General features: G+C 51.4%; 5 protein-coding genes and 1 pseudogene across 9 annotated transcripts; 3 read left to right on the top strand and 3 right to left on the bottom strand.

Annotated features, from left to right (window-relative positions):
- Positions 1-4,446: 4,446 nt before the first annotated feature.
- On the top strand, positions 4,447-5,415 carry TIMM13 (translocase of inner mitochondrial membrane 13). Its single transcript, XM_081937172.1, has 3 exons — positions 4,447-4,681; positions 5,066-5,134; positions 5,231-5,415. The coding sequence occupies exons 1-3, from the start codon at positions 4,565-4,567 to the stop codon at positions 5,327-5,329; spliced, it is 285 nt and encodes a 94-aa protein (XP_081793298.1). The 5' UTR covers positions 4,447-4,564; the 3' UTR covers positions 5,330-5,415.
- Positions 5,416-6,360: 945 nt separating this feature from the next.
- On the bottom strand, positions 6,361-18,495 carry TMPRSS9 (transmembrane serine protease 9). Its single transcript, XM_081937173.1, has 20 exons — positions 18,432-18,495; positions 15,731-15,900; positions 14,842-14,969; positions 14,379-14,446; positions 14,119-14,285; positions 13,949-13,993; positions 13,476-13,589; positions 12,671-12,842; positions 11,952-12,226; positions 11,346-11,485; positions 10,942-11,260; positions 10,693-10,864; positions 10,100-10,371; positions 9,765-9,901; positions 8,459-8,780; positions 8,073-8,189; positions 7,531-7,702; positions 7,073-7,341; positions 6,784-6,920; positions 6,361-6,656 (listed from the first exon to the last, which is right to left on the bottom strand). Exons 2-20 carry the CDS (start codon positions 15,873-15,875, stop codon positions 6,495-6,497), a joined length of 3,333 nt encoding a protein of 1,110 aa, XP_081793299.1. The 5' UTR covers positions 15,876-15,900; positions 18,432-18,495; the 3' UTR covers positions 6,361-6,494.
- Positions 18,496-22,366: 3,871 nt separating this feature from the next.
- Positions 22,367-40,340, bottom strand: SPPL2B (signal peptide peptidase like 2B). 4 transcript variants are annotated; one of them, XM_081971305.1, is made up of 15 exons: positions 40,146-40,340; positions 39,941-40,057; positions 39,624-39,806; positions 38,805-38,894; positions 32,420-32,559; positions 31,656-31,798; positions 30,592-30,688; positions 30,037-30,153; positions 29,562-29,643; positions 28,926-29,000; positions 28,343-28,405; positions 27,058-27,157; positions 26,642-26,719; positions 26,110-26,270; positions 22,367-24,273 (listed from the first exon to the last, which is right to left on the bottom strand). In XM_081971305.1, the coding sequence occupies exons 1-15, from the start codon at positions 40,194-40,196 to the stop codon at positions 23,953-23,955; spliced, it is 1,818 nt and encodes a 605-aa protein (XP_081827431.1). In that variant the 5' UTR covers positions 40,197-40,340; the 3' UTR covers positions 22,367-23,952. The 4 variants fall into 4 exon arrangements, with proteins under 4 accessions (XP_081827431.1, XP_081827432.1, XP_081827433.1 ...); XM_081971308.1 differs by having other exon boundaries at positions 24,134-24,273; positions 26,061-26,270; XM_081971306.1 differs by lacking the exon at positions 30,037-30,153.
- A 226-nt stretch (positions 40,341-40,566) lies between these two features.
- Positions 40,567-42,054, top strand: LSM7 (LSM7 homolog, U6 small nuclear RNA and mRNA degradation associated). The gene is made up of 4 exons (XM_081971341.1): positions 40,567-40,662; positions 40,817-40,907; positions 40,995-41,066; positions 41,384-42,054. Exons 1-4 carry the CDS (start codon positions 40,657-40,659, stop codon positions 41,524-41,526), a joined length of 312 nt encoding a protein of 103 aa, XP_081827467.1. The 5' UTR covers positions 40,567-40,656; the 3' UTR covers positions 41,527-42,054.
- Positions 41,701-46,071, top strand: LOC309384607 (annotated as a pseudogene). The gene is made up of 3 exons: positions 41,701-41,740; positions 44,958-45,223; positions 45,750-46,071. The product of its transcript is annotated as an uncharacterized misc_RNA (transcript).
- A 1,751-nt stretch (positions 46,072-47,822) lies between these two features.
- Positions 47,823-104,755, bottom strand: ADAMTSL5 (ADAMTS like 5). Its single transcript, XM_081945734.1, has 12 exons — positions 104,540-104,755; positions 100,858-100,918; positions 94,131-94,285; positions 63,945-64,005; positions 62,137-62,245; positions 60,677-60,804; positions 59,815-59,938; positions 57,771-57,854; positions 52,022-52,185; positions 51,458-51,716; positions 48,718-48,789; positions 47,823-48,274 (listed from the first exon to the last, which is right to left on the bottom strand). The coding sequence occupies exons 1-12, from the start codon at positions 104,647-104,649 to the stop codon at positions 47,961-47,963; spliced, it is 1,641 nt and encodes a 546-aa protein (XP_081801860.1). The 5' UTR covers positions 104,650-104,755; the 3' UTR covers positions 47,823-47,960.
- Between the last annotated feature and the right edge of the window lie 17,141 nt (positions 104,756-121,896).

Below are 121,896 nucleotides of genomic sequence, written 5' to 3'. Positions count from 1 at the left end.
TACAGTTCAACTCAGTATACCCAGAAGTCTACAGAAAATTGACCCAGAATTTCATTGTAGCTTGTTGAAACCAGTAATTGGGTCTAGCATAAGAGCATCCACCCAAACTCACTCTCCTCCTGTAGTGATAGAAGGGGAAACACAATCTGAGGTGGAAAAAATCGTAGACTCCAGGCTGAATAGGGGCCGCTTACAGTACTTAGTGCACTGGAAGGGTTACCCTTGGTCTGAAGCTACTTGGGTGAACAGTGGGAACCTAAAAGTGGAGAAGTTAGTAAAGCAATTCCATGAGAAGTTTCCCGATAAGCCTGGGTGGAGAAGAGGTGGTTAATTTTGTTATGTTAACTTTTATGTTATTCTCTTTACAGGAAACATTTTTCTTCTGAGGAGAGGCTGCCTGTCAGGCCTATAGCTCAAGGTCATCTTTTGTCTCTGCACCTCGACACCTGACCGGAAGCAGAGGAGTGTAGATGCCAGCGTGGAAGATGATGATTGGAACATGTGATGGATTTGTGGGTGTGGGGATAGATCATGAACTTTTGACTGGGTGAAATTCCAGGAAGAGAATCAGAGTTGGAATTCCACAGAAGTGCCAACATGCCTGTATGATTAAATTGGAACTTTAAGGATGATTCTGCCTTGGTCTCTGATTGATTTCATGCATGGTATTTGGAACGCTGACAGTATCCTTTGTTCTCTTTCCTTTGATTTTACTGACTCTGTAACTGGAGGGTTTGCAGCTTACTTGTGGAGACTGATAAGGAGCCAAGGGCACGGATTGTTTTGGCAGGTGCTTTTCTGAAATATCTTGGCAAGGGAGGGAAAAGAAGAAGATAGAAGCCTTCCTTTTTGAAAAAATAAAACAACTTGTGCTTAAGTCATTTAAAAATAAAGGTACTTATTTACATAAAAGAGACATTGAAGGCTAGAGTGGCAGTGGATTTTAGACTTTTTTTTCCTTCTTTCTCCTCTTTTTTCTTTTTTCTCTTTTTGGAAATATGTATCAATCTGCGGAAACCTTAAGTTTTCAAGATTTTTTGGTTGGAATTCAAAACATATTGGAAGGATTTGGGAAATTTGAGAAGAAGTTGGATAGACTATTGTCTTGTACAGCAAAGATGAAGGGGTTGGAGCCCCAAAAATCAAAGAAGAGAATGAAGATATAGAAGGTAAAGATAAGATAACAGATGAACTTACTAATAGAGCATTTATGAGTGAAAGTGGAAAGAAGGGAATATGGAAAAGTGAATTTGATAATCTGGAGCTCTATCCCTCGTACCAAGATATGGAATTGATGATGGAATTAAGAAGAGAAACAGTTTCAGAAATACATCTGATAATCAAAGATACGCTAATTTCAATACCATATCAAGGGCAACGAGACTACCTGAGAGATCTTTTAAGCAAAAAAGTACGGAGAGAAGTTTTTAAAAACCTTATAAAGACGTTAATGAGAGAATTGACACAACAACCGGCAAAAGAGATAAGACTGTTTTGTTACTGGAAAGATACAGGTTGATAATGAATGTTGATAATAAAAAACAGTTAATTTTTGATGATTAATAAGTAGGACTTTGTAGATGCTTTTAGATTGTTTCTTTAAATGTTTATTCGTTAACAAATAATTCATTACGATAATAATAATGAAATAATAATAATTTTAACTAGTAAAAGCAACTTGGATATAAACTACAAATTGGAACCTGGGAAAAAGATTTATTAATTTTACTAACAAATTTTTGTTTAGATTTTGTTATAAAGAGGTAATCTTTCTTGGGTCTGATGAGAGAAGATGTGATATAAATAGTAAATATTTTTTAGCTAATTACAATAATAATAAGGAAATGTTAATGGATAATGTTTAACGATTTCTATATGTCTTGGCATTGGTAAAAGCAATTAGATATAAGCCTTAAATAGTGAGTTGGGGGAAAAAAGGGGGGAGGGAAATGTTTAGATATCTTATTGATTTTTTTTCAGAATATTGTTATAAAAGGGTAACTATTGGATGTTTATTGGAATAGTTAATGAAAGCCAGTAGGTGGTTGTGTCTTTAAATACAAATGATTCCAGATAAAAGCACGTTTAAATAATTCTAGTTAAATGAGAATGGTGATACATTGATAGTAAAATACATAAAGATTTTTGATTTGAAATGTACAATTCAATATGAAGGAAGTATAAATAATGATTGTGGTAGAAACGCACGAAATCTATTTGTAACCAATCGACACACTTTCTACAAGATGTAATGAAGGATGATTCTTTTTTTTGTGTGTTCTTGTTTAATTAAAACAATAAAATTTTTGGGAAAAACTGTATAATTAAAACGGTTTAAAACATGTTAAAATACATGTTTATCTTTTTACTCTATGATTAAAATGCCATTTTTTACTGCTCACAAGTAAAAGGTGCCCACCAGGTGTTGCATATCAGCCCAAACTGTCTAGCTTTTACTTTTCTTCTGCACCAATGGCTGGAGGTCTCCGTCATAGTGGCGTGGCTTCGGACTGAGAGCAACCCTTGGCTCCAGGGGCTGCAGCTGAGCACCAGCTAAATCAGCTGGCTGGTTACTCACCATGGCGACTCCACTTCTTTTCTGCCCAGAAGATCTGACGTGAAGGGCCCAGCTCCCATCACTGGTCCTCAGAACGTCCCTGCTCAAGTCTTGTCGCTTCTCCTCTGATGATGACACCAAGGTTGCTTCAGTGTCTGTGGTTCTGGCATTGTGTGTGCCAAGCAGAGGCACATCTTCCAGCATGCCAGTTTCCTTTGGCCTCGGACCACGTGGGCAGCTGAGCTCCGGCCATCAGCCCCTTGTCGACTCAGATCCGCCTTCTGCTCTTTCTTTCTGGCTTGCTGGATGTTTCATGATTTTCCGGGGATAGATTAACACTGCCCCACTTGTGAATGCCTATTGGTAAAAATGGAGGACTGTGACACACACTAGTTTACATTGGGTGAAAAGCTAGATTGCGAGCCCACGTGGCTTAATGTAAGTAATAAGTAGTGGAAAGCCATGCACTTTGGGGACCCTCCCTGCCCCAACTTCACATATGCACTGAGAGAGTCTGAAACTGACCCGCAAACTGATCTGGGGGTCAAGATGGAGAATTCAAGAAGAGCCAGTTTAGTGTTTAACGCTCCAGGCTAAAAACCAGGAGATTCTGAGTTCCAGTCCTGCCTTAGGCATGAAAGCCACCCAGGTGACTTTGGGCCTGTCGCTCTCTCTCAGCCCAACCCACCTTAGGGTGCCTGCTGTGGAGGAAATAAGACGAAGGAGTATTAGTTATGTTCACTGCCCTGAGTTATTTATAAGAATAATAAAAGGCAGGATAAGAAAATCTAAAAGCTATGCTGATTCAGCATACAGTGGCGTATTAGGAAAGGGGTTAAACATAAGACGACCAATGCTATATTAATCCTGTTCAAACATGCCGTGCATTCCATCTGCAGTCCTGCCTGGAGCTCTCTGGCTGCCCCCTTTGGAGAGTGGTGCAATAGAGCTCCGGGCTCTGAAAAGCGCAACTGGGGCGGAACACAATTGTGGAGCAGAAACGCCTGGACTGATAAAAGGCAAGTGGGGCTGAGGGAGGGAGCTTGGGGGGGGGGGGCAGGAGGGTGTTTTTGTCCCTCAAGGAAGCTGGCGGGGGGGGGGAGGTCTAAGGAGAGGGACGGGATTCCCCACTGCAACGATGAGCAGAGAGTAATCTCCAGCATTAACACAAGAGCAACAATCAAGAAGGAAACAATACCCCAATCCGGGATCTGCCAAACAAGCGGACAGTAAACAGCCCGACCAAAGAATCTCTTAAGACCCCTCTCCAACCCACCCCAACACGGACAGGGAGCAAGGATATGAACCTAGAGAAAGCCCTTCCTTCCTACTAGCGCTGATGATGTTACCTAGTTGGGTCAGGGAACCGCTGCAAGAAACCAGCCAAGCCCAGAGAGCGCAAAGGGACCCCCCCCTCCCCGGAAATTCAACCCCCAGCTGCAGAGTTTTCCCTTTATAAGAGCCGCGGGGACGCAGTGGTAAGAGTGCAGTACTGCGGGCTACTTCTGCAGTTTGGGAGATCGAATCCCGCCAGGCTCCAGGTTGACTCAGCCTCTCGTCCTTCCCAGGTGAGTAAAAATAAGGACCCAGATTGTTGGGGGCCAGAGATTGACTTTGTAAACCGCTCAGAGACGGCTGTAAAAGCGCTATGAAGCGGTATATAAGTCTAAGTGCAATTGCTATTATTGGAGCATGCAATCGCCCCGCGGGATTCACGCGGCCAAAGTTACTGACGCCCATCGCAGGACCGGCCGGCCAGCAACGGGCCCGGAGGCGGGGGGGGCTGCGGGCCGGGCCCACCTGACTGCTCGCACCACGGCTGGCACCTGACGGCGACGGGACACGCATGGCCGGCAACCCTCGCTCGACTGTGCGCCCTCCCGCCCGCTGGGGGCGCCCGAGGACTCCGCGAGCCGGGGCGGGCGGGCAGCGCGGCCGGAAGCCCGGCTTCGGAAGAGGCGGAGCTTCCGGCGGAAGCGGTCGCGGAGGCTCCTGGGACGGCGCGGGATGGCGGCGGGCGGCGAGTTTGGCTCCGGGGCGTCGTCGGGCCGGCTGGACCCGGGAGCGCTGATGGAGCAGGTCAAGGTGCAGATCGCCGTGGCCAACGCGCAGGAGCTGTTACAGGTGAGCAGGAGGCGCCGCCTTCCGCCTTGCGGGCCCTGCGGCGGGTCCCGCGAGGCCCTCGTGCGGCGGCGGCGGCGGGTCTGCTGGGGCCGGGGCTCCTTCGGGGCGCCATCCATCCCGGACCGGCGGCGCCTGGGGTCGGAGGCTAAAGGAGGCCCGGAGTGGGCCCGAGATCCCGCGGGCGACTGTGCTCTCCCGCCCGGGCCTTTTGCGGAGAGCCCCGGGAGAGGCTGCTGGTGGGGGAGGGGCCCTTGCTGTCGGAGGCCCCTCCCCCCTTTCACAGGGCCGCCCCTCCCCCCGCATCCAGTCGGTTGGAGGGGGGGCTGGGTTGACGGCGGCTGACCTTCCTCCCCCCCCCGTGATCTCCCCCCCCCCCCCGCGCAGAGGATGACCGACAAGTGTTTCAGGAAATGCATCGGGAAGCCCGGAAGCTCCCTGGACAACTCGGAGCAGGTGAGCCCTGCGGCCGCAAAGGACCCTTGGAGTGAGTTGCCTGCTGCGCCCTGCCTGCATCCCCCTTGCTGACCCTTCCTCTCCTCTCCCCCGCAGAAGTGCATCGCCATGTGCATGGACCGCTACATGGACGCCTGGAACACGGTTTCCCGTGCCTACAATTCCCGCCTGCAGAGGGAGCGGGCCAACATGTGAAAGGGGGACTCTGGCAAGGACCCTTGGAGAGAGAGCGATGGACTGTTAATCGGTCAGCCTGATAGCCATTAAAACATTGACCCTGACGCCCCTCTGTCATCCCCTCGCCTGTGTCGGTCAGAGGAGGAGGCCAGGCTGGCCAGCCAGCCTCTAGAGGCTGATGTTGCTCAGAAAGGGGGAGTCCTTATTTCCTCTTTCCGAGTTGTGCCTGTGTTGCGGGAGGGGAGCTGCTGGGCCCCCTCCCATGGGGGCTGCAGAGGAACTGAAGGCCAGAGTGCTTTTGCAGCCTGCGTTGCTGAGGCCCGGCCTTCGAGGGCCCTTCGCTCCCTCCCTCCTGAAGGCTGGCAGAAGCAAGGCCTGCTCTGCCCGTTCTCTGCTGCTGGGTTCCCTTGGCAGCGAGTAGGTTTCCTGTCTCAGCTTTAATTTAGGCTGCTGGACTTCTGGGTTGTGTGTGTGTGGGGGGGGGGGTCCTTGAAGAAGTGCAAGCTGTCCCTCTGCTTTGTGGGAGCGAAGAGAAGCTGCCTTGAGCTAAGTAGTAGGATGTGGTCGCTGGGCCTTGTTCCATTGGCCAGCAGTGCAAGAGACTTCGATCCCTAGAGTGCCAGCATCTGTCCTTGGAGAAGATGAGGGAGGCGAGGCTGGGCTCAGCCAGAACGGGTGGTGGGCGGTGGATTGATTGTCCCTGAGGCTGAGAATGAACATGGAACGTTCGTTCAGGCTTACAGGTTATGTGAACTGCCAGAGTGTGTTTTGTTAATCCTCCTTGAGCACATTATGTGCATCCTGCCATTTGGGGGTTGGAGAGAGGAAGCGGCAGATGGGCCGATGCGGGGAAGATGGCCCTGGCTAACACACCCTTCCTTAGGCCTCAGTTTCCTTCCACGTTTCCTGTTGTCTGAAATGGAGGGGAAGCCAACCCCCTCCCAAAGCTTGTGTGAGCATTGTGGGGGCTGTGGGTTCTAGAAACCATCCCGTCCCAGCAGACCCAGAGAGACCTCTTGGAAATTCACAAGTGGGTTATTTTCATTTAATGTACCTGCGGCTGGAGCAGGGCCCTGTCTGGCAGAATCCTCCTTTTCAGGAAAGGGCCATGGCAGGATCGGGACTGTGAGAGGTCAGTCTCTGTGGTCCTTGGCTCCCGCTGCTGGCCCCAGTGGGTACGGGGTTACGCTTTGAGGTTCTGTGCAATCCAGCCTCGGACTGCTGTCACCTTGGCATAGACCCCGGGGAAGGAAGGCCGGGCACAGCCGTAGCCCCAGCTGGTGATGCCTGCCAGGAACCAGCGGCCAGACGGCTCTCTGCAGGCCAAGGGGCCCCCCGCATCTCCCTACGGAGCAAGAGGGAAGCGTGAGGGCTCTGGAGCCCTGAGCACAGGATGGGGGAGGGTGACTTTGAGGGACTGCCCTTCGCCATTCCTGGTGGCCATAGGGGCACTGCTGCTGCATGGAACTCACCGAACAGCTGTCGACGCCCCCCTGCGGGAAGCCAGCACAAAGCATCCGGCTGCTGATCTGGATGGGGTAGAACCTCCGGCAGTCCTGCTCCCGGATCACCTGGACAACAGCCTTTTGCAGGCGCATGCTCACCAGGCCTGTAGGTAGCAAGACCCCCCAACACACACACCCCGGTCACATTTCCACCCTGAGCTGATGAATCCCATGCCAGGGCACCCCTGGAAGACCCTGGAAGGCTTGGTCTGACAAGGCCCAGAGGGACAGGGCTGATCGGCAGGAACATCCGTACCCCCCTCTTTGGTGGAGCCCCAGCCGGTGATGACACAGGAGGGCCTGCCCTCGCTGAAGACGTGGGTGCGGTCTGGCAGGCAGATGGGCCAGATGGAGCCGGTGTAGCGCAGGGGGGCGGCCAGCTCCAGCAGGGCCACGTCATAGTCCAGCATGTAGCCGTTGTAGAAGGGGTGCTTGTGGATCCGGACAATCTTCCCCACTTGCCCATCAAGGCCGCTCAGGAAGGGTGTCCCCAGGACAGCCACCCACGTCTTGGGGTTGCTGTAGCTGCAAGAGGCGAGCCTGTCAGCCTTTCAGAGGAGAGCCCCCTGTGCCCACACTCTGGCCTGGCCAGGGCAACCCTGGAGGCTCCTCGGACTAAGAGGCCTGGGGTGGCCAGGGCAACCTGCTGTGAGGGGGGGCGGGGGTGGGAGGGGGTGGCTTGAAGGGCCTTCCTCCAGCCCCTCCCCCACTCACACGTCAAAGCAATGGGCAGCCGAGAGTAGCCACCGCTCAGCAATCACCACAGCCCCACACGCGTGCTGCCTTCTCTGCAGCCACAGGCTTGCCTGCCATGGCCACTCGCCCTGCGCTGCACCGCTTCCTCCCACGATCTTGCTGAAGGCTGCAGAAGGGACCAAGCCGCAGTCTGCTGGAAAGGGCCAAAGCAGGGGCTGAAGGGAGGGTAGGCCAATCCAGCAACACACACACACACACACACCTGCCTCCTCCCACTTTGCCACTCCCCCACGTGCTGCCACAGGGTTCCCCCCACCCCTCTGGGGTACAGCTGGGCCCAAGCCATTTTTGGAGCTGGGGGGAACAGCAGGGGGGGGGGCTCCCGGAGATCACAAGGGAAGTGGCTGGCAGCCCCTCTGAATCAGAAAGACTTCCCAGCAACCTATTGGGAGATTTCCCCCCCCCCCCTCCCTTGATGTCCCTTTTTCAAAAGTCCCCCCTCCCCACTGGACCAGCTGCTGCCCCTGGTGAAACAGGGCGGGCGGGAGGGAGGTACGCACTGCAGCCAGTCTCATCCCAGCCGTTGCCGCAGTCGATGATGCCGTCGCACTCCGGGTTTGCTTTCCCAATGCAGACCTTGCTGGAGCACTTGAACGTGGAAGGGGTGCAGGGTACGGCTGGTGGAGGGAGGGAGGGAGGGAAAGCAGGTGAGTCCAGCTGAGAGGACGGCTCCTCTCCCCACAGGGAGCCAGAATTCCCACCCATGGCTGGCAGTTGCTCTTGCCAAGGTAGAGAGTCCGGACCAACGTTTCCTGGTGGGCCACCTGTCACCAGCAATTGTGGCAGAGGAGGGGAGAGAGGGCTGCTGCTGCTGCTGCTGCTGCTGGCCTCACTCTGCCACGCTGGGTTGCACAACCCACCCCAGCCTCTTCTTTCTGCTCTGCACCTGGTGGTGGCTGGGTGGCCTTGGAGGCGCTGACTTCCTGCCCGGGTGTGGTCAAGCGGGCAGGGCTGGCGCTTGGGCCGAAGCGCGTAGGCCTTTGCTCTGGGCCAGAAGCGGTGGAGGCAGCAGTGGTCCTGGATCTGAGGGGCTCTGCGGTGCTGAGACGGGGCGAAATGATGCCTAGGATCCAACTCTTGAGCTTGGTGATCCGGGTGTAGACTCCCGGCTTCTTGGCCTGCCCGCAGCCAGCGCCCCAGCTCACCAGCCCAGCCAAGTAGAAGGTTCCTGGGGTCTCCTCGCAGGCCAGTGGTCCCCCTGAGTCCCCCTGGAAAGAAGGCGGGAGGAAGCCCCTCTTGGCAAGGTCCAGGGGCTTAATGGTGGATTTCCCCCATCTGTTCTAGCCAGGGCAAGTCCTCCGTAGAAGACCGAAAGAATTCTCAGGCTGGAGCTGGGCCTGAAAATGCCCTAAATGTGCAGTGGGGAGGACACACAGGAGCCCCTTCACCCTCCCCCTCCAGTCACCTGGAGAGCTGGCAGCAACTTCCCTGCTTGGCAAAAAAAAAGTGGCAAATGGGCAGCGTGGGAAAGGGAGACAGTCCCAAGGTGTTCCCTGGGAAGGAAAGTGGAGCAGGTGGCATAGACAAAAGATGAATGGAAGGAGAAAGGGCCCCCCTCGCTGCCCTGGCATCTGGCCCGGTGGAGTCGTGAGCTTCTCCAGCAGTAGCGGCACAGGGAAGCCGCACATCGCACTCTGTCTCCCACCCAGGCCGAGGGCGTAGGGAGCCTTCCTTTGCACAACACTGTGTGGCCTTTGGTTTGCATGGCAAAGGAAGGAGAGCGGTTGGCAGCAGCCTCCCTCCGAGTAGAGCCGCAGGGGTGGGGAGAGGGGTCAGGCCTGGGAGAGACCCATGCGAAGGGTCCATGCAACACAGCAGAAATGTTTGAGCCATGTGGTGCTCTCTGAGCTTGGTGGTTTTTGTGCAGGCGTTTCATAGCCCAATTAGGGAACATCTCAAGTGCTAGACACCCTATTCTCTTTTAGCACAGTTGTTGATACCTAGTTGGGTCACGAAACGTCTGCAAGAAAACCACCAAGCTCAGAGAGCACTAAGAGCCCCCTGGCTGTCCGTCCTTCAGACTCCCGCTATGGAAACAAAAAAACTCGAACATGGTTGGGAAACGGTGGTACCTTTCCAAAACAACACTTTCGGCCTTTATGCCCCTCTCCTCCTGTGCTGCTTTTGGATGGGGGCGTGGAGGGGCGCTCAATCCTGAAAGGGCCAGGATGGGGAAGAAGCGCTCCTGGTACCTGGCAGGCATCCACCTTCCCCTCGAGGAACCCCGCACAGATCATCTGGTCCGAGAGGGAAAAGTTGTACAGTCCTTCGCAGGTCTTCTGCTCGAGGATCCCCACTGCGGCTCGGTGGAGGTTCTCGGGCCGAGAAGCTGGAAGCCCAAAAGGAGGAAGAGACCTCACAGGGACTAGCCCAAAGTCCTGGGCCCCGTTGAGAACCACCCCAGACCCCAGTGTGACAAAGGCTGCTCTTGCCCAATGGGGTTGAGTGTGCAAGGTGGGCACCCTTCCACCCACAGGGCATCACCTGATGCCCGGCTCCCTGCCTACCCGGAGGAAACTCTTCCTACCATTGCCATCCTGGAGGCTGCCCCAGCCCGAAACCAGGCACTTTCTGCCCACAGGGAACTTGTGGACGGCCAGTGGGAGGCAGATGGGCTGGATGTATCTGCCAAAGCGCAGCGGCCTGGCCAGTTCCAGCACCGCCACGTCGAAGTCCAGTAGGGCGGGGTCATACGAAGGGTGGAGCACCACTTGTTGGATGCCGACCTTCACAGAAGAGGTGTCCGTGGCCGAGAGTGAGGTGGTGCCTGCGAAGGCAGTGAGGTGTCCCATCTTGGTGCTGCCGATACAGGAATGATGCCCCGTCAGACCACAGGCAGAGCAGGCCCTTTGCCCCTTCCGTGCCACCTCTGGGTTGAGGCTGGATGGAGCAGGGCCGGTCTTGGGCAAGGCAGACGTGAGGCAGGACGGCAGGTGACTTCCAAGGGTGCCTCGGCCCTAATGTGGCACCCCTCCCTTGGGTTCTCTGCTGCCGCCTCCTGCTGAACAGACCCTCCATAACAGCAGCCGCTCAGTTACTCCCCCTCGGTGGAGAAGCCCAAACGGGAGCCTTCCAGAAGAAAGCCCAGCTGCCAAAGGGCTCCTACTGACGGACACTTACTGGTTGAAACAATGTGCAGCTGAAAGCAGCCATCGCTCCCCAATGACTGCGGCCCCACAGAAATGCTGGAGACCCTCTTTCAGGGTGACTTGCCAAGGGACCTCCCCTTGGGATGCTTCCAGGCCACCCACAATTTTCATGGGTTTGGAGAAACCAGGCCGCCGACCGCACTCTGCACATGAACAGGGAACGGCTGTGGTGGATGCAGGAGGGGCCCGACCCGCCTCCACTCCCTGCCAGCTGCCCTACCTGAGGGCTGGGGGCTCGTGGCTGCCGGTCTGCTTGGGGTTGGGGAGACAGAGTTGAGGGTGGAGCTGGGGAGCCGTAGACTGGCTGCACTTGTGCCCACGGTTGGAGCCGAATGATGGAGCCCAGTGCCTGGGATGGCTGGGGCGGTGGGGCCTCTGGATGTGGCCGTGGTCTCAAGGATCCAATCCCAGAGCCGGATCACACGAGTATAAACACCTGGGCGCCTGGCCTCCGCACAGCCAATCCCCCAGCTGACTATCCCTGCCAGGAAGAAGCGCCCAGATGGCTCTTGGCAGACCAGGGGCCCCCCGGAGTCGCCCTGTGGAAGGAAAAGGCCACGGTGGAGTGGATGTCATGAAGTGAGGTCCGTCCGAAGCCTGCTGAGGGCTGGGGGGGGGGGCTACCTGGCAAGAGTCAACCTTGCCCTCCAGGTAGCCAGCACACATCATCTGGTCGGTGAGCACACTGCCGCCGTAGAGGTTGCCGCACAGAGCCTGGTCCAGCAGCTCCACCGTGGCTTTCTGGAGCAGCTCCGGCTTCACTACTGGGAAGGGGGAACAAGGCTAAGAGGGTCCTGGCTTTGCTCTCGGGGCAGCCCAGCGGGGTTGGGTGCTGAGGTCAGGACCTGAGGTGCTGCGCTGGGGCAGAGTATGTGCCTGCAGCACCACCAGCAGCTATGGGCTGGCTGGATTTCCCCACCCCCCTCGTTGTAGGCACACCAGCAGCTTTGCAGGGGCGCACACAATGGTTGTATAGTTACTCTGGCCTTGCTCAGAGGTTTCCCCTCTACCACACCTGAGGGTGGCAGCAGGAGACAGCAGTGGCCTCTTGGTGTTCCTGAAGAGCCACAAGTCTCCTCACGTGAGAGACAGGTTCAATCTCCCCGCATGAACCCTGGCCCCAGCAACACCCCTTTGAGGTTGGCCAGTCAACTCCAGCCCCTGACCTGGGGGATTCCTTCTGTGCCACCCCACCCCATTTTCCACCTGACCGCCAGGGACCCTGCTTACAGAAGTCTTCTTTCAGGTAACCCCAGCCAGAGATGAGGCACTTCCTGCCGGGGGGGAACCAGTGGGAGGGGGCTGGCAGGCACACGGGCTGGATGTATTTGCTGAAGGCGAGGGGCTCCGCCAGCTCCAGCAGGGCTGCATCGTAGTCGGCGCTCTCCGCATTGTAGGAGGGGTGCTGGAGGATGCGCAGCACCTTGGCCTGTGTCCTGCTGCCCTCGCCGCCACTCAGCCAGACAGTGCCCGCGTGGGCCATCCAGGTGCGGGGGTCCTGGAACCTGCGACATGACAGCTTCAATCTCCCCTGGCTCCCCTCCCCCCCCCAGGAGGTCTCAGGGAAATGAAAGCCACCCTTTCCCTAGAATGCCTGTCTGGGACGAGGCCCCTGTTTCTCGTGTGACCTCACACTCTGTTGTGGCTCTCCTTCTGGCTAGTTTGATCTGACTGGGCATCCTTCGGTTTGTTTGTGTTTTTTTTTTTTTTGCTGTTTCGGAGAAGCTGCGTGGGCTTGTGGTTTCTTCTGCCCCGCCCCCCCTCCCTCCTCCCCCTCCCCCTCCCCATGCTGTAGCTTCACACCCACTGCATTCCCCCCCCCCCCCCGGTGTCCCCACTGCCTGCCTCCTTCCATCCTTCAGCTGCTCCTTCCTGGCCTCACCCCCCCCCCCTGCCAGCCTCTCATCCCCCCTTGGTGCCCACCCACTGCAGGGGGCTCCCGGGCTTACTCATTGAAGCAGTGTGCCGCAGACACCAGCCACCTGGCCGTCAGAATGGCTGCCCCGCAGAAGTGTTCGTTGCTCTCTCGCAGGCTGACCTGCCATGGGAACTCGCCCAGCAGCGCCTCTGATCCCCCCACAATCCGAGTGGTGGATCGCATGGCTGGCCGGGTCCCGCAATCTGCAAAAGAGTGGTGTGTGTGTGTGTGTGTGTGTGATGGTGAATAGGGGAGGCCAGCAGAGACGCCCCCCCCCCATTAAACCCCAGAAGTCCACAAAGGGAGGAAATGCACGACAGGGACTTTGGCTCTGGTTTGGGGTTCAGAGCAGGAACTCCCCAAATGCATTTGCCCCACCCACCACTGCTTAGTTCAGGTTTTTTTTAAAATAAGTTTGCAGTTTGCCCTTGTTCAGAGAGGAGGGTTCTTTGTCTTTGTCTGACACTGCAAAAGAAACCTTTCAGGCATCCGTTGTCCTGGTTTTGGTCACTCTGTCCTGACTGGTCACACTCTGAGTGAGGATTAGCTCCAAAGGTGGGCATTGCCCACATTTTCTTGTGCACAGGCACCCCCCCCCCAAACCTAACAGCCCCCTTCTGGCTTCCCAAGGCCGGGTGTCCCTCTTCATTCCCCCCCCCACCTGGAAAGGTAGCCACTCTAGAGACCCTCCCCTCCCCGAAGGTCAATCATCTCTGCAAAGGGTCCTGCCCTCTGCGTAGTTCAGCCCTCCGTGTAGGGAGGCACCCGCAGCCTGTGTCCATCCTCCCCCAGGAGGGAGGCAGCGAACGTAGCAGCCCCAGCAGCGAGAGACCCACCACACTCGGCCTCATCAGAACCATCCGAGCAATCTTTCCAGCCATCACACTGCACGTTTCCTGGGGTTACACACTGGCCATCGTGGCAGGCAAAGGCCTCCCCCGGACAGATTCCTATGAACAAAACAGTGGCAGAGTTCACTCCGAGGTTGTTCTTCCCCTCAGCACAGACACTGGGGAGGAGTGGGGATGCCTTGGGGGGAGTCCAGCCCTCATTGGGTCCAGCCATGGTGCTCAGCCCCACCCTGTAATTGAGCCAGGAAATCTCTGCCCTCGGCAGCCTGGGCTTTTGTGGTAGCAGTTTGGCTGCTTTTCCACCCTCTCACTCCTGCCCCCAAATGCCCCTCTTATCTCGTGCACCATGCTAGGGCCAAATGGGCCCCCAGTCCCCAATGCTGCCCATCAGGGGGAGGGATGGAGCTGGGCCGCCCAAAATTAGGCTCCCAGACCGGTTCCACGGTCGACCAGCCTACCTGACTTGAGCCCTGTGCCCGAGAAGGTGAGGTCCCACGGCCCTGCTGGAAAGGGGGGGAGGGGACAGAAGGGGGGTACAGGTGAGCAACACAGGAGAAACTGGGCTAATTAGGGGCACACACCACCCCAGTCAACCTGGGGCAAAGGGCCAGAAAGAGTGCAGGGATACCCAGGAGGGAAGCAGCCGAGATGGTGCCGTAGGTGGGTACCCTGATGCCCTTGATGCCCACGGCTGCTGCTAGTCCCCGCCTCAGGACGTCCACTTCGATGCCAGGGCTGGGCGGTGGTGCAGAGAAACAGAGGTGGAAGCGGACAATGAGGCTGGCATTGCCCTCCCTGCCAAGCAGAAGCAAGAAGTCTTTACCGTCTCTTTCTGGCAGGAGGGTGGAGGAGAAGCTCCCCCCAGGCCAGTCCCCCAGCCCTGCCCACCTGTATTGCAAGATGGTACACCTGGAGCAGCTGCCATCCAGCGGCGAGTTCTGAAAGCTGCTTTTGAACTGAATAGTCAGACAGTAGAACAAGGGAGCACATTGGCTTTGTTGCTGTGCCCATCAGAGCATGGGGGGGGGGAGTTTCAGAGCAGCCTCGCCCCAAGAAAAGATCCATGCTCACTCAAGCAATTAGCCAAGGGGGTGACTAGCCTGGGGCTTAGAGGAGCCATGGCACACCCTAAGCTGGCTGGCAGGATGCCTTCACTCAGCCTTCACCTGAGAACAGCCCAGCCAGCCATGGGCAGTCTGACCCGGCTTGTGCATGGCCACCCTTCCCAGGGCGGGGGAGAGGCTTCTCCTGAATGGACAGCCCTGCCTCAGGGCCGGAGCAGTGTCCGATGGCCCTTGCCAATGGCTCACCCACACATCACCCTCTTGAGGAGGAGGCAGAGGGTCCTTACCAGCTGCTCCAGAATAGGGGTCAGCAGGCGGGAGTAGCCAGTCCTGGGCTGCTGCAAACTGCTCCGGTAGGGGATCCCTCTCAGCTCTGCCATGTGCTCAAAGTGGGTTTCTTGCTTCCCCAGGAAATCTGCAGCAGGAGAGAGCCACCAATGCCCTGGTGGTTGCCAAGGGCCCTTCCTAGCACTGCCAGCTGCCTGGCCCACCCAGCTCCTACCCCCTGCAAGCCAACGCAGTTGCTTAGCTGCCAGTTCCCTGCCAAGCTTTTGGGCTGTCTGTGATCTCGGCCATAGGAGGGCTACTGCTGAAAAGATGGGCAGGCTGGCTGCCAGTGTCCTCTTGGCACAGATGCCCCAGAAGGTCCTGGCACAAGATGAGCACCGAATTCAGACTCTCCTTGTCTAGCCAAGAGGTTCTCTGCTTCTGCCCTTTCCTTTGCAAAATTGCAGCTCTCCCCAGGGGACACACATTCCTCCCCCCCCCCCACACACCTTTGCAATTCTTGCTGACAGAATGTTGCAGGTTTCCCCCCCCCCTACTCCCGTTTCCCCCAAGGCAAGCCATGAGGTTGCTCACTGCGTCCTTTCCCAGTCCTACCAGATCAGGTAGTGTTGGCCCACTTCAGGTCCCTCTCCTTAAACATCTTAAACAGCTGGCAGTGCCCGGGAGGTGCACCTTCTCCATTTCGCTAGTTCTGCTGGTCTAGGGAAAAAGGAGCTCTATCGAGGTATGTGAGGGGCTGCTTGGGGCTGCTCTGTTGGGCTGACAAGGAATTCCCACCACCAAAGGGCTCTTTCTGTGTCACCTCAATGGTGCATACATTTTGTAGGGGGCTTTAGGCTCCATTGGGGACCCCTGGTTGACCCTCAAACCCAGTTCAAACCAACTCACAAACAAGGATGCCGATACACAGGGCTGTCGCGGTGCTCGTGAGGACAATGGCCAAGGCAGCCCGCCTGCAGATTCCACCGCCAACCAGGAGCTGTGCTGTCTGTCTGTCCAGTGCCAGCTTTGAGTTGATGCCTGGTAGTCCCATGGCTGCCCCACAAAGCAGGATGGACCTGGAGATGGAGACAGAGAGAGCAGATCTGAAGTCCCCTCTCTCTGCTTCTAGGCCTGGAGCCCTGAGGACCAGCACGGCCTCCCACAATGGCTGTTGAGACACAGGATGTCCACTTCTCCCATGGGGGAACTATGGTTGCCTCCCCAGCCAGCAACAACTTTTCTGACCCGGCTATGAAGCCTCTGCAAGAGAGACAGAGACACTTCATGGCCAAAATTACCTAAGGGAATTACCTGACGTCCATCTGAATGCCTTGTAACCTGCAGAGACCGCTCCGAAGAGCTCCGTTGGCCTCTGCAAGCCTTTGAACAGAGAAGTAGGGCCCAGAGCCAGTTTTCGGCGTGAATGGCTGGTTATTGATTCATTATTTATTCCTTCAGTTCCCAGCTTTGCAAAGTCCCATTGAGGTTTATAAGCCCAGTGACAACAATGACAGCTGGTCTGGTGTAGTGTTAGGCATCAGGCTAGAAAGCAGGAGACTGAAAGTTCTAGTCCTGCCTTAAGACAGAGCCAGCCGGGGGACCCTGGGCCAATCATTCTCTTTCAGCCCTAGGAAGGAGACAGTGGCAAAAATATTGCCAAGAAAACTGCAGGGACATGTCCGAGGAGTCGCTAGGAGTCAAAAAGGTGCACACATACACACTCGCAAAACAAAAACCCAACAATGTTAAAAATAAGATTTCAGGCTCCCCGTTCCAGTTGTCTACCCTGCTCTCTGTCCCCAGAGGAGTATCAGTGTGGGGCCTTCCCCATAATGGGAGGGCTTGCCTCCAGGACTTCCCTCGCCACGCTCAGCACTTGCCCACAAAAGCTGGGGCAGGGGGAGCCGGGGAGCCTTGGGCTGGCAGCTGAGGCAGGGCAGGGGCTGATTACAGGTGCCAGTCTGCCAGGTAAGTTCCTCTGAAGAATTTGGTGGTGCCCCTGGGTCGGGGAGGCACCAACCCGGTGCCTTCCGATAAGCCAATTTCAGCTTCCTTCTGGCTCGTTGCTGGCTGACTTTCTGCCCATTGTGGGAGCTGAGAAGCCTCCCCATCGGGGGAGTCCTGCAGTGCAGGAGCCAAGAGTTGGCAAAGGCACTTTCTCTTCGTGCCACATAAGCAACCTTTGAGGGCTGCTAAGGCGGGAGGGGGGGGGAGGAGAAATCCAATCCAGCAGGTGGCTCCTCCCTGCCCCCTTACTCACTGGGGTGGGGGGTGGGTTGTCTGCAAGGCAGTGGGAAAGGGCAGCCTGCCTTTGTGTGCCTGTGAAGGAGGGAGTGGGACGGGACTGCTGCCTGGCCAGGCATCCCTGGTCATCTGTGAAAGGGAGGCAGTCCAGACCGTAGACAATGCCCAGCTTGATGGGTGCCTCTCCATCCCCCTGCCTGCTTGCATGTCAATCAGCCGCCTGGGGACAAGGCAGGGCAGGTGAAGCAACTCAGAGCCAAAACCCTCAGAGCCGCAGCCTCGCCTCCTCCTCTCAAGGCCAGAGGCAGATCCCGGGCAGGGTCTCATGATCCCAAAAGAGAGCCAGAGGGGGGACCAAATTAGGTTTGTTTGCATCAAACCTTAGTTAACGCAACCACTCTGTATTATTTTCCATGTCTATACTTCCCCCCTCAGGTGTTTCCCACAAGTGCAGGATCTGTTCCCCCTCCCAATCAATCAAGTGCTGATCCACCACTTGTGCTTGTTGCTAGAGCAGAGAGGGACGGACTAGCCTAAAGTATCTTAGCTGCTCTGACGCTAGGCGGGACTAGAACTCACTGTCTCCTAGCTTAGCCTAGTGCCTTAACCACTAGAGCAAACTGGATCTCTTTTTCTATGATGGCCATTTTTGTCATCTTAAACCTCAGGTTGGAAGCGGTCACAGGCTTCCAAGAGGAGGAAGGGGAACAAGCGACTGGGAGAACAGGTTCAGCCCCCCCCCCCCCCCCCGGCTAGGAAATGCAGGAAAGGGGGTAGTCAGGCTAGGGGTCCCAGGAGACAGGGCATCCTGAGGCTGCTCCTCCCCCTGTGGCAGGCTGAGAAAGACCAGGGCTGCTCCCGTGAGACCTTACTAAAGGGTGGGTGGGGAGAGGACAGAGAAAGCCCCCCCCCCCCCCCGCCGGCACAATCCACTTGCCCTTTTGAAAAGTGGGAAGATCCGACTCCTGGTCAGCTTTTTGAGCAGGAACTCCCCCCTCTCCCAATCTATGAGGAGAGGCCAATGCAATGAGCATGGGTCAGAAATTCAATTCATGGCTTCTGCTGCCTTGGGGGCTCGCAGCTAAGGGCACTGTTGGGCTCTGTTGTCCCTTCTCTGGGCATTGCCAGACCTGGAGCTCATTGTTGCCAGCCAGCATCCCTTCTCTGAACACACGTCTCCCCACCCCCACCCCCCCGCTCCATTTGCATGGTCTGGAGACCCCTCCTGCATCCTTTTTGCTGGTTTCCCCAAGCTATGCACCAAGTGACTTTCAACTTGCTGGGCAGTGCAATCCCCTCGGTTGCCCTTCACCCAGGCCCTCCCTTAGCTGGGCTGCTGCCCTCCAGTCCAGCCTGCACTCACCTCCTGAGCAGCCACTCCTACGCGAAACAACTCTGGTCCCCGTCTGCTCTCATCCCCATCACCTTCTCTGTCTCTCAGGTTGGCTGGAGGGCGGGGGAGGGAATCCCTTAAAGGTACAGGAACCGCCCATAACTGCTTGGACAGGGTGGAGCTGAGTCAGAAACGTGATCCGGGTTCAAAAAGGGTGGCAATGTTTCGCATCTTATCCAAGAAGCTTCTTGGATGAGAAGCGAAATCTTTTCAAAGAAAAGAAAATCCAGAAAATCCAGTTGCCTTTTGGCAAAAGCACCTTTGGGGGATCTTTCTTGCTTATTTGTACAATTGTCCCATTTATGTGAAGTCTGCACCGTACACCCCCTCACTAGAGCATGCTAAAAAAAAAAACAGTGAAAACTTGAGGTCAATGCTTAAGAGCAAGAATCAAAAACTAAAAGGGCATCCCCATCCAGGGACCCTCCCCTGTCTACCCAGTGAGCCCCCTAATGCCCAGAGGCCACCAGGTCATCCAGGTCTTGCGCTGGGCATGCGGTATCAAAAGACCTGTCCCATGGTAGGGTCTCCTCCTGAGTCCCACCAGGGAGGCACTGCTTGATAAAGGGAGCTATCCGGCTACATGGGGGGTGGGTGGGTGGGCTGAATTAATCAGAGACGGGTAGTCCTGCAGGTAAGTCAGCCCCGTGCCCCAAGAGATTTGCCTGGCGACAAACAGCATCTTGACCCACAGGGAGGAGTCTTGGTGAGGAATGGAAGGATGTTGCTGGTCATAACCTCTTCATCGGTTTAACTGACACCTCTTCCCCATTGGCCCAGTCACTAATTATAATATAAAAAGCTGTGGGATTTACGGTGCAGAAAGCAACTTTTCACACAGCACAAAGAGTTTGTGGTGGCTCACAACATGGGGGCAAAGTCCGCTTGACTCTGCCACGGAGGAGGAGGAGGAGGAGGGACAGGAGAAGTGGCGATTACCCATATGCCAGCATTCCTGGCTAGCAGAGGCCAGGCACGGGGGTCTCCACGAGAACCTTTTCCCAGAAGGCTGTGGCCCCCCAGCCACACAGAGCCGCACTTCTTCTCAGAGAACTGGCGTCTCGGAGATTTCCTCATGCCAAGTAGAACAGAGCAGACTATGACATTGGTCGCGCTTGTCAAGGATCCCTGGTGAGAACAGGATGGGGGCAGTGCGACCATCCTCACTCTCCTTGACCTATCAGCGGCCTCCGATACCCTCCACCAAGGCCAACTATGGAGGCTGGGCTGGGCGGCAGAGTCTCACGCATTCGGCTCCTTCCTCCAATCATTGTTAATAGGGAGCGAGAGGCCCCACCCTCAGCCCCCATCTCGTGCTGTGCCACAGGGCTGGATACTCTGCCCACTCCTCTTTAATATCTACGTGAAGCTGCTGGGCGAAATCAACCGTCACTGTGGATGGAGATACCTGCAGGACACTGATGATGCCCAACTCTGTATCTCCCACCCTAGTGACCCAAGTGGCGCCTGGAGGTTATGGGGACCTGGATGAGGGACAAGAGTTTCTGACCGAACCCTGGCAAGAGCAAGTGATTTTGGGTGCACGGGGCCCTGAGATTCAGACTTTGTCATCAAAGAATCAATTAAAGAATTCAGAATGAGGTGGCACTAACCCCAGATGGATCTGGCCCGCAACTTGGCAGATCTCCTGGACTCACGACTTCTACTCAAGCCGGCAGGTGGCAGCTGTGACCAAGAGGCCCTTTGTGCTACTTCGGTTTCAGTTGCGTCCTCTCCTGGATCAGGGCTCCCTGCATTCGGCCATCTGACGGCTGGACTACTGTAATGCACTCTACATGGAGCTACCTTTGAAGAGCATTTGGAAGCTACGACTGATACAGTATGGTGGTGTGAGCAGTTCTCGGAGCCTGAAGAATGGCATCACTGCTTGGTTGCCGATTTGCTTCCTGGTGCTAGTCAAGGTGTTGGTGACCACCTCCAAAACCCTTCATGGCAATGAGTCCAGGTTACCCGAGGGACTGTCTCACCCCACTGGGATTGGCCCACCCCACCCGTGCCAGCAGAGTAGGCATGCTGTGGGCCCCCTGCAGCCCAGTTACTGAGGCTGCTGGAGTCTGGGGAAGGGGCTTAGCTGCTGTTGCATTGATCAAGCAACTGATTGCCATCCATGGAGGTGAAATCCCATTGGAATCAGAAGGGGTCAAGGAACCCACCCACCCTCACCGAAGGAAGCCAGACTGTAGCTGTCCTCTGGCTGACTCACCATAAGCCAGCATAGTCAGGAGGCTCTGCTGAGAGCAGAGAGGTTCCCTTCATAACAAGGCTGGCAAGCTAGGGGGTCCCTGCAGTTTTGACCCCCCCCCCCCAGGGTAAGGAAGGTGAACTTCCCATCCCCTTCCTCTTTTGAGAGGTTCTCCTGACTACCTGAAATTGGTTGGCTGGGAACAGGCTCTGTTGCATAGGCTCCTTTGGAGCAGCTCTAAGCCCACCAAAGATGAACAGCCATCTGGGCAACCAGCGGCTTGTCCTGGCTCATCTGGGCCTGGCTTACAAACTCAGCCACGCGCTAGACCTGGTTTTTATCCCAGGGCAGCACAAACAACTGTCCTTTGCCAGGGCTGGGTCACTCCCTGCTTGGTGCCATTCCCTGTTACAAAGGAGCTTCCTTCCAGGGGAATTCATGGTTCTGCAGATGCAGAAGGCCAGGTGGGGACAGGAGGGGCTGGCAGGGCGCACGGTGCTTGCTCCGCAGCACACAGCCAATTAAGTGCCACTGGTAGTAAGCTCAGAGTGCGAGGAAGAAAGCAGCTGTCCATCCCCAGTGGGCAGCCCGTCTGACCATTGCCTAGCCCAGAACGTGGAAGGAAGAGAGCTGCATGCCAGCACTGGGGGCTTAGTGTTCCTCCCTCCAGGCTCCCCTGCCACAAGCCCCGACTGCGTTGTCAAAATCTAGTGCCAAATGAAAATGATACTTCAACATGCAGATTTGTGACACAGCCACACAAGTCTACAAAAGGCTCCCCCCCCCCCTTAAGCTACCATAAAATTAATCACTCAAAAAACGATAGCAGAATGACAAGAGTTGGAAGGGACTTTGGAAGGCCCCAGCTCCCTCCTTGAGCAGGAGATCACATGCCATTTTCAGGCCCATGTAGCTGTCCAGTCTCTTCTTAAAAGCATCCAGTGATGGGACCCCCACCAGTTCTGGAGGCTAATTGTTCTCACTCTAAGTTTCTCCTTAGTTCTAGGCGGCTGAAGATAAGACATGAGCGTAATGGCGGAACCAGCAAGCCACCTAAACAGGGGCCAAACCCAATCTGTCCAATAGCCCACATGGGCTCCCCCATCGGCCTGGTCCTGCACTGGGGGAGAACTCCCAAATGTTTGATGCCTGATGGGAACTGCCTGAATCTCCGGGGTCCAGAGCCTGCCCATGGTTACTCCCAGGTAGGAGCAGGAATGCTTTGGCCACAGCCTCGGGGCGCCAGTTCAGGAGGCGTTCTTCGGCTGCTGACCAGGGCTCGAGTCGGAAGACAAAGGAAGAAGGTGGGTCACTGCGAGTCAGCTGGAATCACATCCAAGGGCTGGGAAGCCTCCCCCTCCTGGATCGAAGTGGGAGGGTAGCAAGCCTTGGGAGCCCAGCTGACAGCCCCCCCGATTTCTCCTGCTTGTTCCCATGTCTGAGACCTCCACTGCTGCTCTCCCCTGCTCTCCCAGGGCTGAGACTTTTTAAAATGCAGTGAAAGAATGACTTCCTATGCACTGGACAGTCCGGCCTGCTGTTGTCTCCCTGGACGGAGCCCTCCACTCCACCCACAATCAGGAAAAGGGTCCTTCCATGGCCCCAGACACGGGGAACCTGCAAATCTTCTCCATCCCTTGACAGACCCTCCTCCTTCCATAAAGGCTGAGCCAAAAAAAATTAAGGCGTAATGTTTGGGCATGAGCAACTCAAGTTTCAAGTTTATTTTTAACCTGCTTCGGTAAAATAAAAGTTCCATGTACATTATTTATAAAATGGCTTAAATTAAGGCAAAATCCTGTAGTGTCTAAACCAGTGCCCGTCGTTCTGCATGAGAGAGCCAGGCCCACTGACCAACCCCCAACATCCTCCCCCCGCTCCATCCAATTGTTCCGAAAAAGATCAGGAGAAACCTTTCCGAAACGAGGCTGTCGTGTCCCTTCCTTGGCTGAGAGCCAAAAGCACGGGGACCGGCCAGCGACTCAGCAGAAGCCAGTAAATATTTAATATGCAGGCTTGTAAAGCTACATTTTACAATTCAGAGAACCCCCCCCCCCCCAAAAAAATGCAAACACACTACACTGAAACACAAAGACAACACAGAAACTGTCTGGCCCCGGATGCCGAGGAGGAGGAGGAGAGGCTGAAGGGAGACCCGACACTCCCCTGTTAAGACTATTGTCCCTGGAAGGCTACCGGTTCCCCCACCTGCCAGCCCCCCCCCCGCTGCCTCAATGGGCCGCCACCCCCCACCCCCCAGGAGGGCCGGGGGAGGGGGGAGCTGCAGCCACTTCCTTTCCCAAACCGCTTGTCAGGAACCTCTTCTCCTCGAGGGTCTCCGCTGGGCCAGAAGAGAAGGGCCCCGCTAACCCCAGCCCACTGCCTCCACCTCCAGGAATTCAGCAGACTAAAACCCACGGCTGCAGCGCCCAAGCGGGGCTCCGGCAGTCCCTTTGCAGGAAAAGACGTCTTGCCTCTCGCACGGCCTTGTTCCCTAGAAGTGGCCTCAGGGCAGCCACAGGCCGGCCACGGGCAGAGGCAGCCACTTCCCTGCCTCGCCTGGCCTTGATGGTCTGAAGTGACAGCGCCAGAGGGGAGGGAAAGGCACCCCACGTCCTCCTGAGCTTAAGGGGCCAGCAATTTAGGGTGCCGTGCCCCTAGTGTTAGTCTGCAGGCTCCGACACCCTTTTCTTCCGGCACCCGAGCCCCCAGAAGAGACGGACAGAAACTGAAAGCCTGCAGGAGATGGAGCGGACGGGGTTCTTTTTGAGACCGGCTCGTTCATCGAGGACAGAGTGAATGGATGGCCCCTGGGAAGGACGACCGGCCCTGCCGAGCGCCTTCCACGGAGAGATGAGTTTTAAAAAGAGGAAACCGCTGGAGAAGAGCTTCTTCCCACACAGCCCTAGTTATGCTAAAGCGATTATCATGGCCACACGAGTGCAAATACTGCCTACAATTTTTTTTTTTTAAAAAAGATATTAATACTAACCAGCAGACTAAAACGGGGGAAGGAAAGGCATCTGCTTGCTGATTTGTCTTTTAAATAGTTGCTGAAATTCTATTCGAACCTTTGTAAAAGCACCATATTCAAAACAAGGGAATAAGGGATTTGGTTATGAAATGCAGAGGGCCGCCCCTCCAAAGTCCAACCTGGGAGGTCTCCTAATGGCCCAAGAATTGACGTCGTCCCTCTGAGCGAAACGCACACCAGGGGAGCAAACCAGTCCTCGGCTGCACTGGGGGTTGGAGGGTGCCAGGAGGGGTGGGGGAGTCTAGCCAGACTGACTATGCCCGGCTGGGGGGGCTCATCTGTCCCGGAGCGTCGTCCTTCAGAGGGTCCTTGGGCGACTCTCCCTGTGGCCACTGGGCCGTCGGCTGGTCCGTCTCCTCTTCCTTCGCCTCTTGCTCCACCTCCAGGAAAGGGGCGTGTGGCTCCTCCTCCTCCTCCTTGGGGCCCACGGGGGTGCTGGCAGGCTCTCTGGGGGGGGAAGTGGCGGCGGCTGCTTCTCCATCGGCCTCCGGGTGGGATGCTGGAGGTACCCCCCCTTTTGGGGTAGCAGGGCAGCTGACGGGGGAGACGACTAAGGGAGGATGAGGTAGCTCTTTCTGCGTATAGAAAAGCATAGGTCAGGGTCAGTGGGTAGAGGGAACTGACTCCCAACAGCGTCTGGATGGATGGAGGGGGGGGGGCAGAGGCTCTCCAGACGCCCCCTAAATCCTAGCTCATCCGTCAGGAACAGCAACCAAAGAGGCCCATGTCAGCCTTTAGGTTCCTCCTGCCATTCCCTGGCAGTGGAAGGTGAAGGAAATAAGAGCGCCAGCCACAGGGCGGGGTGGAAGGAGGGGGCAGTCTGGGCTGCTTTTCACCATGGCATGTGCTCCCCCCCCCCCCAAAAAAAAACCCTATAACTTTCTGGGTTACTAAATAAAGTGGCTTCAGCCAGTTCAGCTCTGCTGCTCTCATCTTGCAAGGAAACCAAGCCCCTTTAACCTTTGGCCTGAAAGCCCACCTCTCAATTTAAGGAACGGTTTGTGCCAATGAATTGCTCATCCCCAAAAGGGAGAAACTGAACAAGCTTTGCTCTTATAAAACCTCCACCCACCCACCCACCTGCCAGCACCAACTCAATGGAAGCCTCAAATCGTGTGTGTGTGTGTGTGTGTGAGAGAGAGAGAGGGGGGGGGGAGGGCAGCCACAACAGCAGCAGTTGAGAAAGTACAAGACGGGATGGAGGAGGGAGGGAGAAGGAGAGAGAGGGAGAGGGGGAAAGAGAGAGAGAGCGAGAGAATCCCTCGCTTCATCAGGCTTCCCTTTTTGCTTACTGATTTTATCGTTCGGCTGTTGTGAGCCACCCTGAGTCGTGCAACATACAATAACAGCTGGGTAAAAATCCCCAATCAGGTCTGGCTGACGAAGGACCGCGGGGGATGGACGCCTTCCCAGGGAAACCTCTTAAGGTCAGGGGGCGGCTGTGGTGCACCAGGCCCCCTCCCTCTTCAACAGGACCCAGGGGACACACAGGATCACTGTTTTGGCTTTCCTGAGCCCCTCCCTCCCTCCCTCCCTCCCTCCCTCCCTCCCTCTTGCCTTCCACACTGGACCATGCATAAGCCCCCGCCCCCAAATGACAGTCTGTCACTGTTTGCCATGTTCCCCGGCAAGCGGCTTGGGCTTTTGGAAATGGCAGCTGATGTCAGGGAGGGAGGGAGGGAGGGAGGCCTTGCCCTGCAGGGTCAGAGGATGAAGGAGGGGGGCTTGGAGATTCTCCTCGTCCCGGCCTAGGAAGCCGGCTCCACCACCACCCAGCAACTCTTAGGGAATATCCTTTCTGAGAGGCAGCTGAAACCTTCCTCCTTTCTCGCCCTAGCCTCTAAGGCCGGGTTTCTCAGAGCCCCACCCCCAAGACAACCCCCCCCCCCAGAGGTCCACAAAATCACAATTATTTGACAGCCTATGTTGAAAAATAAGATGCACTAAAATCTCATCCATCACAAGCAGCAGCAGTTGCAGCAAATGCCTCCACTTTCAGCTCTTTTGGGGGGGGGTCCCCCGTTCTTTCTAAAAGCGGGAAGGGCCCCCGAAAGGAAGGAAGGGAAGCGGAGGGCAGCGGGTCCGAGTCCAACATTAAATGCATCCCACCTGCTCCGCTCCTCCCCCTGCCCTGCGGCCATTTAAGAACACCTGGAATGGCTCGGAAAGAGAGCTGTTTGCTGGGCGGACACCCACCCACTCCCTGCCCTGCAGAAAACGGGCTTTTCCACCCCAGCCTTTTGCATCGAGAGGCGCGCTGCCACCTGCCCCCCAAGCGGAGGCCTGGCTTTGAGGGCAGAGGCCGAGCCCAGAGGAGCTGAACAGGAAGAGGGAGAACAAAGAGGCAACACCTCTACTCAACTTTAATTCTAGTTAGGGGCTCGCTAGATTCATATCAAACTGGTATTCACCGCAAAGCCGCTGCCCGTCCAGAATGTGGCCAGCTCCCGGCGCCACAGGGCCACGAGGAGGCTGGTGAGGAGCGTGCAGGGCACTAGGTAGAGGAGCGCCGGCTGGCCCTTCCGCATCCAGGCCAGGGCTGCAAAGGTCGCCAGGAGGCCGATGCCGTAACCTGCAGGGAGGAGGAAGCAGCAGGGATCTCTCTCTCGATCTCTCTCTCCCAGCCAGGGTAGACCCCGGCTGGAAAGCCAGGAACGGAGGCGAGGAACCCAGACCCACGGCCAAAAGGAAAACAGAGGGAAGCCCCCACCCCCCCCTTCTCTGCCAGCCTCTCGGAAGCCCCAGGAGGGCAGAGCCCCAGCCCCAAGGCAGATGCTGCCCCCAGGCTCCCTTCTGTGGAGGGCTGGCCAGGGGATGAGATTGGGAAGACTTTCTGGCCGTCGGGGGACTTCACTCCAGGGAAGACTCCAGCTGGGTTGGGGCTAGAGAGGCAGCCCCTCAGCCTTCAGCCAGCGAGGGAGGCAGCAGTGGCAGCAAACATACCTATGGTGCAAGCTACGAAGTACACTCTGGACGACTGGACTTGGATATCAAACCTGTGGCAATAGGCGACAAGCAGACCTGCGCAGGGAGAGGAGAGGAGAGGAGGAGTCGGCGGCTTCCTTCCCACAGGAGCCCCAAGCAGAGTCCGCACAGAGGAGAGGCAGCTAGGGACGTTGGGGTGCACTTCCCTCCCCTCCAACCCCTGGTTCTAGGCCCAGGGCCAGCAAGGGCACCGAGCCCAAGAAGGGGGCAGCTGGGAGGGCCAGCCGGCCACACAGGGCAACCTCATCCAGAGCCCCCTGGACAAGCAGGGAGGGAGGGAGGGAGGGAGGGAGCGGGGCGGGTGTTCGTGCTTCCCTGAGCATCATGCCGAACCTGGTTGGTGGAGTTGGGGGGGGGGGATTGGGAGCTCCTACCTGGCACCAAGATGTCCCCAAATCCCAGGAGGGAGAAGGGCCTGTCGCAGAGGGCCAGTGGGGAGAAGTTGAGCCGGGGGACCTTGAGCACCATGGGGAGCTTTGGAAAGGAAAAAGGCATCGATTCTACTGGGGAAGCAGCTCCACCCTCACCTGTCCCACAGCTCCGCCCTCCCCACCTCCTGGGCTCAAGGGGGGGGGGGCAAAGGCTCAGCCCCCAATGCGGAAGGAAGGTCTTTTCTTGACAGTGGCCATTAACAACCAAATCTTGCAGGCCGTGTGGGGTCTCCTCTGTCCTCCCCCTGGGTGGGCCTCTACCAAACGTTGCCCACCCAGGGCCGGAAAGGGCACCAGCCCCTTGTGCTCAGCTACTCATCGGCCTCTCTCTCTCTCTCTCTGCCCCGAGTGCCCGGCAGCAGTTCCCCTGCCCCACGGGGAAGATGGAAGAACCACGACTGACCCAAAGGTGGGTTTCTCCCCACAAGGGCTGCCTGCACCTGCAACCCATCTTCCGGGGCTCCCTACAAGGCCCTCCCACGGCCAACCGTTGCTTGCAATCGCCCTTCTTCAGGGTCTCTCCCCACAACCTCACCCCCGGCGTTCAGTGCTTGGGCCTGGCATGCCAGGGGGCCTCTTCATGAGCAAGCGTGAAAGTGGTAGCAGCCCAGGGAAGAGGAGGCAAGCCTGGCCGAGGGAGCTGAGGGCATCGGATGCATGAAAAGCTCCTGGCAGCCGGAGGCTGTGGATCAACTCTGCAGCGATGCCCTTGACGGTTCCTACCTCACCAAGTCCACACAACAAAACAGCCCCCTCCGGATAAGCATGGCCTTCTCCTACAGCCAGCTGCTCTCTCAAACGCCTCCCTCCCTCCCTCCCTCCCTGAGAATCCTCTGTGAGCGGGAGAGGGGCGGCTGCAGAGGAATCCTGCCTCCCCGCCCAGAGAGCTTCCCAGAAAGGAGAGCCCGGCCCCTTCGCAGGGCTCCAGAGCAGGCTGGGCAGGACACACAATGCTCTGTGTGTGTGTGCGTGTGTGCGTGCGTGCTGCATTCGAAGCAGGGCAGGGGGCTCCCAGGGGACTTTTGGATCGGCAAACCCAGCAAAATCTCAGCCCTGCCAAGGCCGGTTGCGCTGCCCGCATCCAACTCTCTCTTTCCTGGCACCAACTGTGGCTTGGGCATTCTTAGGGAAGCGCAGACGCGCCCCCCCCCCCATCCCGGATCCTTTCCCCCTTCCTGTTTTTGAGCAAGGATTCCTCCCCACCTGCCCTGGGGCAGTACCTACTCACCTTTTCACGAGTGGATGAGTCCGTCGGTCCAGCAGCCACTTCCACCATGATGCTCTCCCCTGTCTGAAGGGACCAGGAAGGACAAGGTCAGCCAGGTTGGCCCCCCGATGACCTGGAGAGCGGCCCAACCCCACTGAACACGGCCCTGTGTCCCCCTTCTCCTCCTCCCTTGGGGGGCTGAGCTCCTCAACGTCTAAACAAGCAGAAAAGCCGAGTGGTGGACAAAGGGCAGGGACTCCCTGCCTTGGCCAGCAGGCACTCTGGCAGTCCTCTCAACCGGCTGCCCTTCCGATGTCTCGGGTTCCCATGGATGCATCTGGCAAGGGGTGGTGGGACAATGGAGTCCAAGCAGCTGCCACGCTTGCTCTGGCTCCTCCCTTCTCCTGGCCACCCCTCAGCCCTCTGGCCTCCTCCTCCTCCTCCTCCTCCCCAGACCAGGAAGCCCTCCAAGGCAAGACTGCCCAGCAGGCCGGGCGTGTGAAAGGGGGGTGGGGGCTTTTAATCCCATATAACCCTTCTCCGACACTGCCCAAGGCACGGGGGCTCCCCAAAGGGCTGGGGGGGGGGGCAGCAGTGCACCCACCTTGGTTAGGTACGGAGTGATGAAGACAAAAAAGACGTCGTACACGAAGAGGACCAGGAGAAGCAAAGTGCAGCCCTGGCGAAGAAAAGGGCCCGGGAGTCAAAACAAGGCCCCCGCCTCCTTTGAAGGGTGGGTGGGGTGGGGTAGGGCTGGGGAGATCCTGCTCCAGGCCCCCCCTGGAGCAGCTCTGCAGGGAGCAGCTGGCTTGGTCAATTCTGCCAGACTGGACGTGGTTTCTGTCCTTCTGTTTAAAGCAGCATCTGGAGCACATGGTTTGCAAGCACCACTCCCTTGCTCCGGAGCAGCAGAGAGGCGCCCCACAAGCCTTGGGATCCCCCTCTGTGCCTGCTGCTCTGCCCGGCTCTGCTTCATCTCCCGTAGCCAACCGGTAACCATTATGGAGCTGCCCACTCCTGAGGAGGGGAGTGCCTGGAAACCCCCAGCGGTCCTTGGCAAGTCTGCTGCCCTGCCCTGCCCCAGTCAGGAAGGCCAGAGCGGGCAGGCTGTGCCCTTCCTGGGGTCTGGTGCCCCCATGTTGCTGCTGGGAGGGAAGGGAAAAGGAGCCAGAGGTTCTCAGCAGCCTCTGGGGAGGGCAGAAGGCGGGGGGGGGGGGGGGCGGTGTCATGGCTGCCTCACCTTGAACGTTGGCAATCGGATGGTTTTCAGCATGTAGAGGCAGAAGGCGATCCCCAGAGCGTCTTGGAGGATCCAGGCCCACCTGGGGAGGGGGGGGGAAAGGGGGGGTAGGAAGACCCACCACATGTGGCTGACCTTTTCTGCCCTGAGGAGGCCTTGCGCCACACCTCCAGGCCCCACCCCGGGCTCTCCCTCTTGACTCACGCAGGGGAGCCCCTCCGCAAGGGGCACAACAGGGCTCTCTGGGTCTGACCCAACCAGAGTCTTCGTGGGGGTTGCCAATCCCCGGCGGCACTGGTGCCTCTGCGCTTTTGCGTCCTGCACAGCCTCCGCTACTCTGCCAAGGGGCTAAGCACAGAAGTCGTGCGGTAGAGAGGGAGGGAGGGAGGCTGGCTCTCACCCAAAGCATGCTGGGAAGGTTGTTGGAGGCCCTTTAGTCCGGTGGGGGGGGGGGGAGGGGAGGAACCAAGCTTACTGGTCTTCATTTCGGAAGAGACCCCAGACCAGGCTGACAGCAACGCAGAAGGCAGCAAGGAGCAGCATCCGGACTTGGGGCCGTTTGTGGAAATAAGGCCAGTTGTTACTTGGGACACTGGAAGCAAGGCAGAGGGCAGGGCATGGGCATCGCCTGGCAGCAGCAGTGGGCACAGAGGAGGGGGAGGAAGCAAGCTGTGCGGCAGGAGCGTTCTAGTGCATGAAACACTCTCCAAGCACTTCCAAAGGGGTGGGTGGGCTTCCTGCAACCCCTCCCTTCAGAGCTAATCTCACACCCCTCTAAGCCCCGCCCCCTCTCCCGGTCTGGGGCAGCTGAAGGTGGGTGAGGAAAAGCCCCCCCCCCCCGAGGGAGGCTCCATGCCACTGCTGTTTCCAGCAGCTACAAACCACGCCGTCCATGTCTGGCCGTGGCCCATAGCCAAGCCATGGGTGCCACACTGGCAGCTGGAAGGCCAGAGCCCGGAGAGGGTCCCTGGAGGAGCTGCTGGGGCCAAGAAGCCCCTTCCCCATCCGAAGCCCCCAGCCATCCACCTACCGGCACTTCCCGAGGGGGAACCTCCGGACGAAGGGGGAGAGGCAGCTGTAGAGGCCGATGGACGCGGCCAGGCAGAAGATCCCAATGATGGCGTAGACTGGAGGGGAGAGGAAGGGGGGGGACAGCCTTTGGAGGAGGAGAAGGAGGCCCCGGGAGCCTGACCAAGCCAGGGGTCAGAGGGGGCCCTGGCATTTATAGCAGAATGGGAGTCCAGCTGCCCTGCTTCCCACCCCCAACGCCCAGCCTTACACCTCCCCCCCCACTCCTCCCCCGGGTGAAGCCAAAGCTCCATCCGTTCAAGCAGGAGAGCCTGGTGGGTGGGTGGGTCTTGGTGCTGCCCTCGGCTGGAGGGGCCCAGGGCTGCTCTACTGCGTGGAAGCCAAAGGCCCTGTCTCTGGAGGGAGCCACGTCAGCCGAGGAAGCAAGGCTGGCCTGCCAGGTGGGGAGGGAGGCGGAAGGCCCCGCCCATCGTTCAGGACAAGCTGGGGACATTTTGGCCAGAGGGATATTGGCTTATTTTTAGGAAGCTCAACCAGAGGAGCAGGAGGGGCCCCGGCCAGTTCCTGGAAGCACCTGCAGCTCCCCAGGGATTCCCCTTGTCAGGCACGGGGGGGGGGGGGAGACGACAGATGGACACCCCACCCCCACCCACTCGCACTGCAGGTGCTTAGGCTCCCAGGAAGCCAGTCTCTCCCTTGGAACAGCTGGTTCTATCAGGGGCTTCCGGCCTGGATGCAGGAAATTGGCCCTGGCCCCAGCAGCCTCTTTTGGCAGGGCAGGGAAGTCCCCGGAGGGGCATTGCTGGCCACGGTGCCCGTGGGACTCCGCCCAAGGAAGCCCTCGCGGGGGATGAACCAGGTCTGGTCCCAGCAGCAGACAAAGCCGGGCTGCCCAGACCAGGCTGCCTCCCTCCCTCCCAGCCCCCTGGGGACCTGAAGGGGTGGGGGGTCCTGGCCAAAGTATCCCAGCCTCCCCCCCCCCCATTAGAATCGGCGCCCAGGTGAACCCAGAGAGACCGCAGGGGCCAAAGAACGTAGAGACCGGAGCCGCCTCCCAGTCGGTACCTAGTTGGTCATAGAAGTAATACAGGAGGATCAGCATGGAGCAACACATGAGCACAAAGACGCCGATCATGACCGGAGTGACGTCCACTGTCTCGTCTTCTTGCTTCTCAGCCCCGTCGTCCCGCTTGTGTTTCATGTAGCGTCTGAAAAAGAGAGGGGTCCTCAGTGGGGGCTGCCCCCCCCCTTCCTCCTCCTCCTCCTGTGCCCAGGAAGGCTGGGGGTTCCGGCCGTCCTCCTCCTCCTCCTCTTCCTCCCGCTAGCCCCGCTACGGGCACGAGGCCATTCAGCTGCCGCCCTGCCTTCCCTTGGTGGATGCGGCAGGACGGCTTTGTTGCTGCTGCGTTTGGTCAACCCCTGGCAGTGGCTGGGCGGGCAGCAGCCCCCTCCCTTTGATCCAGACCGTCTCCACGGGGCCGAAGCGCATGGAATTTCTAATTGACAGTGTTTCCTTTCCCGCAGATGAGCTGGTGAACTGTGCCTCAGAAATCCTGCTGGCTTAACACCCCTCTCCCCGTTCAGAAACAACACCCCCATCTCCCCCGGCTGAGGGACAGGAAGTGGGGGAGACACACGCTTCTTTCTGTCCTTCTTAGGGGGCCCCCCTGAGGCCGTTAAGGGGTGCGAGGGAGAGACAGCAGTGGGGAGACCGTGGGGCAGAGCAGCTGCCTCCTGCTAATATCCCAACAGGGCCGTTAGAAGGGGCAGGAGACCGAGACAATCCCCCACCCCCTCCTCCCATCCTTCAGGGCCGCCTCTGCACTTACTTTTTCACATCTCTGCTCCCGGCCCAGTATCCACCCACGGCCACCGTGCCCACCGCCATGACAAAGATGATCACCATGTTGTAGTCCAGGACGGGCTCGCCGGGGGCATACATGGCCACCTTGGCCGAACGACCAAAGCTCTACAGGGCAGGGAAGGGGGGGGGGGGAAGGAGAAAGGAAGAGTAAACGAATGCAACATAGAGCCAATGTTGTTTTCCTCCAGGAATCAATCCCAGAGAGCTCGGAGGCCTTCCATTCCAGCCCCTTTCCCAGGGCAGGAATCGTCTGACCACCCCAGGCAAATGGCTGTCCGGTCTGCCAGGATAACCTCCAGTGATGGAGGAGCAGCCACCGCTGGAGGAGAGAGGCTGCTCCTTCTGTGGCTTCAGAGCTCAAAGGAAATGCCTCTCTAGCTCAAGTTAGGATCTCAAAAGCCCACCTGGCCCACGCTTGGGGCCAGGGGAGAAATAGTGCCCTCCCCCCCCCCCCTCCCCGGACTGGAAGGCTGCTGTCCCTCCCCAGTCGTCTCTTCCTCAACAGACCCGGTTCCTTTAACCTCTCCTGGGTAGGATTTGGTAGACTCCAAGCCTTCACCATCTTTCTTATTTTATTCTATTTTATTTTTTATTAAACTGGTTTGTCAATCATCTCATCTCAAACGACTCCGGGGGCCTTACAACATTCAAAGTGTGTGTAGGTATGTGTTGGCGTATGCATACTGTGTGCGCAATTATTAGGCGAGTGAGTACTTTGACATCATTGTAATGCATATTTTCCATCTCCAAGCTGTACAAACTGGAAAGTGCAGGGGAATCAGAACTCACAACATGCTGTCGTCATGTGACATATGGCGACTTTCCCCCCTTTGCTATAGCGGGGGTGGGGGTGGCCAGCATGTGAGGCATCCGGCCCGTGGGCTGCACTTCCGACCTCTGGCTCAGTGGCTATAAGCACGTGTACTTGTGTGACGAGGGAGGGTGTAATGGCCCAAGGAGCTCAGCAGCCTGTATCAAGGTGTGCATAATTATTAGGCAGCTTCTTTTCCTCAGGCAAAATGGGCCAGAAAAAGAGATTTCACTGACTCTGAAAAGTCAAAAATTGTAAAAAGTCTTTCAGAGCAGGGCAGCACTCTTGATATTGCTAAGATTTGGGGGCATGATCACAGAACCATCAAGGGTTTTGTTGCAAGCAGTCAACACGGCTGAAAGAAGAAAACAATGCCGAAGATTTGAGAAGAATCAAACGTGAAGCTACCAGGGACCCATTATCCTCCAGGGGTGCCATATCTCAGAACTGCAACCTACCTGGAGTGCCCAGAGGTACAAGGTGCTCAGAGACATGGCCAAGGTAAGGAACTCAAAATCAGCTCCCAAATCTACTGCCAGTTTTTAGAAGACACTTTCTTCAAGCAGTGGGTACAGGAAAAAGTCTGCGTCTTTCAAGAAGACCATGATTTCTGTGCTCCATGGCATATGCATCAAAGTGCTCCACTGTGTGTGGCTAGCCAGTAAAGGGCCTTCAAGGTGAAAGAACAATGACATGGCCCCCTTCCTCACCTGACCTAAACCCTACTGAGAACCTTCTTTGCAGTGAAGGAAAAGAAGACACGCCTCTCTGAACCGTGTCTGGGAAGCTGTGGTTGCTGCTGCACAGCAAGCCGATCTTCAACGCATCAAGAAACTGACAAGACTCCATGAATGGAAGGCTTAGGACTGTTATTGAAAAGAAAGGTGGCAATACTGATTTTTTTTTTAACTCTCAGAAATGTTTATTTGCAGTTTGAGTTGTTTGTTTATTCTTCTCACTTTAACAGATGAAAATAAAAGAGATGGGAAGATTTTCATTTTTCATTTAGTTGCCCAATAATTGTGCACACATAGATATTCTAAGAAAGCCATAACCTCACTTTTACTTTCTTAAATATTGAGGTTTATTAACATTTTGGATTGACGGAGAGCACTGTAGTTATTCATTGATAAGATTAATCCTCCAAAATACAGCTTGCCTAATAATTGTCCACAGTGTACATGTGTATGTACACACACACACACACACACAAAACAAGAAAAAGAAGTTATGACTAAACAAGGGGAGGGGAGGGGGGGGTGGGGGATCTGCCACTGGTCCATCAGCCCTTCCATTGGGGCCCCAGGCCAACTAGCCAGATGCAGACTTTGATGGAAGGTCAAGCAAGTGGGGGCAGATCTCACCTTGGGGAGGGAGGGAGGGAGGGGGGAGGGGGCTAAATGTTCCACGGCAGAGAAGGCTTTCCTCCTGGACCCCAGGAGTGAGTAGAGCAGGCCTGTCCCCTTGGGGTGAGACGGATCCTCAAGTAAACTGGACCCATTCAGGGCTGTAAATAACCAGCCCATTGAACTGGACCTGGAAGCAAACCGAGGGCCGGTGCAGCTTGCAGAAGAGCGGTGTCACATGGGGCACCCAAAGACTGCCCGTGCCACCACATTCTGCACCTGCAGCTTCCAAGTGGTCCTCAAGGGTAGCCCCATGTATAGCCCTTTGCAGTAGTCCAGGCGTGAGATGCCCAGGGCTTGAGCGCAGGGACTCTCCTCTGCATTCTTTCCAGTTCCTCAGCGTCTCTTGTGCTTTGTTATGACCAAAACCACACAGAGAGTAGCATGATCGAGCGTCGATGACGTCTTGTGGCCTTGACACTATGCTGAAATTGGCCAAAACTGTGCTGGCATTTCTGGCACCTGCAGCACAACGTGGGGGTTTCCTTACGGTGGTCCATCATGACCCCCGAATCTTTCTGGAGGCCCTATGAACAAGACCCTCTGGAATCTGGGGGGCCCTGCAGGGCAGGGGTATCAGGAACACTCACTAATTCTGGGAGCGTGCCCTTCTCGTCTTCTGAGCCCAAATGTTGACCATCCATCCTTTTATAGTGACCTTTTTCAGGGGGCGGGGGGGGGGGCATTTCATCTAACATTATTTGGGGGGGGGGGGAGGGTGAAGTCTCTTGTTGCAGACCTGGCAGGTCTTCTACCTGAATTCAGAGGCTGATCCTCTCTTTCTGGAGCTCTCATAACCATCCCTACGAAGGCTGCTGTCATTTTTGTTTACACCCATATACCTTCCAATGCTTGTCACATCCTTCTTAGAAATTGCCTCCTCTCTTGACTTTAGCCAGGAAGCTGTCTATGGTCTATTACAACTTCCCATAGGTTTGAATTCAGATAGTCCTTGACTTACAACAATTGGGACTGAAACTTCTGTTCTTAGGCGATGCCTGATGGATACCCTGTTTTATGACCTCTTTGCCAGGGTCAAGCAAATCGCTTGGTAAAGTGAAACCACCCTCGCCATAAGCCCTCCTGGGAAGGTCGTAAGAGGCAATCCATGACCCCAGGATGCTGCAACTTTGTAAGTTCATTTTTACCAAGCACCCAAATTTTGATCACGTGACCACCAGAATGTTGTGATGGTCGTAAGTATGAGGACTTGTCATAACTTTTCAGCACTCTCATAATTTCAAATGATTGTTAAACAAATGGCCGTAAGTTAAGGACAACCTGAAGTCTCCTTCTGGTCTCTTATCTTTGTTAAGCAGCCAATCCTCACACAACAGATCCCCAAACAATCCACTTTTGGAAAAAACAGAGTAATAGAGTTGGAAGGGACCTTGAAGGTCTTCTAGTCCAACCCCGTTTAGGCAGGAAACCCTACACCACTTTCCCTGTTGGAGATGTGACTGTGTTGGTGCCACGTATTACCATATTTGGTGGACTTGTAAAAAAGTTAAAGCATTTTGGATAAAAATATGGTGGGTTACTCAAAATATTTTGAAAGAGAGGATAAAGTTCACGCCCCAGTTGTTCCTGTTAGGTATAGTTTACAATAATACAATAGTAGAGTTGGAAGGGACCTTGGAGGTCTTCTAGTCCAACCCCCTGCCTAGGCAGGAAACCCTATACCGTTTCAGATAAATAGCTATCCAACATCTTCTTAAAGACTTCCAGTGTTGGGGCATTCACAACTTCTGGAGGCAAGTTTCAGATTGTCCTGTTATAGAGACTAATTTGATTTTGAACCTTACGACGGCAGCAAGATTGTTGGTGGCGCAATATTGGAAGAAGGAAGAGTTGCCCACTATCCAAGAATGGATGTTAAAAGTAGTAAACCTAGCAGAGATGGCCAAAATCTCAGTGTATCTGAAGGACCATTCAGATGAGAAGTACAAGCTGGACTGGAGAAGATGGATTGACTATATTCAAAACAAATACCGGACTAAAAAATTTCAGTTAGCTTATGAATGAAGCCATAAGGAATGCTACAATTTATTTAAAGCTACGTAGTTTAATAAAGGGGGAGTTAAAGCACAAGAATAGTAACATGTTAAAATTAGTTAGCTTATGTTAGCGTATGGTTGTCAAATGTTTATACCCTGTATTTTGCTCTGGGAGGTCGGGGGGAGGGAGGGAGGGAAGAGGGGTAGGGATGGGGGGTAATAATTGTAAAACTTATTAAAAATTTTAATTAAAAAAAAAAGATGTAATGCTACAGATGATTTGTTGAGATTGTTAATGAATGCCAGTGGGTGGTTGTGTTTTTGAACGCAAATGATATCAGATAAAAGGACGTTTAAATAATTTTAGTCGAATGAGAATGGCAGTGTATTGATAGCAAAATACATGAAGATTTTTGATGTAAAGTGCTATTCAATGGGAAGGAAATATAAGTAGTAATTACGATGGAAACGCACAAAAACTGTTTGTAACCAATCGACACGCTTTTGACAGGATGTAATGAAGGATGATTCTTTTTTTGTGTTTTTGTTTATTTGAAACAATAAAAAAAAATCAAAATAATAATAATACGCCTGATAACCAAAGATATGCTAATTTCAATACCAGTTCAAGGGCAACGAGATTACCTGAGAGATCTTTTAAGCAATAAAGTGCGGAGAGAAGTTTATAAAAACCTTATAAAGGAGCTAATAAGAGAATTGACACAACAGCTGGCAAAAGAGATAAGACTGTTTTGTTACGGAAAGATACAGGTTGATAATGAATGTTGATGATAAAAAATTTAGTTAATTTTTGGTGATTAACAAGTAGGAACTTTAGTACTTTGTAGATTCTTTTAGTTTGTTTTTAAATGTTTACTTGTTAATAAGTAATCCATTACGATAATAATAATGAAATAATAATTTCAACTAGTAAAAGCAACTTGGATATAAATTGCAAATTGGGATCTGGGAAAAAGACTTATAAATTTTATTAACAAATTTTTGTTTAGATTTTGTTATAAAGATGTAATCTTTTTTGGGCCTGATGAGAGGAGATGTGATATAAATAATTTTTAGCTAACCACAATAGCAACAAGGAAATGTTAATGGATAATATTCAATGATATCTACATGTGTTGGTATTGGTAAAAGCAATTAGATACAAGCTCTAAATAGTGAGTTGGGGGGGGAAAAGGGGGGGGGAATGCTTAGATATTTTATTAATTGCTTTTTTTTCAGAATATGTTACAAAGGTGTAATATTATTGAAGGTTTATTGAAATTGCTAATGAATGCCAGTAGGTGGTTGTGTCTTTAAATACAAATGATTTCAGATAAAAGCATGTTTAAATAATTTTAGTTAAATGAGAATGGTGGTACATTGATAGTAAAATACATAAAGATTTTTTATTTAAAATGTACAATTCAATATGAATGAAGTATAAGTAATGATTGTGGTAGAAATGCACGAAATCCATTTGTAACCAATCGATATGCTTTCTACAAGATGTAATGAAGGATGATTCTTTTTTTTTGTGCGTTTTTGTTTAATTAAAACAACAACAAAAAATTCCAAAAAAAAAAAAAAGAATCAAACCAGGAGTATTTGTGTAGAATTACTGTCATCCTCTCTGCTTCTGCTGGGCTGCCTTAAGTAGGAACGGAAGGAATTCTCCATTGTCTCTCTCTCAGCAGGGCCAATAAAGTTCCCCACAGAGGAATTATAGAAACGATCTGAGAAAAACTCTTGGCAATGCTTGACAATTCCTGGAGGGTTGATGAGACCCCCAGAAAACTAGAGGAGAATAAAGGCAGAACACTCTGCTATGTGAAGCAGTGGGATCCCCTTCAAAGGGGAACTGGATGATCATCTGTCCAATTCAATACTACCAGTCTGCAAGGCAAGAGCCTACCAGTAAAAAAAAACCAAGATGTGCTATTTCTTTAACCACCACCACTCTTTCCTTGGGGAGGGGGGTTATATTTGTTCCATAATTTACCAACATTTATCAATTAAATGGTCAATGTTACTTTCATTGGAAAAAATGATCCTGCTTTTCAGTTTCCCCAACATTTTATCTAGAAGCGCCTCATGCTCGACTTTGTGGAAGAACACAGATAGACGGAGAAGGCTCACCTGTCCTATGTCCAGCATATCTGCATAGCTGAGCAGGGCCACTGGGATGTCAATTTCCTCATACTGACTCCGGTTACCAGCGGGGGGCACCTGATGAGAAGAGTAGAAAGGAAAGCAGCACCTAAAATCACCACGTAGGAAACACCAACTCAATTTCTGTGGCCCGAAATCTAAACTCACCAGCATCTATTTAACAAGCATCAGAGCAGCTGTGTTCAACCTACTGTATATAGGCACTGGAGGGAGACTCGAAGATGCTAAAATTGTTACAGGACGTGCGTGTTTATGAACACAAGGCCATGAGGAGACCAAAGAAAAGGACAACATAGACAGGACAGAATCACCTTAAACCTTCACGAAAGGGTTGCGACCATGGCAGAACTTGCAGAAATGGCTGAATCGATGTTTGATTAGGGAGGGAAGAACAGCTACTGTTATAAAAGGCTATAAACCTTTTATGGACTTCATGCTACTAGTGGATGAAAATGAAGTGATGGTTTCTGAATGTGGAACTGATTCTTGGGGGTTGAGTAGGAGAAGGAAGCCATGTGATGCAACTCAGAAGGGGGAAACAGTTTCAAGGATGTGTAGGACAACTGAAAGTCATTCCTTTAGTATCTTTTGTCTTCTTGGGCTTTCTAATGTTCCCATGGTTTCTTGCTTTCTTTTTTCTATTCCGTTTCATCTTTCATCTTGGTGAAACATTTCCTTAACGAAGATCACAGAGGGCAAACAGGACGGTAGCCCTCCCGCTTCCCTCCCTCACGGCCGGCCAGGTCAGGGTACCCAGACCAGGAGGGTCACTGCGAGCGGACTCACCAGCCTCTCCTTGCTGACGATCAGCAGCCCCCGGGCGCCGTTCACCTGCGCCAGGCGAACCTTCTCGTAGAAGGTGCAGTTGCCCCGCATCACCATGGGCACCGCGTTGCCGAAGCCGCCCTCGGGGACCTCGGAGGCCGCGCACAAGACCGACACCGTCTGATCCTGCAGCGCCAGCAGGGACTGCGGGGGGAGGGGGGGAGGAAGGGGAGAGAGGCACCGGGGGAGCCCTTCCGTCAGGGGGCACGGCGGGGTCCGGACCCCACCCCCTCCGGCCAGCCCTCCCCCCACTCCGCCCACAGGCACTCATCACTCACCGCCTTGCCCAGGTCGTGCGGCAGGTGGGCCCACTGCGAGTTGAAGAGGATGCAGTAGTCCTTCCCGCCTCCGCCCTTCTCCGGGAAGACGCGCACCACGCCAAACTCTCCGGAGACCTGGCGGGAGGCAGAACAGCTCGGGGACCCCGCCGGACGGAAGGACGCCCCCTCTCCTCCCCTGCCCCTCCCGGGGGGGGGCGCTCACCTGTGCCACTAGCAGCGCCATCACCCACCAGCGCGGCCCGCCTGCCGCCATGGCCACCTCTCCCTCTCGTCTCCTGCGGGCACCGGATGCCGCAGCAGCAGCGGGGCAGCGGCGGGAAGGCCGACCCGCGCCAGGCAGGAAGCGGGCGCCGGTTACTTAGCAACCTCGGAAGTTCCTCCCCGGCCGGCCGGGGAGCTTCGTCTCTTCGCGGCCGGATCGGCCTCCCGGGAAGGCTTCCGGGAGCGGGAAGCCGGAGACCCTGGCGGGGCGGCCCGAGAGCCCCTCTCCAGTCTCCCCTCGGCGCCGGAGCGGAACGGGGGGGGGGGGGTCGGCCCGAGCAGCCTCGCGCGAGAGCCCCGGAAGTCTCGGTGGCCCACGGAGGCGCCTGCCGGTCAGGTGACCTCGTTCCCCATCGCTCATTGGAGAAGAGGCGAGAGGGCGGTCCCGGCGGGGCCGTGGGCGGAAGTGACGCCACGAGGTCCCCGGGCGCGGGATCCCCGGCGAGAGCAAGATGGCGGTGAGCGGCGGCGGGGCGCTGGGGGGAGGGTGTGTGTTTGTGTGTGTGTGTGTTTGTGTGTGTGTTTGTGTGTGTGTTTTGGGCGGGAGGGAAGGGCGGCTTTCCTCCCCTCCGGGTGACGTCGGACCTTGACGTCCTTCTGCTCCGCCCGCAGGACAAGGAGAAGAAGAAGAAGGAGAGCATCCTGGACCTCTCCAAGTACATCGACAAGACCATCCGCGTGAAGTTCCAGGGCGGCCGGGAAGGTGAGTGACGGCGGCAGCGGCCGGTGGGATGGGCGTCCTGCGGCCGCATGGAGAGTGCCGGGCATTTCTCCCTTTCTCTCCCCACAGCCAGCGGCGTCCTGAAAGGCTTCGATCCGCTGCTCAACCTGGTGCTGGACGGCACCATCGAGTACATGAGAGGTGGGTGCCCGGAGCCCCCTCACCTCCCTCCAGGCCGGAGGGAGGGAGGGAGGCGGCCCTGGCCCGGGGGCTTTCGGCTCTCCCCATGAGGCGCGGGAGATGGGAGGGGGGGCTGGGCTCTCTCAGGCGGGGGAGGGGCTTCCCTCTCGGACGTTTCATGACCCAGCTAGGTGACCTCATGAGGGACATGGTGGGTGGGTGGGGGTTCCTGCTTTCGCATCTGCTGCTCTTGAGCCAGAGCCTTTGCCCAGGGCAGGGACCCCCCGCCTGGCGTCTGCTTACCCGTATAATGCTTTCTGATTCACTTCCCCATTCAGATCCAGATGACCAGTACAAACTCACGGAAGACACCCGCCAGCTGGGCCTGGTGGTCTGCAGAGGGACCTCCGTGGTCCTCATCTGCCCGCAGGATGGGATGGAAGCCATTCCGAACCCCTTCATTCAGCAGCAAGATGGCTAACCGGTCTGTGGTTCAAACCTTGTGGGGAGTGGAATGCAGTTTCTGGAAAGGAGCCACATTTGCAGGAGAAATTATTTTTTTATGCTCATTTTGTATAGCAGGAGGACCTTATAATATTTTTTCTTATTTTGTGTGACTTGTGTGTGGGCCAGGAAATAGTCTTACAGCGAGGTGATGTCTTTTGTCTGCAGCGAGCTTGGACCATCTTTCTGCTGTAAATGATTGAAAGCACATTGGAAGGTTTGGTAAAATACGGCAGACTGTTCTGGTTGGTCCCTGTTCCTTTAATTTCTGGATAAACAATGCGATCGCTCTCTGGTTTGGTCCGGTGTCGTTGGGCCTTCATCTTTGCTGACAACTCTTCCTCAGGAAGGCATCTAGGACAAGTGACCACCAGCCACGTGAACATTTAGTCAAAAAGAAAAGGGGATAAAATTTGTGTTGTTTGTCGTCATTCATCTTCCTTTTCATTCCTCACTGAAGGAGGAGAGTTTATTATTTGACAAATAAAAGACATCCTGAATCTTCTCCCAAGTTGAATGTAGGAGAATGTGAAAACTCATGGGTAGAGCACATTGAGAAAAAATATATAAATGGTATCAATTTAAATGGGCTTGAGGCACAACAGCTATTTCTTCCAAATGATTCCTGGGATAGAATCTTGAACCTGGCCTGGATCTGCTTGCTTGGTAACAAACTGTCCAGCTTTCCTTGTTGGGCGAGAATTTGATCCACCACAAGAAGGTAATTATTCCGTTTACATCCTGGGCCAAACAAGTAATGGCTGATCTTCCTTTTTCAACTTCTCACCTCTCTCTGAGCAAGTTGCATTTCTGTGTAAGAGATAAGGGCAAGCAAGGGCTTGTATGCCAGTCACAGGGCTGTGGTGAAAACCTGTGTTTGAAAAAAAAATACCCACCGGCTGCAGTTGTTGGAAAAGTAACCCGGCATGTATTGATAACAATTGTGTATATCAAAATACAAGATTTTCCAAGCCAAGTTGTGGAGGGATAATTTTGACTAATTCTGAACCAACTGCAGTCTTCGGGTGCATCTCAAGGGGAGCCCCATGTAGAGAGCGTTACAGTAGTCTAGCCGGGACGTCACAAGCGCATGGGTGACTGTGCGAAGGGCGTTCCGGTCCAATAGGGGCCGCAATTGGCGCACCAGGCGAACCTGGTGAAACGCCACCCTTGCCACGGCTGTTACATGGTCGTCTATTGACAGCCGGGCATCTAGGAGGACGCCCAAATTGCGTACCCGATCCACGGGGGCCAGATGTTCGCCCCCAATGGCCAGTGACGGAATCAGCTGGTTGAACCGGGGTGCCGGTAGCCACAGCCACTCCGTCTTGGACGGGTTGAGCTTGAGTCTGTTACTTCCCATCCAGATCCGTACGGCTTCCAGACACCGGGACATCACTTTGACGGCATCGTTGGGGTGGTTCGGGGTAGAGATGTACAGCTGGGTATCATCCGCGTACAGATGGTAATCTACCCCGAGCCCACGAATGATCTCGCCCAGCGGCTTCATATATGCATTGAACAGGAGAGGCGAGAAGACCGACCCCTGTGGCACCCCACAAGTGAGCGGCCTCGAGGTCGACCTCTGCCCCCCTGCCAATACAAATTGCACTCGGCCAGAGAGGTAGGAGGAGAACCACCGCAGAACGGTGCCCCTCACCCCCAGCCCCTCCAGTCGATGCAATAGGATACCATGGTCGATGGTATCAAAAACTGCCGAGAGGTCTAGTAGGACCAGGATGGAGGAGCAACCCCCATCTCTGGCCCTCCAGAGATCATCCACCAACGCGACCAATGTCGTCTCCGTGCTGTGGCCGGGTCGGAAACCGCACTGGCGCGGGTCCAGATAATCAGTTTCCTCCAGGTGGCGTGGAAACTGTTGTGCCACCACACTCTCTACAACCTTCGCCAGAAAGCAAAGGTTGGAGACGGGACGGTAGTTAGCTAACACAGGTGGGTCCAGGGAAGGCTTCTTGAGTAGAGGCCTCACCACCGCCTCTTTCTGGCCGGCCGGCAAGAACCCCTCACTCAAAGAAGCATTGACTAACTCCTGGAGCCAGCCTCGTGTGACCTCCCAGGATGCCAGTACAAGCCAGGAGGGACACGGGTCCAGTAAACGTGGTGGCTCGCAGTCGCCTACGCAGCCTGTCCATATCGTCGGAAGCAACAGAGTCAAACTCCTCCCAGAGTGGAGCCTCAAGACTCACCTCCGACGTCCCCTCTAGACCACTAGTAGAGACCAACTCGCTTCGAATCTGAGCGATTTTGTCCTGCAGATACTCCCCAAATTCCTCTGCTCTACCCTGCAAAGGGGCTTCCCGCGGCCTCTGTTGAAGGAGGGAGTGGGTTACCCCAAACAGGGCGGCAGGGCGGTTATCTGCGGACGCAATAAGGGTGGCACAATACTGACGCTTGGCCACTCTTAACGCCACAAGGTAAGTCCGTAAATGGGCTCTCACCTGTGATCGGTCAGATTCAGAGCGTGACGATCTCCATCTGCTCTCTAGGCGTCTCTTGCAGCGCTTCATCACCCTCAGCTCCTCGGTAAACCAAGGGGCCTGGGTGGATCGCTGGCGCAAGAGAGGCCGCAAAGGCGCAACCCGGTCCAAGGCCCCGGTGGCCGCACTGTTCCATGCAGCCACTAGGTCCTCCATCCGGGTGCGGGTCAGGGCTATAGGAAATGGCCCAAGCTCCGTCTGGAACCTATCAGGTTCCATCAGGCGTCTGGGGCGGAACCATCTTGGACATTCCGGTTCCGCCTCCCCGCGATGGGGAGTAGTGGCTGGGAAGTCGAGCCGGAGAAGTGAGTGGTCTGACCATGACAGGGGTGTAATAACTAAATCCCCTACTCCCAGATCACTCCTCCACCGGCCAGAGACAAAGATAAGATCCAGTGTGTGACCTCCCTCGTGTGTGGGGCCCTGAATTACCTGGGTCAGGTCCATGGCTGTCATGGAAGCCATGAACTCCCGAGCTACCTCGGATGTCTCCCCTACCGATGGCAAGTTAAAGTCCCCCATGACCAACAGCCTGGGGGTCTCAACTGCCATCTCGGCGATCACCTCGAGGAGCTCGGGCAGGGCTGCTGATGCATAGCGAGGAGCCAGGTATACAATCAGCAAGCCCAACTGTCCCCCTGGGCCCCATTTCACGCATAGGGACTCACAACCGGTTATCTGTGGCACAGTGGTCTCTCGGCTTGAGACCTTCCCTCATAATGACCGCTACCCCACCACCCCTGCCTAGTGCCCGTGACTGATGAAATGCGCGGTAACCTGGTGGGCACATTTCCACGAGAGGGAGACCTCCCTCGTGGCCCAGCCAGGTCTCCGTGATTCCTGCCAGGTCCGGCTCCCCCTCCGACACCAAGTCATTAATGTTGTTGACAACGGACCTGGCATTGCATAGCATCAGTCTCAGGCCCTGTATGTAATGGGGGGGGGAGCACCCCAGAGGGCATCACTCCCAGTGTCGAGCGCCACGCCCTGGTGGACTCCTGGAAGCCCACCAGTCCCCTGATCCACCCTGTGGCACGAGCCGGAGCCACCATTATGGGGATGCGGATCTATGTGATGTGTGGCATGGATGAGAATGGGGATGGTCTGCTGGGCAGTTCAGCGGCTGGGCATAGAGATGGACATGTGGGATGTTGTTTCTTTCCCACCGCTGCCAAGGTAAGGCTGTGCCGGCTTTCCTGGGGTCTTTTGAGGGAGGGGTGTGGGCTGCAGAGAGTGGAGGACTTAGAGGTTCCCTGGTCCCTTGTGTGGCCAAAGAGGAGAGGTCAGGGCAAAAGGGGGACATGGGGCCACTTCTCCCCTTCATCAGACGTGCTATTTTGAGGAAAGATTCCTTACTCATGCCAGGTTCAGGTAAACGAAGCTACTGTTTGAAAGGCCACCCCAATGGGTGCTCCCGATGTGGAGCACCCCAATACCCCCAGAAGACCTCCAAGGTCCCTTCCAAATCTGTTATTCTATTCTGGTCTATTCTACTCTACTCTCTATTCTACTCTACTTTCTCTTCTCTTCATACAGCTCAACAGGAGTGAGCTCTTTGGCTGCTGGCAACCCAGGCCCTGGGGATGGGGGGGGGGGGGAGAGGTTGTCTTTGTGGGGCAGGGGAGCTCCTTCAGTGGGTCCAACTAGCTCCAGAGAGCAGTGCTCTCCAATCCCCCACCTGCCCTGCTTCTCTTCCCTTCAGATATGACCTCTGTGTGGCAGCCTTGAATGGGGCCCTCTACACCATCGGTGGGGGGTCCTTCCGCTTTGACATCTGCACCGACGAGTGGACCCCCGTGGAGGACGGTGGCCTGGCTCAGAAGTTCTTTGAAGGATGCAGCTCAGCCAACGGACACATCTATCTGCTGGCAGAGTGGCGGGGGAATGCTGCGCTCCCAAACATGGTGATTCTGGACCCCTACAAGGAGGTGCGCCAGGAAGTGGGCTACCGGCTCCCCTGCCCTCTCCCCATCCACGGAATGGGCTCTGTGTGCAGGTTCAACACCCGGGGGTACCAGGCATAGCCAGGGGTGCTGCCTCCTCCCTTCCGCAGAGATTGCCCTCCATGGAGGGTACATCTGAGCCCTCCTGTTCTGCTGACATTGGCCATAAGACGCAGGGGGTGGGGGATTCCCTTCACAGATCCTTAGAATGGGAGCGGCCTTGGAGATCACCGGGCTGTTCCCTGGTGTCACTGCAGGAACGCCCAGCCGAAGGCCCTCAAGCCCTCACAAAGCCAATCCCTGCATTCAGCCACCCCAGCGGATCCCACTAGCCCCCAACCGCTGCTCTTCTGGCCCCATCTCACCTTGATTGCTCTCCCGTGGAGAGACCCCCCCCCACATTTTCCAATATCCTTTCTAAAATGTGTTTCACATGACTGCCCTGCTGAAACAAGGGCCTCTTGTGGTTTGACCGATTGATTGATTTTGTCAAATATGTAACAGAAGTATAAACATGGACGTGAACACAGGAAATGGGTACGAATACATGGGGACAATAGGACAGGGATGGTAGGCACGCTGGTGTACTTATGCATGCCCCCTTAGGAAAGAAAGGGGTGAGGCTTGATGTTGGGATATAATTGCTACAATTGTAGGATTTTCCTGCTTCCATACTTGGTGGTTGTCGGAGTTTCTTCTTCTGTGCTTCTTTAAACACAACCTTCAGCTGGATTTCGTCCCTTAAGTCTTGGTTGGCTTCTGTCCTCCTCCCCTGTCGGGCTTTGCTGTAAGTGCGAGCGGGAGGAGGGAAGTGGAGGTGCTGGACTTGTTCTCCAGGGATTCAGTGATTTTGCTAATTCATTTATAATTCATTTTGTTTTTTTATTAGTCTTTTCAAATTTTAGGCTTATAAATACAAGAGAACATTTGTAGTTCAGAGTTGAACTTCAGGATTTTTGGTGCTTTCTTTACTTTTTTTTTTTTTTTTTTGCAAATGTTTCATTATCCAACAAGGTAACATCATCGGTTTTAGACATGTTTTTAAGTCATTGGTTTGACTACCTATTTATTTGTGTCATACATTTATAAATCTTTAATAGTGACATTTGAGTTGGTTTATTACTTATGGTTTATGAATACATTTATTTTAAACTTAAATTCTCTCCATCTGAAAGTTAGGAGAGATACTAAGTTGGAATGTAAACGGTGTGCAAAATAAGGCACTCCAGGTGGCTTCCATACTGACAGGAGAAACACGGGGTGATCCCTGAGCCCTACACGGAACGGGGTCACGTGATGCTGGCAAGAGAAGAACGGATAAATTGTACATCCACAACGACACCCACTCAGGACTTAAGACAACGAGGTAACATCTTCGGCGCAGAGCAGAGATGACAGAATCTGTTCATTTGTGGAACCCCAGATCTTGGATAACGTTGAGTTATTGTATGTAATTTTAAAAGGCCTCTGAGTCAAAGAAAAATGGATTAAAAATTATGGACGGGGTTTCTTTCAATGTTATTTAATAAAAAATAAAAAAATACCATCGCTAACCAGGTGTCCGGGGTCAGGTCTCTCCTTCAGACCGAGGGGCCGGCGCAAGAGTACCCACGAGGCGGCGGGACACGCCCAGTCCACCCGAGAGCAGCATGGGCCAAGGGAGCCAAACGGCGGAGGCTACTGGGCGCTTGGGGCTTAGAGGTGCTTGCGGGGGAAGATCATGGGCTGATCCAGCAGACCCCTTTTGCCCGGTCCCTGCGGGCCGGGAGAGCTTCTCGGACTCGCCCGGCTTGGATGCGACTCGGCGGCGGCGGCGGCGGCGGCATCTGCCGGCACGGTCGGTCAGAAGCCCAGCGCGCCGGCGGCGGAGTCCGGCGTCTGCGCTTTCCTGCCGGGCAGGGTGAACTGGGCGTCCGTGACGCGCTCAATAGTCGCGGGGTCGTGGGGCTCCCTTCCGCGGGCGGAGGCTTTCAGGCCGGAGGGCCGGGCCGGCAACGCGGGCCGGCGTCGCGAAGCAGCAGGTCTTCGCGGGGCGACCAGGGCCGGGCATAGCCGCCGCGCTGCAGCAGGAGCCGGTTGAGGGTTTGCTCGAAGTTGACGTGGTTCCGTGCCATGAGCAGGTACTCGCGCCGCTCCAGCAGGTGGGGGCAGTCGCAGGTGTTGGGCACCCAGAGGTACTCGCGCGAGCGCAGCGGGAAGCGGTTGCGGTACGTCTGCTGCACCTGCAGGTCGTAGCGTGTCTCGGAGCCCACGTAGCGCTTCGAGAGGATCCGTGCGCGGAAGACTGCCATGAAGAAGCCCGCCCGCCGGCCGGCCGGTGAGAGGAGCCGCCGTGGTCCCTCGCACCCCCCCCCGCCCTTGTCCGCGAGGGAGGATGGAGGAAGCCTTCCTGGCGCGGAAGCCGGCTGCCCCGGGATGCGGACTCGGCGCGTTCCTGTTTTGCGCGCCACCGCCGCAGTCCGAGGCCGCCTGCCTGTGGCTCCTACGGTGCGCCAACGAGGCACAGCCGAAGAGCCGCTAAGAGCGCGGACGTCTTCCCGGGCCATCCATGCCGATTTCTGTGCAGCCTGAATGGAGCCTAAGATGGACGGACGGACGGACGGACGGACGGAAGGAAGGCGGCGGCGGCGTGGGAGACCCGAGTTCTGTGCGGGGCGCAGCAGGAGCTCGGCCCAGCGCAGCCGGTTTCTCCGTAAGCCCAGCCCGGCAGGGGGGAAGACTACCTACCGAAGTCGCTGTTGCAGTAGTGGTGAAGGCGTTGCGACTTCCCTCTCGGCGCCTCGCACTTCCCACAGGGTCCTGCAATGCCAGGAGAGCGAGAGAGGCGGTTAGGGCTAGGTTAGCAGAGGCCTGAGCTGCTGCTGCTGCTGCTGCTGCTGCTGCTGCTGCTGCTGACAACAAGAGGTTTGGTCCTCCTCCTCCTGGATTAAGGGCACCTGGTGGTGGTGGGGAGCAGTGTTCTTTTCCAACGGCCTGGGGCCCACCCATCCCCACGACTGATGATGCCAGCTGTGGGGAGGGGCAGTTCCACTACACATCTCAGTGATTTCTTGACTGTAGATGTCACAGCTGTGAGAGCCTGGTGGAATTGCACCTGTTCACTGTCCTCTTGTTTTACTGAGGAGCTCCTGAAAATGCAATAGGTAAATCAACTATCAAACTGGAAGCAACAATGACCAGGCTCCAATCCCCCTACTTTGGAGCCTCTTTTGGCAAGGGGAAGGGACTGTTGGGCTGCCTGTTCCTTGTGAGGGAGCAATAGACCCCTGAAAGGCCTTTGGGGTGCCAGTTATACACTGTGCACAATTATTAGGCAAGTGAGTATTTTGACCATGTCATCCTTTGTATGCATATTTTCCACCTTAAAGGTGAAAGAACAATGACATGGCCCCCTTCCTCACCTGACCTAAACCCTACTGAGAACCTTCTTTGCAGTGAAGGAAAAGAAGACACACCTCTCTGAACCGTGTCTGGGAAGCTGTGGCTGCTGCTGCACAGCAAGCCGATCTTCAACGCATCAAGAAACTGACAAGACTCCATGAATGGAAGGCTTAGGACTGTTATTGAAAAGAAAGGTGGCTCTACTGATTTTTTTTTTAACTCTCAGAAATGTTTATTTGCAAAGTTTGAGTTGTTTGTTTATTATTCTCACTTTAACAGATGAAAATAAAAGAGACGGGAAGATTTTCATTTTTCATTTAGTTGCATAATAATTCTGCACACGAATGGTTGCCCAATAATTGTGCACACACAGATATTCTAAGAAAGCCATATCCTCACTTTTACTTTCTTAAAAATATTGAGGTTTGGATTGACGGAGAGCACTGTAGTTATTCATTGATAAGATTAATCCTCCAAAACACAGCTTGCCTAATAATTGTGCACACAGTGTAGGCAGGTTCTCCCTGGACATGAAGAAGAATTTTCTAATAGTAGAACCATTCCCCAGTGGGACCAGCTGCCTCAGGAAGTGGGGTGGAGGGCATCTCTTCCTTTAAACAGAGGCTGAAGAGGCACTCTTGGGGGCTGTAGAAGAGCCTTCCTACACTGGGCAGGGGATTGGTCTGGATCGGGGGTCCCCAAACGTGGCAAATTTAAGACTTGTGGACTTTAACTCCCAGAATTCTCCAGCTGGAGAATTCTGGAAGTTGAAGTCATCAAGTCTTAAAGTTGCCAAGTTTGGGGACTTCTGGCCTGGATGAAGGGTGACTTTCACCCTTAAGCTCTGTGAGAAAAGAGCCCATTCCCCAATGCTGCAGATCTGAAGTCTCAGTGATCTGGAAGTGATTCCCAGCGGGAAAGGAATGGCGACCCTCAAATGGCCCTCAAGTGTCTGGAAGAGAGCAGAGAAGCTACTGCTAACCCCTCCCCCCCCTTTTTTTACCGAGAGAGCTAAAGGTGCTGACTATTTTAAATTTTAAAGAACAAAGGATTCCAGCTGATGGCTGAAATGGAATATGATGTTTCTTGATTCTTTCAGGCCATAGAAATTATCTGCAAGTCAGTGAACTCTGCGCAGATCCAGGATTGAAAGAGAATGAATCCAGAGTGGAGTCTGTGACTTCCAGGGTGTTACTGGCAAGGAAACGTGAAATCAATTTCAAAAGTTAAATGGGAGGCCAGCTCAACTGTTGGAGAAAAACTGGAGAGGCAGAGCATCTGCTCCCTGGTGGGGAGCCCACCTCCCTTGAGCCCTGATTCCCGGTCTGGGCATCCCCTTCCCCCCCCCCTTAAGGAGGATTTAGAGAAGCTGGTGCCTGTTTAGAGAAGGGGGGTGGGAGGAGCCTAGCCAGGTAGAGAGATTGAAGGAGCTGGGAGATGCTTTGCCTTGAGAAGGGAAGGAGGAAGGCTCTCTAAAGCTCACCTGGCGGTTCTCGATGAGGGTCCCGTTCTTCCCTGACCCAAAGTGCACAAAGGACATTTAAGTTACAGGAAGGCCATTTCTGACCCAACTTAGGACAAGCCTCCTAATGGTAGGAACTTTTTGATCATGGAAGGTGCGACAGACTTCCCTTCGCTGGATGGACTCCAGTTGGAGGGCTTATTTGAGCAGGGTGGTAGTGGATGACCTCAAGGCCCCCTTCCCACACTCTCAAGAGTCTGCCTGCCAACTCATGAGCGTCCCTTTCTAAGGACACCCTCCAAGAGCATGTGGCAATGTGGCCCAGCCCAACTCCCCCGAAGAAAGGCCTGACCCCTCTCCCAGGAGCAGTCCAGGGGACTTAACTGTTCGGCTGCTTCTGAGCTGCATTAACAAAGAAGAAAGTAGCATTTGGGAAGTTGGGGTGGCATCACTGGGCTAGAGGATGCTACTGTATGTGTGTGGGCCTTTGGGGCCACAGCTGGGGTCCGGGGCCAGCTGTTCCACCTAGAAATCTGTCTTGTCCACCGCTTTTCTTCCTACATCTATCAGAGAAACAGAAATGGACAGTCTGAATGATTGCCCCCGCCCCCGCCCCTGACCTACCTGGCGCTGTAGGAGTCCTCAGGGGTGCTGGGGTGACCTTCTGCGGTGCCTCCTTGGCCATCTCCTGGGCCTTGGTGAAACGGCGCATTGCTGCTGTGGCTTCAGGAAAGTCTGCAGGCTCTTGTGTGTGCTGGGCCTCTACCTCCCTGGCCTGGGGCTGGCGCAGAGCATGGGCCTCCCCCTGTGCACGGTGGAGGGTCTGCTTCCTTGGCCCCCAGTACTGGTAATCTATGCTGAGATTCTCCTCCTGAAAAAGGACCTGGCAAAGGGGGCGGGGTCGGGGGTGTTAGCAGAGGCCCAGGCATACTTTCAACCCCCCCTACCTGCCTTTGCAAAACTGCTCCCGGGCCCATGCCATTTTCTTCCTTGCATGCCAGTTTAGAGAACCAGCAGAAACCAAAGAAACAAGTTCCGTGTGCTTTCCCCACGTCTCTAGGGTGAGGCCCACGGGATCATTGGTCTGTCCCTCCCACCCAGCATTTAGTGTCCAGAGGTGGCCTTCTTTGAAGAGGCTAAAAACAGCGGTTTTCCCATTTCCTTTTTTGCTAGGAGGTCCCTTCTCACCATGACAAAAAGATCCTCGCTTGTGGGTCCGGCTGCCTCAAGGGTCTCGTGCCCATTAACCGTGCGAGTGTAATGCCACTCGGTGCCTGCTGCCTTGAATGCGCCTGGCTGATCCACTGCCCACTCCCCATTGAGGACATAATGCTGGCTTGCTTCCATCAGGGCTGCAGAGGGAGAGAGCCCAGGAAGGGTTGGTTGGGGGTGGGTGGGTGTTTGTTTGTTTTGTTTTTGTTTTTATTGGATTTATATGCCGCCCTTCTCCCAAAGGACTCAGGGCGGCGTACAACATTAAAAAACACACATCCCAAAAGTTAAAAAGAAATTAAATATATATCCAAAAAACCAAATTGAATTTATGGAACAATACATTTTAAAAATGAGTTAAAATTAACAGGCCAGGCCGGCTTGCTGGAGAAGCCAACATTTTAGGGCGCGTCGGAAGGACCGGAGGTCAGGGATTATGCGAAGCTCCGGGGGCAGCTCATTCCAGAGGGAAGGCGCTCCCACAGAGAAGGCTCTCCCCCTGGGGGTCACCAGCCGACACTGTCTGGCCGACGGCACCCTGAGGAGGCCAACTCTGTGGGATCGTACTGGACGGTGGGAGGCTACTGGTGGCAGTAGGTGGTCTCGCAGGTACCCTGGGCCTAAGCCATGGAGCGCTTTAAAGGTGATAATTAATACCTTGAATCGCACCCGGAAAACAACCGGCAACCAGTGCAGGCCGCCTAAAAGGGGTGTGACATGGGAGCACCTAGGTACCCCCATGACAACCTGCGCGGCCGCATTCTGGACCAGCTGAAGCCTCCGGGTGCTCTTCTAAGGCAGCCCCATGTAGAGAGCGTTGCAGTAGTCCAGGCGAGAAAGGACGAGGGCATGAGTGACTGTGCACAGAGCATCCCGATCCAGGAAGGGGCGCAACTGACGTACCAGGGGAACCTGGTAAAAGGCCCCCCTGGTCACGGCCATCAGGTGTTCTTCTAAACTAAGCCAGTATCCAGGAGGACTCCCAGATTGCGAGCCTTCTCTGAGGGGGCTAAAATTTCTCCCCCTATCACCAAAGATGGAACAAGGTGTACAAATCGGGATGACAGAAACCACAGCCACTCAGTCTTGGAGGGATTGAGCTTGAGCCTGTTCCTCCCCATCCAGATCCGCACAGCCTCCAGGCATTGGGACATCACGTCGAGGGCATCGTTTGGGTGGTTTGGGGTAGAGATGAAAAGTTGGGTATCATCAGCATATTGATGATATCGTACCCCAAAACCACGGATGATCTCGCCCAGCGGTTTCATATATATGTTGAACAGGAGGGGTGAGAGAACCGACCCCTGGGGCACCCCACAAGTGACGCGCCTGGGGGTCGATCTCTGCCCTCAACACAAACTGTGACCGATCCAACAGGTAGGAGGAGAACCACCGTAAAACGGTGCCCCCCACACCCAACCCCCCGAGTCGTTGCAGTAGGATACCATGGTCGATGGTATCGAAAGCCGCCGAGAGGTCTAATAGGACCAGGACAGAGGAGCAGCCCCTGTCCCGGGCCTGCCAGAGATCATCGACTAACGTGACCAATGCAGTCTCCGTGCTGTACCCGGGCCTGAAACCCGACTGAAACGGATCCAGGTAGACAGCTTCATCCAGGTACTGGGGAAGCTGACGTGCTACCACACTCTCGACAACCTTTGCTACAAAGCGAAGGTTGGAGACCGGACGATAGTTGGCTAAAGAATCTGGGTCCAGGGAAGGCTTCTTAAGGAGGGGCCTCACCACCGCCTCCTTCAAGGTGGTGGGAAAAAACCCCTCTCTCAATGAAGCGTTGGTAATCGCCTGGAGCCAGCCTCTTGTCACCTCCCGGGAAGCCGAAACTAACCAAGAGGGACACGGGTCCAGCACACAAGTGGCAGCACTGAGTCTCCCCATAATCCTGTCCATGCCTTCGGGGGTCACAGGGTCAAACTCATCCCAGATTGTCTCCTCAAGATTCATCCCCGTCGGCTCGCCCGAATCTACCCAGTCAGAGTCCAAGCCTGTCCGGATCTGAGCGATTTTATCCTGCAGATACTGAACAAATTCTTCAGCCCTACCCTGCAAGGGGTCTTCCCCAGTTCCTTAGTTAAGTAAGGAGCGGGTCACCCTCAACAGGGCGGCTGGGCGATTATCTGGGGACGCGATAGGAGCGGAAAAATGTTGCCGCTTTGCCGCTTCTATCGCCACTAAGTAGGATTTAATATGAATTCTTACTAGTGGACCGGCTGGCCCTCCAGACACTCTCTAGGCGTCTTTTCTGGCGTTTCATCTCCCGGAGCTCCTCGGTAAACCAGGGAGCCACCCGGGATCGACACCAGGTCAGAGGCCGCAAAGGCACGACGCGATCCAAGGCCCCAGCAGCCGCCCTATCCCAGGCTTCCACTAGGGCTTCGGTCGAGTTGTGAGCAAGGGATTCAGGAAAAGTCCCAAGCTCCATCAGGAACCTTTCGGGGTCCATCAGGTGCCTGGGGCGGAACCATCTAGTCGGTTCCGCCTCCCTGCGGCGAGGGGTAGCGGTATCGAAGTCAAGCCTGATGAGGAAATGATCGGACCATGACAAGGGTTGAATAGAAATATCCCCTAAATCTAGATCATTCATCCACTGCCCAGAGACAAAAATCAGGTCGAGCGTGTGTCCCCCATTATGGGTGGGGTCTTGAATTAACTGAGATCCATAGCTGTCATGGAAGCCATGAACTCCTGAGCTGACTAGGATGTCTCGCCAATGGAAGGCAGATTGAAATCCCCCAGGACCATGAGCCTGGGAAAATCAACCGCCAATCCAGCTAAGACATCCAGCAGCTCCGGCAAGGCCAATGAAATGTAGCAGGGAGACAGGTACATAACAAAAAGGCCCACCTGAGCTCCAAGGCCCCACTTCACAAAGAGGGACTCAAACCTGCCTATCTGAGGCACAGTGACCTACTGAGATCTGAAACTTTCCCTAATAACCGCCGCCACCCCACCCACCCCTGCCCTGGGCTCTCGGCTGGTGAAATGCCCGGAAGCCTGGTGGGCATAGTTCGCTAAGGGGCACCCCCCCCTCATGGCCCAACCAGGTCTCCGTAATGCATGCCAGGTCCGCTGTACCCTCTTGTATGAGGTTGTAAATGAGGGGAGCCTTATGTACCACAGACCTGGCGTTAAGCGACACCAGCCGGAGACCAGGGTCCTGTAATCCCGAGCACCCGGGGGTGCGAGAAGGGCGATGAGGGTCGGAACGCGCGATCGCTCTTAAACAGCAAACCCGCGTCCTCCGAACATCATTTGGCCCTCGGCCCCCACCATATCTGCCTCCCACAAACAGTAGAGATGGTGAACCCCCCAATGGAATGGCTTAATGTCTCCCCCGGAATCCCAACCCTTCCTAGCCCTCCCAACCCGCACCCATTAGTTAGCTCTGGCCTGTGCCCTGGCAGACTCCCCCCCAAGCCTGTCTGAGCCATCCGAATCAACCCCCCTCCCCCCCTTAAAATTTGGTTTAAAAGCCCCTGTAAAAAACCCTTAAGAAGTCTCTTCTTCGCATGCCACCTCTCGGGATCCCAAGATCCGTCATTAAGGAAGCGTCTTGATAGGTCAGAAGGCCATCCCTGGGAAAGGGGGAGTTCCCGGAGGGAATAAAGTTCTGTTGCAGTATAGCATAGAGGAGAGTGTGGCATCAACCAAACGGGATGACATCATGGGGAGATGGAACGAGGAGATGATATGTCCACGGGGGGAGGGGGAGCCGGCAGTGTTCAAGGGGGTAGCAGGAAGCTTATGTCCATCATAAAAATAGTCGGTGTTGGGGGACAATATGTAAGGGTAACGGACAGCTGTCCAAAATCGCAGCAGATGCTAGCTTGCGAGGTGGTGAAGCGGCCAGTGATGGCGGCAACGAGGACAGCGGCGGCATCGGCAGCTGCTCCAACTCCGACTTCAACAGCTAAGCTCCGCCCATGCCAGCCACACTCACATCCATCGCCAGGGCCGCACTCCGTTGACCCAGTCCATAATATCACAGGAGGGGGGGGCAAATGGCCAAATGGCACAGTACGGTGGCCCAGGCAACAGTGATAATACCAGGGGAGGGCACAACAAAGCCCCCCCCCACTCCAACTGCGCCCACGCCAACTCCCGAAGCCATCTTCCGCTGGCGTTAGTATCCATGCCAGCTGCCTCAGCCCCTCCCCGCTGATCTAATTTATCATGTTCATAAGAAGGGAGGAGGGGGGGAGCAACCGGGATAACACCACGGCATGGGGAGCAGCAGCTGTAGAGACCCCAGACCGGGTGTCCCGCCCCACCGCCGACCATACCCACGCCGGCTGCAGAGACCCCAGGCTGGGCGTCCCACCGCAGCTGCTGACCACACCCACGCCGGCGGCCGCCAACGCTCTCCATTCTCTTTTCACCGCTAACCGCCCCATTTCACTCACGATGTTCCGGCTATAAGGCAGGACATCGCAGCTCAAGGGTATCCCCCGAGGTCCCAGGAAGTTCTCATAGCTGGACCTGGAACCAACGATGGAACAGGGTACCCCTGCAAGCCCCAAGAAGGACAACCATCTCCTCGAATCTCTCCTCAAACGCGACAGGACACCATCTTGGGCATGCGTAGTAGAAGAACTACTACTAGGTGGAGGGCTCTGGAGAGAGAGTGGCAGAGCTAGGTAGGTGGGGAGGGGGAGGGCTTTAGTTTGGAAGTCTCGGTTGCTTTGAGAAGCAGCCATCTGGGCTGCTGTGCCAAGGGTTGGACTGGCACACCACACAGACCCTGTCCAGCTGAAAATGTGGAGGCTGCAGCCCCATGGCTGCTCTGTGTGGCTCAGCTTGGTCCCTACTGGCTCTTTGAGTCAGAATGGGAGCGAAGGTCCTTTTGGAAACTGCCGTGGTCACATCCGCATGTCCAGCATGGGGCAGAAGGCTAAGGGGAGGATGGAAGCGTGCTGAACTCCTAGATGTGGAGGGGAGGGGGAGGGGGGTTGTAGAAGGCTGCGACAGAAGAGGCCCCTCCTTTCTGCTTTGGACAATCCTTTACCTGAAGTGGTTCAGGGTCTCCTGCTGAAGGAGGGGGTTGCTCTAGAGGACCTTGGAGGTTGCTTCCAACTCTTGTTATGTTTTTTCAGGGAGCCTGGGGGGTGGGGGGGCAGCACCTCCAGCCGCAGTGCCTTCTGACGAGGGGAAGACTTCCCAAGATCTGGTCAGGAGAGGGAGGCAGCGTGTGCTGCCCTTCTCTGGGACTGAGGTACTGCTGCATGTGGAGGTGGCACTTTCTTCCCGTGTCTCTCCTTTTCTGCTTTGGGCCATTTTCTCTCCTTTGGAGCCCTCTGAGCCAGAGGCCCTCCTGCACTCACTCCCAGGCGAAGAGTGTGAGTAACCTCTCTGGGGTGGTACCCTGGTGCCAGTTGAAAGGGAATTCAAGCGGTCCTCACCTGAGGCTCCATGGCTGCAGCCTGTTTGATTAGCATGCTGAGCCTTATCTTGGGGGTGGGGTGGGGGTGGGGCTTCAGGCTCTGCATCCCCATCATGGAACTGGGCAAAACAAGGGCCTAGCAGGATTGGATGCCCATTGCCCCTCCCTCCCTGCCCATCCTTAACCTCCGGCTGGCACTCAGCCTCCAAGGCTGCCTGCTGGGATTCCCACTCCACCCCCACCATGGCTCTGGCGAGAGAGGCCCGAGGAGGAAGTGCTGGGGCTGATCTGAGCTGCAGCCAGGGAGGAAGGGCAGGACGGACCTACCGAGATAGTTGCGGCTGTTGTCGATCACCCTGATCTGTCTGGCTCCAGCCGGGATCTGGGTCATGTTCCTGTACCCAGAGAAATCTGTTTGGGAGAGTCAGAGGGAAGCCAGTCAGAGAGAGGCAGAGGCGAGGGAGATCCGAGAAGTGGGGGCCCAAGGGAAGCGGGAGGGACCCCTGGGTGGCTTCCCAGGGCTGCTGGAGAAGGGGCCATCCTGGCCTTTGCAGCTGCTCCCACGCCGTTTCAGAGGATGGGGGCCTCCATGGCCGCTCCTGGGCCCCTCCCGTCCTCTGCACTGAGAGAGCAAAGAAGCAGCCCTTGATGGCGCTTGGACACCAGAGGCTTTGGCACCGTTTTTGGATGGCCAAGCAGCTCCCTCCCTCTCCTTCCCTCCCTCCCTCCGCCTTCTCTGAACTTCTCAGTCTTTCAGCTTCTTACCAACCATCCGTCCTTGCCCTCAGAAGATGGTCACTCTCTTCCTGCCCGTCACAGGTGGCCTTTGTTCTCTCTCAGCCCAGTCCCCATGAGTTTTTCATGGTGCAGACTCCTCAGCTTGCTCCTTTCCTCCCTTACTTTGTCCCTGGTTCCGCTCTGTTTCCTCTTTGATCCCCCCTTGTTTCATCACCCGCTCTCCTTCCTAAGTCCCCGGCTTCTAGTTTTCTTTCAGGTTCTCCTGGCGGCACCCTCCCCTCCCCCGGTCTTTTTTAAACTTCCAGTTATGTCACTCCAGCCACTTCTAAGACCTGTCCTCACACATGCCAGGAATGGGGACATGGGGAACACCTCCCCTCCCCGGGCCATGCCAGGGTCTCCATGCCAATTCAAGGAATGGAGGAGTGCCCATGCAATGCAGCTCCGAGGAAGAGCCCATTTTCTCTCTCTTTCTGCTGGAAGATTAACCAAAGGCTGTCCCTGTCTCTTCCTTCACCCCCTTTCCTTTCTCTCCCCCACCCCCTTTCAGGGCCACGAAGGAAGCTTGCTCTGGCATCTGCTCTCTAGAGTTCAGCCTGAATCCCCTCATCAAACCTGCTCCTAGGTTTAGCGCCAATCCTTTGCCAGGTGTGCCGACATGCAGTTCGCCTGCCTGAAAAATGTTGTGCTCGAGAGGCCCAGTCAACATTTCCTACACTTCCTCCCTCCTCCACGTCCTTCACCAAAGGAAGCAAGAACATTCCCCCCCCCCCACTTCCTTCAGTTTGCAAAATGTGCTCTCGGTTCTCTCCTGGTCAGAGTTCACTGAAGCGCCACTGCATCGTCAACCGGGAGCCTCTGTTTCAGCCGCACACCCACACCCACCCAGTTTGGTACAGACTGTATTTCCCAGTATGCACTTGTCAATTCCAGCCTGTGAGATTGGATGTGAAGTGTGCAGGGGGTGGGATGGGACTGGAGGACACATTGACAACACAGGTACGATAGAACGTGGGTCTGACATCCGCCACTCTGTCATTTGCACAGTGGTGCGTGTTTGGTTCTTAGAAAGGTGTGATGCCTTTGGGGCTGGTGTGTCTGGATACGTTCCATTCAGACAGATTCCAGACACTTGTCCTTTCGATGAATTTCACAGACTCACAAAGCACCTCTCCCATCTTCACACACTCCCATCTTAACCGTTTACGTCCTGCTTTTGGCCTCCAGGGGCTCCCGGGGGCATCTGCTTGTTACTTAGGAGTATTTTTATGTTACTCTTGCGTGCCAAGAACCTTTTAGATTCTGGTGCCTATGCAGGAGTGTTCAGTGCCCCTCCATGGGCAAGAAGGATCTGCAAAACTGCGGGGTGCCCTGCTGCCCATCGCAAAGGGCTTCAGCTTATTAGGAGGAGAGTGCCAGGTGCTCCGCCCATGAGCCTGGAGGTGGTGATCCTAGAGAGCACCAGGCATCACCCTGTGTGTCAGATGGGCAAAACCCGCATACAGGACAACCCTGGACAGCCAGCAGAGCAGCAGCAGGGGAAGAAGGGAGGGGTGGGGAGGGGGAGAGGCAAGGGGTTGTGTTGACAAACGCCAAAAGCCAAAGCTTCACCCACGTCAGCACATTCAATCACCAGAGGCGGGAACCGCCGCCCGGATGGCTTCCTGGATGAAGACACAGGACTCGTTCCTGCCCCCACAGACACCACAGGCATCGGCCCATGCCTCGGAGCCCAGGACCCCATCACAGCCGGCTCTCTGAGGGATTGGACAAAGGGGGGCAATTAGAAGTGCCTGGACGAGCCCCCCTTGTTATGGGGGGGGGGATGCAGAAAGTCCACTGCAAGGCTGCCCTACCTCCCCATTTCCCGCTAGAGCTGCTGCTCAGGGACGTCTTGGGACATGGCAGGGAAACCCTTCCCAGATAAAGTGTTTCTCCCCTCCCCACTCCCAACCAAGGGCAAGTGCTTGTTTTGCTGATGGGCTGCTCTTCCTCCCCAGCTTTGCTCCTCTAGAAAATGAGGACACCTGTGAGACTTTCCTTTAGTCACCGTCACTGCAGTGCCCCCTGGGTTTTGTATGGAGTTTTGTGTTTTTGTCTTGCCGGACTTGAAGAACGAGGGCTGAGGACAACCCAATGGGGGAGAATGGGAGGAACTCAGCTACCTGTCCTTCCACTGACCAAAAGCGGGGAGGGCCAGGCCCAGCCCAGGATCGAACAATTCAGCCAAAATTAGTTCTTTATTTACTCACACCAAACAGACTGAATCTTGCTGGAATAACCTTTACTGCCCCCACCTAAACAGATATGCCCTGGGAGTTTCTGGGGAGGGGTCTCCTAAATCTCTTCCTCTGCCCCCATCCAGCTCTGGGCTTGTCTCCCCCCCCCCCCCGCACCTTGGAATGTGCTTCCTGAGAAATTCCCTGGTGCTTCCATCGCACCCACCCCTTCCCCTCACAGGCACAACCCGTCACAGTCGATGCCGGCTGACTCACCAAGCAGCGGCCGCTGATGCAGAGTTCTGGCGATGCTGGGCTGCAGGGGGTTCCATCCAGGACTCGGCCAAAGCTGTAGTAAAAATTGTGCCCCATCGCCAAGCAGTTAAGGTCACACAGGTTGGCAGCTGGGGGAGGGTAAAGGAGGCAGAGGGGGCATGAGAGCCGGGCAGTGGCAAAAAAACAACAACGCCCCGTCCATTTGATTGGGGGGTGGGGTGGGGGTTGGCCTAAAGGTCACACAGTGCTGCACCAGGGTTGAAGTTTTTCAGACCCTCTCGCTGCATTTGCTTCAGGGGGTTGACCAGATCGTGCATTCTCCCCTGGACAGCCTCCAGCCCTAGACAGCCACAGTCCTGGCTCACTTTCCCCTCGGGTGGAAGGAGGTGTTTTAAAGCACTTTCTCCCCTTTCAGCAATTTCCCATCCAGGCAATTGTAGGGTTGTGTGTGTGTATGTGAAGCATACAACACAGATCTAGAGTGCCTAGCGGAGTCCTGACCTCTGGGGCCACTTTGGGACTTCAGCTCTGTCTTGGCATCATTAACGCTCTTGCACCCATTCTCATGGGTACTTGTGCCCATTCTCACAACACAGCTCTGGTGGGGTTTATAACCCTGCTGAGCTGGTCTGTTATTCGGACATCACTCTAACTCTCCATGCTTGTCCCAGTCAATTGAGTCCTACATCCGGTTTGCGATCAGAGCACAGGATCAAGCAAAAGGCAGACGACACCGGCTGAATTCCCCCCCTCCGGTCTTTTCTGTTTCCCAGAATGCAGTTTCTGGAAAAGGCCCTTCCAAGGTCTGAGTGTAGAAAGGGCAGGAGGTCTACCCTGCCTTTCCCAGGTTCACAAGGCTCTGGGGCTCCATCAACTGATGTCACTGACATTACAGGAAAAGCCACTCTAGCAGATACCTTATCCTAAGTTGTTCAGCATGTGAACTGGATCCAATGTCAAAAACCACACAGATAAGCCACAAAACCCATGATGATGAAGCTTGGTGGCCATTTGCAAGAGCAAAAAGTTTAACTCCTCCTGCTCTATTCTCTGGCTGTCAATCTGCCTCGTCCCAGGGTTTCCACTCTGAGGAAAGTCCCCCATCACGCTCTTCATGGGGACCCAAGGACATGTCTTTCAGTGGATGGGTAACACCTTTTAGTCTCAATGATGCACTGAGGTATTTTTCTTTAAATAGGGGAATATTCCTGCCTGCCGGTCATTGTTTATAAGGGTAGGGAGTTATTTAGGACATAGGTGTCCAAGCTATGAAGCTCCATCCCCTCAAGATGGCCCTCGCCTTGACTCTGCAGCTGGAGAAAGCTGGTTCTCACGATCAACTCCTGGGCAGGCCCAGCACTGGCTCCCCAAAGTGAAGCTGGAAAGAAACCCACGGCCAACCCCCCCCCCACCTCCCCCAGTGACCTTGAGGGCCTGGCTGCCCTCACCAATGCTCTCACCTCCATGGAAGGGGACCCACTGGTACTGGGCCTGCCCCGCTAGGATGGGCTTGCTGTTGTAGAGAGCGCACTGCATGGCCCTGAAGGGGACAGTGCCAGCTGGGCAGGCCTGTTAGAGAGAGGGAGGAGACGGGAAAGGAAACAACCACTGTTAGAACACGACTGTGGGATGGAAAGAAAAGACATTTCCAGGTTGACTTTCATTCATTCATTCATTCATTCATTCATTCATTCATTCATTCACTCACTCACTCACTCACTCACTCAATGACATACCCCAGACAAGGCAGCACATAAGAACCAACAATACTGAGTCCTTTGGGAGAAGGGCGGCATATAAATCCAATAAAACAATACCAAACAAGAACACCAATACTCTAATCCAGAATCACAGAGTAATAAAATTGTAATAGAACGTAGTAAAACTTCATAAGCACCGCATAAGGTTCATAAATAACATCAGGGCCTCTACCATTATAGATTGTCCATGATTTCTGACCCCAATAGGGACTGAAAACAAATCATCTTTAAATGGTGCTGTCATTAAACACCTGATTTTATCAGCCTTTTTTTTTTTTGCTATGGTCATTAAGGGAATCACCCATAACAGTTAAACTGGACATCAGGCAAGTGAAACTTGTCGCTGGCTTCCCTCTTGATTTTCGGAATGCAACCACACGGCTGTAGGATGCCCTGAATGTGGTAAATGGGCACCAGCTGCCAAACTCCCAAATTGTAATCACATTGATCGTGGGGACGTTGCCACGGTCACAAGTGTGAGGATTGATTCATTGATTTTTTTTCAGTAGCATTGTTACTGCAAATGAATGATTGTTAAACAATAAACAATAAAGTCAACAACAAGCTTCACACGTCAGCCTATCAAATACGTTGATTACTAACTGGGAGCAGTCTCTCGATGGAACGGCTTTCCTTCAGAGGTTTGGGTTGTTCCATCCCTGGAGGCTTTTAAGAAGAGACCTGGACAGCCACCTGTCTGAAATAGTATAGGATTTCCTGCTTGGGCAGGGAGCTGGACTAGAAAACCTCCAAGGTCCCTTCCGACTCTGTTATTCTGTTAACTCTGATATGTTTTTAAGCAAAAGTCCTAGAATACAAGGCTGGATGTTAACTATGCATCTTGAACGTAAGCACAAATACACAAGGCCCCAGTGCTCTTTGTGTCTACCAGAAACTTTGGGCAGAAATTGATCCCTGCATTCTGGACCCATTCTGAGCGGCGTGGTGGCCTAGTGGTAGAGACGCTCACCTCCCACTCAAAAGTTCAATTCTAGGCAGTGGCAGATGTTTCTCGCAAAGAGAAAGTATCTGCTGAGAGCTCTGTGGGCATCAGGAAGGGCATCTGACCAGTAAATCTCAGCTCCATTCATTCTTTCTTGCCAAGTCTATCCCAAATTGAGGGATTACAGAGTCATTAAAAAAAAAAGGGGGGGGGGGAATTCCAGACCCATAATAATCTGGAAGGATTCCCCATTTATGAGGAGGGGCTCTGGACAGCATTCAGACGATCTGTCTCTTCATAACTTGGGTGTGCACTTCTATGTCCACGCTGCTGGTGACCACAAAGCCACACAGGAACCATGGGACTATTGGATTTCCTTGCAGGCCATGCCAGCAAAGGTTCCCTTGAGCATCCAAGGATTGAGGTCAAATCAGGACCCCAAGTGCCTTTTTCCTTCTCCCCACCCCCACCCCACAACTGTTGTCTGCAAGAGGCTTCCAGGCTCAGGGTTAAGACCACCTGCCCCTATTAAGACAGGCTCAGCAGGGGAGAGGAGGGTACTCACTTTCTGCTCACAGATGCGATACTGTCTGGCCTCCGCTCGGCAAGGCTCTTCTCCAGGAAGCCTGTGGCTCAAGAGAAAGAGAATGAAATTAACAGAACAGAATTGGAAGCAACTTTGGAGATCTTCTAGTCCAATCCCCTCCTCAGGCAGGAAGCCCTATACCATTTCAGACAAACTATTATCGAATTTCTTCTTTAAAACTCCAGTGTTAGAGCATTTACAGCTTCTGAAGGCAAGCTGTTCCATTGGTTAATTGTTCTCAATGTCAGGAAGTTTCTCCTTAGTTCTAGGTCGGTTCTCTCTTTGATGACTTTCCATCCATTGCTTCTTGTCCTGTCTTCTGGTGATTTGAAGAATACTGTAGGTTAACCCCCTTTTCCTATGATAGCCCCTTAGATATTGGAACACTGCTATCATGTCACCCCCTAGTCCTTCTTTTCAGTAGATTAGACAAACCCAATTCCTGCAAACTTCATATATTTTAGCTTCGAGCCTCTTAAATGTTTTTGTTGCTTTCTCTGCACTTTTTCCAGAATCACATCTTTTTAATATTGTGGTCATCAAAACTGGATGCAATATTACAAAGACATAATAAAATGGTATTAACGCTTTATTTCTATCCTTCTGTTAATACAGCCCAGGATTGTATTGGCTTTTTTGGCAGCTGCAGCACATTGCTGGAGTCCAAGATCCCTCTCGCAGTTATTGCCATTGAGCCAGGTTTTATACAATGTACTTGGATATTTGATTTTTCTTGCCTAAGTGTAAAATCTTAACTTTTCTTAACTTTGTCATCTGCAAATTTGATGAGTTCCCCTTCTATTCCCTCATGTAAGTCATTTATGAAGATGTTGAAGAGTACTGTACCTAAGACACAACCTTGTGGTATCCTTCTGCTTACTTCCCTCCATGTAGATGTAGTACCATTAAGGACTACTCATTGAATAGTTTCTCAGTCAGTTACAAATCCATCTGATGGTGATACTGTCTATGCCATTTTTCTAACTTACCAAGAAGTAGTTTATGGTTACTTTGTCAAATGCCTTACTGGAGTCCAAATATACTATGTCCATGGCATTTTGTTGGTCCACTATTTTGTCAAAGAATGAAATAAGATTTGTTTGGCATGATCTGGTTTTTTTATTGAAAAGTTTTAGTAGAATTTACAGATATTTCCCCTTCCCCTTCCCTCCCTCCACTCCAACCCTGCCACCCCTCCACCCCTCCCTCCCCCCAACTTCCCAGAGCAAAATACAGGGTATAAACATTTAACAATCATACACTAACATAAACTAACTAACTATAACATCTTACCTCCCTCTTATACTTTAACTCCCCTTTTATTAAGCTAAATTTGGACAAACTATAACATTCCTTATTCATTCATAAACTAATTGAAGTTCCTTAGTCCAATGTTTATTTGAATATAGTCAATTCACCTTCTCCATTCCAACTTGTGTTTCTCCTCTGAATAGTCTTTCCAATATGCTGAAATTTTAGCTGTCTCTGCTAAATTAACTACTTTTAACGTCCAATCTTGAATAGTAAGCAATTCTTCCTTCTTCCAGCAATCTTGTCGCCATTATCAAATTCAGAATCAAATTAGTCTCTATAATTGTACAGTCTGTAATTATACCTAGCAAAAACAACTGAAGGGTGAACTTTTTGAGAATATTTTAAATAATCCACCATATTTTTATCCAAAATGCTTTAGCTTCTTTACAAATCCACCATACATAATAATATATAGCATCAACACAATTACATTTCCAACATTTAAATTATAAATTGGGATACACACAAGCTAACTATTTAAGATCTAAAGACCGTCTATAAAACATCTTAATCTTGCATACATTTTTTCATTTCTTACCCAAATCTTTTCCCATATTCCCATCATTATTAGACAAAATTATCAATACCTTTCTACCATTCTTCCATATTTGCATCTTTTTTCCCTTTAAAAAAAAATCTTGGTATCATTTAAAGTAAAAAAACCTTAAACAAGACTTTCATTTTACTACTATTATCCTTCCCAGCAAAAACTATTGTAAGTTCTCCCATTTATCCATCTCTATCTATATTTTGTGCCATAATGGTCATAATTATACTTATGTAATCTCCCATTTAAAATTGTAATATAGAGTCCTAAGTGGATAACCTTTTTTACTATCTCACATCCTGTTATTTTTCTGATTCTTCTTTTGGATTTATCCTGGGGATGGTGGATATCCAGCCTTTAGTACATTACTCCGCGCCTTCCGGATAAAGCTCAAGACGCACCTATTTCAAGTAGCTGGCCTGGCTCAACCATAGTTCGTTCACACTGCTCCTGACGGGTTTTTTAATTTTTGTGACTTTTAGACTTTTATTAGGGGATTTTAAACTATGTTTTAACTGTCTTTTCTTATCTTCATACCTCCTCCATGTACGCGTGTTCGTTTATTCTGTGTGTGTATTGTCCATATTGTTTTTTATGTGTTTTATTGTACGCCGCCCCGAGTCCTTCGGGAGAGGGTGCGGCTAAGAAATAAATTTATTATTATTATTATTATTTACTGTGAAAATATTTTGCCTTCCAAACTGAATTAAGACGATATCTTTTTTCTAAATAATTCACCACCAATCCGGCTGGGGCCTCCCATCTATACTGTATCTGGCGATTTCTAAGTTCATCAACTAGGAATGCATAATCCTTTCTGGATCTCAATATTTTAAAAGGAATTTCCTTCAGTACTCCTGTCCTGCCACCTCCTGTCCTGCCACCTGTAGTTTGCTTTCGTAAGTCGCTTGTAATATTCCATTCCTTGTTTTCCTGGTAACAAAGTAGATTACAATATCTCTTGGTAGTTGTCTCTGTCTGGCAATCCATGAATTAACACGATAATTTTTTTCAATCTGCCAATCATATTCTGCTTTTGGTTCACCAATTAACTGAGCGAAAGCTTCTGCAAAGATTTCTTTCAAATTTTCTTGGTTATCTTCTTTCAGGCCTCTTATTCTCAAAGCAAATTCCATCACTCTGTATTGCATCATTGTAACTTCTGCCTCTGATTTTTCAATCTTGATTTGAATCTCATCAACTTTATTCTCCAAATTCACATTAGATTGAGTAATTTCTTCCACCCTGTTGTCCAATGATGTTACAAAAGCAAGCAAATCCTTAAACGCATCCACTATATCCTCTCTTATTTGTTGATTGCGGGTTTGAATTAAGTCCTTAATTTCAGACATTTCATCAGACACATCTTTAAGGGCACATGTAATTTTTTCTTGCAAAAACGAGGCTTGTGCTTTTAAAGCGCCTTGGAGAGTTTCAAATGTCACTGTTTGTGTATCCGCTAAAGATAATAAAGATTGCAATTTAGGTGGCTGGGCCGGGTGACTTCCAGCACTCTTAGAGGCACTTATTTTGATTTGTTTTGAAGGCATTTCCGAATATTCAAACCACACTTTCCAACAACCAAGTTATTGAGTCCAAAAAGTCCACTTAATCCCCAAACTTGTTAAATCTTATAGCTCATTAGTAAACAAACACTGTTTTCTTTAATCTTGAGCTCTTGAGTCTTTTAACGATGTTAACAAATACTTAACAAATACTTTCCTTTTAAGTTTCACTTTGATCACACCCTTTGACTTGCAGACGCCATCTTATTGCCCTTTGTTCTCCTCAATCTTCACAGAAGGAAGTGATACTGCGTCGGAGTTAAAGTTTATACTTGCAAGTATAATCGCTCCTGTCTTTGCTCTGCCTGCTTTTTATTCAATTGTAGATTAAAACATTGATTGCAGGGGTGATTGTGGCATTTTGTTTCTGCTGCAGCAGAAGCATCCCGAGATGCGGAGCCTTGTTGGGCTGCTGGGGGGCTCTCACCCTTCGAGCCCCAGAATTGCTCCTGGGGGGGTCTATGGGGAGCTCTACCCCTGCCCGACTGCTCTTCTCCCCCTCTTTTCCAGAGGGGAGAGTTTTCCAGCTGCTTGACAGCTGATTTACGCTGTTCTAGCAGCTTAAATGCGATCACAAGGCTGGCGTTCCCAAAGGCACATCCTTCAACGCCTACGGTGCCACCGGAAGTCCCGGCATGATCTGTTTTTGACAAACCCATGCTGGCTTCTGGTTATAACCCTGGTTGAGTATTCTCTGTTGGAGTGGCACAGCTCACTGGCTGGAGAGCCACAAGGGAAGCAATCAGCAAAGCAGCACCTGTTGTTGCCACTATCACTGCCTTCCCGCCCATTGTGAGGTAGATGTCCTCTGTCCACGGAGGCTCTTACCACAGCCAATAAACATTCTCCTTTCCCCCAGAGCCCACCTTCTTCCATGACTGCCTCCAAACCAATGCCATCTGAGGAATTTTACCTAAGAATATTGGGAGAACAGAGTCAGCGCTGTGAGATGTGCTTCTCCAACAACCACAGGAGATTGAAATGAGGCAACTGTGTTATTTCCAAAGCTAGTAGGTCACAGGCACCCACAGGTCTCACGAGCAAATGAGGGAAAACATTATGGATGCAATTATAAAGCACAACCTCATGCGATTGCATCATTTAGCAACAGCCAACCTGCCAGTTCCAGATACTGTCATAATCCCAGGACTGTGCAGGGAAGATGGGAGTGCCAGGCAAGCAAGTTTGTGGGGGACAGTTTTGGGTGGGCAGGGAGTGCTGCAGGCAGGGGCTGCTGAGCACAGGCAGGTGCTGCAAGAGATGGGAGGTTGCTGCGGGCGGGCGCTCCAGGGCACGGGTGGCCATACAAGTACTGCAGGGGGCAGGAGGGGGCCATGGGCAGGGACTATAGAGAGCAGGTGGATGAGTGGGTACCATGGGGGGGGATAGTGGAGTGGTGTGAGCAGACTTGAAGTTTAGGTGCAGTTACACCACCCCCTGTCCCCTACAATCCTCGTTCGAGAGAGATTCCCCTGCCAGATCCCCCAATGCCTTCAACAGTGGCAAAGCTTCTAATGTGCTGCCTTCGCTGGAAAAGAGAGACAGTCCAGAGATATATCCAAATACCTGTGGAGGGACGGGAGGGGTGGCACCTGACTCAACAGCTGTGACTGTGAGAGGGATCCAGGACCACACGTGTGAGCCCGCCGTGTGCTGCAGCTGTCAGAAAAGCCAAAGCAGCCCTGAGCTGCATCAACAGAGGGATATCACTGAGATCACCAGAAGTGATAGCAACCATTTTACACAGCATTAGTGAGGCCGCCCTTGGAATGCTGCCTACAATTCTGGTCACGGTGACAGAAAAAAAGATCCTTAGAACGCGTGATTAGGAGACTAGAGGCTAAACCCACGTGATGAATGGTGGAGGGAGTTAGGTGCATCCAGTCCAGCAAAGAGGAAGTTGGGTGGGGGAGGGGGAATAATAACTGCCACAGAGGAGAAGGGATTGAATTGTTCTTCAAAGCAGCACAGAGCAGGCCAAGAAGCAATAGGTGGAAGCCTTTTAAAGAGAGACCCAACCTACAAGTAAGTAATTTTCTGACAATTAGAACAAATAATCAATGGAATACCTTGCTTCTCAGAATTATGGGTGCTTCATCACTGGAGACTTTCAAAAATAGGCTGGAGGACCATTTGATTGGGATGGTGTAAACTCTCTTGCCTTGAGCAGGGGGTTGGACTAGATGACCCATGAGATCCCTTCCAACCTTGTTATTCTATATTCTATAAAATGAAGCCACTATAGATTGGTATTTTAGACATCAGCCAATTGAGAATGGAACCTTCAGTCTGAATCTCACACTGTACTACTCAGTACATAAAAACAGAGAAGGAACAGCACTGTTTTTTATATTTGGGAAGGGAATAGCAAGAAAGCTAAAAAAGGACCATACCATCATCATACTACCAACAGACAAAGGCCAAACTACAGTTATTCTGGACAAGTCACTATATTTACAAAAAGCAAAAGAACTACTAGAAGACACTTTCATCCCAATAAACACTAACACAATACAAAAACTAGACAACCTGATCAAGAGAACCTTCAGGGACCTCACTAAGAAAGGCCAAATTATGAAGGGGGAACAGTGGTGGATGAGAAGGATCCCTCCTCCCATGTCTCTGGCGAGGCTCTAAAAGACACAAGCCTGAAATACCTCTCCATCCCATCATATCATTCCTGGGGACCCCCACCGACAACATCGTAAAATAATTGTAAGAAGAAGAAGAAGAAGTAAACACTCATCAACTCCCCACTACCTGAATCAGAGACCTGACTGTGGATGAGGACAAAATCATGGTCTCATGCGGTGTCAGATCCCCTTTCTACAGATCCAGAATTAGCCAAAGAATCTTATGACCATATTGCTCCACACACAGCACACCTGACTTAACTAACTACATAAAGATCAAAACACCCAGGATTATGGATCTCATAAACCTCTGCCTAAACACATATTTCAAATTTGATACACAAACGTTCCAACAAATTAAAGGTACACCTCTGGTATCACTGCTTTCAGGACTTATAATGGAGGTTATTAGGCAACATCTAGAAACCATAGCACTCCCACAGATACAATCCAAAATATTGATCAGATATGTAGATGACACCTTCACCATAATAAAAAAGACCAATTATTAAGGGAGAACTTTTATAAAATGTTTTACAGATGGTATTTAGATCCTAAAAAATTATCATGCATGTACCCAAATGTTCAACCAAAATGTTGGAGATGCGGGTGTCTAGATGCTACCTTTCTTCATGTATGGTGGACTTGCAACAAGGTTAAAGCTTTTTGGATAAAAATATGGTGGGTTATGCAGAATGTATTTAAGAAAAGAATACAATTCACTCCGCAAATGTTTTTATTGGGTATAGCTAAGGATTTCTCCAAAGGGGAAATAAAATTGGCCTTGCATATGGTCACAGCAGCTAGGTTGTTGATTGCGCAACATTGGAAAAAAGATTTTTTACCGACAATTGATCAATGGATTCAGAAGGTGGCGGGGTTCGCCGAAATGGCAAAAATTTCAGCTTTCTTAAAAGCTCAGAAACAGGAGGATTATACACAGGAATGGGTAAAATTGATTGATTATATACAGAATAAATACCAGACTAGGAGTTATTATGTAGCCTTTAGGTAAGAATGTTTAGATTGATAGATGATCAGAGTAAATAATATATGGGATGTTTGGAATTGTTAGAGTGGTATACAGCGGAAGTCAGGGGGGTGGGTTTGTGTGAGAGGTGGGGGAGGGTTAGGGTGGAGGGCGGGGCAATATATATGTATGAATAAATTAGAAGATGGGATTAACGAAACATTGTTATTTTAGGAGAAATTTATATTAAGAGTTATATATGTTAAATTAGCTTAGAAGATGGGATCAATGTGCTATTACTAATCTAAGAGAAATTTATATTGTGTTTGTTGGGAGGAGAGGGGCAAGTAATTTACTTTAAGACAGGGGGAGGGGAGGGGGCAAAGTATTTGGTATAATATTTGAATGTGAATTTTTGCGGGGGGGTTGGGGGGGCATAGCATTTGTATGAGATTTACATTGTATGGTGGGTGGGTGGGTGAAAAGGGGGAAAATCTGTTTGTACAAAACTCTTTTAATTGAAAAAAACTAAAAAAAACTAAAAAAAATAAAAAAGTAAAATAAAATAAAAAAAATAAAAAATAAAAAAGACCAATTAGAGAGAGAAAATACAACTCACTACCCTTCCTGGCCATCTTGATCAGCAGAAACCACTATGTCAAACTAGAAACACAAGTGTACAGAAAAACCACCCTCACCAACCAAGTGCTCCACTATCAAAGCAACAACGCAACCTCCGACAAGAGAAGCTGTGTAAGAACTTTATGTAGATGAGGACAAACTCATTGCAGCAACCTTGAACAGCAAAAAGAGGAAACAGAACATCTATACAGCATATTCCAACAAAATGGATATCCACATAACTTTCTCAAAATGTGCCTGACCGGTCAACCCAATACAATGCAATCAACACAAGCCCTAAAAAGAATAACACTGCCATATATCAAGAACATCTCAGAAAACACCAACAGAATATTATTGTCAGGCCTGTAGTTATGTTCCTTTTAGGATCTTTGGCCTGCCACACTTTCTATTATTTTCCTATGCTGTTTCATTAGTGTAGTAGTTGGGAGGGGGGAATAGAAAGGAGTAGGATTGTGGAATGTATTGTTGTCATTCTTTTATAGAAGCTCAAGGTCATATTTTGTCTCCGCACCTCGACACCTGACCGGAAGCAGAGGGGTGTAGATGCCAGCATGGAAGATGATGATTGGAACATGTGATGGATTACACAGGTCTGCAAAAAAAATTTTTAGAGAGCTGTTTTGGTTATTCCACATAATCTTTATGTTTTTTGGTGTGCTGAAACTGAAAATGACCTCCATTTTGTCATAGGACATCACATTTCCTGACAATTTAGGTAACTATGTTAAATAAGGCAATACATCAAAATAAATGGAAATAGACTTATAAAAATAAAGTTTTATTACAATATTTTTACGAAAATCCTTTTCTGAACTGAAATGAGCTCACCTACACACACTAAACTCGATTCTTCTTCCTCGTGAGGCTCCTCTTGGTGCATTTACACTTGTGAGTAGCATCTGGAATGTCTCTCTGAAGCATCCAACAGTAGACTGCCATCATTGTAATGCTCCATTTTCCCTTTCCATCTCTTTAATGTCTTGGTGGAATCGTTCACCTTGTTCCTCATTCACAGCTCCCAAATTTTCAGGAAAGTAGTCAAGGTGGGACTGGAGGAAATGCACTTTCAAACTCATCAGGCAACCTAAAGCTTGAAATGCTTTCAGCATTCTTCCAATGATCTTTTTGTAGTGAGGATCTTTGTTATTGCCTAAAAATTTCTGTACGACTTCTTTAAATGCAATCCACTCTTCTTTTTGAGGATCCGTCATGTATTGACAAACTCTTGATCAACTATAAGCCTTCTAATGTCTGGTCTGATGAAAACACCTTCCTTCAATTTTGCCTCCGATAGGCATGGAAACTTGGTGACCAAGTATTTGAAGCATTCTCCAACTTTTGGAAGTGATTTTACGAATTGCTTCATCAATCCCAATTTTATGTGGAGAGGTGGTAGAAGAACTTTAGAAGGTACCAAAGTTTCTCGGAGGACATTTTTTTCACCGACTGTTAGCACCCTCGGCTGCCAACTCTTCTTGGTCCAGTGATTTTGTTGGTCTCGACTGTCCCATAGACACAGAAAACAAGGGTATTTGGTATACCCAGCTTGTTGCCCGAGCAGCATGCACAAGACCTTCAAGTCCCCACACACTTGCCAACCATGGTCTTCATATTTAAGTTTATGAAGAACCAATTCCAAGTTAAAACTTGCTTAGCTTATGTATATATTACTGACCATCAGATTTACAGTGCTATATTTTTTTTTACATAACTCCGGCAAACCCTTTAAGGTTTTTTTGGCATTTTATATCTTAAATGCACTTATGTGAATTAATTAATAGTAATTTGGACTTTAAATTTGGTTAATAACCCATAATATAAAAAAATACCAAAAATTTAAAAAAATGATAAATTTGAAGACAATTTTGCATGTTGTGGCAAATCATGACGTCTAGGAGTTTTTTCAATGTTTTATTTGCTTTCTGCACACCAAAATACATGGAAATTAGATGAAAATAATCAAACAGCTTTTTAATCGCAGACCTGTGTTATGGGTGTGGGGATAAGATCATGAACTTTCAACTGGGTGGAATTCCAGGTAGAAAATCAGAGTTCGAATTCCACAGACGTGCTAACATGCCTGTATGATTAAATTGGAACTTTAAGGATGATTCTGCCTTGGTCTCTGATTGATTTCATGCATGGTATTTAGAACGCTGACAATTATTATTATATACTTTATTCATTAAACATGAAACTCAGCCAACTGAACATTCAAAAATGCATTACAAATACCAGTGACTGGTGCTAATGGTTGATACGGTTTGCTGCCAGCGTCCTAGGTATCAACCAAGTACCTTCTTAAAATCTAAGATGTTCCGAGTAGCGCAGTTCTTTGCAGTTCCGCTGGTGTTATTGCAGGAAGCTGTAATTTGTTGATGTATCTTGTAAAATGTTTGGACATGGTGCCAAATGCCCCAATGACAATGGGTTTCACTGTTACATGCTTCATCCATAGCCGTGTAGTTTCAATGGCCAGGTCGCCATATTTCATTATTCTAGTTCTTTTTCTTCGACTCTGGCATCTCCAGGAACAGCGATATCAATAAACTGTACACTTCAGCCCTCTACAACCGTAATATCTGGCGTGTTGTGCTCCAAATGATGTATTCAAAAGTCCCACAAGATCTTCACCACCTCATTTTCGATAACCTTTTCCACTTTATGTTCCCATGACTTTCTGGATACAGGTAAATCATATTTTTTACATAATGACTAGTGGATTAATTTAGCAACTTGGTCGTTGTAATGATGTGTATGTTTTATGTTATATTTTAAGTGCAATTGATGTACCTAGCTCTTTAAGAAGGCTAGGAAACAGTTAACCTGTTAGGGTTCTAAATACCATGCAGAAATAAATCATTGTCCAAGGCAAAACATCCTTAAAGGTGCAATTTATTCCACAGGCATGTTAGCACGGCTATGGAAAATTCCAACTCTGAATTACATCCTGTAAGTTCACCCAGTTGAAAGTTCATGATCTCTCCCCACACCCACAAATCCATCACATGTTCCAATCATCATCTTCCACGCTGGCATGTACACCCATCTTCTTCCGGCCAGGTGTCGATATGCGAAGACAAAAGATTACCTTGGCTTCTACAAAAGAATGTCAACAATCCATTCTACAATCCTACTCCTTTCTATTCCCCCCTCCCAACTACTACACTATTGAAACAGCATAGAAAATTATTAAAAAGTGTGGCAGGCCAAAGATCCTAAAAAGAATATAACTACAGGCCTGACAGGCGGCCTCTCCTCAAAAGAAAAACGTTTCCTGCAAAGAGAATAACATAAAAGTTAACATAACAAAATTAACCACCTTTTCTCCACCCAGGGGAACCCCTTGACTTCTCGGGAAACTTCCCATTGACTTGCTTTACTAACTTCTCCACTTTTAGGTTCCCACTGTTCACCCAATTAGCTTCAGACCAAGGGTAACCCTTCCAATGCACTAAGTACTGTAAGCGACCCCTATTCAGCCTGAAATCTACAATTTTTTCCACCTCAGATTGTGTTTCCCCTTCCATCACTAAAGGAGGAGATTGAGCTTGGGTGGATGCTCTTCTGTTAGACCCAATTACTGGTTTCAACAAGCTACAATGAAACTCTGGGTAAATTTGCCCTAGACTTCTGGGTAGACTGAGTTGAACTGTAACTGGGTTAACTATCTTCACTATTGGGAATGGACCTAGAAATTTTGGACCCAATTCCTTGCTAAGCATTTCTAATCTTATGTATTTGGTTGATACAAAAACATTGTCCCCCACACGGTAGGGGTTTTGGAGCGAGCGATGTTGATCATCTTGCTTCTGGTAGGCTTCTGCCGCAACTGCTAGAGCCTTCTTCGTATTCTCCCATCCTTTCTTTAGCATGTCCATCCATTCACTCAAAGACATGAAAGAAGGAGGTTCTCTAGGCAACTCAGGCATGGCAACAACTTCCATGCCACTGGTAATCTGGAAACCCGCTAATCCTCTGCTGCTGTGGACCGCATCGTTGTACGCCACTTCGGCGAAGGGTAGCAAGTCTGACCAGTTTGTCGTGCTGATAGTCCACAAAACACCTGATGTATTGTTCCACCACCGCCTTGGCTCCCTCTGCTGCGCCGTCCATGCTGGGATGAACCTCTGAGCTCAATTCTTGTGTGGACCCAATGGATCTCAGGACCTCTCTCCAGAACTTGGTTGTGAACTGGACTCCGCGGTCTGAAATGATCCTCTTGGATACTCCGTGCAGGCGATAAATGTGTTTCACAAACATTTTCGCTAATTCGTTTGCGGATGGCAATCCTGAGCAAGCAATGAAGTGTGCCTGCTTAGAAAACAAATCAATAGCAGTCCAAATTACTTTATGCCCACTGCTGTCTGGGAGTTCCATGATGAAGTCCATTGCGACCTCTTCCCATGGCCGTTTAGGGCTCTCTGCTGCAGGTGCTGTAGGTTCTGGGCTCTTGGATTCAATCATCCACGGCTGGCCTTGTTCCTCCTCCAAGGCCTCCCCCTTGGTAGGGCTCTTCGTCACCTGAAGTTGAGGGTCCTCTTCCAGAGGTCGGTTGGGCATTTCCCCCTCCGAGGCCTCCCCCTTAGTTGGACTCTTTGTCACCTTAAGTTGGGGATCCTCCTCCGGAGATTGTCTGCCCTTTTCCTCTTCCGAGGCCTCCCCCTTGGTAGGACACTTCCTCACCTTAAGTTGGGGATCCTCTTTCAGAGGTTGTTGGCCCAGATGACTCTTCTGTGGTGGCATCTGGGACCCTTTCTTTAATGCCGTGGTGGTTGGTGCGCACGTTTGTGGCATTGGGGCTGGAGCCAAGCACTCTGACGCTCTGTGGCCAAGTTGACAACAATGGTGGCATTTAATTGGGCCCCACGAGGAATGGAACCTAGTTACATCTCTAAACTCAGGAATCGTTTCATCACACTGCCTTGCTCTCCAACTTGCAGCTGCCCCCTTGGTAAACACTTCTTCCATGGTGGAGATTGCTTCTCTGTAGGAAGGTGGAGTAAGAACCTTTTGGGGCATTGCAGATGCACCTTGTCCCGCTTCTCATCTTGCAGGCCTGGCTTTGGTAATCCCTTCTTCCATGTTGGTGATTGCTACTCTGTAGGAAGGTGGGGTAAGAACCACTTGGGGCCTTGCAGGCGCACATTTTCCCGCCATCCACAATGCAGGCCTCTGTTTGGTAATCCCTTCTTCCATGGAGATTTCTTCTCTGTAGGAAGGTCTGGTAAGAACCTTTTTGGGCCTTGCAGGGGAGACTGGAACCGGTAGGGAGGTCAATCCCTCGGTTGGCCACTGCCCAGCTTTCTGCCATGGTGCCATCTGCTGAGGGAGGGCAGGTGCCCACTGGCATCCCTCCCATCCATGACCTGGGGTTAAGGCCCATCCCGGGGTTGCCTGCTTCACAGGTTGCAGCTCAACCAATGATGGCTGGCTAGGGGGTTTTACGTGCCAAGGACCCTCCTGCTGGCTTGGAGGAGTTATGGGCCAAGTAGGTGCCTTTTGCTGGCTTGGATGAGTTATGGGCCAAGTAGGTGCCCTCTGCTGGCTTGGAGCATTTCCCCATGCTGATGGCAAAGGAGTTGGTAAGTAGCATCTCTTCCATCCAAGTCCTGGGAGGAAAGCCCAATTTACTGCCCAATTTGCTTCATTTACTGGTTGCAGCCCCATTTGTGGTGGCTTGCAAGTGACAGATGCTGGAAAAATCCCTTCTTCCTGCCTTCTTTGAAATTCCCATTTTGAAAGGGAATCTTTCTCCCAGCTAGTTGCAGGGTGATAAGCCATTTCATTTATTGCCGTCTGGAAGGAGCCCAAATCTCTGTTGTAGGGTTTTTTTTTTCCAAGCCTTGCTTCCAAGCTGGGGGGAAGGAGGGGGAGCATGCACTCACATTTTGATGAAGAAGTACATCTGCGACCTTCCTTCGTCTTGTCGTGTCTCCTCCTGCATTCCTCCTGATGCAATTAACCTGGAAGCAGCATTCCATTGCCTTTGAAGTTCCGCACTCAGCTTCTTATCACCAAAAGCTTCTCATTTATTCTTCGCTGATATTTACGCTGTCCCGGTCAGCATTGGGAATGCCGAGACCCCATCACCAGATCTTCCATCACCAGCCCTTCCCCTTTGAGAGGGGGAGGGTGCTAGTGAATTATTTTGAAGTAGAGAGTTGGAATAATGTTAGGGTTCTAAATACCATGCAGAAATAAATCATTGTCCAAGGCAAAACATCCTTAAAGGTGCAATTTATTCCGCAGGCATGTTAGCACGGCTATGGAAAATTCCAACTCTGAATTACATCCTGTAAGTTCACCCAGTTGAAAGTTCATGATCTCTCCCCACATCCACAAATCCATCACATGTTCCAATCATCATCTTCCACGCTGGCATGTACACCCATCTTCTTCCGGCCAGGTGTCGATATGCGAAGACAAAAGATGACCTTGGCTTCTACAAAAGAATGTCAACAATCCATTCTACAATCCTACTCCTTTCTATTCCCCCCTCCCAACTACTACACTATTGAAACAGCATAGAAAATTATTAAAAAGTGTGGCAGGCCAAAGATCCTAAAAAGAATATAACTACAGGCCTGACATAACCTTTTTAATGATGACATCTAGGGCAGAAGTCAGTTTGAAGATGGCTGCCGCTGAATAAAGATAAGCCTCTAGTTCAAGCTCCTTGCTGTCTGCCTTTATTTTATGCCAAAATCATTACAGTCGTGTCTAGCTTTGTAATCAGTTTGTGCGATTTTGCTGCATTCACACAATAAATGTGAAACAGTTTCGACTTTGTTATTGCAAAGGCAGCAGTTTGGGTTGTTAGTGGATTTTTGTATCTTCGCTTTCATGGCATTAGTTTGTAGTGCTTGTTCTTGAGCAGCCAGTATTAAACCTTCCGTTTCTTTCTGGATGGTTCCCATCTTAAGCCATGTCCATGTCAAGTTGTCATCACATTTTCCTTCAATGTTTTTCAAGTGCTGTCCATGCAAAGCTTTGGTTTTCCATCTATTTAATCTGTCATCCAGCTGTTTTTCCTTATATTCTGCCTTTGTTTCTGTTGTTTTTATGCTGTTCTCCATTTTCACAGCCTGCAGCAATTTTTCTGTGCTTTGGTTCACATAATCATTCAAACTTCATTTTTCTTCTTCTAGAGTTTGATGAATTTTTCTTGGCAGATGCAACCTGTCAATGTCACTTCGTGGATGTAAAGCATGGTACATATTCAAAAGTTTGTGTGTTTTCTGGTCCAAGTTTTCCAGTTCAGCCAAAGTCCAGTTGATGATTCCAGCTGAGTAGCATATCACTGGAACTGTCCATGTATTAATGGCTTTAATTATGTTTCCAGCATTCAGCTTTGATTTTAATATTTTGCGGACCCTCCTGAAGTATTCCTTTTGCGTTGACTCTTTGACTTTTCCATTTAAGATGTTATCTGCTTCCAATATGCCTAGGTACTTGTAACAATCTTCCTTTGCTAATGCTTTTACTATATTTCCATTTCCCAGTTCTATTCCTTCTGTTTTTTCCATTTTTCCTCACTGAATAGATAATATAGAACATTTTTCAAGTCCAAAGTTCATTTTGATGTCACTGCTGAACAGTTGAACTGTGCTGAGTATTGATTTAAGTTCAGTGGGGCTTTTCGCATACATTTTTAAGTTATCCATGTATAGTAAATGGTTTATCTTGCCATGTTGGCTTGAGATTTGGTATCCCAGTTTTGTGTTTCATAGGATTATTGTCAGTGGAATTAATGCAATGTTGAACAGTAGTGGTGAAAGTGAACTCCCTTGGAATATTCCTTGTCTGATGTAGACTTCACTAATGTTCTCCCCATTTGTTGTTAGAACTGTTTTCCATATTTTGCAAATGTTGTTGTTGTTGTTGTTGTTATTATTATACGATTGTATCACAGCGGCCAGTTGTTTCGCTGGATTTGGCATTGATTACTAGTCGGGCCCCACCCAGGGGCCTAGGACGTCGTAACGTATTTTCGTAATATACGTGCAGATCCAAGCAGTGCAGCTTTTTGCATTTGACTGATGGTGATTTTGTCAAGTTTTAACTGTTTTAAATGTAATTCCAGGGCTTTTGGAATAGCACCCAGTGTGCCAATTACCACTGGAATTACCACTGCTGGTTTGTGCCATAATCGTTGAATTTCAATTTTTAAGTCCTGGTATTTCGTGACTTTTTCATGTTCCTTCTCCTCGACCCTGCTATCACTTGGTGAGATACAATACAATACAATAGTAGAGTTGGAAGGGACCTTGGAGGTCTTCTAGTCCAACCCCCTGCCTAGGCAGGAAACTCTATGCCGTTTCAGACAAATAGCTATCCAACATCTTCTTAAAGACTTCCAGTGTTGGGGCATTCACAACTTCTGGAGGCAAGCTGTTCCACTGATTAATTGTTCTCACTGTCAGGAAATTTCTCCTCAGTTCTAAGTTGCTTCTCTCCTTGATTAGTTTCCACCCATTGCTTCTTGTTCTACCCTCAGGTGCTTTGGAGAATAGTTTGACTCCCTCTTCTTTGTGGCAACCTCTGAGATATTGGAACAATGCTATCATGTCTCCCCTAGTCCTTCTTTCTCTTAAGCTAAACATACCCAGTTCCTGCAACCGTTCTTCATATGTTTTAGTCTCCAGTCCCCTAATCATCTTTGTTGCTCTTCTCTGCACTCTTTCTAGAGTCTCCACATCTTTTTTACATCGTGGCGACCAGAACTGAATGCAGTATTCCAAGTGTGGCCTTACCAAGGCATTATAAAGTGGTATTAACACTTCACGTGATCTTGATTCTATCCCTCTGTTGATGCAGCCTAGAACTGTGTTAGCTTTTTTGGCAGTTGCTGCACACTGCTGGCTCATATTTAAATGGTTGTGCACTAGGACTCCAAGATCCCTTTCACAGTTACTACTACTGAGCAAGGTATCACCTATACTGTACCTGTGCATTCCATTTTTGTTGCCTAAATGTAGTATGGTATTGTGATGGTATTGCGATGTCTATGATTGTAACCTTATTTTTCTCAACCAGTGTGATGTCTGGTGTGTTATGCACTAGTATTTTGTCTGTTTGTATACGAAAATCCCACAGGATCTTGACCATCTGATTTTCGGTGACTTTTTCAGGCTTATGTTCCCACCAGTTTGTTGTTGTTTTAATATTATAATTTTAAGTAGTGCATTGTCATTAGTTTCCTGGTTTTTCGGTCCAAAATGTCCAAATCAGCTTGTGTCCAATTAACTATACCAGCTGTGTATCTTATAACTGATATTGCCCAGGTATTTATGGCCTTGATTGTATTTCCACCATTTAATTTAGATTTCAAAATTTTCCTAACTCTGTTGGTGTACTCTCTCCTGACAATAGTTTTTACTTCTCCATGTTTGATGTTATCCAACTGCAAAATGCCCAAGTATTTGTAGGCTTCATTTTCGTTGCATTTAATTAGTTGGCCATTGGGCATTTCAATTCCCTCACATGTAGTGATTTTGCCCCTTTCTATGGATACAGTGGCGCATTTTTCCATGCCAAACTGCATTGAAATATTGGTGCTGAATACTCGGACTGTGTTTGTCAGTGATTGGATTTCTATTTCTGACTTTCCATAGAGTTTCAAATTATCCATATATAATTGTGAAATTTTTTCAGCTTCTTTGGCTGTTTGGTAGCCTAATTTCATTTTTTTAAAGATTACTGATAGTGGGATCATCGCGATGATGAAGAGAAGAGATGAAAGTGAATCACCCTGGAAAATTCCTCCTTGATATTAACCATTCCGTAGTTCTCATTCCCTACTGCCAACTCAGTTCTCCATTGTTTCATCGCCTTTTCATTGAAGGATGTAATATTTTTACTAATGCCAGTTGTTTCTAAGCATTTTATGATCCAACTATGTGGTGTTGGAAGAAATGTCCTTCTGGGTTCGGCTCCAAGTGGGGAAAAAGACACTGGAAACATGGAGGCTGCTTGGAAAGATGGTTTTAATGGTGGACAGGACCACATGGCCTGAGTCCTGAACAGAAAAGGTGATCACATGCTTCAATGTTGGTGGAGAAGAGAAGGGAAGAGAAGAGAGGAGAAGAGAGAGGAGAAAGAGAAGAGCCTTGCAGGGCTTTTTATAATCTGTTCTGCCCCACCTATCTGTTTCCTGTTCCTGTGTAAGAAATGTATTCTGATTGGTTGCCAGACTCCCATGGGCCCGTGCAAGGGCAACCCTCTAGGCCAGCGATGGCAAACCTTTTTTGGCTCGCGTGCCACAAGTGGGGAGAGCGCGGGGGGGTCGTGTGCGGGCGTGCCGCACCCATAATGCAACGCACCTCCAGTGCGCATGCGCGCACAACGCGCCCATTTTTGCATGATTTTTTCGCCTTCCCCAGGCTCCAGAGGCTTTATAGGAGCCTGGGGAGGGCGAAAAGAGCCTCCCCCGCCCCCCCAGAGGCTTCAGGGAACGTCCGGAGGCTTCCCTGAAGCCTTCGGAACACTTAAAATCACCCTCCGAGCAACCCGGAAGTGACTTCCGGGTTGCTCGGATGGTCGTTTTAAGCGCTCTGAAGGCTTCAGGGAAGCCTCGGGACGGTCCCTGAACAGGCACGAGACGTGCGTCTCCATCGCCCAGGCCTGGATCGCCTCCGCCGCGCGGCGCCTCAGGCTCAGCGTCCTTGCGCCCGGCCTTCACATCGCTGCCGCCGCCGCCACCACTGCTAGGACGGGCTCGGCCGAAGGGAAGTCCGTCAGGCTTCGGCCACTCCGCCATCGCCTCCTCCTCCTCCTCCTCTAGCCGTGCCATCGCAAGGATTAAGGTGAAAGGGGGGCGATGGGGAAAGCGAAGGGGGCTTTGTTGTCCTCCTTCTCCTTCTCCTCCTTTCCCCCTCCGGCTCGAACGCGGCACCGGGGCCCGGCAGGCAGTGAACGAGTCGGAGCCTGCCGACTGGAGGAAGAGGGTGAGAGGCGGGTCCTGTGAACGGCGGCAGCAGCGGCGACAATAGTCGCAACTCGGCTGCCTGCCGCCTTTCCCCTCCTTTGTCTCCCAGCTCTTTCCTCCATCGCCCGGGCCCAGATCGCCTCGAGCCTGAGGCGCCGCGCGGCGGAGGCGATCCGGGCCCGGGCGATGGAGACGCACGTCTCGTGCCTGTTCAGGGACAGTCCCGAGGCTTCCCTGAAGCCTTCAGAGCACTTAAAACGACCATCCGAGCAAGTGTTCCAAAGGCTTCAGGGAAGCCTCCGGACATTCCCTGAAGCCTCCGGGGGGGGGGAGGCTCTTTTCGCCCTCCCCAGGCTCCTATAAAGCCTCTGGAGCCTGGGGAAGGCGAAAAATAGCTTTTAAAAAGGTGAACTCAGCTGGCCAGCGCACGCATGCGTGCTGGCCAGCTGACAGGGCAGCGCCTCGCGTGCGCTGACAAATGGCTCCGCGTGCCACTTGTGGCACGCGTGCCATGGGTTTGCCATCACGGCTCTAGGCTGAGTTTTGAATCCAGGTTTGATTGAGTTCAGATGCCATGTGGTCAGTTGAGTAAAGGCTTATTATCCTGCCTTAATCCCATCACTGTGGAGTTGAAGAGGAGAACTCTTTATTATGTAAAGTGGACTAACTTGGCCTTCTTAATGGCCCATTGACAAAGTGGGGATGGGCCGGAAGCTGCAGGAATTTACTTTGTGTTTAAAATGTGTTTCTCCCTTTTTCACATCCAGGAAAATATAATAATCTGCCTTTTCAATATTTCCTAGGATATATCATTTTTCTGGGAGAGGGCTGGGTGATAACTTCCTACAGTGGCAATGAGTCGAATGCTTTTTTATAATCAATCCAGACCATATTCAAGTTCGTTTTTCTTTTCTTACAATTTTCTAATATCATTTTATCAATTAGGAGCTGATCTTTTGTGCCCTTACACCTTCTTTTGTTGCCTTTTTGCACTACTGGCAAGATGTTGTTTGTTTCCAAATAATCCATAATGTTATCTGCAATAATGCCTGTGAGTAATTTAAAGGTTGTTGGCAAGCATGTTATTGGTCTGTAGTTTTCAGGTATTGTTCCTTTGGTTGCATCTTTTGGTTGGGCCACGAGGGAGGTCTACCCCTCGTGGAAATGTGCCCGCCAGGTTATCGAGCATTTCACCAGCCTCGGGCCCAGGGAAGGGGCGGCGGGGTAGCAGTGATTATCCGGGAAGACTTAGAGCCGAGAGAGTTCACCGTGCCACAGACATCCGGGTGTGAGTCCCTCGTCGTGAGATGGGGCCCAGGGAGGCAGTTGGGCCTGCTGATAGTATACCTGGCTCCTCGCTATACGTCAGCGGCCCTGCCTGAACTCCTCGAGCTGATCTCATCGGTGGCGGTTGAGACCCCCAAACTTTTAGTGATGGGGGATTTTAATCTGCCGTCGTTGGGAGAAGCGTCTGAGGGGGTTCGGGAGTTCATGGCTTCCATGACAGCCATGGACCTGACCCAGTTAATTCAGGGCCCTACTCACGAGGGAGGCCACACGCTGGACCTTGTCTTTGTCTCTGGCCAGTGGATGAGTGATCTGGGAATAGGGGATCCTACCATTATTCCCCTGTCATGGTCGGATCACTCACTTCTCCGGCTGGACTTCCCTGGTGCTACCCCCCGCCGCGAGGAGGCGGAACTGGAAGGTATTAGATGGTTCCGCCCCAAGCGTCTGATGGAACCAGATAGGTTCCAGACGGAGCTTGGGCCACCTCCTGTGGACCTGACCCGCCCCCGAGTGGAGGACCTGGTAGACGCATGGAATAGTGCGACTACCGGGGCCCTAGACCGGGTGGCGCCTTTGCGGCCTCTCCTGCGGCGACGAACCACCCTGGCCCCTTGGTTTACCGAGGAGCTAAGGGTGATGAAACGCCACAAGAGACGCCTAGAGAGTCGTTGGAGATCCTCCCGTTCCGAATTCGACCGAGCACAGGCACGAGCCTATTTGAGGACGTACCTCGTGGCATTAAGAGCGGCCAAACGTCAACATTGCGCCGCTCTTATTGCGTCCGCAGATAACCGCCCTGCCGCCCTGTTTCGGGTGACTCGCTCCCTCTTGTTTGAGAGACCGCGGGAAGCCCCTTTACAGGGCAGAGCAGAGGAGTTTGGGAAATATCTACAGGACAAAGTCGCTCAAATCCGGATGGGATGGGCCCCTTTCAGTAGTTCAGTAGAGACGCCCGTGGCGAGTCTTGAGGGACCGCTTTGGGAGGAGTTTGACTCGGTTGCCATCGAGGATTTGGACAGGTTGCGTGGACGTCTGCGACCCACCACATGTTTATTGGACCCGTGTCCCTCCTGGCTTGTACTGGCATCCTGGGAGGTTACGCGCGACTGGCTCCTGGGCCTAGTGAACGCCTCGTTGGGTGAGGGGTCTCTACCGGCCGCCTTGAAAGAGGCGGTGGTGAGGCCCCTGCTCAAGAAGCCTTCCCTGGACCCAATGGACCTAGTCAATTATCGTCCAGTCTCCAACCTTCCTTTCTTAGCGAAGGTTGTAGAGAGTGTGGTGGTACAGCAGTTCCCACGTCACCTGGAGGAAAATGATTATCTAGACCCGCGCCAGTCCGGCTTCCGTCCCGGGCACAGCACCGAGACGGCCTTGGTCGCATTGGTTGATGATCTCTGGAGGGCCAGAGATAGGGGTTGTTCCTCTATCCTGGTCCTATTAGATCTCTCGGCGGCATTCGATACCATCGACCATGGTATCCTGTTGCACCGGCTAGAGGGGTTGGGAGTCAGGGGCACCGTTTTACGGTGGTTTGGCTCCTACCTCTCTGACCGGACGCAACGTGTGTTGGCAGGGGAACAGAGATCGACCCGGAGGCCACTCACATGTGGAGTGCCACAGGGATCGGTGCTCTCGCCTCTCCTGTTCAACACATACATGAAACCGCTGGGCGAGATCATCCGTGGTTTTGGGGTGGGATATCATCTGTATGCTGATGATACTCAGCTATACATTTCCACCCCGAACCACCCCAATGAGGCCGTCGAAATGATGTCCCGGTGTTTGGAGGCCGTACGGGTCTGGATGGATGGCAACCGACTAAAACTCAACCCTTCCAAGACGGAGTGGCTGTGGCTTCCGGCCTCCCGGTTCAACCAGGTGCTTCCATCTCTGGCCATCGGGGGCGTGCAACTAGCCCCCATGGAACAGGTGCGCAATTTGGGCGTCCTCCTAGATGCCCGGCTGTCCATGGATGACCATGTAACAGCCGTGGCAAGGGGGGCGTTCCATCAGGTCCGCCTGATGCGCCAATTGCGCCCCTTATTGGACCGGGATGCCCTACGCACAGTCACCCATGCGCTAGTGACGTCTCGCCTGGACTACTGCAATGCTCTCTACATGGGGCTTCCCTTGAGATGCACTCGGAGACTGCAGTTGGTCCAGAACGCGGCCGCGCGGGTGATTATGGGGAGGACTAGATACTCCCCTGTAACACCTCTCCTGCGCGAGCTGCACTGGCTTCCTGTGGTCTACCGAGTGCGTTTCAAGGTTTTGATTATGATCTTTAAAGCGCTTCATGGCACAGGGCCTAGTTACATGCAGGATCGCATCCTGCCCCACACATCCCTGCGACCAATTCGCTCACACAGAGAGGGACTTCTCCGGGTGCCGTCCGCCAAACAGTGTCGGGGGGCGACACCCAGGAGCAGAGCCTTCTCTGTGATGGGCCCAGCCCTGTGGAATGACCTCCCCCGTGACATCAGGATTACTTCCAACCTCCGCTCCTTCCGTGTACAGCTGAAGACCCACCTCTTTCAATTATCTGGCCTGGCTCAACCGTAATTTTTCTCACTCCTCCTGACTGTCTTTTTAAATTTTAAATTTTAATTGTACATTGGGTCTTTTACAATTGGGGTATTTTAATGGGGATTTTAACTGTCTAAATGTTGTAATTGGTTACCTCCTCCGTGCATGTGTGTCTCTGTATTTTTGTATGTTTATGTGTTTATGTGTTTGTACACATGTTTCTATGTCCTATATGCCCATTGTACGCCGCCCCGAGTCCTGCCTGGAAAGGGAGCGGCTAATAAATTCAAATTTATTATTATTATTATTATTATCTTTCTGAATCAGGTATGTTTTTCCAGTTGTCAACCATTCATCGTAATCAATGCCAAATCCGGCGAATGAACTGGCCGCTGTGATACAATCGAATAATAATAATATTACTATTATTACTATTGTTGTTGTTGTTATTATTATTATTATTACCACATGGAATCAGAGTGAAACAAACAAGCCAACTAAAGCCCTTGTCAGGCCTGTAATTATATTCTTTTTAGGATCTTTGGCCTGCCACACTTTCTTATAATTTTCTATGCTGTTTCAATAGTGTAGTAGTTGGGAGCGGGGAATAGAAAGGAGTAGGATTGTAGCATGGATTGTTGACATTCTTTTGTAGAAGCCAAGGTCATCTTTTGTCTCAGCACCTCGACACCTGGCCGGAAGAAGATGGGTGTACATGCCAGCGTGGAAGATGATGATTGGAACATGTGATGGATTTGTGGGTGTGGGGAGAGATCATGAACTTTAACTGGGTGAACCCAGAGCATGTACTTCCAGAGTTGAAATTTCCATAGCAGTACTAACATGCCTGCGGAATAAATTGTACCTTTAAGGATGTTTTACCTTGGACAATGATTTATTTCTGCATGGTATTTAGAACCCTAACATTATTTCAACTCTCTACTTTAAAAATATTTCACTAGCTCCCTCCCCCTATCAAGGGGGAAGGGCTGGTGAAGGAAGATCTGGTGATGTGGGTCTCGGCATTCCCAATGCTGACCGGGACAGCGTAAATATCAGATAAGAATTAATGAGAAGCTTTTGGTGATAAGAAGAGGAGTACGGAACTTCAAAGGCAATGGAATGCTGTTTCCAGTTTAATTGCATCTGGAGGAATGCAGGAGGAGACGCGACAAGACGAAGGAAATCTCAGACGGACTTCTTCAGCAAAATTGTGAGTGCATGCTCCCCCTCCTTCCCCCCCAGCTTAGAAGCAAGATTGGAAAAAAAAAACACCCTTAGAACGGAGGTTTGGGCTCCTTCCAGACGGCAATAAATGAAATGGCATATCACCCTGCAACTAGATGGGAGAGAGATTCCCTTTCAAAATGGGAATTTCAAAGGAGGCAGGAAGAAGGAATTTTTCCAGCATCTGTCACTTGCAAGCCACCACAAATGGGGCTGCAACCAGTAAATGAAGCAAATTGGGCAGTAAATTGGGCTTTCCTCCCAGGACTTGGATGGAAAAGATGCTACTTACAAACTCCTTTGCCATCAGCATGGGGAAATGCTCCAAGCCAGCAGAGGGCACCTACTTGGCCCATAACTCATCCAAGCCAGCAAAGGGCACCTACTTGGCCCATAACTCCTCCAAGCCAACAGGAGGGTCCTTGGCACGTAAAACCCCCTAGCCAGCCATCATTGGTTGAGCTGCAACCTGTGAAGCAGGCAACCCCGGGATGGGTCTTAACCCCAGGTCATGGATGGGAGGGATGCCAGTGGGCACCTGCCCTCCCTCAGCAGATGGCACCATGGCAGAAAGCTGGGCAGTGGCCAACCGAGGGATTGACCTCCCCACCGGTTCCAGTCTCCCCTGCAAGGCCCCAAAAGGTTCTTACCAGACCTTCCTACAGAGAAGAAATCTCCATGGAAGAAGGTATTATCAAAGGGAGGCCTGCGGGATGGATGGCGGGAAATTGTGCGCCTGTAAGGCCCCAAGTGGTTCTTACCCCACCTTCCTACAGAGTAGCAATCACCAACATGGAAGAAGGGATTACCAAAGCCAGGCCTGCAAGATGGGAAGCGGGACAAGGTGCATCTGCAATGCCCCAAAAGGTTCTTACTCCACCTTCCTACAGAGAAGCAATCTCCACCATGGAAGAAGGGTTTACCAAGGGGGCAGCTGCAAGTTGGAGAGCAAGGCAGTGTGATGAAACGGTTCCTAAGTTTAGAGATGTAACTAGGTTCCATTCCTCGTGGGGGCCAATTAAATGCCACCATTGTTGTCAACTTGGCCACAGAGCGTCAGAGTGTTTGGCTCCAGCCCCAATGCCACAAACGTGCGCACCAACCACCACGGCGGTAAAGAGAGGGTCCCAGATGCCACCACAGAAGAGTCATCTGGGCCAACAACCTCTGGAAGAGGATCCCCAACTTAAGGTGAGGAAGTGTCCTACCAAGGGGGAGGCCTCGGAAGAGGAAAAGGGCAGACAATCTCCGGAGGAGGATCCCCAACTTAAGGTGACAAAGAGTCCAACTAAGGGGGAGGCCTCGGAGGGGGAAAAGCCTAAACGACCTCTGGAAGAGGATCCCCAACTTCAGGTGGCGAAGAGTCCTACCAAGGGGGAGGCCTCGGAGGAGGGAATTGCCGAAGAACAAACGTGTGTATCAATTGCCACGGTGGTTAAGAGAGGGCCCCAGATGCCTGCACAGAAAAGTCATCTGGGCCAACAACCTCTGGAAGAGGATCCCCAACTTAAAGTGACGAAGTGTCCTACCAAGAGGGAGGCCTCGGAAGAGGAAAAGGGCAAACAATCTCCGGAGGAGGATCCCCAACTGAAGGTGACAAAGAGTCCAACTAAGGGGGAGGCCTCAGAGGGGGAAATGCCCAACCGACCTCTGGAAGAGGACCCCCAACTTCAGGTGACGAAGAGTCCTACCAAGGGGGAGGCCTCGGAGGAGGAACAAGGCCAACCGTGGATGATTGGATCCAAGAGCCCAGAACCTACAGCACCTGCAGCAGAGAGCCCGAAACGGCAATGGGAAGAGATCGCAATGGACTTCATCATGGAACTCCCAGACAGCAGTGGGCATAAAGTAATTTGGACTGTTATTGATTTGGTTTCTAAGCAGGCACACTTCATTGCTTGCTCAGGATTGCCATCCGCAAACGAATTAGCGAAAATGGTTGTGAAACACATTTATCGCCTGCATGGAGTACCCAAGAAGATCATTTCAGACCGCGGAGTCCAGTTCACAGCCAAGTTCTGGAGAGAGGTCCTGAGATCTATTGGGTCCACACAAGAACTGAGCTCAGAGGTTCATCCCAGCATGAACGGTGCAGCAGAGGGAGCCAATGCGGTGGTGGAACAATACATCAGGTGTTTTGTGGACTATCAGCACGACAACTGGTCGGACTTGCTACCCTTCGCCGAAGTGGCGTACAACGATGCGGTCCACAGCAGCAGAGGATTAGCGGGTTTCCAGATTACCAGTGGCATGGAAGTTGGTGCCATGCCTGAGTTGCCTAGAGAACCTCCTTCTTTCATGTCTTTGAGTGAATGGATGGACATGCTAAAGAAAGGATGGGAGAATACGAAGAAGGCTCTAGCAGTTGCGGCAGAAGCCTACCAGAAGCAAGATGATCAACGTCGCTCATTCCTAAACCCCTACCGTGTGGGGGACAATGTTTTTGTATCTACCAAATACATAAGATTAGAAATGCTTAGCAAGGAATTGGGTCCAAAATTTCTAGGTCCATTCCCAATAGTGAAGATAGTTAACTCAGTTACAGTTCAACTCAGTCTACCCAGAAGTCTAGGGGAAATTGACCCAGAATTTCATTGTAGCTTGTTGAAACCAGTAATTGGGTCTAACAGAAGAGCATCCACCCAAGCTCAATCTCCTCCTTTAGTGATGGAAGGGGAAACACAATCTGAGGTGGAAAAAATTGTAGATTTCAGGCTGAATAGGGGTTGCTTACAGTACTTAGTGCATTGGAAGGGTTACCCTTGGTCTGAAGCTAATTGGGTGAACAGTGGGAACCTGAAAGTGGAGAAGTTAGTAAAGCAATTCAATGGGAAGTTTCCCGAGAAGTCAAGGGGTTCCCCTGGGTGGAGAAGAGGTGGTTAATTTTGTTATGTTAACTTTTATGTTATTCTCTTTGCAGGAAACGTTTTTCTTTTGAGGAGAGGCCGCCTGTCAGGCCTGTAATTATATTCTTTTTAGGATCTTTGGCCTGCCACACTTTCTTATAATTTTCTATGCTGTTTCAATAGTGTAGTAGTTGGGAGGGGGGAATAGAAAGGAGTAGGATTGTAGCATGGATTGTTGACATTCTTTTGTAGAAGCCAAGGTCATCTTTTGTCTCAGCACCTCGACACCTGGCCGGAAGAAGATGGGTGTACATGCCAGCGTGGAAGATGATGATTGGAACATGTGATGGATTTGTGGGTGTGGGGAGAGATCATGAACTTTAACTGGGTGAACCCAGAGCATGTACTTCCAGAGTTGAAATTTCCATAGCAGTACTAACATGCCTGCGGAATAAATTGTACCTTTAAGGATGTTTTACCTTGGACAATGATTTATTTCTGCATGGTATTTAGAACCCTAACAGCCCTCCCCAAATATCATAAGTAAAGCAAAGACCCAGCAGCCTCAGAAGTAAAAACAAGATGTCTATAACATACAATATAATGAGTGTAAGAGCCACAATGTAGGGCAAACAGGCAGAAGGCTGGCAGAAGTCATCCATGAACAGCAACGAGCAGTCAGAAGACACGGGGGAAACTCTTCCCTTTCACAACATATGGACAGACTTAATGATAGTTTCAACTGGGAAACTGGGACCATCCTAGACCAAGCCAAGTCCAAAAACGGCAGGGGATTTCCGGAAGCCTGGCACTCTGACAAATTGGCCACCAATAGGACACATAAGTGAGACCTACATCCTGTACAAAAGAGATACTCAACAAGCCAAAAAGGGAACAAAGAGATCGAAATACTTCCCCACCAACCATTGAGATCCAGATGAGTATAGATTAACTCATCAAATTTGCAGATGATACCAAGCTGGCAGGAATAGCCAACACTCCAGAAGATAGGCTTAAGATACAGAAGGATCTTGACAAACTTGAACATTGGGCACTATCTAATAAAATGAAATTCAATGGTGAAAAGAGTAAGGTTCTACATTTAGGCAACAAAAACGGAATGCACAGGTACAGTATAGGTGATACCTTACTCAGTAGTAGTAACTGTGAAAGGGATCTTGGAGTCCTAGTGGACAACCATTTAAATATGAGCCAGCAGTGTGCAGCAGCTGCCAAAAAAGCCAACACAGTTCTAGGCTGCATCAACAGAGGGATAGAATCAAGATCACGTGAAGTGTTAATACCACTTTATAATGCCTTGGTAAGGCCACACTTGGAATACTGCATTCAGTTCTGGTCGCCACGATGTAAAAAAGATGTGGAGACTCTAGAAAGAGTGCAGAGAAGAGCAACAAAGATGATTAGGGGACTGGAGACTAAAACATATGAAGAACGGTTGCAGGAACTGGGTATGTCTAGTTTAATGAAAAGAAGGACTAGGGGAGACATGATAGCAGTCTTCCAATATCTCAGAGGTTGCCACAAAGAAGAGGGAGTCAAACTATTCTCCAAAGCACCTGAGGGTAGAACAAGAAGCAATGGGTGGAAACTAATCAAGGAGAGAAGCAACTTAGAACTGAGGAGAAATTTCCTGACAGTGAGAACAATTAATCAGTGGAACAGCTTGCCTCCAGAAGTTGTGAATGCCCCAACACTGGAAGTCTTTAAGAAGATGTTGGATAGCTATTTGTCTGAAACGGTATAGGGTTTCCTGCCTAGGCAGGGGGTTGGACTAGAAGACCTCCAAGGTCCCTTCCAACTCTACTATTGTATTGTATTGTATTAACTCCAGGATTAACATCAGACCAGCAATAGTAAACAATACCCCTATCAAGAAACTACCAAACAAGCCATCAGTAAACAGCCCAACCAAAGAATCTCTTAAGACCACCCCCACCAACAGGGACAGGGTGAGGCACTAGAAGATCAACTGAGAGCAAACCCCATTCCCTTCTGATGATGCTACCTGCTATCTGCATGAAAACAACCCAGCTCAGAGAGCCCCAAGGACCCCCCAGAAATGCTAGTTCTAGAAGAGGAAGCTAGATCAACACTCTAGTCATTGCTGAGCTGGAAAGCTACAGGAACTAATGGAAGATCCAAAGAAACATGGCAAGCAACTGAAGAAAACAAGACTATGACAGCAATTCTGCAGAATATCACAAAAGTTGTTGTTGTTTTATATTCTGACTTTGCTTGTTCTCTCTTACAAACCCTCCACTGCAGCTCTGGGACTGCATTTGATTAAGGCAGCGGGGGAGGGGGTGCAGCTGACAATATAGAAGGATTTCGGCAGATTAGACCACTCGGCCCTATCCTACAAAATGCAATTCAGTGGTGAAAAAATGCAAGGCATTACATTGGGCAAGAAAAACCAAATGCACAGATATAGAATGGGGGTGGGGGTAGGGTAGTAGCAACTGTGAGAAGGATCTAGGAGTCCCAGTGAACAATCACTTAAGTACAAGGCAGCAGGGTGCTCCAGCTACTAAAACAGCCAATGCACTCCTAGACAGCATCATCAGAGGGAGAGTAGCAAGGTCACATGAAGTGGTAGTACTGTATATTGCATTGGTCAAACCACATTTGGAATACTTTGGTCAGTTTTGGTCACCATGATACAAAAAAGATGTTGGGATTTTAGAAAGAGTGCAGAGAAGAGCCACAAAGATGATTAGGGGACTGGAGGCTAACGCATATGATGTACGGTTGCAGGAATGGGTATATCTCGTTTAATGAAAAGAAGGACTAGGGGTGTCATGATAGCAGTCTTCCAATATCTAAGGAGCCACCACAAAGAGGAGGGGATCAACCTATTCTCCCAAAGTGAGTGAAGGCAGGTCAAGAGATAATGAAAATAATCAAAGAGAGAATCAACCTAGAACTAAAGAGAAATTTCCTGACAGTGAAAACAATCCGCTCGCACAGAGAGGGCCTCCTCCAGGTGCCGTCCACCAGACAGTGTCGAGGGGCGGCGCCTAGGAGTAGAGCCTTCTCTGTGGCGGGCCCAGCCCTGTGGAATGACCTCCCCCCGGATATTAGGAATACCTCTGACCTCCGCTCCTTTCGTGTAAAGCTCAAGACCCACCTTTTTCAAGTTGCTGGCCTGGCTCAACTTTGATCCAACTATATCGCTCCTGACGGGTTTTTTATTTGGGGTATTTTAATTGCATTCAATTTATTTAGGGGTTTTTAAACATTGTGTTATTACTTGTTTTTATCTATCAGTTCACCTCCTCCTTGTATATGTCGTATATATGTCTTGGTATATGTTTTGTTATATGTATGTCGATATATTTATTTCCTATGTTTTGTTGTACGCCGCCCCGAGTCCTTCGGGAGAGGGTGCGGCTAAGAAATAAATATTTATTATTATTATTATAATTAACTAGAAGGAACTGCTTGCTTTCAGAAGTTGTAGGTGTCCATCACGGGAGGATTTTAAGAAGAGACTGGACAGCCATAGGGTCTCCTGCTTGAGCAGGGAGTAGAATTAGAAGACCTCCAAGGTCGCTTCCAACCCTTCCAACTTATGGCTGTTATACTTGTTATTCTGTATTCTGATGGGTTTTTCCCTGAGCAGCTACGTCTAAACATGTCTCGTGTGCCCACCTGATACACCTCCGGATCCGGAAGGAGACGCCGTCCCCACAGGTACTGGAACAAGCACTCCAGCTGCCCCAGTGTGTCCATGTCCCATGGGCTGGTTGCTGACGATGCTGGGGCTCTGATTCCCGTTCAAGGTCCAGTGGGCCATTGTTTCTCCCCTACTTAAAAGAAGATGGCAAAGTCACCAGTGAGGAGACATGCACCAACCCAGCCACCAAAGTAAGTGTGTGTGTGTGTGTTTGTTTGTTATTTTGGACTTTGCCATGATTTCTCCTATTGAGCAACTCTCAATTGGAAGCAAGACCATGTCTTCTCCTCTATGTCATCCTGAGGCAATTTCTTAGGACGTGCCCAGCTAGTCTTTGGCCATGTGGGCCAGTGAGGGATGTGGGGCCAGAGCAGGCATAGGTGCAAATGAAGAGGGAAGCTTTGAGAAGGCTAGTCCCTGGCCGGGGCACCCCCAAGGGTTGGTGGAAGAAGCCCCCCCCCAAGAGGGAATTCCCCCAGATTGAAGGGGCCAAGAAAGGGCAGCCCTGAGGAGGCCAGGTGGCCATGCGGTCACTGCATGGGAGAAGTGAAGGGGGCACCTTAGGCCAGCAATGGCGAACCTTTTTTGGCTAACGTGCCACAAGTGGGGGGAGTGCAGGGGGGTCGTGTGCGGGCGTGCCGAACCCATAATGCAATGCACGACCCCCCCAGTGTGCATGCGCGCACAACAGGCATGACCCCCCCATTTTACATGCTTTTTTCGCCCTCCCCAGGCTCCAGAGGCTTTATAGGAGCCTGGAGAGGGCGAAAAGAGCCTCCCCCCCCGGAGGCCCTCCAGAGGCTTCAGGGACCGTCCGGAGGCTTTCCTAAAGCCAGTGATGTGTGGTGAGGTTTATGGCTGGTGAGGCTGGTGACGTCATCAGCGCGAGCCGCGGTCCCCTTCATGTTGACTCAGGAAGGAGGGGAATGGGACCACGTGTGCAGGAGGCCAGCGCTGAGGAGCCTCCTGCACACATGGTCCCATTCCCCTCCTTCCTGAGTGATTGATGATTTTTTTTAAAAAAAAAAGGCCATCCTAAAAAGCTGGGGGGGAAAGAGACTTGTAAAGGATTAGTCATATAACCTGAATGCCAAGCTGACTTAAGCACTCTATAATAAACACCCCAATGACTTCATACTGGAGATAGACCAGGCAACCCTGGGTTCCGACATTAATTTAACCATCTGAATATATGGGGAAGGCTGACTCCTGACCTCTCTGAAACTGGATTACCATGGAATAAAAAAACCTGCTTTCCTCCCAAAAACCCCTTCTGTGCCAGCCGACTTTAAAAACAGCGGAAGGTTTCTCTTTCCCGGATTTGATTGCACAATGAAAGCCCCATGGAGGACTCGGGTGTCTCTTCGTCCCTCCTGCGGACACGCCCAGAGCAGGCGTGCAAGCCCGGGGTCCGTTTGCCGAGTCAGAGCTCTCTTTCTGAGCTGTACAAGGCGATTGGGGAAGGAAACAGGGCCAAGAACTTCGCCGCCCCAAAGTCCCACAAAATGGAGACCTTCCTCCGCTCCCAAAACCATGGCACTTCCCTCCCGCAAAGCCAGGGGCCTCCACCCGCGTCTTCAGCTTTGCTTTCTCCCTCCTCCGCAAGGCATCACCTGCTTGCATTGGCCGCTATCTCCTCCAGTGCCGCTCGCTGCCTTCAGGGGCTCCTTCCCTCCCCCTGACTCAGGAAGGCGGGGAATGGGACCACGTGTGCAGGAGGCTTCTCCTGCACAAGTGGTCCCATTCCCCGCCTTCCTGAGTCAACATGAAGAGGACCGCGGCTCATGCTCCGTGGTCCTGCGGCTCGTGCTCCATGGTCCCCTTCACGTTGACTCGGGAAGGCGGAGAATGGGACCACGTGTGCAAGAGACTGAGGCTGCCTCAGCCTCCTGCACACGTGGTCCCATTCCCCTCCTTCCTGACTCCTGAGTCAACATGAAGGGGACCACGGAGCGTGCTCCGCGGGACCGTGGCTCACGCTCCGAGGTCCCCTTCATGTTGACTTAGGAAGGCGTGGAATGGGACCACGTGTGCAGGAGGGAGGCTGATGCTAGAGGAGCCTCCTGCACACGTGGTCCCATTCCCGACCACATGTGTGGAAGGCTCCTCAGCGCCTTTTCCCTTTCCCCCTTTTTTTTATTTTCATGATGAGAGCGGTGAGGCTCTGCCTCCCCTGACCGCACGTCCCTGCCTAAAGCCTTCGGAATGCTTAAAACGACCCTCCGAGCAAACCGGAAGTGACTTGTGGTTTGCTCGGAGGATCGTTTTGAGTGCTCCGAAGGCTTCAGGGACTGGCTTCCCTGAAGCCTTTGGATTGCTAGAGGGTCGTTTTAAGTGTTCCGAAGGCTTCAGGGACCGTCTGGAGGCTTCCCTGACGCCTTCGGAGCGCTGAAAACGACCCTCCGAGCAAACCGGAAATCACTTCTGGATTGCTCGAGGGTCATTTTAAGCGTTCCGAAGGCTTCAGGGAAGCCTCCGGATGGTCCCTGAAGCCTCTGGAGGGCCTTCGGGGGGGCAGGGGAGGCTCTTTTCGCCCTCCCCAGTCTCCAATAAAGCCTCTGGAGCCTGGGGAGGGTGAAAAATGGCTTTAAAAAAGGGTTAAATCAGCTGGCCAGCCCGCGCATGCATCCTGGCCAGCTGACAGGGCAGCGCCTCATGTGCCCTGACAAATGGCTCCGTGTGCCACCTGTGGCACGCGTGCCAGTGGTTTGCCATCACTGCCTTAGGCCCCACTCACCGGAGGTGTCTCTTGCAGGCCAGGGCAATCTCCTGAGAGTCATCAGGCTTCTTTCCTCCCTCCCCCCCTGACTCCAGTCCCAGATGGGCAGCCTGGCCTTCTCTAACTCCCCCCTCTGCTGGCAATGGCAGGGGATGCCCTCTCTGAAGCTGCTGGGGCAATGAGATGGACTCGAGAGACCCTCTTTGGGAACCCTTCGTGGTGAGATTTCCTGTTCCTGAGGCTTCCTACGAGGTGCCTGCCTCAAGGATGGCTCCTACGGATCTTGGCCATCCCTGTTTTGCCTCTGCTCTCCTGATCAGCATCCAGTGAAGACAACATTTCCCAGGCAGCTTCCTCTTTGGTCCAATGGACGGACAGACAGACTGCTGCTCTGGATGGGGCCTCCCCCTTCTCATCTTGTGCTCTGCCTGCCAGCTGGCAGGGAGAAAGGAAGGATCATGCCCCCTCCATGCAGGGCCATGCCTGCTCCTGAACAATCATATCTGCTTTCCCTCCCCTCCATTTTGGGAGAGCTACTGGATGCTTCCCCACCCCCACCCCAAGGCTGTGATGTCCTCAGCGGCACAAAGGAGTGCTTTGACTGTCCTTGTGCTGCTGAATGATGGCTGCCAGAACAGCTCGTGGGTGACCATGGTGTAGAGTGGTATCTCCCCTCCCTTCCCCTTCTCTACTGCAGATGCCAAGCACAGGGGCAGCTTATTGTTGTCACTTGCTAGCATGGATTGAACGGAGAGGTGAAGACGCCCCCCTCAAGGCTCTTCACCATCTCCTCTGCCCTCTGACCAAGGAAAAGGCACCTGGTGGCTGCTTGTGGGAGTAGGCAGGAGGAACCACTCATGGAGCCTGCAGTTGACCTATTTTGGGCAATAGGTGAGGTGCCTCTGCTGCATCTGGTTGCCTAGTTTTTGCCAACTTTTGTTCCTTGTTTTTATAATGGCATTGTTTTATTATCTTTCTGTTTGGGAGTCAGTGGGAATTGGGTGGCACACAAGTTTACGAAACAAATAAACACAATGATTGGCATAAGGCCCTGTGTCTCGTCATGAACTGATCATGATGGGTGCCAGGTTGGATCAGGGTAGCCAACCAAACCCATCAGCTGTGCCAGCACTTGGTTGACTGCTTGGAGCCGGTGGGCACTTTTCTGAAGCATTTTCTTGCACCCGGGCGTCTGGCGGCCACGAGGGAGCCTGGCTTCTCAGCACAGTGACCAAATTTTCTTGGAGGCGGGGGGGAATACAAAGCTGAAAAAGAGGCTCATAAGGATTAAGAAAATGCTAGTGTTTAAAACTTCACTTTACAAGAGAATTCAAGAGCAAAACCAAGAAAACAAATAACTAAATTAAATCAATGATGAGCTCCAACTCTAGATTTAAATGAATAAAGATTAAAAATAGATTTAAAAAACTAACACAAAGTGAAATTCGTAAAAAATAAAAAGTGCAGAGATTTTTTTAATAAACACACACATAAAAGGGGAAGTCATAAAGAAGCAACTCTCCCTTCATCAAGACAATTCTGATAGAGACGGCCTTGGTCGCGTTGGTAGATGATCTCTGGAGGGCCAGAGATAGGGGCTGTTCCTCTATCCTGGTCCTATTAGACCTCTCGGCGGCTTTTGATACCATCGACCATGGTATCCTGTTGCACCGACTGGAGGGGTTGGGGGTCCGAGGCACCGTTTTGCGGTGGTTCGGCTCCTACCTCTCTGGCCGGACGCAACGTGTGTTGGCAGGGGAGCAGAGGTCGACCCTATGCCCCCTGACTTGTGGGGTGCCACAGGGGTCGGTCCTCTCGCCACTCCTGTTCAACACATACATGAAGCCGCTGGGTGAGATCATCCGTGGTTTCGGGGTGGGATATCATCTGTACGCTGATGATACTCAGCTGTACATTTCCACCCCGAACCACCCCAACGAGGCCGTCGAAGTGATGTCCCGGTGTGTGGAAGCCGTACGGGTCTGGATGGATGACAACCGACTCAGGCTCAACCCTTCCAAGACGGAGTGGCTGTGGGTTCCGGCTCCCCGGTTCAACCAGATAATTCCATCCCTGGCCATTGGGGGCATTCAACTCGCCCCCGTGGAGCGGGTGCGCAATTTGGGCGTCCTCCTAGATGCCAGGCTGTCCATGGATGAACATGTGACAGCCGTGGCCAGGGGGGCGTTCCACCAGGTTCGCCTGGTGCGCCAATTGCGCCCCCTATTGGACCGGGACGCCCTACGCACAGTCACCCATGCGCTGGTGACGTCTCGCCTGGACTACTGTAACGCTCTCTACATGGGGCTTCCCTTGAAATGCACTCGGAGACTGCAGTTGGTCCAGAATGCGGCCGCGCGGGTGATTATGGGGAGTACTAAGTACTCCCATGTGACACCTCTCCTGCGCGAGCTGCACTGGCTTCCTGTGGTCTATCGAGTGTGTTTCAAGGTCTTGATTACGATCTTTAAAGCGCTCCATGGCTCAGGACCTAGTTACCTGCGGGATCGTATTCTGCCCCATACATCCCTACGACCCATCCGCTCGCACAGAGAGGGACTTCTCCAGGTGCCGTCCACCAGACAGTGCCATGGGGCGGCGCCTAGGAGCAGAGCCTTCTCTGTGGCGGGCCCAGCCCTGTGGAATGACCTCCCCCCGGATATTAGGACCACTACTGACCTCCGCTCCTTCCGTGTCAAGCTCAAGACCCACCTTTTCCAAATAGCTGGCCTGGCTCAACCATAACTTCGTATCGCTCCTGATGGGTTTTTTAATTTAGTAATTTTATTTAAGGGGATTTTAAATTGTGTTTTTAACTGTCTTTCACTTATAAGTCAACTCTCCTCCATGCACATATGTATATGTCTCTGTTCTTTTTGTATATATGTTTGTCTTATGTGTATTTTTATCCGTTTTGATTGTACACCGCCCCGAGTCCTTCGGGAGAGGGTTGCGGCTAATCAAATAAAATTATTATTATTATTATTATTATTATTATTATTATTATTATTATTATTATTATTATTACTTATCACTTTCTCTTATCCTATCACAACAGATCTCTTCTTCCCATATCTCACTTCATTTCTTACCTACCAATTCTTAAAACTTCGTCATTCAGTCCTATTAACAATGGAAGTCCATTAAGAATGACAAGAAATAACACCTATAAATTAACTTCATTCAAATAAACCAACTTTATATTCCTTTACGTTTAACAGTCATTTATCATTTCCCAAAAAATCACAGTTTGCAGTTTCTCTACCAGGATTTCTTAGGAGATTTTGTTAATCTGGGAGTTCTTACTTGAGGGACAAATGGCAATGCTCAAATTATCCTACTCAGACGCATCATATCAGCTGCCTGAGGGAGCGTCTGGGATAGGCGGAAAGAAGATGAGGGGGACAGACAAGAGAAAAGGGGGGTCACAGTGGTGATGGCGGCACCCAAGGAACCAGGCTAGGGACAGAAGCCCTCTACAGGGCCACTAACAGTCAGTGATGACTTGATGGTACATAATCAATCATCATTTATCAACTTGTCCCATGTTTTACTGAAGTCAAAGGACACCATGTTCATCCTGTTCCCTGGTCAATTGAATGGGTTATTCTGTCAAAAAGGGTCTGCCTTATTCTTGATAAAGCCCTGCTGGCTCCTGTCAAGCCAGACATTCTTTCCTTCTTACAGCATAAAATCTGTTCTGGAGGTCTGTGTGACCGTCAAGCTGATTGGCCTGCAATGACCTCAGTCCTCTTATTTTCTCTTTCTAAAGGCAGAAACAACACCTCCTTTCTCCAACCCTCTGGCACAGGCTCTGCCCTCCATGACCTCCAAACTTCTCCTCCTCCGTGAGAGGAGGCGGCCAGTTCCTGGATGCTGTCAGCAGAGTGGACCCAAAGCCTCTCTGCTTAATGGGGGAGTGGACTGAAGGGGACTCACCCAGTTCTGGAGAGCATTTCTGGGTTTGGGCTGGGTGGACTCACCTGAACTGTGCATGCAAAGACCAGGCCAATCAGGAGCAGGACCCTCCAGCGAGGCAGCTGCCTGCAGGGAAAAACCAGAGAGAAATGAACATTTCCAAAACCTTTGTCAGGAAGGGAAGAAAACACTTTGCCAATATCTTGCAAGCTTAGAGAAAAAGTGTACACTGGCCAAGCTGTAGTGGCAAAGATATGCCAATGCTTGAACAATCTGCCTTGAGTCTCTCAGCAAGACCATTCGCCTCCTTCTGATGCAGAGTCTCCCCCCATCCCCACTTCTGCCCCTTTATGATGCACAGCCTCCCCTACCCCAGTTCTCCCCCCTCCCGACCCCCAGTTTGCAGCCTAGGGGCCAATGTCTGCCCTCCAAGGGCCCCAAGAGCAGAATAAGAAGAGAATAACAGAGCTAGGAGAGACAGCATGTGAGCGACGAGGCTCTTCCCTGGCCTGACCCCTTTGCCAGCTCTGCAGGAGGACGGCTGGCGAGGGTTTCTGAGCAGCTTCCAAATGGAGGGTAGAAATTGTGGTAGAGAAGAATTGGGAGCAAAAGGTAAAAGTGCCCTTCAGAGAGAGAAGATGAGGCGTCCCAGAAAGTAGGGAAAAATCTCAGTCCGTGTCTTGACCATCCCTCAGGGGGAAAAACTGATTGAAGGCTGCCTTGCCCTGCGTTGACTATGTGGGCCAAGCATCGCCTAAGTTCCCTGGCAAGCACAGCCATGAGGGACCTGCACTGGCAGCCTTCGCCCTGAAGGCCGGACCTGACTCCGAACAGCCGGCAAAAAGGCTGCTTTTTCACAGGATCCGGCAGCGCAGTGGCAGTGCCAGCAGCAGCAGTGGATACTCAGCGCAGGTCTTGGCCAGCTGTCGTGGCCTTGTGGGCAGTGGCTTCTTCAGGGAGGCCTCAGTGAATGATAATCTTGTCTGGTCAATCTGTTTGCGTCCCGCCTTGGAGAAGGCGAACTTAAAGGGTCCACCACTAAGTTTAAAAAGCGATGCAAACTCCTGTTGAAACCAGGCTGTGGATGAAGACAACCAAGCAGATGAAGACAAGTGTTGGAAATTCAACCACGTTTGGGAGGACAACACCCCTTAATGTGGGTGTCCCCCCAAAATGCTTTTGATCCCTGAGCCTGCCATTCCAGGACCCCTGAGGAGGGCATCTCTGGACCAGCCCCCCAGTTCCCTCAGCAATGGATGGCCAAGGAAGACTTTCTGGGGTTGTCCTTGGGCTGCCAACCCCACCTGCCCTCCCACTGTCTGGAGCACCTAAAGGAAAAGGCTGTCGCCTGGGACAGGCAGAAAGGGGTTCCTCTATGTGGGGCTAAGGGGAGTGGCTGGTGGTGGTGGGCGTTCTCAGTGCAGAGGTGAACAATATACAGATCGATTACAGGTATAGTTAGTGCTACTATTTTGCATATCTAAAAAAACATTCTGACCAATTATGTGCCACCAAGTATTTTTGACCCTGAGTGACCACATAGATCCGTGATGGTGAACCTATGGCACGCGTGCCACAGGTGGCACAGGGAGCCACTTGTTAGGACACGCAAGGTGTTGCCCTGTCAGCTCCAGCACGCATGTGCACGCTGGCGAGCTGACTTCGGCCATTTTTCACCCTCTGGAGGCTTTCCTGAAGCCTCCAGAGGGTGAAAAACAACCCAATGTGCAAACTGGAAGTTCGGGAACGGACTTCCGGTTTGTGTGTTGGGACATTTTTCTCCCTCCGGAAGCTCCTGGGCCTCTGGGGGGGGCAGGGAGACAGTTTCCCCCCTACCCATGCTCCTAGAAAGCCACTGGAGCCTGGGGAGGGCGAAAAACAGGTCCACCGTGCACCAAAAGCGGGGGGAGGGTGGGGGTCGTGCGTGCATGGGGATGGGCACGCCTACACACGACCCCCCCGTGCTCCCCTTGCTTTTGGCACGTGATGGGAAAAAGATTAGCCATCAGTGACATAGATAGACTGAAAACAGCATGGTTTCAACTTTCATGTCATATCGTCCTGAGCAAAGCAAAGGGCAAACTGGGGGAATTACATGGGGTGATATCCTTTTCAGGGGCCAGGCACATGGGGAGAGGGCCAAGTCCTCTGAGGGATAGGGGGCACTTGGAGGAGGAGCCCCTTTTGCCGCCTGGGATTGGCACCAAGAAAGGGCCACAGATGGTTTGAAACAGATGGAACTGCCACCCACAAAACAGCAGTCTGGGCTGCAGGATTCCAACCACTGCAGCCATCCAGAATAGCCGCCATGCGGGCATGCCCTGGAGATCAGCCAAGTGGGTGGACCAACTGCCAAGCGGGCCAGCAGCTGTTCTACGTGCAGCCCCACCACTAAGGATATCACAAGTGGTGGTGGTGATCTCCCTTAAGAACCTGGGGGTGGAAGAACGGTCCCCTTCCACAATATCACAACAGCTCAGCTTCTGTGGCTCTCGATAGGTCCTCAACCAGGAAGAATTGGGGGTGACAGAGGCGAGAGCATGATTTAACTGGCACACAAGGGAGTTTCAGTGTTGCACAAAGCAGAAGAGGCAGACTTCTTGTTCTTCCATCAGGTCCCAGGCTTTGCTAGAAGGTTTAGCCTCCCTGCACAGGTGGCTGGACATTTCCAGCCCAGGGACCGTAGAATGGAAAGGAGGCAGTTGGGGGGGGGGGCAGAAAGGGCAGCTCCTGCGAGGGCATGGGCCTTGTGGCCCTTGGAGCAGGAAACGAGGGGTCAACCTGCTCTCCAAAACACCAGACAGCAGGACAGGAAGTAATGGATGGAGGATCATTAAAGAGAGATCCAACCTCGAATTAAGGAGACGTTTCCTTCTTGTGAGAAAAATTAACCAGTGGAACAGCCTGCCACCAGAGGTTGTGGGTGTTCCATCACTGGAGACGTTTAAGAAGAGATTGGACAGCCACTTGTCTGGAATGGCACGGGGTCTCCTGCTGGGGTACCAAAAGACCTTCAAGTTCCTTTCCAACTCTTATTCTGAAGCAAGAGGCTGGTAAAGGCGGTGGATCACCATCCAAAAGTCCTGAGTGCAAACCCTGAGCAGAAACCATGCTAGATCCCCCCTGTGTCTTCCCGGGGAAAGAGTTTCTTCTTTCATTTTCATTTTCTCAAGTCCCAGATCAGCTGACTTAACCTTATTTGCTCCCTCAGCTCAACCAGACTCCTAGCCCAGAAACAGCGCGGGTTGGGAGCTGCTTCTCACCAGCTAGCATAAGAAAGGGCCCCTTTGCTCTGGAAGGGAGAAAGAAGAGTTAGGAGCAACCCGAGGTCTCCGCTTCTAGGCAAAGGGCGAGCAGCGCAATGGGACAGATCCGCGACGCTTGTTGCTGTTGCCGCCGCCGCCGCTTTGGAGGCAGCTCAGACTTGTACAGCGGCGCTCGGTGACAGCTTGCAGCTGCACGGGCGGGCCCGGGGCTCCCGCAGCTGCACTGCCTTCCCAGCCCTGCGGAAGCCAGGCCGACGGCTCAGCGCAGCGGCCGCAGCAGCAAACAAATATCTCCAGCAGCCTCCAGAAAGCAGCCGGGGATCTGCGGGCAAGAAAGAACCGAGCCAAGACCCCGGTCACGGCCGGCAGCGGGAGGCGGTCCGACGGCTCCAGGTCTCCCTGTGAAAGAATTTCTCCGGCCACGATGCCCTTGTGGCAGCCACTGAAGGGCTGGCACTAAGCAGACGGGACGGCTACTCACCAGGAGCTGAGCGCGTCAGAAGTGGGGCCCCGTGGCTGCATCACCCACAGCCCTCGTGGCCTAGAGTGGCACCGGGGACAGCTGTCCGTGCACTCCCCTTGGCGCTTCATACCCAGAGGAGCCAGGAAGAAGCTTTGACCAAGCCAAGCCAGGGTGTGCACCGCTCTGAGGAAAGTCCTCCGCGTTTCTTTCCGGCTGCTCTCCCACCGAGTTTGGGCGGGTCCCACGAAGGGTGGCGATTGGGGTGATAGCAGAGGAGGGAGGAGAGCGAATGCCCAAGCTGCAGCCTCCTCCCACAGCGGGGTGGGGTTGGGGGGTTAGGGAGAGATGTACTGTCAGCCTCCCCCCCTCCCGGAGCAACAGGAGCAGCAGCTGTTGCTCAGACTCTCAGGGAAAGGTGTGAGTCAGGAACAAGCTGGAGGTTCACCCTTCAGCAGAATTCACAGGCACCCCCCCCCCCCATCATCTCAGAGCAACATGGCTGCAGCTAAAAATAGCACCTGTGCTTCTCATGGGGGGGGGTTGGGAGCAGGGCAGGGGGAAGCGCTCTGCAAAATGGATTATGGATGGTCGAAGAGCCAAGAAGTGGAACCCAACTCCCATCCTCTTGCCTCACTTTCCTGGCCAGTTGCCAAGCAGGCCTTGGGAAAGATAGGCCATAAATAACATCCCTAGGGCGGGTGGGGCAGGATGGAGGGGAAGCAGGGATGGGATGGAAACCATATGGAAAGAGGAGGGGAGAAGCAAGGGTGGAAATCAGGGCTGGTTCCAGAATCAAAAGTGGATCCAGAAATCCCCAGGAGCAAAATCACCAAGGGGAGATCTGGGGCTTCTCCCTCTTCCTCCCTCCTTCCCCACTCCCTCTCTGCGCACATGTGTGTACATGCACATTCCCTGGCTCAGCAAGAAGACAGTGAGTCACAGCAGTTACATTCAGTCCTGCACGGCACCATCCACTCAGTGGATGGGTTTCCCCAGGCAAAGAGCCAGAGCAAGGAGGCCTGGGACTGGGCAGGCCTCTCCCTCCAGGCCTAGGGTCTCTTCCCCCCCCCAGCCCTGCACAGCATAGGTACAGCAGGTCAAGTATAGGTGCTGATGCCCACCTGACTCATTAGCAGACCTTCCTGGCACTTTGGCACTGCTGCCTTAGCAGGGAACCCACTGGGCTGTTCTCCTCCCCAGGTGGGGGCTTTTAACCAGGGAGGGGGTGCTGCTCTGTCTAAGCCTTCCCCTCCCCCCCCCCGCTCTCAAGAGGATCGGTTGGATCACTCAGGCTCAGTGTGTGGAATGCTCTCCTTCCTCTCCCTCTGAGGAGCAGCAGCAGAGGCACCCCTTCTGGGGCAGCCTGTTCAAGAGAGGCAATGGACACTTCCCGTCTCTTCCCAAAGGCTGAGGCAAGTGAAGGCAAAAAGACTTCCCAAAACTTTGGAAGTTAGCCGGGAGAGGGAGGGGCTGCCATCAGGCTGGAGGGAGGAGAGAAGCTGCAGGAGAGGGTGGGAAGAAGGGGGGAGGGGAGTGCCATTGACAGCTCAACAGGTGCAATTTCCAAAGATGGTGAGAAAAATGTAGGGTTTTTGTATATTGTGCAGGTAGACCTGGAATTTTAATGTTAACTTCTAAAGCCAATTTTAATGTTTTTAATTATTTTACATTGCTATTTTGGCTCTCTATTATAAGCTGCCTAGAGTCCCTTGCTAGAGAGAGAGGGGGAATATCCATTTCAATTGATAGACAGATAAGGGGCCATCCACTGAATTCGTTTTTGAGTCCTAGCAACCACAGTGATAGGTTTCTTCCATGGGGACCTATCCCCTATCTGGCACTTCATAGGGGCCCCTGTGACCAAGGAACGCCTCCATCCGTCTACCTGGCTGTGGGTCTTCTTCTCTTCTCTACTTGCATCCCACATCGGATGCGCCCTGAGAGAGCTGGGTCCTCCCATCATGTCTCCCAAGTAGGATATACATCTGTTGGGGGAGGCTTAATGCTGTGAAAGTGAATTTTGCATCAAGATTGATATGTACATTGACAGCAATGCCTAGTTTGGTCCCACTTCAACATTTAAACTGTTATTAAAATGTTAATAATTTTGGTTCTGTGGAAAAAACAAATATAGAGGCTCTCCTAGTTAAACTTATGACTATAGTTTTTATTTTCTTGATGTTAGACAATGTAATTGGGCTTTTAAAGCAAGTCATGTATTAGAATGAAAGATAGTGATACTTAATAATATTGTTTTATTTGATATTTGTTTTTATTTGTTGCATTCTTACAGCTGCCCATCTTACATACAAGACTCTAGGCAGATGTGAACAATGCTTAATTTGATAAGTATTTTAGGGTCTTGGCAATTCTTATTTCTAACTGTAGTAGTAAATCAGTTTCTTTCCCAGCATTAAAGGCAGTTAGACATGTCTGGGCCACATTAGGCAAAATATTTAAATCTGACTTTTTGTCTCATGAGATATGGATCTTTTAGTGTTATTTTAAAAAACAGCTGGCAATGAGCTTCGGGAAATATGAGCTCATAATGGGCTGGATTACTTAACAAGAGTTAAGTAGTGATACTTTAAAAACTTATGAATTTTTACCAAAACATATAATTAATGGAGAAAGGTGAAATGGCTGTATGTGAAACAAGAACACATGTTAGCCCATTGATAATCTAGATATCCTTGGGAACTCCAGGTGCTTTGAGGTATTTGAGAGGTTAGGGATTAGGGGCTGTTGTTACTGTTATTGTTAGGGTTGTTGTTGCTTTAGGGTGAGGGGGGTCTAGGGTTAGGGGTCTAGGGTTAGGGTTGTGGGTTGGGGTTAGGGCTTTAGAATTTTCACCAGATATGGTTGAGTTTTAAAAACAGAAGGCAGCACCATGGAGGAGTCGGGTCTGGTTTCCATCTTCCCTTTTGAGTTCTTTAAGGACTTTGGCCAAAGCCTCAACAGGGAGAGATGATGAGGGGCAGGGTTAGGGTACAGATAGAAGGACAGGGGGAAGTGCGGCCCTCCGTTCTGGGTCATCAAGGGTTCCCCGTTGCAGCATTCTTCATCTGCCTCACTTTTCCTTTTTAACTTGAGCTCCCGTTTCCTCGTTGGGTACAATGTCACATTTTTACATAAACTGCAAAAATAACCCTGAAAAACCTTTCAAACAAGAAAAAGTAACTTCCTTGGGCTCCATCAATCAAAATCCATATACGAATTGCTAAAAGTCAACACGGCCATTAAAAAGGAAGCCATTTCTGATTCATTTTACAGAGTGTCTGTATAAGATAACTGTAAGTATTTAAAACCACGAGGAACCACAGGGGCAGACTGTCGAAAGGACTCCAGCTACGACCAAGGACCCATCGAGTTAGAGGCAAAGAAGTAGGAATCCAAAGCAACAATTTTGAACCATTTTCCTTCCCGATCAAGGAAAGTTTTAATGATAGGAGAGCTCAGCATACCACATTTCAGTGAAGAACGATCGATTTTATTTCGCAGGGTCTCTCCCTTGCACACAGAGAGAGTGTAGAATAAGGTGTAAAGAAGAGAAAAGAGGTTTAAGGCTTGGGTTCCAGGAAGGGAGTCGGATGCAAGTTCATGCAATCTGGAGCCTGCTTCCCCCAGGTTATAGTGTACTGCTGCCGAAGGCAAAGCATTGGAAAGAAAGCATTGCCAGTTAGGAAATAAACTACAGGTAGAAAAGAGATGGTTTAGCAGCACAAGTTCTTCTTTTTTTGTTATTCAAATTTTTTATTGGTTTTAAAAAAATTTCCAAGGAAAAAGGGTTATAGGGTTATTAAACATTTTGACAGCTACATCGTGCGGGGGGGGGGGAGAACCCCCCCCCCCAGGTCTTGCAACTTTTACAAACAATGATAGAAAAATATCAACATTTACCTAAGTATTAGCAGTTTTAAATTTGGTACAAAATCATCAGTATGTTTCAATCATTTGTTTTGTATCACTTCTATGAAAGTACATTGTAGCAACAATTTCAATAGTGTTCCAAGTCACTTTTGTTTATCTGAGTCTTCTAGCTGTTGCATCCTCTCTCCCATCCACTCAATGTTCCCTCTAATTTTTTTTCAGTGTGAGCGGAAAAGTATAGTGTTTGAGCGGCACATTTTCATGCCTGAGCACCTGAATTTTTTTCACAGATGTCACCCAAGACAACAACAAAATCAGTGTTATTTGAAATTCAAAGTTATGTTTATTCAAGATACCCGCTTAATTAAAACTGTTATATAATATATGACTATGTAATATATATAGTAAGTTGAGGACTACTTGTATTCAAGTTCAATGGATGACTCTCTATGGGAAAAGGATCTATCCACATTTTCATACTATGAATTACTTTATATGCTTCATACTTTCCCCCTTACTATCCAATAGTCTGCAGTGATATTAGCAAGTGATGAATAAATTACCAATTGATGTAGATTAGCAATTGGGGTACATAAAGAAACAAACCTATTATTTATTGAGTTGCATGTATACAACATTTATATATTGGCTGGCTGTAAAATATATTTAACCATTTGTTTTTATATGATGATCCAAGAACTGGAACCATTTGCTGTATCAATACTATGGATGGTATCACCTAGCTGACCATGGCTGATCCCCCCAAAACTAGTAGAACAAACTGCCAAAACAAACTACATGGAGGTTAGCCAATTTGAACTTGCTAAAGAAATCTGATCAGTCACCTTTGAGAGGATGAACCAACAGAAAATAAAGTTGGTTTTCAATATATTAAATGGCTCATTTAATATACAGCCTTTTCATACGCAAATGATATAATAATGCATGGAATGTGTGATGAAATGTTGATTTGTAAGTACTAATTTTCAGACTTTCAGACAAAGATGCATAAAAGAGGCAAACCAATACATTAGGTCAGTTTTCTGTTTCCTGAAAATTATCCCTTTCTTCTCTGGTGCCATTGGTAAAAAAAACAGAAGACTAATTCAAAGCATTTAAAAAGAAAATAGATAATGACAGCATGCAAGTGTCAGCAAAGCCTTCCCCTGATAGATAAGGGAAAGAGGTATATGACCCTACACTTTCAGAATCAAACAGAAAGAAATCCCCTCCCAGACTAAATGTGTGTGTGTGTGTGTGTGTGTTACGCGCCTATACTTTCCAATAGATATGTGCAACAGACCGATCGGTAACCTGAAATCCAACCGCTTCCCCAAAGGCAGAGTGCTCTAATGTGCTTCCAGCAGCCCTTCGGGGCCGGTGGTCCTGTTCACAGTTATCACAAGGAAGCCCCTCTCCGTTAAGTGGAGATTATTTTCAGGAAAACAATTTGCGGACTCGCTGCCTGCCTTACACGCTCAGAGCTTTAAAAGCAGTCCTGGTGCGGAGGCCGAGTCTATCCCCGAGGGCCCGGGAGACACTTATTATTCATGACCGCCTTTAAGTTGCTCATGCGGTGATTGGCTGGGCCTGCTGAAAGACAGAACTGGCAGCCACTCCGCGACAAGCTTGAACGGAGACAGGGGTTGCTGCCGGTGGCAGGGGGGGGGGGGTTACCTGCCCAGCTTGTTGATTCCTCTTGGTCCTGAATTGAATGGTATCATTTCGGCTTCGTTGCTCTCCCCGGCTGGGTAGTTTCGGGGGAGGAAGGCAGCTGGCAGAGCCGAGGATTTGGCTCTGGATTCATCATGCTAAAAAACACTGCGCGGAAGTTGGAAGCTACTGCACGGCATTTGCGCAGCCACGCAGCTTAGAGGGAACGTAGCATCCACTGGCTGAGCCTCAGCCCCTCCCTCCTTTGTTTCTTGTGTAACATCCCCCATTTCACCTAAAAGAGCGCTGTGTTTTTTAGCGAAAGCCTCTGCTTCTGCTGGTGTGTAAATTCTAATTCTGCTGCCCTCCCAAAAAAACAGCATGCCTTCTGGAAATAGCCATCTAAACCAGACCCCATTATTATATAATTTTTTTGCTAAGAAGGAATATTTTCTTCTATTATCTCTTACTTTCTTTGGGATCTGTTTAAGAATGGTTATTTCTTTATCTTTATATTTTAGTGGTCCTCCCCTTTGAGCTCCTAGAACCTCATCTCTTGTAGTTTTTCTAAGAAATTTAATGTGAACTTCCCTTGGAACGTTGTGTGTTCTTGCATAGGCCGAATTAACCCTATAAATCAAGCCAATGTCCCACCACAGCTGTTGTTTTTCTCTATTAATATACTCTGCTAGTATTGTGGTCACAATCTCCTTGAGATCTTCATTCTCAACTTCTGGCAAATTTTGGAACCTAAGAAAAAAAGACATCCTTTCAAATTCCATTTTTAACATCTGGTTCCCAAATTCTGTATTCCCCCTCTGGATTGTCTTCATCTCATCTCTAATCCCAACCGCCCCCTCCTCCAGCACACCAATCCTCTGTTCATTCTGTGTGGTTTGCTGGTTCGTCTCTCTGAGCTGTTCTTTTAAGTCCTGCAATTGTTTTTTTTAATTTCGTCCTGTCCCTTTAAGATGTTTTGAAGCATCTGCTGAGTAGACAGGTCTTTTGCACTCTTTTCAGAGGCTTTAGGTTGTAGGAAAGATCCCATTTGTGACTGGTGTGCAGGGCTGGACGTGGAAGATGTTGGGGCCGACGAGGCCTTACCAGGTGGCAATTTCTTTGGACCCATCATGAGGCTCAGAGATAATTGTTATTCTGTACAAAGAGATGGCGTCTGTGGGAGAGCACAGCCGGCAGGGATCACCAAACAAGCAGGTCCAAAGGAGAACAAGTCCTCTAGCAGAAAAGTTAAAGCAGATAGGTGGGTCAAAATATTCCAAATCCAGGGGAATAACGTGTTTGAAGAGGCTCCTGGAAGTCTCTGGGGTGGAGGTTAGTTGAAAGCCATAAAGTTTTCCAAGGGAGGAGTCTCATTCATAAAGACAAAGAAGAAGGAGAAAGTTGGCCATCTTGGCTCAGCCAGTATAGGTGATCAGGAAACAACAAAGTCAAAGTTTCCATAAGTAGTTTAAAAAAAGAATCAGTTCAGCCATCCTTTCTCTCACAATTGTAGCAAAAAAAAAGATTCCCCCCCCATTATTTAAGGGAAGTGAAAGTGGTTTTCAAACTTTCTCCCTCCCCCATAAAGGGGAGAGAATTTTCAAGCACCGCTTTTCCGAGGGGGGTGGAATTCCCCCCCTCCAATCTAAACTCCTCCAGAACTTGAAACAAGCAAGGCAGGAAAACTGCAAAACCGTCAGGAATATAAAAATAGTAAAAGACCTGGGGAGACCCTTTGGCTCACCGCTCTTCAGCTGCTTCGTTCCAATTGATTATTTCCTTCAGGCTGCATCTGGAGAAGCGCGCGGTGGCATTCCGCACGCTCCCTACGCTCCCCGGCTCCTGGGGCAAAGCTGGAGACACCCCCGCGGCCGCGGCCATTCCAGGGGGTCCCAGCAAGCCACCCCTATGGCAGGGGGAGCCCAACGGAGCAGCGAGAAGGCAGACGCGGACGTCTGTCTCCTTCGGCTGCCGGAAGGACGACCCAGCACAAGTTCTTCTTTTAAACCCAAGCCACACAAACACATATACAGTATATAAACCTTTGGTCCGGATCAGCATGGTTCAAATCACCTACCAAAAGCAGAGCGAGGCAACATCTTTGTTTCCCATGATAAACAGTAACACATTGCTCCTCCTGCTTCTCCTCCATATCTATATTCTGCTTTGGCTTCTATCTGCTCCTTCTGCTTCTTTCTTCTAACTTTCTGCTTCTGCTTTGGCTTCTCTCTGTCTTCTGCTTCTATCTTCTTTTGCTTCTGCTTCTTTTTCTGCTTCTGTCTGTGTTCTTTTGCTTCTGTCTTCTGCTTCTAACCTTTTCTTCTTATACTTCTTCTCCTGATTCTGGCTTCTGCTTTTATCTTCTACTTTTGCTTCTACTTCTACTGTAGAAAGTTAGGGTTAGGATTGTAAAAAGTTTTGTAAAAACACCCACCTCTCTCCTGGAAGAATGAAATATTCTAGGAAATATGTATGTGTTTATTTTTATCTGTATATGTATTGTTCATTTGTATATTTTATGTGCTTTTATTGTACGCCGCCCCGAGTTCTTTAGGAGAGGGTGCGGCTAACAAATAAAAATGTATTATTATTATTATTATTATTATTATTATTATTATTATTATTATTATTATTATTATTATTATTATATTAATAGGTTCCTAACCAACCTACCTGACAACTTTGTTGCCCAAAAGGTAGAGGAGGAACTAGAGGGATAGTCATAGAGATGTGGGACAGATGTTGAGACTCTATAAAAAATGCAGAGAAGAGCAACCAGGATGATTAGAGGACTGGAGACTAAAACATACGAAGAACGGTTACAGGAACTGGGCATGACTAATTCAGTGAAGAGAAGGACCAGGGGAGACATGATAGGAGCGTTCCAATATTTGAGGGGTTGCCCCAGAGAGAAGGGGGTCAAGCTATTTTCCAAAGCACCTGAAGGCCAGACAAGGAATAATGGATGGGAACTGATCAAGGAGAGATTCAACCTGGAAATAAGGAAAAAAATTTCTGTCAATGATAAGGTGACCAACTTTTTTACAATGAAAAGGAGGACAAATAAATTGGAAAAAATATATCGTAAAGAAAAGAAATATTTTATTCATTGCAACAATAATACACTAAAATATGATATATGCATAATAAAACATTTGCAACATTTTATATTGTAATTATGCTTACATGCCTGTTAATTATTATTTAAATGAGTACTTTTCCATTGAATTAATATTTTTTGTCAATGTATCATCTTCTAACAATATATTGGAAATATCTGAACAAGAAATATCCTTCATATTGAATTTTACGCCAAGTGCTGCAGCTAGAGTATCAACATTCAATCTCGATTTCTCACTTGTCGAAAAATCATTGGCAATTGAAAAAAACTCTTTCAACTGCTGCATTAGTTCCAGGGCAGCACAACGTAAATTGAACAAGTATACATAAATGTTCACATGGAATATGTTCATTTTGAAATGGCTGAAAATATCCACCCATCTTTTATCAATTTCAACATGTTGATTTTCCCATTGTATTATTTTTTCAGAATTTAAATATACATTCAGTCTTCTAATTTCTTCAAAGACACTATTGCCGTCTATTTTAATGTCTAGCATTTCTTTAAATAAAAATTCAACACAAGATTCAATATCTGTTCAATATACTTGCGATGAAGTAAAAAAAACACCATTAAAAACTGTTTAATAAAATAAGTCACATTTAATAAAATGCGCAACAGATTAGCCTTCAAATATCAAAAAGGAGGACATGTAGGAGGACACTTTTCAAGGGAGGACAGAACTTACAAAAGAAGGACTATCCTCCCTAAAGGAGGACGGTTGGTCACCTTAGTCAGTGAGAACAATCAACCGATGGAACAGAAGTTGCCTTCAGAAGTTGTGGGAGCTTCATCCCTGGAGGCTTTCAAGAAGAGATTGGACTGCTGTTTGTCAGAAATGGTGTATCTCAGGCATGGCAACAACTTCCATGCCACTGCTGCCTAGAGAACCTCCTTCCTTCATGTCTTTTTGATTTTGATTTGATTTTATTAAATTTATAAACTGCTCCCTCTCCCCGAAGGGACTCGGGGCGGTGTACAGATAAAAGTTAAAATACCATATACATAGACAAACATCAAAACCCCATAAAAACGAATTACATAAAATCTGTACAACAATAATAAAATTAAAACAACATTAAAATCTACCCCAGAGATTTAAAATACCGGCCAGGAGGATTAAAGAATAAAACTATAATTGGAACAGGTGGGTCTTGAGTTTCTTGTGGAAGGAGCGGAGGTCAGTAGTGATTCTAATATCGGCTGGGAGGTCATTCCAGAGGGTTGGGCCCATCACAGAGAAGGCCCTACTCCTGGGCGCCGCCCACTGGCATTGCTTAGTGGACGGCACCCGGAGGAGTCCCTCCCTGTGAGAGCGAATTGGTCGCAGGGATGTATGGGGTAGGATGCGATCCCGCAGGTAACTAGGTCCTGTGCCATGGAGCGCTTTAAAGATGGTAATCAACACCTTGAAACGCACCCGAAAAACCACAGGTAGCCAGTGCAGCTCGCGCAGGAGAGGTGTTATATGGGAGTACCTAGTACTCCCCGTGATTGCCCGCGCGGCCGCATTCTGGACCAGCTGCAGTCTTCGGGTGCATCTCAAGGGGAGCCCCATGTAGAGAGCACTGCAGTAGTCCAGACGGGACATCACCAGCGCATGAGTGACTGTGCGAAGGGCGTCCCGGTCTAATAGGGGACGCAATTGGCGCACCAGGCGAACCTGGTGGAACGCCCCCCTCGCCACAGCTGCCACATGGTCATCCATCGACAGCCGGGCATCCAGGAGGACGCCCAAATTGCGCGCCCGCTCCACAGGGGCCAGTTGCTCGCCCCCAATGGCCAGCGATGGAGCCCACTGGTTGAACCGGGGCGCCGGTAGCCACAGCCACTCCGTCTTGGAGGGGTTGAGTTTGAGTCTGTTGCTTCCCATCCAGACCCGTACGGCTTCCAAGCACCGGGACATCACTTCAACGGCCTTGTTGGGGTGGTTCGGGGTGGAGATGTACAGCTGAGTATCATCAGCGTACAGATGGTACTCAACCCCAAACCACGAATGATCTCACCCAGCGGCTTCATATATGTGTTGAACAGGAGAGGCGAGAGGACCGACCCCTGCGGCACCCCACAGGTGAGCGGCCTCAGGATCGACCTCTGCTCCCCTGCCAACACGCATTGCGTCCGGTCGGAGAGGTAGGAGGAGAACCACCGCAAAACGGTGCCCCTCACCCCCAACCCCTCCAGACGGCACAATAAGATACCATGGTCGATGGTATCAAAATCCGCTGAGAGGTCTAATAGGACCAGGATGGAGGAACAACCCCTATCCCTGGCCCTCCAGAGATCATCCATCAACGCGACCAAGGCCGTCTCCGTACTGTGACCGGGCCGGAACCCGGACTGGCGCGGGTCTAGATAGTCAATTTTCTCCAGGTGACGTGGGAACTGTTGTGCCACCACACTCTCTACAACCTTCGCTAGAAAGGGAAGGTTGGAGACGGGACAGTAATTAGCTAACTCGGCTGGGTCCAGAGAAGGCTTCTTGAGTAAGGGCCTCACCACCGCCTCTTTCAAGGCGGCCGGCAAGGACCCCTCACTCAACGAAGCGTTCACTAGTCCCAGGAGCCAGCCTCGTGTGACCTCCCAGGATGCCAGTATCAGCCAGGAGGGACACGGGTCCAGTAAACATGTAGTGGCTCGCAGTCGCCCACGCAACCTGTCCATATCCTCGGCGGCAACAGAGTCAAACTCCTCCCAGAATGGTCCCTCAAGACTCGCCTCCGACGTCCCCCCTAGACCACTGAGGGGGACCCATTCACTCCGGATTTGAGCGATTTTGTCCTGCAGATATTCCCCAAATTCCTCTGCTCTGCCCTGCAAGGGGGCTTCCCACGGCCTCTTTAACAGGAGGGAGCGGGTCACCCGAAACAGGGCGGCAGGGCGGTTGTCTGCGGACGCAATAAGAGCGGCACAGTGTCGACGCTTGGCCGCTCTCAATGCCACAAGGTAGGTCCGTAAATAGGCTCTTACCTGTGTTCAGTCAGATTCGGAGCGTGAATATCTCCATCTGCTCTCTAGGCATCTCTTGTGACGTTTCATCACCCTTAGCTCCTCGGAAAACCAAGGGGCCAGGGTGGTTCGCTGCCGCAGGAGAGGCCGCAAAGGCGCAACCCGGTCCAAGGCCCCGGCAGCCGCACTATTCCATGCGGCCACTAGGTCCTCCATCCGGGAGCGAGTCAGGGCTACAGGAAGTGGCCCAAGCTCCCTCTGGAACCTATCCGGTTCCATCAGGCGCCTGGGGCGGAACCATCTAGGACATTCTGTTTCCGCCTCCCCACGGTGGGGGGTAGCGCCAGGGAAGTCAAGATGGAGAGATGAGTGATCTGACCATGACAGGGGCGTAGTGACTAAATCCCCTATTCCCAGATCACTTGTCCACTGGCCAGAGACAAAAACAAGGTCCAGCGTGTGGCCTCCCTCGTGCGTGGGGCCCTGAATTATTTGGGTCAGGTCCATGGCTGTCATGGAAGCCATGAACTCCCGAGCCACCTCGGATGCTTCACCCATCGACGGCAGGTTGAAATCCCCCATAACCAAAAGTCTGGGGGTCTCAACCGCTATCTCTGCGATCAGCTCGAGGAGCTCAGGCAGGGCCGCTGATGCATAGCGAGGAGCCAAGTATACAATCAGCAAGCCCAACTGTCTCCCTGGGCCCCACTTCACACCAAGAGACTCACACCCGGATATCTGTGGCACAGTGAACTCTCTCGGTTCCAGATCCTCCCGTATAATCACTGCTACCCCACCACCCCTCCCCCGGGCCCGTGGCTGATGGAACGCACGGTAGCCCGGTGGGCACATTTCCACGAGAGGTAGACCCCCCTCGTGGCCCAACCAGGTCTCCGTTATCCCTGCAAGGTCCGGCTCCCCCTCCGAAATCAGATCATTAATGAGGGGGGCCTTATTGACAACGGACCTTGCGTTGCATAACATCAGCCTCAGGCCCTGGCTCTGTAGGTCCTGGCCACCTAGAGTGCGGGGGTTGGTGCAAGTTCCGCCCCAAGCGCCTGATGGAAACGGATAGGTTCCAGACGGAACTTGGGCCACCTCCTGTGGACCTGACCCGCCCCCGAGTGGAGGACCTGGTAGACGCATGGAATAGTGCGACTACCGGGGTCCTAGACCGGGTGGCGCCTTTGCGGCCTCTCCTGCGGCGACGAACCACCCTGGCACCTTGGTTTACCGAGGAGCTAAGGGTGATGAAACGCCACAAGAGACGCCTAGAGAGTCGTTGGAGATCCTCCCGTTCCGAATTTGACCGAGCACAGGCACGAGCCTATTTGAAGACGTACCTTGTGGCATTAAGAGCGGCCAAACGTCAACATTGTGCCGCTCTTATTGCATCTGCAGATAACCGCCCTGCCGCCCTGTTTCGGGTGACCCGCTCTCTCTTGTTTGAGAGACCACGGGAAGCCCCACTACAGGGCAGAGCAGAGGAGTTTGGGAAATATCTACAGGACAAAGTCGCTCAAATCCGGATGGGATGGGCCCCTTTCAGTGGTTCAGTAGAGACGCCCGTGGCGAGTCTTGAGGGACCGCTTTGGGAGGAGTTTGACTCGGTTGCCATCGAGGATTTGGACAGGTTGCGTGGACGTCTGCGACCCACCACATGTTTATTGGACCCGTGTCCCTCCTGGCTTGTACTGGCATCCTGGGAGGTTACGCGCGACTGGCTCCTTGGCCTGGTGAACGCCTCGCTGGGTGAGGGGTCTCTACCGGCCGCCTTGAAAGAGGCGGTGGTGAGGCCCCTGCTCAAGAAGCCTTCCCTGGACCCAACGGACCTAGTCAATTATCGTCCAGTCTCCAACCTTCCTTTTTTAGCGAAGGTGGTAGAGAGTGTGGTGGTACAGCAGTTCCCACGTCACCTGGAGGAAAATGATTATCTAGACCCGCGCCAGTCCGGCTTCCGACCCGGGCACAGCACGGAGACGGCCTTGGTCGCATTGGTTGATGATCTCTGGAGGGCCAGAGATAGGGGTTGTTCCTCTATCCTGGTCCTATTAGATCTCTCGGCGGCGTTCGATACCATCGACCATGGTATCCTGTTGCACCGGCTAGAGGGGCTAGGAGTCAGGGGCACCGTTTTACGGTGGTTTGGCTCCTACCTCTCTGATCGGACGCAACGTGTGTTGGCAGGGGAGCAGAGTTCGACCCGGAGGCCACTCACATGTGGAGTGCCACAGGGATCGGTGCTCTCGCCTCTCCTGTTCAACACATATATGAAACCGCTGGGCGAGATCATCCGTGGTTTTGGGGTGGGATATCATCTGTATGCTGATGATACTCAGCTATACATTTCCACCCCGAACCACCCCAATGAGGCCGTCGAAATGATGTCCCGGTGTCTGGAGGCCGTACGGGTCTGGATGGATGGCAACCGACTAAAACTCAACCCTTCCAAGACGGAGTGTCTGTGGCTTCCGGCCTCCCGGTTCAACCAGGTGCTTCCATCTCTGGCCATCGGGGGCGTCCAACTAGCCCCCATGGAACAGGTGCGCAATTTGGGCGTCCTCCTGGATGCCCGGCTGTCCATGGATGATCATGTAACAGCCGTGGCAAGGGGGGCGTTCCATCAGGTTCGCCTGATGCGCCAATTGCGCCCCTTATTGGACCGGGATGCCCTACGCACAGTCACCCATGCGCTAGTGACGTCTCGCCTGGATTACTGCAATGCTCTCTACATGGGGCTTCCCTTGAGATGCACTCGGAGACTACAGTTGGTCCAGAACGCGGCCGCGCGGGTGATTATGGGGAGGACTAGATACTCCCCTGTAACACCTCTCCTGCGCGAGCTGCACTGGCTTCCTGTGGTCTACCGAGTGCGTTTCAAGGTTTTGATTATGATCTTTAAAGCGCTTCATGGCACAGGGCCTAGTTATATGCAGGATCGAATCCTGCCCCACACATCCCTACGACCAATTCGCTCACACAGAGAGGGACTTCTCCGGGTGCCGTCCGCCAAACAGTGCCGGGGGGCGACACCCAGGAGCAGAGCCTTCTCTGTGATGGGCCCAGCCCTGTGGAATGACCTCCCCCGTGACATCAGGATTACTTCCGATCTCCGCTCCTTCCGTGTACAGCTGAAGACCCACCTCTTTCAATTATCTGGCCTGGCTCAATCGTAATTTCTCTTATTCCTCCTAACTGTTTTTTAAATTGTCTTTAAATATTAATTCTTAATTGCATATTGGGTTTTTACAATTGGGGTATTTTAATGCTGATTTTTAACTGTCTAAATGATGAAATTTGTTACCTCCTCCGTGTATGCGTGTATGTGTGTTTTGTATTTATGTACGTTTATGTGCTGTTATATATCTTCTATGTTTTATGCTCCATTGTACGCCGCCCCGAGTCCTACTTGGAAAGGGAGCGGCTAATAAATCCAAATTATTATTATTATTATTATTAAGTGACCGGGCGTGTCCAACGGCCACAGTCTCCCAACCGACTACAAGATTTTCGTCTATCCTCGCACCCACCCCTCCCTACGACCATTGGAATAAAAAGGCCCTCTGCAGGAATATCATTCTCCCTCCCCTCCCCCACTCCGCTCACTCCCCTCCCGACCACACCTGTTCGCCTGGCACTAATCCCACTCCTGGCCTGGTTAACCCTCCCCCCCACCCTGGAACCCCCTAAAACAGTTAAAAAACATCTAGTTAAAAAACCCCTGAGTCTCCGCTTCCTCCACCTCTCTGGATTAATGAATCCGTCATCAAGGTGGGCCCTTGAAAGGGCAGAGGGCCATACCTGCGAGAGGGGGGACTCCCGCAGTAGGAGCAGGTCTTACCTCAAATATATGATGAACTTATAACTGCAGCAGGGCCAAAGCTCGTTACTGGGTGCTGTCGATGTTAGCATAAATTAGCAAGCCAGGGTTCCATGCGAAAAGAGGTTAACAAGTGCTGATAGTCCACATCCTAGATGGAAGGAATGGTAAGCTGGTTAGATGGTCTATAGATGGGGACTGGAAGATAGTCAGTGGTGGGCGGTAAGGGGCAGATAGCCCATAGTCTGTAGTTGGTAGTGAGCGGAGGAGGCAGATGGACAGTAAAACGGCAGGGGTAAAGATGGTAGGGGGGTGGTCCAACAGGCGCACACAGACAGTCAGCGGGGAGCGGGTGGGCACAACCAGATAGTAAACAAGAGCAGATAGTTGGTAAATAGTCAGCGAGGAGTGGATGGACACAGTAACTAGTCAGCGAGGAGCGGATGGACACAGCCAAGCAGGCAGCTGGCAGGAGGCCGATGAATCCTCTGCCAAACCTGGCGTTAAGCCTCCTGCCAGTCCCCAGGGAAACCCCTGGTCCCTGCCCTGCCCCCAGTGCCACAGACCTCCCTCCGCCTGCCAAACCTCCGGTGCAGACCTCCAGCGTCTCGTCCCCGTCATGGCCTTCCTCCGCCACAAGTGGCCCTCCGCATGCTCGGCGACCCCCAGCCGCCGCTCCAGGCCCGAGCGCCATTCCGGCTGGCCTATGATCCTCCCACCGGCCTTCCGTCGGCCTCCGGCACCTCGAGCCTTGCTCAGCCCTCAAACGGCCCTCAAATGGCCTTCGCCAGGCTTCCCGCTGGTTCGTAACTCACAGCGGCCGGAAATTTGGCATTTGGCGTCTCCGGTCGCCGTCGCCGTCACCGCTCGGGTCGCCGGGTCGAGCGCCGTCACTGCTCGGGTCGCTCGGGTTGCCGCCACCGCTTCCCTTCCCCATTCCTCCGCCGCTCGGGCTGTCCTTCCGTCGCTCGGACCATCGCCGCTTCCGGCTCCCGGCCCATACCGCCAGCCTCCAACTCCAACTCCAGCCGGCACATTCTCCTCCCCCCCCCCGGCTGTCCGACCACCCTGGAGGACCCACTTGGGTCCTAGAAAAAGCCAGGGTGGTCGTTAACTGGATTCCCGGCCCTCAGGATGGAAAAGAGGGCCGGCAGCATCCCTGCCCCATCAAGAGCCCCCGTAGACATACGGAGCTCAGAGGCAGACCGCCATTTCCATTGCAGAGACAAAGGATCTAGGTCCATTCTTTGAGTGAATGGAGGGACATGCTAAAGAAAGGATGGGAGAATACGAAGAAGGCTCTAGCAGTTGCGGCAGAAGCCTACCAGAAGCAAGATGATCAACATCGCTCGCTCCAAAACCCCTACCGTGTGGGGGGAAATGGTTTTGTATCTACTAAATACATAAGATTAGAAATGCTTAGCAAGGAATTGGGTCCAAAATTTCTAGGTCCATTCCCACTAGTGAAGATAGTTAACCCAGTTACAGTTCAACTCAGTCTACCCAGAAGTCTAGGGGAAATTGACCCAGAATTTCATTGGAGTTTGTTGAAACCAGTAATTGGGTCTAACAGAAGAGCATCCACCCAAGCTCAATCTCCTCCTGTAGTAATAGAAGGGGAAATACAATCTGAGGTGGAAAAAATTGTAGATTTCAGGCTGAATAGGGGTCGCTTACAGTACTTAGTGCATTGGAAGGGTTACCCTTGGTCTGAAGATAATTGGGTGAACAGTGGGAACCTAAAAGTGGAGAAGTTAGTAAAGCAATTCAATGGGAAGTTACCCGAGAAGTCAAAGGGTTCCCCTGGGTGGAGAAGAGGTGGTTAATTTTGTTATGTTGACTTTTATGTTATTCTCTTTGCAGGAAACGTTTTTCTTTTGAGGAGAGGCCGCCTGTCAGGCCTGTAGTTATATTCTTTTTAGGATCTTTGGCCTGCCACACTTTCTTATAATTTTCTATGCT

Source organism: Natrix helvetica (genome assembly GCF_964273705.1).
Source record: "Natrix helvetica genome assembly, chromosome: 1".
Classification (NCBI taxonomy): Eukaryota; Metazoa; Chordata; class Lepidosauria; order Squamata; family Natricidae; genus Natrix; species Natrix helvetica.
The sequence above is the reverse complement of the archived record's forward strand: the minus strand, read 5'-3'. Positions and strand labels throughout refer to the sequence as shown.

Bases quoted from the DNA above. Each gene is read 5' to 3' on its own strand.
- TIMM13 (XM_081937172.1), top strand. From the start codon at position 4,565: ATGGCGGCGGGCGGCGAGTTTGGCTCCGGGGCGTCGTCGGGCCGGCTG. The intron at 4,682-5,065 runs GTGAGCAGGAGG...CCCCCCGCGCAG, and splicing joins ACGCGCAGGAGCTGTTACAG to AGGATGACCGACAAGTGTTT. The intron at 5,135-5,230 runs GTGAGCCCTGCG...TCTCCCCCGCAG, and splicing joins CCCTGGACAACTCGGAGCAG to AAGTGCATCGCCATGTGCAT.
- TMPRSS9 (XM_081937173.1), bottom strand. From the start codon at position 15,875: ATGGGACTACCAGGCATCAACTCAAAGCTGGCACTGGACAGACAGACA. The intron at 14,286-14,378 runs GTGGGCAGGGCT...TCTGCTTGGCAG, and splicing joins TGTACCATCTTGCAATACAG to GGAGGGCAATGCCAGCCTCA. The intron at 8,190-8,458 runs GTGCAGAGCAGA...TCCCTCCACCAG, and splicing joins GGCCACCCAGCCACCACCAG to CCGTACCCTGCACCCCTTCC.
- SPPL2B (XM_081971305.1), bottom strand. From the start codon at position 40,196: ATGGCGGCAGGCGGGCCGCGCTGGTGGGTGATGGCGCTGCTAGTGGCA. The intron at 27,158-28,342 runs GTGAGTAGGTAC...TCCTTTCCAAAG, and splicing joins ACTCATCCACTCGTGAAAAG to CTCCCCATGGTGCTCAAGGT. The intron at 26,271-26,641 runs GTATGTTTGCTG...TCCTCCCTGCAG, and splicing joins CTTCGTAGCTTGCACCATAG to GTTACGGCATCGGCCTCCTG.
- LSM7 (XM_081971341.1), top strand. The intron at 40,908-40,994 runs GTGAGTGACGGC...CTCTCCCCACAG, and splicing joins GTTCCAGGGCGGCCGGGAAG to CCAGCGGCGTCCTGAAAGGC. The intron at 41,067-41,383 runs GTGGGTGCCCGG...TTCCCCATTCAG, and splicing joins CACCATCGAGTACATGAGAG to ATCCAGATGACCAGTACAAA.
- ADAMTSL5 (XM_081945734.1), bottom strand. From the start codon at position 104,649: ATGAAGCGCCAAGGGGAGTGCACGGACAGCTGTCCCCGGTGCCACTCT. The intron at 62,246-63,944 runs GTGAGTACCCTC...TCTCTCTAACAG, and splicing joins ATCGCATCTGTGAGCAGAAA to GCCTGCCCAGCTGGCACTGT. The intron at 60,805-62,136 runs GTGAGAGCATTG...ACCCTCCCCCAG, and splicing joins GTGGGTCCCCTTCCATGGAG to CTGCCAACCTGTGTGACCTT.